This window comes from Mesoplodon densirostris, chromosome 5 (assembly GCF_025265405.1).
Source record: "Mesoplodon densirostris isolate mMesDen1 chromosome 5, mMesDen1 primary haplotype, whole genome shotgun sequence".
In the NCBI taxonomy this organism is placed as follows: domain Eukaryota; kingdom Metazoa; phylum Chordata; class Mammalia; order Artiodactyla; family Ziphiidae; genus Mesoplodon; species Mesoplodon densirostris.
Genome location: NC_082665.1, coordinates 67,167,877 through 67,284,748, shown reverse-complemented (window position 1 = coordinate 67,284,748; position 116,872 = coordinate 67,167,877). Strand labels below are relative to the sequence as shown.

The following is a 116,872-nucleotide window of genomic DNA, read 5'->3' as shown; positions in this document are numbered from 1 at the left end:
GAAGCCTGAAGGCAGGAGTGCAGCTGGACCTCAAGAACAGATAGAACTAGGCAACCTGGGAATTCTCTTTCACAGCCTCTCATCTCTGCTCCTTTCTGAGCATCTCTCTGCTTTGCCGTCTCTCAGGCTTTCTCTGTTGCTCAGCCTGCATAGCAGGTAATGGCTTCTTCCTCCAAAAGCTCTCAGCCGTAAATTTTGTTTTCTCAGCTGTTAAATGAAAAAGTCGGATAATATGCTCTGCAAGCTCCCTCTGGCTCTAAAATTTGATGGAATTCTATTGCGTCCTGTGTGGTAAGTGATGGAAGGAATGGAAAGTCAACTACGGTGGGTGTGAGGGAGCATAAGTGCCACAGAGAAGGTAGCTACAGGGTGAGGCTCAGAGTACAGAGTTGGAATCTCTTAGGGCCCAGTGAGCTCACGGGCTTGGCCAACTGGAGAAGAGATTCTGACAGGCGGCTTGAGGAGGGAGTTCACTCTGACACCGTAGTTTTAAGCAGGCACTCTCTACTCATACCTAATGGCTGACAGAAACTCTAGCTAGGTCGTTGCTTACCTCTAATTAGCATCAATTATTTATGAATTCCTCACCCTCATTTTATAGGAGGACACTTTCATTTTTTAATAGAAATGGGTCATACTGCCCCAGTCTATACGTGTGTTCCCTCAGAGCACTTCCTATGGCTTTGGAGGAAAGTTCAGTCTGGCCTTGGAACCACAGTGTGACAACTAGACACATCTTTGCCCATACCCTTCACCTAGGTAATCACACCTGCTCACATGACACCTCCTCTGGGACCCTTTCACTGACTCTGTCTTATTAGGAGCACCCCTTATGTGTACGCAGAGCCCCCCTTACTTGTTTTTAAGCTTATCACCCTGGCTGGCAGTCAGCTATTTACTTCACAACCCTATGGTTCCAAACTGTGCCTTTTCCACGTACATCTCCTGTGCCTAGCACAGAGCATGGAACATGGTAGAGACCCCACAAATGTTGAATGATGAGAAGGTCAAGTGTCCATTTACCCACCTTAATTATGTTGCTCTTCTGACAGAAACCACTGGCCCCCTCCACGTTTCCTCCTTTCAAATTGTGACCCCTTTCATATTATAATGAACATTTCATCATGAGGTATAGTGAAAAATGAGATGCTTACTACCCTAAACAGGGAGAAGTCTATGTTTTCTTAGATTAGCCTGATTTTTTGTCCACAAATATCTAAATGAGGGTTTTTTTAAACATGGCAAATGTTCCGGGAAACATAGGAAGGGATACAGGGAGGAAAACCAGCCCTTCCTGCTCTCAACTTAGACCCTGAAGGGAAGCCTCCTAAGCATCCTCCCAGTATTGTTATAGGATGACATGCACTGACCCACTCCGAGTTCCCCTTGTGGCTTTATTTCTCATGTTCCTATAGTTTGGAAAGCAGAGTGAATTCATTTTGAGACTTCAGCTTAATGAACAACATTCTAATGATTAAATCCATCTAGAGAAACATCACTCATTGCCTGACTGAGGTTATTGTTGTGTGGTTAGCACATATTTTCTGAGCATGAAAGGAAAGGGTTGATGTGTGGAGCCTCAGAAGAAATATTTTACTTGGCACCTGCTCCAACTACTTCCTCAGGACCACTCCACCCCCAGGCAACCTACCTTCTCTCAGAAGTCTCAGTTCCTATCCAGAGCCACAGGAGTTTAAAGGAGCCATGAAGCACCCCAGAGAGGGGCTCCCACTCAGGAAGGAGGCATTCTTCTCCCATGAAATTAGGCTAAGGAAAGAGGCTCCGTTTTACACCACTGGGAGTATGACTTCCTTTTTTTTTTTAAATACTAAGCAGCATAGACATAACTACTGCTTCTGTCGAGGCTGCATTGCTACTTCCAATACCAAAGTGAATGCCTGGGTTGGAGGGAGAGGCTGGAAGTGTAGGCGAGGTCGTTGAGGCAATGAGAAAGAACCCCTCGCTTGACTCTACAGAGCCAGGCCTTTGCCGACGTGCACACGTTGACATGCTGCCCTTCCAATGCTTCTTGTCACTCTGGACCAGTGGTTCTCAACTGGGAGCAACTTTGCTCTCCAGGCAACATCAGACAAAGTCTGTGGACATTTTTGTTTGTCATAACTTGGGAGGTGTTACTGGAGTCTAGTGAGTAGAGTTTAGGGATGCTGTTAAACATCCTATAGTGCACAGGACAGCCCCCTACAACAAAGAATTCTCCAGCCCCAAATGTCGATAATGCCCTGCTCTAGGCACTTTGACTTAGTGACCTTATTCCTGTCCACGGCAGCAACCATTTTCCCGAACTCCAGCCCAGAACAGCCTCCCGAGCTTCTGCCTTACACAACTGACTGCTTAGCGGGTATCTTTACCTGGAGATCTCAAAGGCTCCTCAAACGCAACAGGCCAAAAACTCATCTCTATTCTCATTCAACAAACATAAAGAAGCACTTGCTACATGATAGGCACTCTACTCATGGTGGAAATATAGCAGTAAAGAAGATAGGCTCTCTGCCACCTTAAAAATTCTGGTTTGGTGGAATGTCTAAGCAGTCAAATAGGCAATTATAATACTGAGTGAAAAGTGATTATGAATTCAACAGAAGACTAGGCTTTAGAATTGGTGAGAACTAACACTCAAATATATAGATGGTATGCAAATTCCACTCTACTGTTGTAGGTTTAAAAGATACAACTGTCAGGGGCTTCCCTGGTGGCGCAGTGGTTGAGAGTCCGCCTGCCGATGCAGGGGACACGGGTTCATGCCCCGGTCCGGGAAGATCCCACATGCCGCGGAGCGGCTGGGCCCGTGAGCCATGGCCGCTGAGCCTGCACGTCCGGAGCCTGTGCTCCGCAACGGGAAAGGCCGCAACAGTGAGAGGCCCACGTACCGCAAAAAAAAAAAAAAAAAAAAAAAAAAGGTAAAAGATACAACTGTCGGCAAAAGGATAAGAGATATCAACTAGAAATGCTTGATAAGTACAAATTCTTGGGTGTCCTCTGGACCCTCCTGACACACACTTTCTGTTGGTGACCAACAGTGGCCAATCTGGGATGGGTGTGGGGAGATGGAGTCCTGTCAGGGAGTAGAAAGCTATGAACTCAGGGCACATTACCCTGAATGTGCTTAATAACCTGCATTGGTTATAATTTCTGCTTGATTTTTTCCTCTGCACATCAAGGTTCAAGATATAATTCCTTACTCTGCCGCAAGTGCCATGTTTTTGCCTTATCCAGAGGCTATATAATAATAAATAGACTCTACATACGGGCCATGGCACTGTTTTTACATAAATCACATTTAGCTTGAGGACATGGAGGATCATTTAACTACTATAACATAGGCTTAGAAGGATTAAATGTGGCAGACTATTAAATGGTGCTTTAAAAGGGAGACTCTAACTCACACTTGGAGGTTAGGGAAGGACTCCTGGAAGAAGTATCTCTAAGATATGACCTGAAATACCAGGAAAAGTTATACAGATGAAGGTGATGGTGGTTTGTGCGTTCCCGGAGACTTTCACTTTTCTCAGTGTAGGTAAGTGTGTGGATTCCCCCAGTTTCTCTCGATGCCATGATTTAGATACCTACCCTCACTCTCGGCCCTGGCCCTCTATAGTGCCAGCTTTCTTCTCTTCCCCAACGCCCTGCCCTGCTGCTGAGGTCCCCACTGCCTTGCAGTTGGACCTGCCTACATAAAACCTGGTTGAGACCACATTTTTTTTTTTAAGTGTATGGGTTTATTTCTGGGCTCTATATTCTTTTTTCTTTTTTTCTTTTTTTGGCTGCATTGAGTCTGTTGCTGCACGCAGGCTTTCTCTAGTTGCAGTGATCAGGGGCTATCCTTCGTTGCAGTACACAGGCTTCTCATTGCAGTGGCTTCTCTTGTTGCAGAGCATGGGCTCTAGGCACGCAGGCTTCAGTAGCTGTGGCATGCAGGCTCAGTAGTTGTGGCTCACGGGCTCTAGAGCACAGGCTCAGTAGTTGTGGTGCGTGGGCTTAGTTGCTCCGCGGCATGTGGGATCTTCCCAGACCAGGGCTCAAACCCAGGTCCTCTGCATTGGCAGGTGGATTCTTAACCACTGAGTCACCAGGGAAGTCCCGAGACCACATCTTTACTCCCCAACTTACCAGCTGTGGGACATCAGGTGGTACCAGGTTTCTCACCTGCATCATTCCCCTCAAGAATGTAGCACCTCAAATTACCAAAGGACTATTGTTCCAGAAACAAGTTGATTAGAGTTCATTGCATTTATTGGTCTGTCCCTCACCTGTTTCCCCTTCTAAAGTAGTTCTCTAGTGTGCCTTCATATTTGAATAACATGCAGTTTTAAAAACTACTAATGTCCCCAGAGATTCTTACTTAATTAGTATAGGATACAACCTGAGCAGCAGGATTTTTTTAAATCTTTCCAGGTGATTCTAATATGTAGCAAATTCTGAGGACCACAAAGCCACATCCATGCCTGCTGGGCCCACAGCACAGAAGCAGTGATCTGATCTCTATGACCCCACACCTGCACTCTGCCCAAATCTGCCAGGTGTGTGCCTTGTCCATCTGTTTCCAGTAGTCCTGCCTGGGCTCACACAGAATTGTCCATTCATAATGCTCGACTTGGAACAGTGTTATTGATTCCCCCCCAAAACAGGGTCTCTTCAGTTTCCTCAGCAGCCTTCCCTTCCACTGCATTCTACCCAAGTGCAAACTTACTTCTGCTTCTCCCACAGCAAAGGACTGTTCATCTTCTTATCATGTTCCCCTGTGTATTAGTTTATGACTGCTGTAGCAATTTACCACAAACTTATTGGCCTAAAACAACACAAATTTATTCTCTTACAGTTCTGAAGTTCAGAATCTGAAATGGGTTTCACTGGGCTACCATCAAGGTGTAGGCAAGGGTGCGTGCCTTCTGGAGGCTCTAGGGGAGAATTCATTCCCTGGCCTTTTCCAGCTTCAAGAAGCTACCCACATTCCTTGGCTTGTGGCCTCTTCCTTCATCTTCAAAGCCAACAGCATAGCATCTTCTAATCTCTGTCTGACCTTGCTTTCCTCATCACATCTCCTATTCCCTAGTGATTACATTGAGCCAACCTGGATAACCCAGAATAATCCTTTATCTCAAGGTCCTTAATTATAACTGCAAAGCCTCTTTTACCATGTAAAGTAACATATTCACAGGTTTCAAGAATGAGGACTTGAACATCTTTGCAAGGCCATTATTTACCTACCATTCTATGTTTGAGGCAGTCATCATTTTGTAATCTGTGAGCTTTCAATTATCTAGAGGTTCTGAGAGCCTAGAAGATGTAGACATTGTAACAGGACTTCAGTTTGCAATAAAATGAGAAGGTTGGATTACACTAACACGGTGGGCGGTGGTGGTAGCAGTGGTGGCTTTGGCCCCCAGGGGATACTTGACAATGTCTGAAGACATTTTTAGTTGTCACAAGTATGTATGGGAGTGCTACTAGCATCTAGTAGGTAGAGGCCAAGAATGCTGCTAAACATCTTACAGTGCCCAGGATAGTCTCCTAAAACAAAGAATTATCTTTGCCCAAAATGCAGTAGTGCCAAGGTTGAGGAACACTGAACTAGACCATTCCTACTCAGAGTGTATTCAGTGGACCAGCAACCTTGATGTGACCTAGAAGCTCTTCAGAAATGCAGAATCTCAGGCACCAGGCTGAGAATCTGCATTTTAACAAGATTCCCAGGTGATGCCTGTACCTGTTTTGAGCAGCCCCGACTAGAGGATTCTCAACCCTAGCTGCACATTAGCATCACCTGGGATGTTTTGAAAAAAGACACTGATGCCTGAGTCCAAACACATACCAGTTAAATCAGAAACGCTGGGCGGGGGCGGTGCGGGGGCGGTGGTGGACCAGGAACTAGTGTTTGTTAAAAGCACTCCAAATAATTGTAATGTGCAACCAAGATTGAGAACCTCTGTTTTGTGATCACTAAAGCTTTGCTATTCAAAGTGTGGCTGGTAGACAAATAGTATTAGCATCACCGATGAACTTCTCAGAACTGCAGAATCTTAGGCCCCATCCCAGACCTCTCGAATCAGAATCTGCATTTAAACAAGATCCGAGGTGATTCGTATTCATATTAAAGTTTAAGAGGCACTGCTAAAATTCCTTCCAGCCTGAATTTGTCAATGTTCTCCAGAAAAACAGAACCAATAGGAAGTACAATATATATATAGAAGTACAATATATATATAGAAAGAGATTTATTATAAGGAATTGGTTCACATGATTATGGAGGCTGACAAGTCCCAAGATCTGTGGGGTGAGTCCACAAGCTGGATACCTGCAGAGCCGATGGTGTAGTTCCAGTCTGAAGGCCAGCAGGCCCAAGACCCAGGAAGAACCGATGTTTTAGTTCTAGTCCAAAAGCAGGAAAAAGCTGATGTCCCAGTTCAAAGGCTGTCAGGCAGGAGGAATTCTCTCACTCAGGAGGAAGTCAACATTTTTGGTCTATTCAAGCCTTCAACTGATTTGGATGAGGCCAACCCACGTTAGGGAGAGCGCTCTTCTTTACTCTATCTACAGATTCAAATGCTAATCGCATCCAAAAACCTCACAGAAACACCCAGAATAATGCTTGACCAAATGTTTGGGCACCCATGGCCCAGTCAAGTTGATAGACAAAATTAACTTTCATACCATTTTAAACATTCCATTTGCTTTCAAAGTATATAATTCAGGCTTCACTAAGCCCTCTCACTGTATCCCTACATGGAAGAAACTATTCAAAAATCCTGTTTAAACAATGCTCTTCTTTTTCAAAATACTGCATTTTTTGTGACTATATTTAGCTGTGCTGCTCATAGGTAACCATTACATTTTAAGCGACTCACAGCTTGTTAGCTTCCAGGGACAAGGATTTCTAAACAAAGTAGTGTGTGGAAAAGCACTTTCCCCTGAGAGGCAGGGGTGTGGTTAGCTGCCAGAAACTTGGCCAAAACTTGTTTGGGAAAGTGGGGTCTCTAAAAGAGACACACCCAGATGGTGCCAAAGGGAGCAGAGAAATGAGTTACAGAGCAGAGGAAGGCTGGGAGGTAGCCCTGGCGACTCCACTTGAATCAGAAAGAAGGACTTCAGAGAGCTGTTGGTGGAGGTCTGAATTTCCAGTGGTCAGTACAGTCTGTCAGTCAAGTCTCAAAGTCGGTTGTGAGCAGCAAGACTTCATCTTTTCGGACTTCCTTGGTGGCGCAGTGGCTAAGAATTTACCTGCCAATGCAGGGGACCCAGGTTCGAGCCCTGGTCTGGGAAGATCCCACATGCCAGAGAGCAACTACGCCTGTGCACCACAACTACTGAGCCCACAAGCCACAACTACTGAGCCTGCATGCCACAACTACTGAAGCCCGCACAACTAGAGCCCATGCTCCACAACAAGAGAAGCCACCGTAGTGAGAAGCCCACGCACCACAACGAAGAGTAGCCGCCGCTCGTCGCCAACTAGAGAAAGCCTGCGCGCAGTATCGAAGACCCAATGCAGCCAAAAATTAATTAATTAATGGATGGATTTTTTTTAAATTCATCTTTCCATCTAAACAGGATGAGAATAATGGAGTGAGCTGGGGGGGAAACACATTGATCTTCTACAAAATGTAAAAAAGAAAGAATTGGGATATCTTTATATTATCTAAGTTAATATTTGAAGTAGAAATTACTATATCCATTTTATAGAAGACAAAAATTGAGGCTTTGAGAGATTAAGCTACTTGTGCAAGGATATAGAGCTAAAAGTGGGCTAAGCAAAACTTAAACACACAGTTTTCCCTAATTGCTGTTCATTATGCTGAAGGCAACAGTTGTGGGTTGAATTCTGTGGCCCTCCATATGATGAAGTCCTAACCCCTGGTACCTCAGAACGTAACCTTATTTGGAGATAGGGTCTTTATAGAGGTAATCAAGTTAAAGTGAGGTCATTAGGATGAGTTCTAATCCAGTATGACTGGTGTTCTTCTAAAAAGGGGAAATTTGGAAACAGATGCACATAGAGGGAAGATGGTGTGAAGAGACATAGGGAGAAGATGGCCATTTGAAGCAAGGATAGAGGCACGGAACAGATCCTTCCCTCACGACCCTCAGAAGGAACCAACCCTGCCAACACCTTGCTTGCAGACTTCCAGCCTCCAGATCTGCAAGATAATAAATGTCTGTTGCTGAAGCCACCCAGTTTTTGGTAGTTTATAACAGCAACCCTAGCAAACTAATATGGTGACTCTATAGTAAGGATTTAATCAAGAAAACAAAATCCACATCAGTTATTTTTACAGAAAGAATTTAACTAAAAAAAATGATTAAGCAGGTATTGGAGACTGAAAGGTAAAAGAGAATTCAGGAAGCAGCTACCATCCTAGGGCAAGGGGAAAAGAGAAGAACAGGTCAGGGTTATCAGAATCTAGAAGCTTAGAAGAGTGGCCCTGCTGAGCTGGGGTTCAGACATGGGGGCTGCCTGTTAGTGCTGGTGCCTCTGGAGCTCAGAGGAAGGACCCGCCAAGCTGGAACTCAGCTCTGAGGAGATGGGGCCAGTGGCTGGGGCTGGTATCTCCAGGGGGATGGTTCAAAAGTGTGAAAAATATGGAAACCAGAACCCATTGTCAGCGACATGGTGAACAACATTTCCTGGGGTGACACTGACAGGAATAGAAAGCAAAACAGTTCCAAGAATCTCCTCCAGCCTTCCAGTCTCCCTTTAGTATCCCCTATTGTCAGAGTGTCACAGGGAGCCAGCCAGTCAAGGAGAAATGTGGCTTGAAGACATCTGTCTTATTATAAAGGTCTAGATGGTTTTCCTTCAAGAGGACCCTGCTCACCGTCCCTCCTTCAGTCCCATTACTAGTCAGCCTAGAACTTGGCAAAGCTTACCTGCACCATCTGGTATACCAGCACTTTATAAAATCCCTGAAACACATTTGTCATCACATTGCTCCTCTCCTCAAAAACTTCTGGTAACTCACTGTTGGCTCTATAACCCTATTTTCTCTCAACCTTGACCAGGCCCTCAGCCCTGACCAGCAATGATTTCACTTGTCTCTACTAAATGCCCTTTCTCATTCTCCGTGTTGGCGACTCCACACACCTTCCACAGCTCTTTCTCCAGCCTGTCCCCCTCAATCTCAGCAGTTGAGATCATTTGTCACAAAGAAAATGGGCCATCAGATCAGAACCCCTCGATTTCTCTTTCCTCTTCTTCTAAACTCACCTATCGTGGCCGCAACTTTCCTCCTTCCTGCCTGGCCCAGAGGAAGAGATTTCAGTCCTCCTGTCTCAGCCTAACCTCCTCACCTCCCTGAGCCTCAACCCAATCCCTCCTGCCTCTCCCCAGGCCTTGCTCTTTTGTTTATATTTTTATAATCTCACCCTCTCCAAGAGCTACTTCCTATCCGCCAAAAATATATCCAAGTCTTCTCCCATCTGAAAAAAGTGTTCCCCAAATCCAGCCCCCTTTTCATGCTCTCATCCACACATATCTTCACTTCATCACTTTTCAGTCACTCCTCCACCTATGCATACTGGCGTCTGTCACTACCACTCACCTAAACACCTTCCACTTAGGACCAAATAATCAAATTTATTTTGTACTCTCTTACCTGATCTCTTGGTAGGTTTTATGGTGGTTTTTGTCTTGGTTTAAAATTAATACGCAGTCATTATAGACATTTGGGGGAATATAGAAAAGAATAAAATATAGTAATAAAAAAAAGTTCTGAGGTGGTTCTGAGAAGCCATGGGGCATTTATGAGACAACTGGGATTCTTGGAGTAAAAAATTAAAAAGGTGAATAGGAATTAAAAACTGTTCAGAGGTCACAAAATATTTACACTGAAGTCTCAACTATTGACATCTTTGGAGAATAGTTCTGGATAATCCAGCATTCTGAATACCTAATGCTCATCCCTTTAACCATCAAGACATTTGAATCTTATCACATAAGGCTAAAAATCTGTTTTAAAAATAACATACCCCCCCTTCTTCAACAGAAAATAACATACAGAGTTTAATCTTTTATTGATGACTTAGGGTCATCATATGGTGAGTAGAAATAATAGAACTATATTTGTTTTCTGCCTACTATGTGCCAGGCCTGTGCTAGGTGTTTTGCACATATAACCTGAATGTAATCTCATATAATTTGCACACCTCATCTGTGTTTTGTAAATGGGCAAACTGAGGCTCAGAGAAGTAAAGGAGATTGTAAACTGCAGCCCACCTTCTAAGTGGCAGGGCCCTGTATTTGAACCTAAAGCCTTAGGTTCTTTCTGCTACACCAAGCTGCTGCCTGGTGGGCAGGAGGTTGGGTTGGGGAGCACTGGGTTCAATTCTGTACCTTCCTGGAGACCTTGGAAAAACCCGTGGTCTGCTCTGTGACTAAACTACAAAACCTTAGGTAGACATTTTTCAGTAGAAAGCAGATAACAGAGAAGTCAGTTCTTGGCTTTTGTGTTTCAAAATAGTCTTCATATTATTTTGCTAGGGCTACCATAGCAGAATACTACCGACTGGGTGGCTTAAACAACAGAAAGTTATTTTCTCACAGTTTTGGAGCCTGGAAATCCAAGATCAAAGTGTTGGTAGGTTTGGTTTCATCTGAGGTCTCTCTCCTTTGCTTGCAGATGGCTGCCTTCTCTCCATGGCCTCATGTGACCTTCTCTCCGTGTGTATGCATCACTGGGTGTCTCTGTATGTCCCCATCTCCTCTTCTTATAAGGACACCAGTCGGATTGGACTAGGGCACACCCTAATAGCCTAATTTCAGCTTAATCACCTCTTTAAAGGCCCTTTCTCAGAAGACAGTTACATTCTAAAGTACTGGAGGTTGAGACTTCAACATATGAGTTTGGGGGAGACACAATTCAGCCCATAATAGTCTTTGCAAAAAAGAAAAAAAAAACTTTTGAGATCTGAAATCTTGCCTTTTAGTTATCAAATGCTAATGCGCCAAAAGATTTAGGGCATAAAATCATATCACACTATTATTATTATGTCATATTATTAAATTATGAATCCCATATTTCATACTTGGATTAGATTCCTCTGAATTTCCACTGAGCTCTAAGACACTGATCAATTACAGTTCTGGTTACAGAAACAAAAGAGAAATTTAAGACATGCTGTCTTTACACTGATGTCCCTAGACAGCACTGATGTTTTAAATGTTTATATCTGATTTTTGTTGTATTTCTGACTCTTCTGTTGCTATCATGCTAACAGCACTTTTTCTTACTGTTTGCAATATACAGCTAGATCCTGTCACTTACCAACCCCAATCTAGCCTAGAAACTTGATAACTTGGGTGTGTTTGAATATGTAACAAGAACAAATAAGCTTTATTGGAGGCTTTAAGGGGCTTGCCTATGAACGAACTCTTTGGTGTATGTCTTCTATGAAACCTGTTTTCATGACTCTGAGACTTTGTTTGCTACTTCCTATCCCTAGCTGTGTTTTGATTAAGTCCAATCCAAGTTTCAGGTAGAAGAGATGTCACCATATAGTAGAACCTTTGCAAGGGAAAATCTTTTCCTCTTTCCACAGAGGAAAACCTTGAGCTTGGCAAGGGGAACACAGGGGTCTATTTAAATCCCCCAATTCATGAATACTCCATTGGCGTACAGAGTGGATACTGTGACCCAATGTCTTCTCCTCCTACCCACCCACACACTTTCTGCTATCCTTTGTCCAATCTGCATTTGACCTAGACCTGAAGTTGTCATTGTCTCAGGGTAGATTTGTTACAGCAAAATGCAAATAACAAGTCAGTTCTTAGCTTTGGGGTTTCAAATAGGCTTTGCAAGAAAAAAGCGTTTTGAGATCCAAAAGCTTGGCCTTTAGATATCAAAAGCTAATAACAAAAAAAAATTCAGGGCATAAAATCATATCAAATTATATGTTATTAAATTGTGAATCCCATGTTCCTAGGAGAGCAATATAGAAAGACTCTCTTTGTTAGTTCTGGTTATTTTGTAATTAAAGAAAACAACCAAATAAGCTATTTCTGTATAGGTACTCTAGTAAGAATAACACACTATGTTTTAAAAGAAAATGTGCCATAAACAAGAGTCTGAGAAGCCTTCCAGGGGAGGGTCTATGATCCAGTCGACCATCCCAGGGTTGCACAAGAGGAAAGAGAAAGAATGTCAGCTAGTAACTTGAGAAAGGCCCTTGTGCCCTTCCACAAGCTAAGCCAGGGAGGAAAATGAACAGACCACTCAGAATCCTGCTAGGGAAATCTGAGCCCAGGGAGGGGCAAGACTCTACCCCTGTGGGCAGTGGAGCAGTTGCAGGGTCTGGCCCTAGAGAAGGTGTGGGCTGAGAGGCCAGAAGCTACCTCAGAGAGTCCCTGTGCACTGAGGCAGCAGGTCTGGACCCCAAGAGCAGGGGGGCCAGGAGGACCAGAGGGTGAGGGAGATCACTGGAGATGCCAGGCGTGCATCAGTGGTGATGACCCAGGGCTATAGCCCATCCTCACCAACGCATTCCCCCAGGGGAAAAGAGGAAAAACACTGAACCCGGGAAACAAGCTCAGACTCTGCTACCAGGTAGGAGGAAGGCTGAAGATAGGAATTAAATTCAGCATCGAAAAGGCACAAATGTTATTCCCCTACGCCCTAGCCCACACCTGCGTTTGTGGCCTGAAGAATATGTTCCCACTGCACATGTGGTTTACCCTTCCAAAAGCTGTAAAGTACAATTGAAAATTATGCTTCCAGTAAATACTTTTATTCCATCTCGACTCCACTGAGTTGCAGAAGCTGGCAGTCTGCAAGGTACGTTCTCCAGTTAAGCCACTCTTCCCGATCTCAGCTCAGAGGAGGCTCATACACGCCCCCACTGCACAGGTTACCACAGAATGGCCAGGGGGCTTGATTGGAGCCCATTTTTTCAAAAGGGCCAGAACAACTCGAGATAGCTTAAGCAAAAAATAATAATAATAATAATTAAGAATTTATTGGAAGGCTACCAGGGTATTCCATGAACCTCAGAGACAGAAAGAAGAGGTAGACCTTACACTAGAACCAGGCCTCTGGACCCAGAACCAAGAGATCAGGAATGCACCCCATGCTCCCCATTTCCCAGGGATCTCAGGCTCTCTCCCCTCTGCATGTTTCTGTACCTTTGCTTCTCTTGTATCTCTCTGAAGTACAGCTTTCTCCTGTGTATGCTTGGACCCTCTATCCAAGATTAACATGCAGTTTCTCAGCTCAGAGCCTAGGAGAGATGCCTAGAGGCTCAGGAGCTCATTGTAACTCAAGGAGTTTTGTTTTGTTTTAATCTTTTTAAAGGGGCTTTTCATTTTCCATTAAAATCTTTTCCAGTGTTTAAAATTTTAAACCAAAGAAAAACTGAAATAATAGTACAATGAACATTTGTATACCCTTCAGTTAGATTTATTAATTGCTATAACTCTGTGATGTTTACTTTCTCTCTCTGTATAATATGTACACATATATACACTTTTTTCCTGAACCATTTGAAAGTAAATTATGTCTGTCATGAGACGTGATCCCCAATTTCTTCTTCATGTATCTCCAGAAAATAAGAACAATCCGGGAGAGAAAATTAGGTTGACTCAAGCACCAAATCAGCTCTCCCTGGGTCAGGTGTCCCATCAGTTGTGGTGAGGGGGTCACAAGCCAGCTCTGGGGGTCCATCTCTTTTGTTGGGGGGGAGGTTCTCAGAGGAGAGCATGACTGGGTGGGTACTCAAAATGATTCTACTGCATCCTCACTACTTCTTATCCCTTTTAGATTAAGGTGATATCTATTTTATATATATATAAAAAATATATAACACGTCATGAACCCTTGAGATTGTCTATGAATAGCTGAAATCACAAAACTGAAATCCACGAATGACAAAGGTCTACTTCATTTTACAAATGGCTCAAATCTGTCCCTGCTAAATGTCTATAAAACATTCTGCTGCAGACCACTTCCAGCGATGGAATTCTGATATTGGAAGGTTCTGGAATAAAGTACTTGTATGCAGGTTCAGTACCTATGAAAAAATAAAATAGTTAAATAAATAGCTAAGTAGTAATTAAGAACTCACTCTGTGCTAGGCACTAAGTGTTTTACATACATTATCCAGTTCCATCCTCATAAAAACGCTGTGTGATATTATTATTCTTCACGTTTTACAGATGAAACTGAAGAGCAAAGAGCTTAGGTAACTGGCCCAATCAGCTAGTAAGCTGCAGGTCTCTCATACACTGGAATCTGTAGTCTTAACCACTGCTCTGTACTCAAAAGCATAACTGTGCCCTGAATGCCTAAGGAAACTATTAATTTTCCCCTCCCCCTATAGAGAAAGAAAACTTGAGCCCATTTTTAATAACAAAGGATGGAAATGGCCCCAATACTAAAGCTGGGTAGTCTCAGACAACCCTTATCATTTTTACTGCAGGAAGCTCACCAGGGAACAATCATCACAGAGTAAGTATTCTTGTGCCATTTAGCACTATCTCTGAACAGCCCCAAATACTCCAAGTTCAACTAAAAGGTCACATGCCAGTTAAAGAGAGGTTATCCTTTTCTTAAGAACGCGATGGTGTTGGAATGAAACCATCCTTTCTAATCACAGTTCCTGCCTCAGCCTGCAACATGTCAATGGGAGTCTCTGAAGTGCTTAGCCAGGTGGCAGGCACTGTGTCTCCCACACTAACTGTATGTTGTGAGGGCCTTTCACAAGAACATTCTGGGCTAGGCAGCGTGTCCACGGAGTATACTTCTAATTACCCTCATCCTTGCAGAGACCCAGAATGTTGACTCGATATATTTAGTCCACAGACAAATTGATAAATACACTATATTCCTGCCTCTGAGCCTGATTTGGATGCAGGGGTTGAATGTTGCCTCCCACTGAGCCCATCACAATGCTTCAGCTCACTCTTCAGGTCTGGTTTAGGGCTTCTGGGGCTCATGTCCTCAGAGGCCATTCTCAACTTCACAGCCCCTGCTGGCAGCCTCATCAAGAGGAACCCTTGCTTCAGGCCGTCCTGGGTTGGCCCTGCCCGGGACACCACAGTTATGCCATAGGAGATCATCACTCTCCTTCCTGACATCCATCTCATAGAAGAGGAAATAGTCGCAACATATTGAGCTTTTCCCAATAATTCCTTATGATTCAACCACACAGATAAATTTTAAAGATTTTCTTAAGCCTACTTATGTTTTCTAATTTTGAGGGAGTGGAATGTGTTCTGAAACTTCCTTTTTGCAGTGTAAGGTACTACTTCCTGTTATTGACCTAAATTGTACTCTTTCAAGTTTTCCTTGAATGCTCTCTAGTACAACTCTTTTTTTTTAAGGGCTTCAAATGCTTGGCTTTTTTTTTTTTTTTTTTTTTTTTTTTTGGCTGTGTTGGGTCTTCATTTCTGTGCGAGGGCTTTCTCTATTTGTGGCAAGCGGGGACCACTCTTCATCGCGGTGCGCGGGCCTCTCACTATCGCGGCCTCTCTTGTTGCGGAGCACAGGCTCCAGACGCACAGGCTCAGTAGTTGTGGCTCACGGGCCTAGTTGCTCCGTGGCATGTGGGAATATTCCCAGACCAGGGCTCGAACCCGTGTCCCCTGCATTAGCAGGCAGATTCTCAACCACTGCACCACCAGGGAAGCCCTAGTACAACTCTTTTAATTTTAGTTGCCAAATCTCTTTGTAAAGAGAAATTTTACCCCCGTGTCTGCTAGGCTCTTTCAGGCTGCTTGGAAAAGACACACCCTTATTAGTAAAGGAATTCATTGCAAGGATACATGAGATTGTGAGCCAGGAGGCATCCTCTCCATCTTGACCGTAGACTTCCAAAACTGAGGAGCACACCAGGCTCCACGAAGACCTGGAACAACAACTCAACATTGCTCTCACTCAGTCTGAGCTCTAGTCTCCCACTTTCCCTTTCTCCATCTAGCATTTATTCTTCCAAAGACAATGGATGGGATCAGTTTGTCATGCCCCACCCTAGTGCTCCCCTTATTGGTCACACTCTGTGACTCTTGGTCTAGATCCTGTCCAACTGCACTTCTCAGCTTTTGGCTCAAGGAGAAATCTCTTGGTTCATCATTTATGGCCAGGATAGCAGGATAAACACATGATAAATAAATCCAATTTGAAAGAAAGGTGGGAGCATGACAGACATTTGAGACTTCATGGTGTATCTCCCAATTTATGTTTAATAAGTTCTGTTTTATAACTGCAAGTTTTCCTTAAAGCAGGAAAAGCTACAGACACTGGCACATTGTGGAGATTAAAGAGTTAACATAGAAGGCCTGAGACCGCTATCCTTAGAAAGTCCTGATTGCAAGTTTGGTCCATGGCTGGCATCAGGAAACTTGGATTTCAGGAGGGTTCCCACCATTCCCAGAAACGATGAGAGTGGTTCATTGTGCCTAATCTGTGCAAACAGTATGGCTTATGCTGAACACTTGCTTTCCTTTTAAAACTCTGGAATTCTGGTAGGACCAAGCAGAGTGTGCCTCTATGACCAGCTCCCAATAAAAGCCCTGGTTATGAGTCTTAATGAGCTTCCCTGGTAGACAATATTTCACACTTGTCCCAATTTGGGGCTGGAAGAATTCGTGCATTCTGAGTGACTCCAACAGCAATAGACTCTTGGAAGCCTGCACCTGGTTTCTTCTGGTCTTTGTCCCATGTGCTTTTTCCCTTTGCTGATTTTGCTTTGTATCCTTTCACTATAATAAATCATAGCTGTGAACACAACTATGTGCCCAGTCCTCTTAGTCCTCCTAGCAAATCATGGAACTGGGAGTGATCTTGGGGGTCCCCCAACACACAGTCAATCTGGTCCACAGATTTCCATTCATACTGAAGTAACACCATTTCCTCACATTAAAAAGTAAACTGTATGTCTGTCTGCAAGGAAGAGATTACATTCCCCTCCTTCCCCTCACCCATACACCCATTACAGCTATTTAAGTCAGTAACTTGAAAGAGTCAGCTTTCTTTGGAAGAAGCCATAAGTGCCTAAAAATTTAATGAGGGCAAAGAAGAAACATCAAAGGGGCAGACCCAGCTGGAGGGGGCTTCCAGGCAGCATCTCTGGTAGGTTCACTCTGAGTCGTATTCAGAAGGTTAATGGCAGCATTTCTATCTACCATGAAAAGCCAGTAAAAATGAACATTTTCTGCCACGTTCACACATCCTAAATGAACCAAGTTCTTCTACTGCATGACCTTCATGTGCAGGTCAGTTCCTTTAACCAGCTGCATTTATTCACTTCCATTTTTAGGTTTTGCTGGTGCATTAAAAATAATACCTAAGGGCCTGAAAGAAGCCCTGTCATTGCTCAAAATACCTGATTTACTCCCGGGGAGTAGCCCAGACCCTGGAAGAATCTCAGTCTGTGAGGTTTTGTGATAAATGTCAGTGATTATGCTGATAATAGACTGTTCCACCAAAACTAGGCAGGGGAAGGCATTGCTTTTCAGTGGGGAAAAAAAATCATAAACTGCTTTTTACAAAGCCCATGGCTGGTGCGTTAGCATCCTGCTTCTTATCCCAAGGGTGGGAGTTAGGAGAGAAGAAGAGAGAAAAAAGAGGGAGGGAGGGTAGTAGAGGGAGGGAGATTAAAAGGGGGAAAAGAAAGGGAAATGAAATTGGCAGAGAATGAGGAAGGGCTCTCTTCAGCCTTGAGCTCTGGCCATGAAAAAGTCCTATCCCCAGGGGTCCTCTCAGGAGAGTCCCAACCTATCCATAACCTGCGACTGCCAGTTAACTTCACGGCACCACTGAGGCCACCCTCTCCTCCAGCCTAGATCAGTCCCACTCTGACTGGAACATATAGGAGGGTGGGCCCATCGTTTTGATCAAACACACAGCTTTTCCAGTCTCCACATAAATTCCAAAGGCAGTTGTTTACTCCTTCATCTGGATTAGGGGAGGGAGTATCCAATGTCCCATGTCCCAGAGACAAGTCTGTTGTTCCTCTGCCCATAACCCTGCACGTCCTCATGGTGTCCCAAGCTGGGAAAGAGCCCAGGAATCTGGCCGACTGCCTTGTGGTGGATATTTGTTGTTTTAGTCCGCCCAGTGTCCTTTGTTGGGAAGAAACTCCTGCCCCATACCATGTGTTTTGGGAAGCTGTTAATCAGAATGTGCTGCCTGCTATAGGGATGGTATCATGACCAAAATACAGCCTAGCACAGGACCACCCCCTTGACAATATGCTTTGTTCAAGCACCTGGTAGTGGTGGGGGGAACATGACACAAACAGGACCAATCAGAATTGGTTGGGTTGGATGTATATGACCTTGGGAAAATACACACTCTCTTCTTGCTGTGGTACCAAAGCTGGGAGGATGCAATCTGGGGACTTGCACTAGCCATCTTGTCAGCCATATGGAGAAACTAAAACTGCAGAATAAGCTGAGAGTCTGATGAGAGAAAGAGAGAGAGCAAGCAAGTACTTATAGCATTGAATACTGTATTCATCTCCTGGGGCTACCATAAAAAATTACCACAACCTTGGTGGCTCACAACAACAGAAATTTCTTCTCCCCCAGTTCTGGAGACCAGAAGACTGAAATCAAGGTGTGGACAGGGCAGTGCTCCCTCTGCAGGCTCTGGGGGGGAGAATCTGTTCCTTGCCTCTTCCAGCTTCTGGTAGCTGCCAGCATTCCCTGGTGTTCCTTGGCCTGTGACTGTACCATCGCCCATCTCCACTTCCCATGGCCTTCTCTGTGTGTCTCTTCTCCTTTGTCTGTGTTGAATATCCCTCTGCCTATCTCTTATAAGAATGCATGCGATTGCATTTAGGGCCCACCTGGAAAATCAAGGATAAGATCCTCCTCTCAAGATCTTCAACTTAATCACATCTTTGCCATATAAGTGATATTCACTTTTTTGCCTAAAAGGTAACATTTGCAGGTTCCAGAGATTAGGAAGTAAATAAATCTTTGTGGGAGTCAGGGGGGAGCATTTTTTTAGCCTACCACAAGTCCCATTCAAGTCTCTGAGACCTTATTTCTTGCCAATAAGTTCCTTCTTGTCTTAGGCTAGTATAAGTTGAGTTTAATCACTTGTGTTAAAGGTATCTTAAATGATACACATCCCCATGTCTGTAGCAAGCTGGAAAACGGAGGAAGCAGCCTAGTGCAGTGGACAGAACATCTGCTCTTCTGCAAGTGTTTGCGAAAACCATTTCCTTTTCCCAGCTTTGATACTTCACACCTCTTACCAAGATTAGGCTTAAAGGACTGTTGCATTTGCATATGCTAACTATTTTGTTGTTTTAAACACTCTGTAATTATATTTATGGCCTGATGATCAGTTGGGACTTTTTTCAATTATGATCAAAAAACTCAACCTAAGAGGCTTGAGCAAAACCAAGCAGACAACAAAGCTAAAAAATCTGGGGCTAATCAGGTACAGCTCAGTTTGAGGCTCCGATGATATTATTGGGCTCCATCTCTTGGCTCTGTCTCTTTACGATTGGCAGTATCTCAGGTCCCAGGAAGCGGCCCCTTGCAGCTTCAAACTCACATCATCTTGTACCCTGGCCAGTGGAAGAGAAAGTAGCCTTCCCTGATGGGTAGAACAGAAATATTGAAATTGGATCTCATTGGCCCTATTGGTCTGACTTCTGTCAGATGTCTACTGCTGAACTGTGGCCAAGGGAATGAAAGGCATTAGCTTACCCTAGAGATCATTGCTTTAGCTCTAGAGTGGACTAGAACACAGGATGAAGAGTGGAAGAGGAATGGTATTCTAGAGGGATATGCAGTATGGTTACCTGAAGTGGGGTGAAAGCATGCTGGCTGCAAAAGGAATAGATGTGTACTTAATATCTGAGATTGCATGATATAAATTCCTTTATTTTTTCAAATGAATAGGCCTGTCAAGCTCATGATAAATAGATTGATTATCATAAATCATAGTTTTGTGAACACAATATGATAATTTATACTACCAATTCACAGAATTTTCAGAAATTAACTTGGAGAAGATTGTGTGAATCTAGCACCTCTAGACAGGGTAGAATAGGCATGCATATAAATTATACATTGTTCTGTGTTTGTAAATAAACACACAAATATGTAATAAACATTTCCCTAAGTTGCTGATGAAAGCGTCTTGTCACAGGTGCTCTCAATTATTAAAATGTCACAGTGAATTTGATTAATGTCACAATGAACGTGATTAACAATAATGAATATTGCATTCAATTCTAGAAATGTTCTTTCGGCCTGAGTGTGAGATTTAGTTTTCTGTAGCAGTGGTCTTCAAACTTTATGGTGACATACCTCCAGCAATAACAATGGACTAAATATATACATTATAAAACATACACAAAATATAAAATAAGAAGATGAGTTAAAGACAAAATAATCAACATTTAAAAAACACATCATTTTACTTATTAATGGTTGAAAAACCTTTATGCTCTCACTGGAAAAATAATAATAATAAATTTAGTGAGAGTGGTGTTTTTATTTTATTTAGAAAATATTTGCTTAACATTTTGTGACAGAGACAGTTGAAGGTCTGATTCTAAGTCCAGTTTATTTTGATATTTGGTTTGATGACTGTGAGAGGTGAAAAAGATAACTAATTTTTATAGACAAAATTGTGTTTTCCCAAAACTTATATGTTGAACCCCCAATGTGGCTGTATTTGGAAATAGAGCCTTTAAGGAGGTAATTAAGGTTAAAAGAGGTAAGAAGGGTGGAGTCCAAATCCAATAGGACTGGTGTCCCAATAAGACGTGTCATGTGAGGACACATCCTGGAGGTGCCCATCTGCAAGCCAAGGAGAGAGACCTCACCGGAAACCAACCCTGCCAGCACCTTGATCTTGCACTTCTAGCCTCCAGAACTGTGAGAAAATAAATTTTTGTTTGGTAAGCCACCCAGTTTGTGGTATTCTGTTACAGCAGCCCTAGCAGACTCATACACTCCAAATGTTCATAGATCAAATGGGAGATGTGTATCAGTGGCCCACTCGCAAAATTATGACAGTGTTATAAATCAATCATGCAAAAGTTTTGTCTAAATTTGGCTAGTAAATTTCCATCTGCTCCAGAAATCATTTGTTCTTCAAATTAATTGAAAGTTGTTACATATTTAAACTTTTCACAAGCGAGTAGATAAACTAGTAAAACTTTTTTTTTTTTTTTTTTTTTTTTTTTTTTTGCGATACGCGGGCCTCTCACTGTTGTGCCCTCTCCCGTTGTGGAGCACAGGCTCCGGACGCGCAGGCTCAGCGGCCATGGCTCACGGGCCCAGCCGCTCCGCGGCATGTGGGATCCTCCCGGACCGGGGCACGAACCCGTGTCCCTTCATCGGCAGGAGGACTCTCAACCACTGCGCCACCAGGGAAACCCCCTATTAAAACTCTTCGCTGGGAGATTTTTTAAACAGGTTAGAAAATTTTGTTAAATTTATTTATTTATTTTTAAACATGTTTATTGGAGTATAATTGCTTTACAATGTTGTGTTAGTTTCTGCTATATAACAAAGTGAATCAGCTATATGTATACATATATCCCCATATCCCTTCCCTCTTGCGTCTCCCTCCCACCCTCCCTAACCCACCCTTCTAGGTTGTCACAAAGCACTGAGCTGATCTCCCTGTGCTATGTAGCTGCTTCCCACTATCTATCTATTTTACATTTGGTAGTGTATATATGTCAATGCTTAAAGTTTTTAAAATGTGCATACATGAGAGTTTTTTATGGTGCCACACCTTTTTTGTTTGGGACAACAAAATCACCTAACAATGAAACGTTTCCAAATATCCGATTTCAAAATATTTTCTCCGTAGCACAAGTTTGTTTTTAAGAGCAATTACTTTCTCACTCATTATTAGCATCACAAATGTTCCATGAAATGGTAGATTGTGTGTGGATTCTTTTTTTAACATGATTAACATGATAGGTAGCCTTGTTATCACATAAAAAGACAACAAATTTAGAACAGCTGTCTTTTTTTTTTTTTTTTTCTTTTTGCGGTACGCGGGCCTCCCACTGCTGGGGCCTCTCCCGTTGCGGAGCACAGGCTACAGACGCGCAGGCTCAGCGGCCACGGCTCATGAACCCAGCCGCTCCGCGCATGCGGGATCCTCCCGGACCGGGGCACGAACCCGCGTCCCCTGCATCGGCAGGCGGACTCCCAACCACTGCGCCACCAGGGAAGCCCGGAACAGCTGTCTTTATATCAGACAAAGGTTTGAGTTTTCAAGTTCGACAACATTTATGGCCTCTGCCCCAAGGTAATCTGTGAGCCTCAATGTAGTATAAAATGCTTTCATAATCACTTCCCATATCATTACTAAATATAAAATAGTCTTCTCTATGTTAATTTATAAAATAACCCACATCAGTGACTTTCTACAGCATGCTATGCAGCTCTGGCCTCAGTCTGTTTGCTGCAGTAGCTCATCTGTGAATTGTGCAGCACAGGATTCCACCTGTGAGGGTAGCCGCGGAACCTTACCCTGAATCCTTCTTCCACTCTGTTCAAAGCAGCCACTCTTCTGTGGCTTCACATACACAGTTCTTCCAGAAGATGTTGCTTTCATTAAAGAAGTCATTTAATATTAAGAATGTATCTTTTCCGGCACTATAGCTTTCTGTAGTTGCTCACACACAAAAAGCAGTTCTTTGTTGATTTCATTATTGAAACAGAATCTAGCCAATCTTTAATAAGCAATGAAACATTTGAGGCATCCATATTTTCATCACTATATAGCAACTATGGATGTTGTAATTTGCTCTAATACTTGTTTTTCCTGCTGATCTTAGGAGTGTGTGTGTGTGTGTATGTGTGTGTGTGTGTGTGTGTGTGTGTGTGGCTTTTTGAATTTTTTTTGCCAATTCCAGTGGTGTGTGCTGACCAAAAAATGCATTTTAGCTTGTCATTATGTTGTTTTCCATGTACTATTTCTACTATTCCTGATTAGATCAGGAAGATAATTGTTCTCCCTCAAAGTATGTCTTTTGCTATTATGTAAGAAATCTAAAAGAGTATCCCTAAATATTTAATATCAAATTGAGTGAAATTTTCTAAAGTACTGAATTGAGTACTGCATGTCTTCGAACATCACCCCACCCCCCAAAAAATGATAGGTATCTGTCTCAATGTCTTTATGTTCCAGATACCTGGTTTCTAAAGTTCTTGGTAATCCTAAGTACAATATTCCTAACAAATAACTCAAAGTATACTAGGGATGAGGATATCACTAATAATAATGAATGTGAATCCATATTTCACATAGTCTTATTGTTACTTTTGTGTTTGACTCATTGTCAGATCTAATTAACTCATTTGTTTTTATCTTATTAATGTGTCAGTCAGCGAGCTCTTTTCAGAAGTAGGAAACATGTCAGCTCTGCCCTTTTCTTTTTTTTTTTTTGCAGTACGCAGGCCTCTCACTGTTGTGGCCTCTCCCGTTGCGGAGCACAGGCTTTGGACGCGCAGGCTCAGCGGCCATGGCTCACGGGCCTAGCCGCTCCGCGGCATGTGGGATCTTCCCGGACCGGGGCACGAACCCGCATCCCCTGCATCGGCAGGCGGACTCTCAACCACTGCGCCACCAGGGAAGCCCCCTAAAATGTTTTTAATCTAGTTTAGTTAAAACTAGATCATATAATATGTAAATCCATTTAAGTGGGCACACTGCAGTATAACACAATATGTTAAAGGAAACGATGCCGGCAGTCCCTCTGTGGGGAGAAGGCCCACTCTCTCCTCATGGTGTTTGGCAACAGGACATAACTCATGACTGTCTGACATAGAGACTAAATATGGGCAACAGAGTCTATCTACATATTTGCAAAGTTACTTTCTATTTTTAGATTGGAAATAAGTAAAAATAAACATTCTAATATTTTTCCCTATGCCCTCTGGGGACCCTGCACCCCAACTTTGGAGAGTGCTGGTTTCACAGTGTAGGTTGGTGATTCGTTGCTGCAGCGGACATTCTTGGCTTGGTCCCAGCATTCATTCCTGCTTTTCCTGTCAACATTACCCTTACTTTCTTTTGGGTGGGTCCTCATTGGCTCAAATTAGCCCAGCCCAGCCTCCAATCAAAGTGACTGGTATGGAGATGTCAAGAAATTCAATTTATGCTTTCTTTTTTAAAAGTGCACCCTAAGATTTTGTAGCAGCTCCCAAAATAGGCTCTCTCCCTCACCCAGATGGGGTAGTCCAAGGGCGTGATGAGGCTGGCACTGAAGCCAGTTTACCACCCTGAGAGCATAAACTGGAACTCTCAGAAGCCACCATATGGAACCCAGGGATGAAATAAGATTGCTGAAGGTAAAGACGAGAGACGGCAAGAAACAGGATCCTTGCTGACCTTATTTGCGGTCTGGATGAAGGCTTTCCTGAAGCCAGACTTACCCCTGGATCTCTCAGCTACTAGGTGAATAAATTCTGTTTAATTGCATAAGCAATTTAAGTTGACCTCTCTGTCATCTGCAACTAAAAAATCCCTCACTGATACAGCTATCAACTCCTTTGTTTTGTTGTTATTGTTGTCGGTTCATTTTGTTTTGTTTTGTGTTTATTATAGAGAGTCAAGTTAACCATACTCTGTAGCACAGAATTATCATCAGTATCTGCAAGGTCCTTCCATTGAATTATTCCCCTAGCAGCACACCTTAATTATAAGCTTATGTACCAGGCACTGTTCTAAGTAATTTACATATATTAACACATATAATCTGCAGAACAACCCTATGGAGTTATTATTATTATTATTATCCCCATTTTACAAATGAGGAAACTGAGACCAGAGGTAAGTAACTTGCCCAGGGTTACTCAGTAAGTAATAAAGCCAAGATTTACTACCAAGGCAAATTTGAACCAAGGTAACCTGGCTCCTAAACCCATGCTCTTAGTCACTACAGTATACCAGAAAGACTACAGTATGCACATACTAACATTTGGCATTGTCCAACTCTCTAATTTTTGCCACTGTAATGAATGTAAAGTAATATTTACAATTTCTTATGTAACTTTGGACAAGTTACTTAAACTCTCTGTGTCTGTTTCCCTACCTGTAAAATGGAGGTAATAAAATAATACTGATTTTATAGGGTTGTTGTATAGTTTAAATAATGCCAGTGACTGTGAACATCTTTTCTCTACTTCTTGGCCATTCAGGATTCCTTTTTTCGAGAAACTGCCTGTTCATACCCTTTGACCATGTTTCTACTGAGTTTCCTGTCTTTTTCTTATTGATTTGCAGGGGTCACATATATATTGCAGTTATGTCCATTTTAGATATTACACATCTCCTTCTAGTCTATCACTTTTCTGTGGTGCCCTTGTTTAACAGGAATCTTTAATTTTGATATAATCAAATTGATCAATTGTGCTCCAAATGTGGAGAGAATGAAGACATGAAAAACAATGTTTATGCCCTCAGCAACTTAAAATCTGGCTGAAGAATCAAGACTAACAACTATATGAACAAGTGTCAGACACCGTGTAACAATATGCAATAAGATGCCAAGTTGTAAGTCTATGTAATCAACTATTAACCTCGGAAAAGTACCCCAATTTTTCTGAGCTTCAGTTTCCTTACTTGGAAAGTGGACACAATAAAAAAAATACTTTTCAGTTTGTTGTGATAATTAAATAAAATAAGACCTGGCTCTTGTGGTTAGTACCTGGCATATAATACCAACTGCAATTCAGATGCAAAGCAGATTAATGAAATAATAATGGCTACCATTTATGGAGGGCTGCTACCTGCCTGGCACTTACTATAAGATACCATATTTAAATTTCACAACCCCCTGCAAGGCATTATTGTCAGATGCAGAAACCTAGGTTCAGAGAGCTTAAGTAATCTGACAAAGTCACACAGCCAGTAAAAGGTGGCAACAAGATTGAAAGCCAGGTTCATTTGACCTCAAACCTCATGTGCTTTCCACTATGCCAAGTTATTGCCAGAAAAGGTACTAGAAAAGCAATGAAACTTTACTTGGATCCTGAAAATTTTTTTAAAAAGACAATTTGAATAGACAAAAGGAAGAAGGAAGAGAGGAGACCATGCCAGATTCTGAGAGGGTGCAGTGCATGTGCCAGGGATGAGTTCTTACAGGGCAGAAGCAAAACTTGTACAACATAGTGCCCTTCAGTCCCAGCACAGAGATTGGGACAGGGTAGCTGGTGGGGGAATGCCTATTCCCTACTTCTCTTACTTCCATAACGAGGAAGCAGGAGTGCATTTTCTGACTGGGAAGCTTGAAGGAGGAACTAGGGATGTGTCCCTCTGACCCCTCAAGTTTGGGAAGCAGGCCTGCCCCAGGAAGCATGCATTTTCTGCTTTTCCAGAAACTGTAAAACTGCAGTCAGTTTTATACAAGCAGACTTTCCAACTCTGTTTGTAACTGGTGGGGTATGTTCAGTTCTGGGGTGAAGTACAAGCAGGTCCTTGTCCCTGCAGATCTAAAGCCACTGCCACCATTCCAGTTTTTACCAGGGACAGGCTGACATTTTGCTTTCTACCAGTCTGACTCCTGCAGCTATCTCAATGGATTCTGAACTTGCATGGGCAATATGGGTGTTATTTGAAGCCCCCTAAGACCACAACTGTTGGCACTCAACAAACCATGGTAAAAGAGTGAATGTGACAAGTTCAGAGGACAATGAGAAGATGGCCTGATTTGAGCAGAGGACATATAAGTCGCTTAAGTAAGGTTAGATGGATGACTTACAAGAAAGGCTTTTGGATTTGACGTGGGAAGAGTGCTTAAGTTTCTGAGCTGGGGAAGAGCACGAGGAAGACAGTGTTTATGTAGAGATAATACGGCAGTGCGCTGCAGTGGAGACTGGGGGAGGAGAACTTGGAGCTGGAGGGAACCAGAGGTGGTTTCTATAATTCCTAAGTGAGGGAGGATGAAGGTCTGGCCTAGGGAAGTGGAAATGTGAATGGGGGTGAAAGGATGAACAGGAGATCTCAAAGGAAAAACTGCCAGGATATGGTCACAACTGGGGTCTGAGAAGTAGAGATAACGTTTTTGAGGGAGCACTCTGAAAGAGCAGGCCCGGAGCTGGTGGGAAGTGGGTCTCAGCCTTGGGCACGTTAAATCTGAGGTGTCAAGTTGGTTTGCTCTCTGCACCAGGGACACCGGGCGCATGGTAGGAAAAAAGCTACAGTGGGAGCAATTTGCGGAGTCAACACTGTCAAAGACGCATCACAGATTTGAGGACCTCTGGGAAGAAGTTGGTGGAGATGTGAAGTATGAACATAGAGGGTGCCCGGGATGACCGGGGTGGGAGTAGGGACACGGGTGAAGCTGGGAGGAGGAGAGCAGGGGGACCCCGGTCGCTCCTGGGCTTGAGGGAAGGACGGGATGAGGCTGCAGGCAAACGCTGGAATCAGGATCTTCTCAGCAGAGGAGGATGGCCTCCACCCCCACCCCACCCCCCCGCTCCCCAGGAAATCCACAGTTGAACCCAAAGCAGCTTTCCTCAGGCTGGCTGGTCTTCTGGACCCTGCGCCCCCTTCCTCGAGCTCTGGCGACAGTGATGCCCTGGACCCGGAGCTGCGGGGGTCCCTCTGCACCTCTGGCCCGCTCTCTATCAGCCATAGAGGGCGACTTCAGCTGCCCACGCTTAGGGCCTTTCACCCCAGGTTCCCGCCCCAGGGCGAGCCAGGACCCCCAGCATTACCGCCCCACCTGGCCACCGCCGCAGCCCGCACCCGCAGCCTGCCCGAGCTGCAGCAAGCCAGCGGCCCCTCCCGGGGGTGGGGTTTCGGCTCCCCACACCCACACCCCCTCCGCCTTTGTTGCAGTGTCCCCCAGGACCACCCCCTCTGTGCCTGGGCTTCCACGTCCTGGGGGCTAAACTAGGGGCCTGGGTTTCGGGAAAGGGGTTCGGCGGCGCCAGGACGCTCGCGGGCTCCAGGACGTAGCAAGGGGCTGGGAGGAGGGAGCGGAACCCTGAGCCGCGGGGGCCGCTGCTGCAGAAGGGGGAGGAGAATGGGGAGGAGCTGGGGGGCAGGCTGTCGGGGAAGGAGGGGTCTTAAGGGGCGGCGAGGGCAGGTCGGATTTCCTCTGAGGCTGGCGATCGGCGAAGCTCCCACCTTCCCTTAGAGCTCGCTGCAGCCGCCTGCCCCCGCGCCCTCCGGAGACCGGAACGGGACCATGGTGAGAGCGGGGTGCGCTGCGCGGAGCCGAGCGCACTTGCCCGACCCCTCTGGGCGGCCGAGGGTGGCCGGGCGGAGGGAGCGAGCCTCCGAGGCACGAGGAAGTTTCCGGGGTCGACACGGGGCCCGGTGCCTTCACTCTCGCTCTTGTCTTTTCCGCAGATGTGGACGCGCTGGCTCGCGCTCGCGCTGGTGGCGGTCGCCTGGGTCCACGCCGAGGTAGGTGAGCCTCTGAGGAGGTCCGAACTCAGGCGCCGGGGCCACTGGGGTCTGCGCGTCGCGCGGGCGGTGCGTGCGTCCCAGGGATGCTCTCCCCGGGTAGGACTGGGAGTTTCCATCTGCCCGGTGAGGGGGGCGCTCGGAGCAGAAATGCTGCTTACGAAACTTAAACCTTAAAATCAGGAAAAGTAGTTTGGGCCGTCAGCGGGAGCCCCCCCGCGGCTAATATGGAGGGAGAGTTGGGAGGGGGAGAGAGGACGAGCAGGGCCGATTGGGATGCAGACGGCAACAGGAGCAGGAGCCGAGTTCAAAAAGGCGCCTGAGTTCTTTCCTTCACTTAAGAGGAAATTGAGAATAGTTGGAGACTTTTCCCTTCCGAGTCTGTCTCCTGGGGGAGGGGGGTCGGGGGATCTCAAGAGACTCTTCTTTTAGGGCGGAATATTTTTTTTCTTTTATAAAGTAAAATGATGATTCTCTGTTTTTTTTTCTTTTTTTGTAAAGTGCCCTCGGATTTTGCGTTATTATCAGAGCCAAATAACGGCCTTTTAAAATCTCAATTTTTTTCTTAAACTGGCGTTGCGCAAGTATGAGTGATCCATTGCTCTGCTCTTTGAGGGCTCTGCGTTTCCAGTCAAAGTATTTCAGCGCCTTTTGGGTAGTGTTTTCTTTTCAACTCCAGTGACCTTCCTGAGACACTACAAACAAACCAACAAACCCTTCGCTCACAAGCTCCTCCATTAACTCAAAGGTTTATGGACAGAAAATAAACAATTCTAAATTCCCTGGGCTCTAGTCTCCAGAAAAGTGAGGTCAGAAACCAAACATTTGATAATTATGGCAGGAAATGTGGAAGGAATTAAAAAGCATGAGGGAGAAGAAATGGAATGTACATTACAAAAGAAATAGCTCCCTGGTGGGTGGTTATTCTCCCTCTTTGAATTTTTTTTCTTCGTATTACAGTTTAGCCCCACCCTTAGCATCACAGCTTGACTGCCTAGGAAAGTCATAAAAGCCTGCAAGGTCTTCACGATTAACAACAAAAAAGTACACATTATACTGAACTCTCATTTAATTCACTACCACACTTTTGGTTGATCTGGAAACACGTGCTGTTTTTACTCACAATGAAATAAAAATAGCTAATATTTTTTGGATATCTACTTTGTGTTGTAATAAAACTCCATTTGAGTGATGGGGAAACTAAGTCAGAAAGGTCACATAATTTATCTAGTGTCCTAAGTTGTTAAATGGTAGGAGTGGGATTTGAACACAGTCAGGCATCGCACCCCAGGCTCTTAACCGCTGTCTCACACAAGGACTAAATATTTGCCATGTACTTCTTATATAGCAGACGTTGGTTGGGCTGCATGCCTCATTTCTTTTACAGCTTTCCAGAACATTGTAGGGTCAGTTTTGTTATCCACAATTTACAGAGGAAGAAACAGGTTCCGGAGACTAGGTAACCTGCCCAGGGTCTCACAGCTAGTTCTCAGGAAGGATCTGAACCCAGCTCCTTCCACTGGTGGAGCTCATCTTGAACTCCAGATCTGCTTCTAATGCATTTTGTTCTCCAGGGTTTGAGTTTGAGGGAGGATCTTTCACTGGCTGATTTAGTCCTGGCTGAGAAACAGCCTTCCATCCCTGCTGCTGCCCTCAAAAGGCTGCTGTAGTCCATTGATGGATGTGGTGAATCCCTGGTTTGTTTTACTGCAGGTTTAGGAATTGCCAGCTAGTGTGTGAAATCGCTCTGTGAACTGGAATGCACATTTGAGGAGTGAGGATGCCATAGGTTCACTCGCCACAAGGCTCTATAGCCCAAGGTCTGGGATCTGTTCTCCCAAGCTGTTTGTACTACACCCCCTCCCCCCGGTGCATTGCAGGGAAAAGCTTAGCCCTCATAGGAAGTTCCCCCAGCAGCAATTTCCTGCTTGAGGTGGAAGAGCAGAAAGTACTCTCACAGAATTCCCAAGGCAAAATCGTGGGGAAAGAGGCAAAATCAAGAAGTGCTGAGGCATGAAAACGGAGGAAGTGGTGCAGAAAGAAGGCTGTGAACTCAGGGTATGTGAGGAGTAGGTATGATGTAGCTTTCATTTCATGACTCCAGATTATTAAGGATTATTTTTTTTATCGATACAATCTCTTGGTATCTGACCCTGGTAACATTTGGCAAGTTTTTAATCAGTGTTTTAATAATAATAAATGAAAAGATAGATTAGCCCTAGCAATTTGGATATTACTTTCAGCATTTTATCGTGTAGTTAATGGTGCTTTTGCAGTGGAATTTTTTTTCCTTGTTAGCTGCAACAACATATAGCAAACAAAGCCAAGTAATGGTATTTACTGTTTTTATTGACATGAATCCACTTTAGTAGACTTTAGGGCTGAAATCGTACAAATATCGTTGAACTTTTAAAATGAAATTTAAAAAACAAACTGAGTTTTCTTGGTGCTTTTTGATTTAATACAAGCACAAGGATTCAATTCAGCATATTTTTAAACTATGTGATTGCACAACAAATTATGTTGATAGTTGAAGAAGCCAAGTCTTTGGAATAGTAGTAGACCTCTAGAATCAGGTGTCCCTAGCTTGAGAAAAGGTGGTTGTCATCATTATTAGTGCCAGTCTGTAAATCCTGTTTGGTTAGATTCAAGAAACTATTAACAAATCTCATTAAGGAAAGTGTTATATTTTTAATGTTTTCCATGGTCTCTTGGTACCTCAGGGTTGATTTTTTGGCTGCTTCCTCTTTTTCTTTCTTTTTGTCATAATACTTCAGGCAGCCTCCATCAAAATTCCATCCCATCCACTTGAGCGCACAGCCATGTACTCTTTAGAGTCTACTTGAAACGGGGTGTTGGCACATGTCTCTCGATGAGCATGTATTAGTATCTGCAATGGACGAGGAATGGGGGGGTTGCAGCGGCAGAGCAAGCTACCTTGTTTCAGAATCTTCTTGGAGGGGGTTATGTGGGCCTGCTCACTCTTCCTTTACCCATCCACCTCCCATTGAGAATTACTGCAGTTCACTGAGAGGTGTGGATAGTGGAGGCTAGGAAAGGTTGACATGTGCCCTTGAGTCTCAGGAGGTGGTGGGTATGAGTCTACTCTAACACCACAGGCTGGAGGGGACCCTGTGGCCCAACTGCCTGCTTCCAAAAGGCAGCATTGGCAAGTGCCCAAGCATACTCCACTCTCCGTTGGTGGTCATCTCTGCTGGCACTCTGATTTCCAACATTCCAGGTCTATAAATTTATCATGATAAGTCACAAGTACAGGAGACTGATTCACAAACAGGACACTCATTCCAGTAAGGGAATACTTAACCTATGAACTGTGAGTGCATCATTTAAGATAATAGCAGCAAGAACAATAACAATTATACAGATAAGCAAGAAGATTATTAGGGCATTGTCCCTCTGAAGCCAGGTTTCATAACCTCATTTATACCCTATTATCAACATACAGTTAAGCAACCACTAGGGGTATTATTGGCAGATGTGGGGTCTCCTCTTTATTCTTTAGAATTACTCTAATAGCGGATTCAGGAAGGCCTAGAGTGTGATTTTCCCATTTTCCCTTGATTTTCCCCACATCCTCTGACTGCTTCTTGAAGCTACAGCAAAAACTAGGATTTTAATATCCATCTTGAACATTAACCACTAAAATAATCTCTTGTTTGTTTATCCTTTGCTGTGATTCTGGAGACCATTGTTAGAAATTGGGATGTTAAAACATGGCAGTGACTGCTGAATAGCCAAAACAGATGGACAGGCACCCTGCAAATTGAGGCCCTGGATGTTGAAAATGTCTTTAGAAAGGACATGTCACAATTCCCATAGACGTCTCTGGATTGGGTAATGGAAAGCAGGAGTCCATTCTCAGGCTCAGAGGAATGAGTTTGGGAAGAGCTGTGAGGTGGGGGCATGGGCTGCTATGAATGTAATGTCCCAAACAAGAAAATAAAGTCTTCAAAGTCAGTGAGGCAGGAAAACACATGTTTCCAGGAGAACAGGGAAAGGATGAGCTGTAAATGCCAGTGGTCACACACAGAGAATTGAAAACATCATGGTGTCTTTTTCCTGCTCCTTTTCAAATAAATGGACATCCAGACAGAAATTTCTAGTAGCCACAAATAGTATTAGCTTAAGGACACCAGATATTATAGGACTGAAAACAACTTATACTTAGATGGGTTCATTTTGTAAGCTGTGTGACTGATGTCCTGTAGGTCAAATGCATACTTTTCTCTAAGGTTCCATCTTCTGTCACTTGTGACTTTGGCATGGGGTGCTTTCTCCAGGAGTGAGTCATTAACAGCACAGGCCTTCCCTTCACGGTGCCCATCAGTCAGTATTCCCTGATGTAGGCTGAGCATGCCCTACACAGGGCAGGGTCATGGATGAAGTGCAAGACATGGTCTCTGCCCTCAGGTTGCTTACAGTCTAATGGTGGGCTGTTAGATTTAAACTGCGGCAGCTATAACGTATAATATTATAACTGCATGATGAACAACTATCTTCATTATTATTATTGCTTTTTTTTACATTAACAAGGACTTCCCCTGATTTTTAAAGTTATTTTACATTAGTACAATGCACAAATCTTTACTGTATAGTTTGATGAACTTTTACATGTGAATATACCCATGTAGCCACCACCCGATCAAGACTGAGGGAATTGGTACAGTAAGGAGGCTATGAACTCAGGGTATGTGGAAATAGTTAAAATGAAAAAAGTGAGGTATAGGTATGATCAAGGTTACATTTCATCACTTGATGATCATTATCATTTAATTAGTCCAGTCTCTTGATGTCTGTCCCTACTAACATTTGGCAAGCTTTTAATTCATGTTTTAACAATAATGAACCTTTAATAATTCATGAAAAGGTAAATGAACCCTCTCCATATGAGACTTGCACTTTGGATATTATTTTAAGCATTTTAAACTTGTAGTTAACAGTGCTTGCAGTAGAAAATTGTTTTCCTTGTTAGCTACAAAAACATAGCAAACACAGTTAAATACAGTCTTTATTGACATGAATTCATTTTAGCAAACTTTGTATAGCTGACTTGATTGTTTTGCTGATGGATATTTCAGGGCTCCATATAATCTATGCTGAGAAACCAAATCAAGGAAAGAAACTCAAATAATTCTATTTGACCACTTTGCCCTGGTCATTATTTTAAAGGGACTCTACATAAGATGCCTATCATATTATTTATGAAAGCTAAAAACTTAAAACCTACTACATACCTAACAAGAGGAGAAGAGTTAAGAGTTAACAGCAATATATGCCACTAAAAGTTATGTTTACAAAAAATTTAAGGCTCTGGCAAATGATTATCATTTAAATAAAAAAGCAGAACACCCCCCCACTCCAATGCCTATCCTCACAACTATGTAAAAATTTATAGAGAAGTATGACAAAATGTCTTAAAATCCATCATGAGGATTCTTGTGACATCTCACCTTTTTTGAGAGGAATTTATCCTTCTAATATATGCTATTCTATTTAAATAAAAAAGTGTTATTTTCTGATAAAATATGGAAATTAAATATGTTCATAAAAAGCTCAGAGAATATAGAAAAAACTAGAGCAACGAATAAAGTTGCCCATAATTCTACCACCTAAAGATAAACTAGCCCTTCATCCCTCCTTTCAGAGAAATTATCAAAGTCAATTAACAGATGTATGTGATACGCCTACTAGACACTGTAAGCAATGAAAATTAGTGCCTCCCAACACTATGATAAATCGCCTGCAGCGATGGAACAAACATGGTGTGCATGTCACCACTACCCTCTCCCTTACCCATGGCAGACCTTACTAATCAATCAGAATTCTTCCTTCTGAGCCTGGAGGAGGTTAGAAAATCCTTCTCAGCAATGCTGTAGGCAGCCACTAGCAGTTACTCTGTGTGTGAGATAAAAGACATTTGCCTTTTCTGCTGGAAAAGTCAATCCAGTTTGACAGACATTGGTATATCTTTAGCCAGAATTAAGATGATTAGAAGGCAGAGTTCGGGATATATGAAACAGCAGCAACATGGGGTAATAGGTGATGGAACTAGGGTAGCAAATGGATGAAAATGTCGAGAAAACAGCAGTTTGTTCCTGGCTCAAGCTTCTGAGTTCTCTAGATGAGTTCGAACACCTTAAACATGTAAGTCAAACTCTCTAATATTGGCCATCAACAAAAATATGAGAATTTTCTTGGCTCTTCTGCTGGAGTAAATAGTTGTTCTTGCTAAGGCTCTAAGAACTGCTGCTGTCATAGATAACAGCTTCTGCATTAGCAGCCGCCTGGCAAGAAACTGCTAAATGGAAAGCTCTTTGGGTAGTTGGAGTACAAAATATATCCTGTAAATCTGCATTTTCTGCTGTGGTTGGAGGATTTCCATGTAATCTCTTTGCAGACTTTTTATATGCTCATTTGGAAGCCATCACTAGTAAGCTATTCCCAGGATTGTCTGAATTTATGACCTTTAAAATGTTTCCTGTATAATCCCAGACACTATTTGTGACCAACTAAGCTGTTGCCAAAACAAGTCATGTGACACACGGCAAAAGCATGATATGTTGCAGGCCCGGTTTATACATATGTGTGGCATGGGATATTGGCTTGAATTGGCTTGAGGTAGGGAAAATGTCTTTTACTACTTTTTATCGTATTCAAGATTTAAAATCCTGTGTCTGAGGCAAAATTTGTCTTAGTCCACAGTCTGTCATTCTGTCCCTCAGTGATAGTAAATGAATGTAATTTATTGATCTACAGCAGTGCCAGTTATACCAGTCACTCTGCACATATACTGCTATTAAGAATAGTGTGGAACTAAAAGCAGTACCATATTGGTCCCTATTCTGAAGTAGCTGCTACCACCATAGCTACTGTACAGCTCAAATGGACCTGGCCATTAGGGGGCCAAATCTATGGCATTCACAGAAATTACCACCCCCTTCCTCATCTCTTGCTGCTGGTGCAGAAATCCCTGAAATGCAGCTGTGGGATGGATGCCTTCTCAGAATTTGAGAGGCTCCATGGGAGCTGCTGGGGCCATTTTCAGGCTGTTCACCTTGACCACTTGACCAGTCTGTCCAGTAGGTGGCAGCTTTTTGTGTGGAACTTCATCTGAAATTGTGTCTGTTCCTGGAGTGCTAGCGCTTTTCTCTTATTTCTTGTTTTCATGTCACTCAAGCCTTCTACTGAGTTCCTTTCTTCATTCTCTTCTCTTGTTCTCATATCTGGGTGTTTCCAAGTCTTACCTTTCACATGGACCCTGTTACAGAACTTTCTTATTATTAAGAAGAACATAGTGAAAGAGTCCTTGATTTAGAATTCCTGCTCTGTCCTTTTCTTGCTAATGTTACCTTAGCCACCTAATTAATATCTCTGACTTGCAGCCTCAGTTAAGAGCAAGGGCTTTGGGGTAATGAATAGGTTTGAATTCTGGCCTTGTCGAGCTGTGAAACCATGAGCAAATTATTTACCTCCCTGAGCTTACTTTCTTCATTTGTAAAATGAATAATGGCTAGTTGTCTCTCTTGCCTATCAATCCAATTAGATAATAGAAAAGCCTCTTCTCCTCATAGCACACAGTCAACACTTGCAAAAAAGAAGTGCATCTTAAGAGTCCCTACTGGGCCCTGATAAAGAGTATTTTTAACTGTAATGATTTCAACAAGAGAATTCTCAGTTTACACATTAACATTCACTAGGCATGGTCTGTATTTGTACAGCCTGTGCACTGGCTCAGGTGGTTGTTCTGTTCACTGATTTATCGTTGAGAGGAAGTATAGCGTCATGGTTTAGCACTCAGGCCTTGAAGCTACGTTACCTGAGTTTAAATCCTAGCATAGCCCTTATTAGCCCTGTGAACTTGGGGAAGTTACTTAACCTCTCTGGGTCTGTTTCCTCATCTATAAAATGGGCTTAATATGGAGTATTTACCCCGTAAGTTAGTTGTGAGAATCAAGTAAGCTATTCCATGTAAAGCAATTAGAAGAGTGGTTTGGCACACAGAGTACAGTAAATGTTAGCTATTATTATCAAGCTTGTGGCATCTCTACTTATTGGAAGAGCTCCAAAAGCTATGGTGTGTGTGTGTGTGTGTGTGTGTGTGTTTGCACACTCGCATGTGCTCATGGCTGGCAGAACTCCCCTTGCTTCCTTTATTCTCTCCAGAGATTAAGGATCACCTTTTAAAAGGCAACTAGAATATTTATTTCAGTGGATGCTTTGACGCCCAGAATTCATATCAGAACCCTTGCCTCTACTGAGCCAGTCTTGCCTTCAAACTTCCAGCATTTCCTCTGTGAAGCCACAGCTCTGTCATTCCTCCGGGAAAAGAGTTAAGGCCTCATTGAGCACCTTCGTTGCACAGGCAGTGCACGTTGTAAGCCAGCATAGGTTTTCCCTGAAGACAGTGAACAAGGCAGAGAACTGGAAAGGGAAGAAGAGTGAGAAAAGGCAAAAAAGATAGGTGATAAAACTCCTCTGGAATTTTTCCAGATTCAGATTTTCTCCTGTGTCCACCCTTCTTACACATGGAGGTGGCCAGCAGATATCTTGGATTTTTTGTGGGATTTGTCATTTGCATATTCTTGCTGTAGTCCCCGTAGCACAGCCTGTTCCCATGCCACAAATCCTCAATTTGGGGTTTAGAAAATATGATCAGGCAAAGGAATAGAACCCTTTGCTTTCACTGTTTGAAAAATAAATACCTTCTCTCAAAGACAGGGTAGGACGTATTCCTGGAGCAGGCTGATTTGTCCGTTTGGGAACCAAGGCGGTGCTTTGGGTGTTTTGCACACAAACTGGAGTCCTCTGCTGGGCGCTGCTGTGTCTGGCAGCCGGCCCTGACTGCAGCCTCACGTGGCCACCAATTCCCAGGCCCCGGAGCCTGGTCTCTTTATTGCTCCCTGCGTTGCTCTCTTCATCTTTTCCCTCTACCTTCCTGTCTTTCCTTTTCTTTCTCATCTCTTTCTTCCACCATAACAGAGAGGTCATCGTGGAGTGTTTGGGCTGCATTTTTCGGAGCTGCCAAAACACGCACAGAGCACCAGGTTCACATTTCATGCAGAGAGAACGCTGCACAAAATCTTGATGCTTTATCTTGCTTCACCCATCTGGGACAAAGGGACAGTTCTCCAAGTAAACTCCAGGAAGGAAACGTTTCCTGTTCTCTATCAGGCACTGAGTTAATGCTGGTGACTAAGACACACACCTGTCCCCAAGGAGCTTGCAGTCCACCGGGGGAGGCAGACAGGGTGGAGTGACCCAGCATGGTAAATGCTAGGACAGGGGTGACAACGTAACCCAGCACTGGGGGTTGCGGGAAGGCCTCAGAGAGGGTGTGCCCCCAAGCTGAGCCCCAAATATGAGTGGTGTTAGCCAGACAACAGCAGAGAGAGGGAAAGAGCCTTAATCTAACTCTCACAACATGATGATGCTGTTACTGTAATCTTCATTTATCAGTGAAGAAACCATGGCTCAGAAGATTCAGTTAGTCACCCCAGATCAGTCACCTAGTAAATTGTAAAGCCAGGATACAAACCCAGGACTTCCAACTCTCAAGGAAGGCAAATACTCTGTGTTCAAGTGTGCTTAAGGTCCACTGAGTCTTATTTCTGAAAGTGACTTTGAAAACAAAGCAAAGACCAACTTTTCTCTAGGTGATATGGACTCAAAAATAACTGCCTAGGCTCTGTCATTTAACTCTTCATGCTCTATCAGCTGCAAGTGCCTGGATCAATACTTGAGGCCTGGTCACAGTCATTCTGGCCACATCGACATGGGCATGGCCTCAACTTGGTTTGGGTCCAGGTGCTTCTTTGACCCACATTGAAGTACAGTATAGTTGTTCCATCAGAGCACTTGCCTCATAATGGTCAGTGACTCAGGAGCTGCTTTAAAACAGTTTCTTTGTCCTTCAGATGTATTCACAACAATTCCACGTTGAATTAGACCAAACTGCAAGACAGCTCTAAGACTCCAGCTAAGTGTCTGGGTATGGTTGTTCAGACTGTCGACTGCACAAAAGTGGCTGGCCAAGGGAGCCAACTGGGCTGACTCCATCCTGCACTCTGCTTACCAGTCTCTGTGCCCTGTCCTGGGCCTTGTCTGCCCGCCCAGAGGGAGAACCACCTTTTTTCTAACTGATGTGCAGAGCTTCCCAGACCCAACATTTCCTCTCAGATATAAGATGCTTATTCGACTATGGTGGCCATTTCTCCTCTGTACATTTTGTAAATTGATATCATTCACAGTCTTAGAAAGCTTTCATAACAGGCCTCCATCAAAAGTCTGTTCTGTATTTTTGTGGAATTTCCTCATGGATTACCTAAAATGATACAAATGGAAATTTTAAAAAATCTATCCTTTTACAACCAAAAATGTGCTACTTTTGGCCCTTGCCCAACTCAATCTAGTTTGGGAACTATGATTCCCCAGGAATTGAGAAAAGCATTCCTAGCTTCCCCTGGATTGCTGGATTAGCGCAACTTCCCTCAGCCCACAGCTGAATTCCAGCGCCGAGAAAGAAACGTCTTAGACTGAGTGAACTCCCAGCCTGGAGCCTGTCAGAGGTTGTGTCATGTGTTTGCATTAGCTGAATAAAAAGCAAGCAGGCTTTCTGGCCTTACTCCCCCTCCTCCCCACACCCCCCTCTGGAGAGGCCGGTTAAAGTCTAGACAGTGTCTGCTTGGCAGTGAGCCTTTTCAGCACAGTCTGCACAGTTCTGCAGCTCTGACTTGAGTTGCCTCTCTTCACTCCCCCCTCGCCCCCGTTTTCTTAGTTAGCCTTAAACTGTCTCAGGGGACTGGCTTGAGCCTCACATGTAAGAAGCAGGTGAATGAATTTATGAGACCGTCAGGATTCAGCTGTTTTGAGAGGTTCAGAGTTGAGAAAATATCAGCAGTGCTGGCTGCAGCTGTGGCTGAGTTTACAGAGATTCCGTGATGTGAGCCAGCTTCCAACAAGCCTCCATTTATTAGCCAGAGATGGGCTGGAGGGAACCCAGGACAGACAGTGGCACCCAGGTAATGAGCCTTGTGCTGTCCTTGGTGGAGTGAACTTGGGCAAGTCACTGGGCCCCTCATCTGCAAAATACGCGGGTTAGAGTAGGGGAGCTCTCAAACCCAGCTCTGAAATCCTACCCATATAAAAGGAGGCAGACATTTTAGGTTGGATTGTCAAAGTATTCTACTTAATGGAATTAAGATATTTGATTAGATCTTGTCTTAATTGACGGCCCAAGGAGGAGCAGTTTGAGGGAGAAGCTGGCCCAGAAATGGGAAAAGAGAACAAGTAAAAGCAGGAGGCATTTGTGTCCCTTGCTTTCTCCTGTGTGCATTGAATGAAATATAAACGATACATCACGTGGCACCCGAACAGTCTTCATGCCCAGAAATCCCAGTTGCTGTCTATTCTACAGAAAGGAATCACTTGATTTTTCCACTTTAGAAAGCAGCTAATCCATAACACTGAGCAAGAAATGAAGGATGCTGGGTCTTCTTGGGGTTGAGCAAGGAATCTTTTTTTAAAAAAGAAGACAACCCAGGATTCCAAACGTGCAACTTGAGCTTTTACTGAACTTACAAAAAAACAAAAACAAAACTTTCTTCTGACCTTTGTAAATGTTCACGTTTTCTTTTCAAAATAATGATGCAATATTGAAACAGCTTACAAAAATCATTGTCTGAAAGCGTTGCATGGACCCTATTTTGTTTTCCAGAACTCTTCTTGCCTTCTCCCCATGTTGCCTGGGCCATGACCAGGATCCTTGGTTTCCTCAACAGGAATTGATGAAGTTCCTGCCCTGGTCCCCATGCCTTCTCTCTAAATCAGTTCAGGGCTCTTGTTACAGCTGAGGGCACTGCTCTTTGGCCTTGACCTCAGTGGTTAAATCAAGTGACTTGAGAGGGTGAATGCAGTAAGGAAGCAGAGGCCAGTGCAGATGTTTTAGTCCTGTTTAATGCTTGGTACCTTAACTGCACTCTAGTTCCCGAATCCCACTAGACAATCCCAGTATGCTAAACTGTGCTGACTTATGGTTCTGAATGGGGGGCCAGCCCAGTGCTGTCTGTGGCTTTCCTAATAAGGCCACTTGTACAGTGTCAGAATTGAATTCAAATTGGCTGTGCTCCAGGGTAGACTATATACACAGACACACCCATAAATTTTACTACTTAACTGACTTAAGTTTCACTACTTGGAGAATGTGACCATCTACTTATAGACTACAATACACTCCCCTCACAAATACACTCCCCTCACAGAAACAAATTCCTGTGGAAACCAAAGAAGAGAAGCACATATGTTATTAAATTTCCCTTAATTTGATTGTTGTGTTTAATCCAGTTTGGTACTTAACTTCTGTTATAATGTCCTGATTTCTTTCTGAGCCTAGTGATACAGATCAGTGCTTATTTTTGTGGTTGTGAGGTTTGCTTGTTAACTTAATCAATGTATGTCATTCATTCATTCATTCATTCATTCCCTACCTCATTCCAAGAAAAAGAAGTATGTTTTTCTTCTCAAATTCTATGGCTAGCATGTCCTACTAGTTTTTGTTAGGGTCACACTAAATAGACATATTTTCCATTTCGGAGAAGGACTCAAGTTTATGGCCTAACAGTTGCAACAGAGAAAAATAAAATGGATGGAGAACTTAAAATTCCTGATGACTCACCACGATACCTGGCTCATCTAGATTTTAATGTGAAATTGACACACTAGTGTGGAACTTCTATTAGAGCAGCTACAACTTTTGAAGCAGAATTCCAGATGCCCGCACTGAGCCCAGACTCAGACGTACCAGAGTTCCCGTCATTGTCAGGGTCCCTATCAGGAGGACCCAGGTGTGGCTTCTGGGGGGCCCAACCCAGCTCACAAAACCTGCTTGCGAATGGTGGCAGAATTCACAAATGCTCAGAACGGTCAGCTTCACTTTTCCAAGGGCATTCCCATCCTTGGGTCTTCACCATATGCTGTGATTACAATGCTACAATTAATTGGGGCAGGCTGAGGTCTACATCAGAAGCAGGAAATTCACCTGGCTTCTCCTTAGAGTCCGTAGGATCTTTCAGGAATCTGTTCATTTGTGCTTTGTCCCCCCTACCCCTCCTCTAGTCTTCTGTCCTTGGCATTTTCTATTTTCTTTCATTTCTTAGCCTGTGTGGCCTTGGCCTTGCCAGCAGCCACATGCAGAGAAGCAGACTTCCTAGTTTAGCTCTTTATTTTAAGGGTAAAGCCTTTCACTTTATGCATTAATTGGTGTCTGTATCATGTTCAACAAAAGAGTAACTTTCTGCGTGGCATCAAGGGCTGGCTAATGATCAAAGAAAACCCCAGCACAAGGATATCCTCTTCAGGTATGAGTTTGTTTGGGATTTCTCAATTTCCTTTCCTGGGGGATGGGACTAGAAGGGAGAATGGGATTGGGATGTGTTTTGAGCAGAGGCCAGACATTCAAGTCTTTGCTAAATGTTGGGTAAAGTAAATTCAGTACTCACTGCAGACTTATTTCTTAATAAAATTTTCTAAGCTGTCTGGGGGCCATATTGTTTAAAGGGCAGTTAAAAAGTTAATGGTTTTCTCTCTGAGAAATACAACTGGAAAAGAGTCTGTGTTTTTCTTTGTTTTCTATAAAAGAACGGGTATAATATAACCTGGATGATAATAAGAAACTGTATTTTTTTGTTTGTTATATGCCCTATCTAGGCTTTCTCTTTTTTTACATAAAAATAAAGAAACCATGAAGGTGATATGAAATCCTGTAAGAACAACCAACGCTTGAGGATTATTAACCCTGCTATGTTGGTCATTTGACAGCTTAGGTAATTGCATTTTCCCTCTAAATTCCCTTTACACATCTGATCAAACAGAAGGCTCTTCATTTCTTGCCTAAGTTGCTTCATCGAATTGCTGTGTGAATTAGAGAGCAAGCTGGGTTCCTCCCCGGGGGTATGAGTTGGTGATTGGGTTATTTTCCTAAGTAATGCTATCATTATTTGGTCTAGGGTAAATAGCATTGTAATTTAGTGACCATAATTACTCACATTACAGTGGCCTGGAGTGCAAAGACCTCCTCATTCCCCAATGATCTGTTTAACTCCAGGAAAGTCTTCTCTCTAACCAGGTTGGTGAAGCGAGCGTGTGTGTGTGTGTGTGTGTGTGTGTGTGTGTCCAGGTTGGTGAAGCGAGCGTGTGTGTGCGTGCGTGTGTGTGTGTGTGTGTGTGTGTGTCTTCCGTGCAGCTGAGGACTATTATGGTCTCTACATTACCAGTCTGTGGATTTACATATGACAACAGCCATATTCAGAAAGTCATGATATTCTCTCTGAGGGAGAGACAAAGGATTCTAAAGCCAAGGGTGCTCAAAGCATGGAACTGTCCTAAAACAGTTTCTTGTTTAGAAATGGGTGGAGTAAATAGGAAGAAGGAAAGTAGTGTTGGGGAAGACTGCAGGGAGAGGAGGGAGGCAGTTGTGGGGGTGGGAGACGCTCACCGTTAGCTATAGTTGGGTACGTAAAGGAAGAAGGGGTGATAAAGTGAAGAATGTCTGGTTTTTATCTTAAATGCTTTGTGAGGAAATACTGTGAATGAACTCTGCTGATATATACGATCAGAAAAGAAAGGTGACTGTTTTTTCTAAATGAATGTATGGACCATAAGCAAAACTCACAACAGCAAATGATAATGCACAAGCTGTAAGTAAAACAGCACCTGTATATAGTGTGTATAGCAAGGGAGATAATGATACAAAGTACCTTACGTAAGGTAAGTGCTCAATAAATAGTAACTGCTATTCTCTTGTTGTTGCTTGAATTCCAGGGGAGAGTAGAACCACAGGGAGAGACATACAGAGCCTAAACCCATGTTTCTCAAACTGAGTACTGAGTGACGTTAATATATGTGCTTGGTTAAATGGTTTTTTAGTTGCAAGACTTCAGAGCCTTATAACGTTCATGTGCATTATTTATCTTCCTCTCTAAAAGAAAGTACTATAAGCAATGTTTTCCAGACATTTCACCACAGAAAACCATTTCGAAAAATACCGTAGGGCTTCCCTGGTGGCGCAGTGGTTGAGAGTCCGCCTGCCGATGCAGGGGACATGGGTTCGTGCCCTGGTCTGGGAAGATCCCACATGCTGCGTAGTGGCTGGGCCCGTGAGCCATGGCCGCTGAGCCTGCGCGTCCGGAGCCTGTGCTCCACCAACAGGAGAGGCCACAACAGTGAGAGGCCTGAGCACCGCAAAAAATAAATAAATAAATAAATAAATATTTAAAGACTAGTAGAACAGTTTGGAAATATGGGTCAATTCTAGACAGATTTCCATAAGCAGAGTCTGTTTACCCCAGGTCTTAGTGAGCTTGCTGAACTCACTTCCTAAACTATAATTCAATTTCATGAAGAAGGCATGGGACTCATCGGGATCCCAGGGCCAGTCTGACAGAAGATTCTTCTGAGCCTGACTCTAGACTGGACCATTGGCATGTCCATGTCTATACCTACCTAGAACTGGCTGGGGTTTTTTGTTAACATCTTGAAGTATCCAGGAATCTTCTTTCCAATTTTTCACTTGCCCCATCCATACCCAGTCAGTCCATCAGCAAATTCTGTCGGCTCTGCTGTCAGAGTATATCACCTCTCTATTGACTGTTCTGTCTCCATCACCACCACCTTAGTCCATGCCACCATCATTTTGTACTTGGACTATTACAGTAGCATCCTAGCTGCTCTACCCCTTTGCCCTCTAGCTTTCTCCATCTACTTCTCTGCACAGCAACCTGAGCAATCTTCATAAAGCCCTTATATAATCACGTCACTCTTCTATGTAAAACCCTCCACTAGCCCTCATCTCATTAAGAATAAAATATAGGGCTTCCCTGGTGGCGCAGTGGTTGAGAGTCCGCCTGCCGATGCAGGGGACATGGGTTCGTGCCCCGGTCTGGGAAGATCCCACATGCCGCAGAGCGGCTGGGCCCGTGAGCCATGGCCGCTGAGCCTGCGTGTCCAGAGCCTGTGCTCCGCAACGGGAGAGACCACAGCAGCGAGAGGCCCGTGTACCACACACACACAAAAAAAGAATAAAATATAAACTTCTTACCCGTGCCCTACATGCTCCAGCCCTCGCTTGCTTTTTCTAGCTCACCTCTCACTGCTCTCCCCGTTGGGCCACAGTGGCCTTTCTCCTGGTCCAGGAACATGACAAACTCCACCCTGCTTCAGAACCTTCACACTTTCCTTCTGTGTGAACTGCTCCATTCATCCCTCAGGTCTCAGCTCAAAAGAGTGTTTCCTAACCACTCGATCTAACTGGTGATCTCTCTCCCAGATTTCTCTGTCAAACTTACTCTATATTCTTCTAAACACTCATCACAATCTGAAATGATCTTGTTATCTGTGTTTACTCACTGTCCTCCCTCTAGAATATGTACTCCTTCAGGACAGAGCCCTTCTTTTTCCTTTACCAATGAATCCCCAGCACCTAGAACTGAGCTTAGCATATAGTAGGTGCTCAGTAAGTAATTTGTGGAATTAATCCACTGGCCAAATGTATTGATCAATGCATTCTAATATCTCATCTGCAGTATGAGAAGATGCATAGTATCCTGCCCACCTCAATCATTTCTGTGCCAGATTCTGCAAGTATATTGTGCACCTGCGAAGGTGGTTGATAGCATGTATCCATCAACACTTTGCTTAACCTTGGACATGGTAGTAATGCTGGGCTTGCTTAGTCTGAAACCTGGATTCTCATTCTCTCAGGTCCAGGTAAAGTTGGAATTTACACAGACACTAGCTGAATAGTAAATATTTTTATTCTTTCTTTCCATGATCAGCAATTCTGATTTAACTGGGCCTCATTCCCAGAGTAAGCAAATGTCCCAAGGAATGTAAAATAAAACATTAAATTCTGTTATCAGTGATTCTTTGCCCCAAGGCCTCTGGTCAGTTTGTCTTCTGACCTCACCATTTGCTGAGACCTTTACTTTTTTGGGAGGATTTCTGCTTTTGTTCTGTTTCATTTGAATGGCACCTTTGATGTCCCCAGTATGGATAAAACAATGTCTTTGGATTTCCATATTAGATCTCAGAGAAGTCTTCTCTCCTGGGGAAAGTTCCACCAGAGGCACAGTGACCAGTAGTGAGTGGAGTCCCAGGGAACAGACCAGCCCCTCATCTGCAGTTTTACTCTCTAAACTCTCCTGCCATTGACCCACAGACCACGTTCCCGACTTCCGCTGCATCTTGCTCCACTTTTCAGTGAAGTCAGTTCAGTGTGTGGCATTTCTCTCGTGTTCAGTCAGTTAAAAATGAAGGAGAACAGAGCTTTAAGAACTATACCGCCACATAATACTTGGGAATGTTTTTACCACAAATGATAATCTGTGTGTAGTTACTGAGCTAGTGGGTTTGGGGTAGAGTTTCTAATGCAGTCCTTAGGGAAAACAAAATGAACAGAAAAGGAGGTCTTTGTGCATTGTTGGTATAGCTTAAGGGTCTCACAGGATTTTAATCTCTGCAAAAATAGGGAGTTTGCTACAATGGAGCAGGATACCTGGCACATTCTCACTAGTGGGCCTCCTGTCAGCTAAGGCCTGATTGGCCAGCACAAGTAGGTTTTGCAGCTCCTTTCCCCACAAGCTCTGGCTTCCCAACTGCTCCAAGGAAAGAACGCAAGGCAGGAATATCTCAAGAAGAATAGAATGTGCATGTTTTCATTGACTTTAATCTCAAGGCACTAAAAGTGTGTGTGTGTGTGTGTGTGAGATATTATTGAAAGCTGGTGGCAACAGAGTAAGTATATCAGTAGAGCGGAAAAATGAAAAAAAGAGTTTTGAGAAATATCCACCTCATTGTGAAAGTTGTCCATGGACTTCTATGCAAAAAAAAAAAAAGCGGATTTAAGTAGTTAAGAGAGGGCTCAAAATATGTAGTTTAATTAGCCCTTTAACACTGTTTCATGAGATAAGCCATACAGTCTTAAAACAGGAGGTAGCAAACATTTTATCTTCCTTATAGAGGAGACCAGGAGGGTGAAGTGCCTTGTCCACAGGCATTGAAATCTGAGTCAGAATTAGGCTTAAGTGCCCATGATGCCTGTCCATTTTCAAAGGACTAGGTATTCTTTCAGTTTCCTGGTCTCAGACGCAGCCCAGCATGCTGCCTTCCCCGCGTGATCAGATAATATCTGTTGACTTCTATAATACACACCACTTCTAAAACATTCCCAGTTAAAGTCTTAATCTTTCTATATAAACTCTCCTCCTTGATTCAGCTCTCAGCAATGTGTCAGAACTCAGAACTTACTGTTTAGAACTGTGCTGTTCAGTAGGAAAAGGCACTAGCCACAGGTGGCTCTTGAGCACTTGAAATGTGGCCAGTCCCATTAAGATGTGCTGTAAGTATAAAATATATGCCGGATTTCAAAGACTTAGTATGAAAAAAAGAGTGTAAAATGTCTCATTAATAATTATTACATGCTGAAATGGTAACCTTTTGGCTATATTGGCTTAATAAAACAAATTATTAAAATAATTTTATCTGTTTCATTTGGCTTTTTAAAATATGGCTACTAGGGCTTCCCTGGTGGCGCAGTGGTTGAGAGTCTGCCTGCCGATGCAGGGGATACGGGTTCGTGCCCTGGTCCGGGAAGGTCCCACATGACGCGGAACGGCTAGGCCCGTGAGCCATGGCCGCTGAGCCTGCGCGTCCGGAGCCTGTGCTCCGCAACGGGAGAGGCCACAACAGTGAGAGGCCCGCGTACCGCAAAAAAATAAAAAATAATTAAAAAAATAAAAATAAAATAAAATATGACTACTAGAAAAATTTAACTCATTTATGAGCCTGGTGTTATATTTCTATTGGACAGCACTGCTCTAGACAGTTGTCACCTAACCATATGTTGCATTTAGCCACACATTGTCTTGACTTAGCTCTTATTAGATTGTGTTGTTCTGTTATTTAAAATTCCATCTTCTCATCTAAACTGTCACCAGCTTAGGGACATGGACTATGCTTTATTGTTCCTTGAGTCCCTAGCATCTAGCATGATGTTTGGTATTTTGTTGCTTGATTATTCCATATTTTGCTGACTTTCTCCAAAATAGGTTTTGTCCAATTCCACTCTGGACAATGATAAGGAAGTGCAGATTAAATTGTGTTTGGAGTGTAGCTTTTTTCAAAAGGATTGATTTTATGTAATTCTTAATTCGTTCCAGAAAGATTAACATTCCTCTAAACTGGACTATTAAAACCCAAGAAACATGCAGTGGGTGCTGGAATTTCCTGACACTCCTGCCCAGCAGAGAGCAGCAGTGTTAATTGATGATTAAGGGTCGTAATTGCCACCCAAAAATCTTGGGGAAGCTCTACATTAAGCTCAGAGACTTTGAGCCCCATTTTCCAGAACCTGTCGGGGTATAGGTCCAGGTAAATAAGGCACATTGGCCCCAGTGGCTGCCAACCTTGAACCAGGGTTGAGAGGAGAGGGCTACGACCAGCCATGATTGCTAAGTAACTGCCAGGAACTCTGACCAGATGGCTGTGATTCCCAGAGTCCCTGAGAAAATACTAGGGGATGCACCCTGGGTGGCCTTACCTTTTAAACATCCTACAAGTTTGTAACTGAGGTTGTGGCTGGACCACATGCTCATAATTTCTAGGCTGGCTGTATTATACCTAAAATACAGTCATTTCTGCTGGTTGCCTGGGGGAGTCTGACCTTTCCCTGGGTTTTGTGACCAGAGGATCCCTGAGCCACTGCTTTTGGTTCTGTTGTTAAGGAATATTTAAGAATGTACCTTTGGAAACCTCCCCTCTTCAGGGGGAGATTTATTAGGTCTCACTGCTGTGGAATGATCCCACTCCATTGACCACATTATTGCCGTAAATTCATTGAGAATCATCTCCCTTTGGCAACGATGCATGAAATTAATGACTGTCTCTTTAGAGAAGTAGTTAGAAGGATTTGTAATGACAAAGATTTTGAAATAACAATGGTCTCATCTGCCCGGGTTCCCCAGCTTTGCAGCAGCAGAACCCCATGAATATCCTCATGTGGCAGTTGAATCAAGGGAGATTAAAGCTACAAGAGGCAGCTCAGGCCCAAAATAGTACTTTCTTTGGGTTTTTCATCTTTCCTAGGTTATGCCCTAGGAAAACTGAGTCCCCAAATCTATAGCTGGGTTTCTAGGGGCTCACAGACACCACGTAAGAATTCCCACATTATAAAATGAAAATAAGCATTTTCCACTTGGGCAGCCTAATAATTAAGGTGACCATGTGTCACAGTTTATGCCTGTTGTCCAAGTAATCTATTTGAAAGTTCCCCCTTTTACTCTCAAAAATGTCCCAGTTTGGCTGATAAAATGTATCATTGTCCTACTATGAGCACGTGTTCCCCCACTTAAGCTCACATACCCCTACTTGCCCTCAGCACTCATCCAGCATCCCCCTCATAGAGGAGCTAGGCTCCATAGTGATATATAAATGAAGCCTGCAGCTTCCTTCACTGGTCCTCAGACTCAGATCCAGAAAGCTCCTGGGGCCAGAGACTGCCCGGAAAACAATATCACCTGCACAAACTCTTCTCCAAGAATCAACTTCCTTTGGATACCATCTGAATGTAGCCCTTCATTTGCATTTGGAATTGCTCTGGGTATGTACCTGGGCAGTGAGAAGTGAGGAGGAACTGGGTAGGGAGAGTCCTCAAGAGTCTGGGAGTGGGTAGGCTAGACAAACAGACCCTGCTTGTGGAGCCTGAGGGTGATGACCACCACCTGCCTCTGGCATTTCGTTGGAAGATTGTATTCCTCAGACTCCAGGTTTTCCCCCTACTTCCCCCCAGTGCCCCCCTCCCCCTGCCCCTGTCTGGCAGTTGCCATGACAACACAATGTCTGAGCATTTCTAATTACATCTGTCTATTTCTCCTAGAACCATACCGAGCCACACATATGGAGACTTCGTTAGTCCAGAGTTTCTTGCTGGGTTTTAACCCCTTCTGCATTCCCTGGGCTGGAGAATAATTGCCAGGATGCTTGCAAACTTGACAGATGCTTTTCAGCTACACTACCCCAAAAGATTCCCAGGGCTTTGTCTATGCCTTTAAAGAGGAGACTTAGGCTGCTCTGCTATGCTGGGTCTCTGGGTCTCTCTGTTCTATTTTGTTCCAGTCAACCCTGCCTTCTTGGCTTTCCCCCTACCCTCTTGCCCCCTCCATTCTGTCAAATGGTCTCAGCTCTTGGTTGGACATCACAATTCTTTTTCCGCAAGCACCAGGGGAAATAAATCACTCGGGCACAGCTAAGTCTTTGCCCTGCCCTGGCAACTCGCATTTCAGTGTATTCCAGCCCACTGCAAGGTCAGCCTAGTGGATGAGCCAGAGGGGAGTGGCTAGAGAGATTCTCAGACTGGAGGAGGGGTAGAACAAGGCAAGAAGCCTCTTTTTCTCATGTAGGAAGACTGACCATCTTGCCTTCCTTCTACCTCAGGGCAATGTCGGGTGGGGTTCCTGAGAAGAGGTAACACAAAACAGCTGCCTTGATAATAAGCCCATTTTCACAATTTCTCTTGGCCTCTTCTCACGTGCTTCTCTTCAGCTCCACTTCTCCCTTTTATAGGCCACCTTGTTGGGCTGCTCTTGGGTGGCCTGTATGCTACACTGTGAAGTCCCACCCAATTTTGCCCTCCCTGAGGGACCTCATATTTCTGCCTGACCTCATCTTCCACCCCCCCTCCCTCCACCAGATTCTCATTCCCTCAGCGTATCAGCTAGGTTATATATTAATTGTGAACAAGGACATGTCTGAAAGTCATTTCAGTCCCCCATTGTTCTCCTGTCCGCTTCATCAAAACACACACACACGCACACCCCAGTGTCTTTCTGTGGGTCTAAGACAATCTCTAATTAGTGAAATTCCAAGCTAAATATTTATGGCCTGGTGGAAAAGAGTTGGGTCTTGAGGCTGTTTCCCCAAAAAGACTGGTCCTGGAAGGGGGCAGCCCCAGGAGGGAAGCTGGCACAGGGGCTGGCTTTCTGCCCCTGCTCCAAGTCCTTAGGGCAGTGGGGTTCAGTCCCCCTTTCATACTTTCAACGAAGGTTGACTGAGTGTCACAGGGTGCTATGCCAGGACCTGTGACAGGAGTCTAAAACATAATCCTTGTCCTTTAGGAACTTAGAGTTCGGAAGACAAAATCTGCACAATCAATTAAAAATTTTTATAAGTGATCAAAAGGAGTTCATACAGAGAGGAATGAGCGTTCAGAGAAGGAAGGAGGAATTCATACCAATCAAAAGGAAGAAGTCACTGAGGATGGAGTGGTGTGACTTGAGCTGAGCTTTGAAGGACAGGAAGAATTGGGGCAATCCAGACGATAAATCAGACTTCCCAGATGGTGACATTATTTTTTTAGCTGGTCCTGTGGGACATTCTTTGCCCATCTGAAGGTTAACGAAGCAGATAACAATACCTCATGGTGTTGACATTTTCAGAGGGTAATGAGTTCTCTTTTCAAACGTAGAACCTCAGGTGCCCCATACCCTTTATTTTAGTCTGCTGTGGCCACCTGCTCTACTCACAGACACCTCCTGAAGCGCCTGTAGCCAGAACACCTGAGAAATGAGGATTCTTGGAGGTGAGAAGGCCAAGTGAACAATGAAGTCACCCAAAAGAGAGGAAGAAGACTGAGCCACGTGCCAAAGACCTGGTTAAGTGTGGCCAAGTAGGTGACAATGTTGGTATTGGTGCCAGGTCACGTGAACCACCTTGGAGAGTAGTAGATTGCCTTTCAGTTTTAGGGAGAGCCCTGTGCAAACTGGGATGATGGAAAGGAGCCACCAATGGTTATCCCCCAGTTCAGGGAAGGTACCCAAGTTCTCTGCCACACTGGATTCCTTCCTTAGGACTTACGTGATACCAGGAGCTACCTAAATTGAGAAGAGCCCAGGCCAAAAGGGCTGGTGAGGAGAACTTGTAGCTCTTAGCCTGTATTCATATCTCTTCTGCCTTCCACCAAAGCAGGGGAATAAATCCTATGTTCCACTCAGAAGTCCAAAGAATGTGAATTCTCTTTTGTTCAGGGCTTGGGAAGCCTGGGGAGGTGGAGGGTTGGCTTGCTCGGGAAGGAGTGCCGGGAATGTGTGGGGATGTTGGTCCAGATGTGGCCAGCACGGCAGGGGACACTTCTAAAACTGGCTCTCAGAACTCTTGCACAGCGGCCCTAGACCTGTCTCCCCTCTTTAGTTGAGGGAATTGGGACTTAGGTGTGTGGTTTTTTTTTTTTTTTTAACTTTAATCAACCATTTTCCTTGAACTACATGTGGAAATAATTAGAGCATGAATGCTGAGTAAATGTAAGTCCTGGCAGTCCCAGACATACTTCAGTGACAGGTTCTTGGCAGGAATGAAGAATTGTGAATCTCATGTGAATTTCCTTTAGCCATTCTCTCCCTTCTTTTCTTCCCTTTTTTTTCTTGCAAGGCAAACACAAATAGAATAAAAATGTTAGTAATGGCATTCTGGGGGAGTAGAGGGTTCCAACCAGTTAACTAAGAGTGAAATCAGGCCACACAGTTGGGGTCCCATTACTGCTCCCCTGATTGCCTCTGCCATGATCCAGGAGGGAATGAAAAAGCATTGCTTATGAAAATCCTTTGACTATGAAATCCAACTTTAATTCCCCCACCAAAGCCCAGCAAAAACCCTGAAACACCCTCAGGAGGGTCTATACATAACCAATATCTTTAGTTGAGGTTAGTTTCCTTGGGAGATTAAAGTTTGATATTCAGGAACACCTGAAATAGTAAATTCCTGTGCTTACTGGGTAAGAGAATTCTAACAGTTTAAGGGACTTTGGCATCATCAACAACACTTGCATTTATAGATGGGGAATCTGAGGCCCAGAGAGGTCAAGCACCTTGCCCTAAGTCACACAGTGTGTTAGAAGCAGAGACATGTCCAAGGCCTCTCTCCAGGCTCTTGCACCAATTCTCTTTACATAGGACCTCACTGCCTCTGCCTGGTCTGACCCCTGGGTTACTGATTCAGGTTTTAGCAGAGGTTTAAAAGTTTCTCTGTGGGTTTTTTTTTTTTTTTTTGCCTACTTCCCAATGTTTGCCAAAGCATTTCTCATGCAGTGCCATTCATCATCCATTTCTAGGAGCTCTCTAGACTTCCTGGTTTTGCTCCCAGTTTTCTTTTTTTTTTTTTTTTTTCTTCTGTACGCGGGCCTCTCACTGTTGTGGCCTCTCCCGTTGCAGAGCACAGGCTCCGGACACACAGGCTCCGCGGCCATGGCTCGCGGGCCCAGCCACTCCGCGGCATGTGGGATCTTCCGGGATAGGGGCACGAACCCGTGTCCCCTGCATCGGCAGGCGGACTCTCAACCACTGCGCCACCAGGGAAGCCCCTGCTCCCAGTTTTCTGAATGTGCCTACTCTTCTTTCTTGGCTGGTCTGCCTTCAGAGCCCTCATACAGTTGTGCAGGCTCTTCACTGCACAAGGAGGTGAGGGGGGCTGAAATCCAACCCACACTCTGCTTGCCAAGCCCTGTAACCTGGCCCGGTGTTGCATCTGCCCAAAGGGGAAGACACCTTTTCTGATTTGCACAAGGACCCCATGGGCAACCTGCCTTCCTTCCTGCTGCTCTCTGTACTCATCTTGTCCCTTTCTCTCAGTTGCCCTCAGCCCTCCATTCCCATCCTGTCCTCCTGAGCTCATTTGTTCTCATCATCTACACAGATGATGTCCAGATGTGCACCTCCAATCCTTTATTTTCAACTTAGTGGGATGTTTTACTGTCCCTTTAGACTAATGTCCATAACTGACTCATCATTGCCTGCCCCCCTTTCATTCAGCCCCTTCCCAGGGCTCCACTCTGACAGACACACCAGCAGCCTTCCAGGCTCTCAAAGCCAAAGATCTTGGCAGCTCCCTGGATTTTCTCCTTCCTCTCTTCTGTCTGGTATGTTGCCAGATCCCCTTGTTCTTTAGAGATTGCTCTTGGATTTCTTCCTTTCTCTGAATCCATGTCACTACCTTCCATGAGACTCATCACCCCAGACTCTTTCTAGCTGGTTTCCGTGTGCCCACAATTCCACCTGACCTGTTTCTTCCCACATACCACCACCCAACTGTTCTTAAAACCCTCCTGCTCAGAGACGTACAGATTTTCTGTCCAGATTCTACCATTCTTCAGGACGAGTCCCACCTCGTCCATGAAACCCTAAGGTCATCCCCATTTACTTCAGGACTGCATTGGTCTGTGTGTGTTAGTTTCATCTCCCGGACTAGGTTAGAAACTTCTGTGAAGGCAGAGGCCACATCCTGTACTCTTTTAGAGTCTATGCCACAGGACTTGTACCATGCTGGTCACAGGCTGTTATCCTTTTTTTTTAAATAAATTTATTTATTTATTTTTGGCTGCGTTGAGTCTTCACTGCTGTGCGCAAGCTTTCTCTAGTTGCGGCGAGCAGGGGCTACTCTTCGTTGTGGTGCGCGGGCTTCTCATTGTGGTGGCTTCTCTTATTGCACAGCACGGGCTCTAGGCACGCAGGCTTCAGTAGTTGTAGCACGCGAGCTCAGTAGTCGTGGCTCACGGGCTCTAGAGCGCAGGCTCAGTAGTTATGGTGCACGGGCTTAGTTGCTCCACAGCATGTGGGAAATTCCCGGACCAGGGCTCGAACCCGTGTCCCCTGCATTGGCAGGCAGAATCTTAACCACTGCGCCACCAGGGAAGCCCCTGTTATCCTTCTTGTTTGTTGTTATAGGCATTATCAAATATGCTTTCTGAGAGGTTTAAACTCCTTGCTTTTGGCTTTCACTGAAGAAGACTAGAGGACTATCCATACCCTCTGCTTTGTCCTTTAAAATGGACAAGTCTCAGGCAGATGGTTGGAAAACAGAAAATGAATACCATGCTCAAACCTAACAGACTAATTCAGGGTGGAGAGTGGTCTGGCTTAAATGTTTCCATTCAGGTTTCTGATGAAACTGAAGGGTGAAATTGTGAAACCAGGGAACTTACAAAAAGCACCCTTTAGGAAGACTGCCACACTATCTTGGGAATTCCCAGGGGTCACTCTGAGGACTATTGACAGATAGTGGGGAGCCCAATAGCCCCTGTCACAGTGGCATCATTGCATGTGCCTGAGTTGGGGAGATAGCATGGCACTCCACAGGAAGACACCCAGCTCATTGCTGTGGACCATGACCTGAAGGCGTGAGAGCAGAAATGCCTACCTACCTCAGTCACAGCACAACTCAGAGTTACAGCCTCCTCACTGCCAACGGGGATGAATACTCCACCCTCACAGACCCTTGTGAGATTATTTTTAGTCCATGTGAAATATATTTCTAATATATTTCTAACTCTGTGCTTACTAAATGCCGCTATTGGCTTATGCTATGACTGGACAAGACCATTGCAGAAAACTGAACTTACCATTATATAGAAACCAAGCATCCAGTCTGCCATGCTGTATCTGGGCCACCTCAAAAAAGTCCTAACATATGGAGGGGGAGGCATTCCAGAGGTGGCACATGAGCAGCTGGGAAGGTGAAAGGGCTTCCGTATGAAGATGGCAGTGTAGATCCTTGTGTGACAGGGCCAGCACTTAAGAGAATGTGACAGAGTCTGTAAAATAACAAAGGCAGTGGTTAAGGTAAACAGCTTTGTCCCATTTGAAATTTGAAAGTAGGCATTTCCAGGCACACAATACATTATCACATAATGAGTAGAAAATGTGCTGTCCTGTAAGCTATGATAGAGGCTGAAATAGAAATTAATACAATGAAAAATTAGATAATTCTTGAATGACAGATCCATAATAGAGGTTTTTTGTTTTTTTTTTTAATCTTAAGGCTAATCCTCTTGGGGGTGATGCAGCCCTTATTTTGATATCATAAAGCTTAGCCATGCCTTACCCCAAACATCCTGAGTGCATTGTCACTGGCCACTGACACTGACATCAACCTGAAGAACCCCAAATGACATTTAATGTAAAAAACGTTTACTGAGCATTTTTCTCTGGCAAGACAATGTGGTGAGTCTGTGGGAAGCCAAAATGTGCAGGCGTTTAGTCTACTTGAGATACGCTTTGTGTGCATAAAATATTAAATAGGGCTCTGACTAAGAGACTAAAGCCCTCAAAGCCTTCTTGTTTATGGTGAGTCAGATTGACTGAGAAGCTAATTAAGCTTCAGTTTCGGTCCTTTTACTTGTAAGGCCCACTTCCAAAGCCCTGTGCCCAATTTTGCAGTCATAGTTGTATATTCTTTTTCTTAAGCGGGGCCCCTCAACTTGTTTAAGCTTCAGGCCCCGCAAAACCTGGGTCTGGCCCTGGTGTCTAAACCTTAAGATGAGGGATTGGTTGTGAGCACCCACGAGGGAGGGACAAACTGCCTATTGCCAAGCGCATCAGAGCAACTGCTAGAGTCACTCCTTCCTCCTCTTTCCCGGAGTATGTAGGACGCAGCAACACACTCTTCAGAGAAAAAGAATCAGAGAATTGAGCAAGCTCACATGATGCTCCAGCCATATTTCAAGGTCCTGAAGTGGCCTTGCTTTCTTCCTGGCTTTCTGAGGCCTGTGCTACTGGGTTCCATTCCAGAACGGCCGTCCCAGCCTGTGCTCCACCCAGGTCTCCTGCTCTCCCCAGTTCTGTGAATTCCTTTGTCCCCAGCTCTGGTGCTCAGCGTATCTGAGGGGCCCTGGTGTTCCTGTGAAGTTTCCATGACTAATTCTGGCAAAGCAAGGAGAGCCTTTCTCATGTCAGCAAAGCCTCTCTGTCACAGAATAGTGGCAAGGGGAGCCAAAATTCCACCTTGGCATACGTAGTGCTGTTTTTTTCAAAAAGAAAGTTGGGAAGGAGAAAAGGGATGGAGGGGACAGAGCCGACCCAGTTCACATTAGTGAAGTGATGATGGTATATTAAGCTGACACTTTTATGGCTTTGCTTATAAGCTTCCTCCCCTGCCAAAGCACACTGTTCTTCCAGAAATTGTTTTACTTCAGAAGACTTCTTTTAAACATTCGAAGCATATTTTATGTTCAGGCTTAGTGCTGCTCAGCCCAGAGACTCAGACACCCTGTCACCTCTACTGGTGGTTTTGCAAATAACTGGTTTTCCCATGGCTTGCAAAGGATCTTTTTCAAGTGCAAAGATAATTTCTGTTGTTTTTTTTTTTTTTAGACCTTGGATCCAAGACAATACCTTTTCTAGCTCTGATTTGTAGAGAGGCAAAGTGGTTTAGTGGAAAGAGGGCTGGAATTAAAGTCTGGAGACCTTGGGCCAGGACCCAGGTCTGTACCCATGAGGTCTTGGACCAGCCGATACAGCTGTGAGCCTCCATTTCTTCTTTATCCCAGGATGTTACATCTGGAGGGGCCTTAGAAGTAACCCCTGCCTGCGTATCCTAAAAGGTTTTGAAAATAAAAGTAATAGTAAAAATTACAGACTCATCAAAATTGCTATTCAAACAAGGTATCATCACCATGCAGTGGCTCAGAGAGGACATTTTTCCCTGGTAAAAGTCAGCAGTGTTCCCGGTCATCTTTTACCAAGGGGAATTTGAATTGTGCAGATTAACATGAGACCAAACCCCCAGAGCATGGCTTGCAACACATAATGAAAACAATATAAAAGCAAGTCAGGGAGAGGATATAGAAGGATAAAGCTAGAAACTTGATGTTTCTCCATAGGGAGCAAGTATTTTGTTGATTTTTCTCAATATAGCATGGTGGCCTCACTTCCAGAACACACTCCCTCTCTCCAGTCAGTCACACAGGTATATTCAGACTACCGGTTCACATACCTGTGACCTCAACACTCCCAGAGAATATTCAGATGCCAATGTCGTTATCTCTACGTAGATGAAATTCTCATACAACTTTCGGACCTAATTCCTAAAATTGATATGGTAGTAAAGCAGACCATTTTCTTTCCATTGTGAGAACTGCATTGTGCCTGTGACTCCCCTGTGCCAGCCCTTATAGCTGTACCCTCTCCCTGCAGCTCATTTGACTGTTCCCCATAAGGGATTATCAAGACTCTGGGGTCAGGCTGACCTGTGTTACGGTTCTGACGCAGCTCTAGCTAGTTATGTGGACTCTGCACATCACAGAGCTTTTGTGAATCTTATAATTCCTCCCTATCTGTTACATGGAACTAAAAATATGGAAACCTACACAGACGTTGTGAGGACAAAGAGATCTGTGAAGAGCCTCACTCAGTTGTAGGTGCTCTGATTAATACTAGCCCTAGGCCCTGGTCACCCCCCCCCCCCACAAGACTGCAGTCTTACACCTGGCAGGTTTTTGTCTCCAGCCTCTCTCCAGGCTGCCCTGCGCTTTGAGTCGGTATTTCCAAGCTGGAAAGGACCAGACGCAATATTCGAAAGCAACCACCTTCATCATGTCACCTGCCCCGTCCCAAACTTCCCAGGGTCTTCACTGTGCATCAGATCCATGGAGAGCCCCTTGGATCACCTGGCCTGACCCGCCCCCTGCCACCTGCCAGCCCCACCTCATCTCTCTCTTCCTACACTCACACACCAGGCAGCATTGTCCTGTGCCTTGAGCATGTTCCTGCCATGTTTATCCCCTCTCAAGATGTTCTCCCCCACTCAGAATCAGTCACTCAGCAGACGGGTAAGACCACCTACCACCCTGAGGAACTTCTCAGGAGCCTCAGGGATGCTCCTGGCATCCCTGCTCGCAGAGAACATAGGGCTTGGAGAAGGGCTTTCAATGACACAAAGAAAATTTTGAAAATTTTTTTCCGTACTGATTTCTACATGATAGCATGCCTGTGAATGGTCAGAATAGGGGGCTGGGGTGCTGTGAGGGCTTCAGGTTAGATGTTTTTTCCCAAGTCAGCAAATCCCTGGTTCTTGGTGTCCTGATGCCCGCAGGGCACCCGCCCATTCTCCCACCCCACTTTGTCACATCTCGATTGGGAGGAGCTGCTGAAGCCAAAGCTGCGCTTCTGCATTGCGACTCCAAGCTCCATAAGACAAAGAGAGAGATTGCCCCCTATTGACAGATGTGCCGCCTGCAAAGAGGAATGCTGTTTAGCTAGCATTTCTCTGTGGTCTTCAAACACGATCACAGGGTTGTTAGGCCCTTGGTTTTTTCCATTCGGTCAGTGCTGCTCTCAGTGTTATCATTCAGTGTAAGGAAGGATGGTTGGGGACTTGACAGCCCAAGGTGATGACAGCACCTCGGTGGGAAAATTGTATGAAAATCAGTTGCCCCCTGTAATAACGGCCGCTTCCTGTTGTGGGGCAGCAGGCACTGTGCTGCATGCAGTACATCTCATATAACCCTCCCAGAGTCCTCATGGAGATTAGTGTTCCCATTCTACACACTAGAAACTGAGGTTTAAAGACAGTACCTTGCCCACAACCATGGTAAGTAAGGAGCAGAGGTGGGAGGTGGACATCAAATCTAACTCTGTCATACCTTTAAGCACTTTCTCCTGACATTTGCTAATGACGCAAATCAAATCCCCATCATGATTTCCTTAATCTTCAATCTTATAGATATGAAAATAAATCAAATATAAAAGACTAGTTTTCCCTTCGGTTGGGTACAACCCTAGCTCTGCCACTTGCTACTTATTTAACCTCTTAAGGCTTAGTTCCCTCATCTATAAAATGGGGATAGTTATGATGTCTGATTTATGGTGTTGTCGTAGAGCTTAAACAAGATCCTGTAAAATGAAAATCACTTAGCAGGGCGCCAGGCATTTATAAATAGGAGCTTAGTCATCTATTGTCTGAAGATCTGGGTTGGAATCCTAGCTCCTCATTTTTAGCTGTGGGACCTTGGGCAAGTTACTCGACCTTCCCATTTTCAGTTTCCTCATCTATAAAATGTGGTTACTAATACGCATGTTTTTGCAGGGCTGTCCACAGTAAGATGAAAGTGTATGTATGAAAACGCTTTGTAAATTTTAATAGTACTATTCAAATATTAGTCGTTATTTTATGTAAAGGGTATCTGTTTCTTTAAATGGATTTTTGAGAATTATTTCTGAAAAATGACTTGGGTTGAGTTCGACCTATCAGTAAAAGCTTTTATTTTTAATACTCACTAAAAACAAACATAAGATGAAAAGAGGCTCTGTAAATGCCACAGGTTATTCTGCAGGAAACTCTATAATCATTAAAATGAATAATACTTAACAAGTTTATGATGCAGTTCCAAATATATTATCTCATTTCATCTTCACAAGGTAGGGCAGGTATTTACCCCTATTTTACAGATGAAGAAAGCAAAGCTCAGAGAACTGAAGTGACTAATTATGGACATACAGCTAGTAAGTGGTAAAGGCTTGTGGGACTGTCTGCTGGTGTGCCTTTGAGCGTAGGCCTATGTCTGAGCATGCTTTTTTGTGCAGTAGTGTGTCTTTAACTCACGTGACACGCTCACTGGGGGTATATATTTGTCTGTAGCCCTCAGCATGTTGTTTCATGAAGGGGGAGAGGAGAAGGTAGTCTTATCTGAGATTTTTTTTTACACTGGTCAGCAGTAGCCTTTTCCTCTTCATTTTTAGAGCTGCTTGCCATTCCCGGGGAGTTTCCAAGAGGGCCCTGCCTGGAGAATATACTCGATTTTATCTCCACTCCTGGTTTAGGAAACAACAGCTCTCCAGTACCCCCAGCCTGCTGGGAATTACTTCCTCTTTCTTTGCTCCCTGCCAGCTTTATTGAATTCGCCTTAGCAACATCCAAAAGAGAATGGGTTTAGCAACAGCTTGTGAACCAATGAAATGTGAGCATGGCAAGGGTTTCTAGACCAATGGGAGCCCTGCATGACCGGCAAGCTGGCTCAGAGAGAAAATAACCTAGAGTTTGCAGAGCAGCCTCCGGGTGGCAGCAGACCAACTTGTATCGGACATACGCTCTCAGCTCTCAACGTCCACTTGTTTATGGCTTTCTTTGACCTTTTCTTGGATGTAAGACATTTACCGACTATAAGAATTTTACAGTTACAAGCTTTGTGGCTGCGAGTCCTCTGCATGACACGGCAGACATGGCCTGAAGGATGCAATCTTAGGTTCCATCCCCCATCTTTACTATAGCCAGTCCCACGACCCCATCCCAGCCTCTGCCATCTTTGCTGGTTCTTCCACGGCCAATGCTACCCCAGTGGGCAGGAGCCTGGAGGCACTGGTGATTGCCTGCCCATCCAGTCAAGAAAAGGGCTCAAGAAATCATTCTCCTTCGTTCAGCCTCCACTACTGCTGACCTGAGTGGCAGATGAGGTAGGGCTAGCTTTCTGCCACCAAGGACTGTGTCACTGACAGATTAGTGCCTGTGAACACCCACATCGTCAGTGGCACAGACCGGGACCATTCCCTGCCTTGTCAGTTTTGCTGCATATGTCTGAACACGAATGTCTGACCACAAGTGGTTTGAGAACAGTTCTGTCTGTCAGGTGATTCTCTGGCCCTCTTGGTCTTGAAGCCAGAGGCAGATATGGATAGGGGCTGCATAAGACCATGTCGAATAATAGCAGATCCATGTTTCCAATGGTTTAGCCATCCTTCTTTGGCCTTTTGAGATGGCAGTGCCTTGACCACTGCTCAGTGAGATTTTGGTCCTTCAGAAATCCGTATTTCTCTCAAGCATTTCCACTTCTGCCTGGCTTGCTCTTCTTATCCTTTAGGAGTCAGTTAAGGCATCTTATCTTCAGAAAGTCTTGTTTGAGTCTCACCTTCCTGTTGTTAACACTTGCTCATTGCTTTCTAGAGGTCTCTTTATTCTGTTTCCTTGGATAGCCATGGAGCTTCTTGAGGGCAGGGACTATGCCTTTTTATCTCCAGTCCTTAGCCTAGTATTGGCATTTAATGGGTGTTCAATAAACGTTTTAGAAGAAAGGAAGCATGCAAGAAAGAAGCCCTTGCTCTTTGAGAAACAATCTTAGAGATTCATAGGTAGCTGGGCTTGAGAAGGAGCAGTGCCAGCAAGATTGATGCTGGCTGTTGGGGAGAACTTCTGGCTGTTCAGGACCCTTCGACTCTAGGCCACGGCCCGAGCCTGAGAGATAATCACCACCATTGGCTCATCCGGAGATGGGCTCATCTCACTGACAGGGCTTCCTTGATGATTTTGTGTTTTAGGAGGAACCAAGGAGCAAATCCAAGATCTGTGCCAATGTGTTTTGTGGAGCCGGCCGGGAATGTGCAGTCACAGAGAAGGGAGAGCCCACCTGCCTCTGCATCGAGGTAAGTCCTGAGGGTGGGAGCCAGAGGACGGTGGCCAAGGCTAGTGTGGTTACCTCGCTGGAGCTACCAGTCTGCAGAGCAGTGCCAACGATTGCATCTTTATAAAAGCACACCTTGTCTATCTGAGAGAAGTGAAATTTTTATCTCAGAAGTTAAAAATCAGATGTGAATGTAGAGATATTTTTCCTTTTAAAAAAGGTTTAGCTTTGGGCTTCCCTGGTGGCGCAGTGGTTGAGAGTCCACCTGCCGATGCAGGGGACACGGGTTCGTGCCCTGGTCCGGGAAGATCCCACATGCCGCGGAGCGGCTGGGCCCGTGAGCCATGGCCGCTGAGCCTGCGCGTCCGGAGCCTGTGCTCTGCAGCAGGAGAGGCCACAACAGTGAGAGGCCCGTGTACCGCAAAAAAAAAAAAAAATGTTTAGCTTTATAAGAGTTTTAAATTACAAAATTAACAATTGCTTTTTATAAGTCAAGTAGTACAGACATTTATGCAAACATAAAATTAATAATCTTCCCCATAACCCTCAAATCCCATTAGTCTGAAATAACCAGTGTAAACAGTTTGGTGTATATTTGTTCCACATGGGTTTTTTTTGTATGCAACTATGAACGTATAGGGTTTCCCCCTATTTTATACAAAAATGGGATCATAATATAGACAGATCTAGATATATGCAACTTGTATCTTATACTCATTAATATATAACAACAACCCTCTAGGTCAGCATGTATAGTTCTAACTCATTTTTTAATACCTCAATATTTAGTGATATACAGGAACCAGATTTATGTAGTCATTTTCCTATAGATGGACATTTAGGTTGTTTCATGGGTTGTTTACCACTACCAACAATGACATCTTTCTACAAATATTCTTACATGCTGCTGGCTTTATCTCTGTAGGATTGAGTCACACTGGGGCATGCTAGGTCAAAGGATATGCATATTTTAAAATACTAGATGGAACGCAGATTTCTCAGGTTTGTTTTTGCTTTTAATGAAGTTTAAAAAACAAAGTGACCTTTTAAGAAATACTTCTTTTGTAGGCAGGATTCTTGCTCTTGGCAAACATAAATAACCTGGATGTGTGCCCTTTTTTCTCCTTTCTGTCAAATGAACCCAAGACTGGAAATTCATCTGTAATTCTACAAGTAAATACACCCACCTTAGTCCCCTGTTGAAAGATCCTGACCCATTGTCCCAGAAAGGAAGTCCCCAACTCAGAAACCTGCAAACCAGATCTGCTGGGGACTCTGGGATGTCCTCACTAGTGGTGTTCCTGGCCACTACGTGGCCATTTAGGGTCCAGAAACCTGCTGTCTAGCCTCAGCTCGGCCACATATCATTGTGTGATTTTAAACAAATTAGTTGCCACTGGATGCCATAAAGACAGACCATGTTTGGCTTTGCTCAGGGCCAGCACATGGTAAGAAGCCAGTGGTGGTAAGTATTGGTTAAAAGAAGTTTGTCTGTCTGGGCTTTGTTTTTCTGGTCTATACGTTGGAAAGGTTGGGCTACTTTCCAGTTCCAGGGTTCTGTGTTCTTTTACCACCACAACTACTCTTTTTTGCTTTAGTGCCTTTATTAATTAGGTCTGAGCAGAACTTGCTCCCCCCTTACCCCTTTCAAAAACCATGGAAGTCTCGGGCTTCCCTCCTGCCAATGCAGGGGACACGGGTTCGAGCCCTGATCCGGGAAGATCCCACATGCCACTGAGCAACTAAGCTCGTGTACGACAGCTACTGAGCCTGCACTCTAGAGCCCACGAATCACAACTACTGAGCTCACGTGCCACAACTACTGAAGCCCGCCCGCCTAGAGCCCGTGCTCCGCAACAAGAGAAGCCACCGCCCGCGCACCGCAACAAAGAGTAGCCCCCGCTCGCTGCAACTAGAGAAAGCCTGTGCGCAGCCAAAAATAATAAATAAATAAAATTTAAAAGAAACCAAAAAAATCATGGAAGTCTAAAGAAACTGAGCTTGCCTGTCACAGTGGCACTTTATATAGTATAGCCAAAGTAGAATCAGGTTGCCAAGTGAACCTTAGTTCATTTACTATCTAGTCCTTCACAAAGACCGAGGCACCCCCTGCCTGTGAGTGCCTCACAGCAACTGTTGTGAGATTAGGAGAAAAACAAAATACTAAATAAAGCAAGAGAGCAAAGATTCTTATAGCAAGACCCTGGAACAAGTGAAGAATTGGGGTGATGGGGGTTGAGCTGTATGTGCCTGCCTTTCAGTCTCTCCACATTCCCAGCTCTGGCTGTTTTGTGTCGTAGAATGTTGGAATTTTAAGGGATCTTAGATCATCCAGAGACATTGATTGATTGCCTTTCTACAAAGTGATAAAGTGATAGATAATCCAGATTCCTGACTTCGAATAAAATGCTCTTCCTGCTAATTTGATAGGGTTGGAGTAGGGGTAGAAGAGATGACCCTGGGCCAGGATCAGCACAGAGCACCACGAGGGGCTGCAAGGTGATGTGGTCCCTCCAACAATGAGTGGGGTAAGGTCACTGATGCCAGAGCTGAGGCTCCCTGTTGCCCTGGCAGGATAGAAGGCATCTCTGCTGGTGGGGACTCCCCTCACAAGATGGCTCTGTGTGCGTGTGCACGTGTGTGTGTGTGCACGTGCACACACACTAACTCAGCCCTAACTATACCAACATCCTCCGCGGTCTGTTTCAGCAATGCAAACCTCACAAGAGGCCTGTGTGTGGCAGCAACAGCAAGACCTACCTCAACCACTGCGAGCTGCATAGAGATGCCTGCCTCACTGGATCCAAAATCCAGGTCGATTACGATGGACACTGCAAAGGTAAAGAGTGCTCTCATCACCACATCACAGCTCCAGCTGGGGAGCCATGGAACGGAGCAGTGTGGCCTGGCTTCCTGGAGTCCTTTCCGCCCTGAGCATAGTGCCCAAAGCTGTGGAGACGACCCAGTTGCTTGGAGAGGCATCCCCTTGGTGCTCATGAGCCTGCTGGGTTTGCCTTGGGTGGCCCAGGCCTCTACCCTGTGCTTCCTGCATCAGATTCCCAATGTGGCTTTCAGCGCTGTCTGGAGATGGATAGTGGATAGGGAACCACATCAACAGTCAATAATATGGTAGTATTTAACTGAATTCCGTACCTTTTTAGAAAGCAGATAAATTTCACATATCCTATGCTTTTTAAATTTGGGCACCTCTCAGCCCTGATAATATTATATTTCCTCTAATTCACACTCAAACCATTGCTATTATGGTAAGAGGGAAGGGGTCCCAAGCTTGTTGCTAACTAGACACCAGCCTCCTGGCCAGCCTTGAACTTCCTTGGAGAAATAAGAAGCTGTTTCCCACATGTTGGTCTCCATTTCTTTGTCCATAATGATTCTGTATGAATTCTCAAACTCCCAGCAGCACCGCCCCCTCGCGAGCTAACAGTAGGAGGTGTGAGATCAGGAGGGTAACTCAATGGCCTCAAAATGTCAAACAAAGCAGGGAAGCAAAGATCCCCAAACATGGGACCTGGAAGGAGAGGATATAAGGACTCAAGACGAAGTGATGGAAAGATATAAGTGGCCCCCTTAATGTGGGCAGTTTTAATCCTAGCAATACACAGAAATTTCTTTTTTCCTCACTTTGCATTATGCATTTTCTCCTTTTGTTTTGCAGAGAAGAAATCTGTAAGTCCATCTGCCAGCCCAGGTGAGTGCCTGTTTTTTCTACAGTGTGCATCTTAGGAAGGAAATTCCATGTTCCACAATGCCTGCCAAAGCTCACAAGATCTTCAGTGTGTCAGAACTTGTGACCCAGAACTGGTCGCTCCTCAACATAGCTCACAAAAGCTGCAAAACTGCATTTTTTTGTGCTTGTCACGGGAAGCAGCTGGTTGGGTCAGAATGTTGGCTGTGTTTTCCATTTTTGCTGAGTAATGATTGAACTGCAAGGATGGGAAAGCCACCAAGTCCCTCCTTCAGTGCTCTGTGAGACCTGCGGGTGTCACGGGACAAGGAGAATCAAATAGGACAACTCGTTTTGAAAGGGGTGATTGGAAATGACAGTGAGACTCTTTCCATGGTTTTCTATGAATACAAATTTAAAATTTCCTCATGATTTATAGTTACCAGACTCTTTTAGCATACACTTTTCCTTAGATCCTCACAATAACCTTGTGAAGTAGCTTTTACTATAATTACCTTATAGAGGAGGAAATCTAGGCTCAGAGAAGTTAAGTGAATTTCCCTGAGTCACACAGCTAGGAAGTGGCAGAGTGGGGGAAAGTGCCCATAGTTTCATTTCCCTGGCTCAGTGCCCTTTTCACATCCCAACATGTGTTGCCTCCAGGAATTCCCTTTTGCCGAGGCTTTCCCTTCTCTGCTTCCCCATCCACTGGACTCTCAGCCCCACCTGTTGTTGCCATGTGGCTTACGATGAACAGCTGTCTAGAGCAGGGCTTCAACGTGCCCTTCCTTGGCCTCATTTTCTGTTGTTCATAATGAAGTATAAAATTTTAAGTGGGAGAAGTTTTTAAGTGAGAGAGTCGAAAAGCTATATAGAAAGAATCAGAAATCCAGTGCATAAAGAATTGTAATGTTGGGCCTCCCTGGTGGCGCAAGTGGTTGAGAGTCCGCCTGCCGATGCAGGGGATACGGGTTCGTGCCCCGGTCTGGGAGGATCCCATATGCTGCGGAGCGGCTGGGCCCGTGAGCCATGGCCGCTGAGCCTGCGCATCCGGAGCCTGCGCGTCCGGAGCCTGTGCTCCGCAGCGGGGGAGGCCACAACAGTGAGAGGCCCGCATACCGCAAAAAAAAAAAAAAAAAAAAAAAGAATTGTAATGTTCTCACCTATTCATTTTTTATTTCAGCTCATCTTTGAGCCAAGAGAGCTGTTCTATTGATTGATTTTTCTTCCCCTCAGCTTCCTAAAGTTAATGAAAATGTCCTTTATTTTTCTTTCTTTTTTCTCGCCTTAGCAACATAATCTGTTTCAACATTCTCAAACTTTATATTTTTAGACATGAGCTTGAATCCTGGGTTAGATACTTTCTAGTGTGTACCCTGGGCTGACTCCTCTGTAAATGTGTGTAATAAACCTGTTTCCCTGGATTGCTGTGAGAATTCAGTGAGATGACACATGCAGACTCCTGGGCACTGAGTCCCCATGTACGCGGTGCTCGGTGACATTGGGGTCCTCACTGCTCGGCTGGCCTCCCTCCCCTTTCCTGCAGTCGTTTGCTATCAGTCCAACCGCGATGAACTCCGGCGTCGCATCATCCAGTGGCTGGAAGCGGAGATCATCCCAGATGGCTGGTTCTCTAAAGGCAGCAACTACAGTGAAATCCTAGACAAGTACTTTAAGGTAATCCAGAGTTGGAGTCAAAGACGGTTCAGCCCGGAGAAAGGGAGACTTCCTCTCCCATTACCTGATCACATCTTCCCAGACCACAAGGAAACGTAAACCTGCATAGAGTCCCTGAGTTTCTTCATAGATCATTCCATGAAGCTGTGACAGACAGTGGGACTCCAGGAGTCCAGCCTTTGGGATCTAACACACATGGGCTGCTCCCTTTGGGCAATTAAAGCCACAAGGGTCTTGGAGAGCCTGTCCATGAAAAATATGGCCAGGCTGTATCCCCATCCTCCATATGACACCTTGTAGAGCTGCCTGCCAATACCCAAACCCAGGCCACTTCAGCCTCTTTCCCGCCCAGTTTGGCTTTTCTCTAAGTCTTTCACTTGACCATCCATGGCCTGCAGAGTTTCTCTTCATCTGAGGAGAGTCAGTGGACTGGTATTTCATGGGTCCAGAATTCTTCATGAACCTAGATATTGCTGTTCCCATTGTGTTTAGTTGAAGAGACAGATCGTTCCAGTTGGAGGGAGGAGAGATGCTGCTTTCAAAGAGGAAAACGAGGGAGGAAATAGTATCTAGCAATGAGTAGGGCTGCCATGATGTGGAGATCTTTCAGAGAGCTTGAGACAGTTGTTGGAAGAAGCAGTTAAGGGCGCTCTTCCTGCTGACTGATAAGGACATAGTCGCACACATAGGTACATCACACCCAGATAAACATACCACACACAGAAACACAGACATACACACACCACATACAGAGATGTGCATGCCACACAGAGACACATCCTACACACACGTTCAGGTGCCCGCATTCCCGCACCTGCACAAAAGCCCCCCTCACTTACAGACACACACATCTCTGGGTAGATGCCCTTGGAGGCTCATCCCCAGACGGACGCCCTCACATGCCCCCAGGGTGTGTCGCAGGCCTAGCCAGCCCGGACTCGGGGGCGACGCACACACACAAGGGACTTCTTGGCACCTCTGTGGCCACTGAATGTGGTCAACACCTGCCTAGTCTGTGGCTTCCTCTTTCTAACTGGCATCATGGACCCCACAGATGGAAACATATCAGGTTGGGTTGAAATAGGATATTGGTCATTTAGGACTTCATATGTGTTACCGTCTTTAGGTAGAAGTTTCTCTCTGTGACAGAAAGTAAATCTCTCTGGATTCCAAGTGTTTGAGAAGAGAAAGCACAGCCTCTCACTCTGTCTTCTCTCTCAGCTACTCCCACATTAGAGAGCCCTGGGGGCAGGGGTGTTTCCTTGTCTACAGAAAGGAGCCAGGAGAGTTGGACATGAGCAGAAGGTTACTTAAAAGAAAATGATTTTTCGGGCTTCCCTGGTGGCGCAGTGGTTGAGAGTCCGCCTGCCGATGCAGGGGACACGGGTTCGTGCCCCAGTCCAGGAAGATCCCACATGCCACGGAGCGGCTGGGCCCGTGAGCCATGGCCACTGAGCCTGCGCGTCCGGAGCCTGTGCTCCGCAACGGGAGAGGCCACAACAGTGAGAGGCCCGCATACCACAAAAAAAAAAGAAAAGAAGAAAATGATTTTTCGAAAGCCAAGTGAGCAGCACCTGCTGGGTCGGTCGTGAGCAGTGACTTTGCCATGGTCATTACAGCCCAGGAGCCGTGGGGCCCAGGACACTCTTTCCAGGAGACCTCCTGGGACCTTGTAACCGTTCGTGGTGGCCCCTTGATGGCACCCTGCCTTGGGCATCACTGGCAGCTGCTGTTAATTTGATTCTCAAGGACCAGGGCCACACACCCCCCTCCACACATCTCCACCTCCTCTGGCAGTAACTCTCTCTAATAGGCTCCCATCTAAACACTGCAAGGCCACTTGAGAAAGTAGCTTTTCTTTAGGGCGTTCTCATGCTAACCAAGAAAGCTTACTCCTGACTGACAAACAAATGCTCCGCTCTTCCCAGTGTCTTCCGAGAAAACAGGGTTTGCACTATCTACTTGTTGATGATTATCAAAGAACCATATGGTGCAATCTTCAAAGGGAGGCTTCTTCCCACTAGGCAGACAGCTGCCTGTTGCTGAGAGATCAGTATCTCACAGAGACTGTTTCTGAACCAGTGAATTGCCCTCCAGCCCAGTCGGCATTCCTTACATCAAAATCAGTTGCAAAACAGATCTAATCGGAATTTGGATAAGAACCAGAATCAGACTCTCATCTCAACTGGTGTTTCAGTCACAATTTTTAGACAAAAGCATAACAGAGTGAAGAGGGGAAGACCGGGTAGAGAGAGCCTTTTATGACCGTGTCACACACACACACCCTGAATTCCTGGTGGCCAGGGCTGAAATTGGAGCCAGGGTATAAGTACAGTGACCAGAGATCTGAGACCTTTTCCTAGGAATTAGGATGAGAATGATAACTAGGGATTAAGCAAAGGCCTACAAGAGTTGTTTTATACATACCCGTCCTACATACCACGGAAAGATTTACAACCTTAGAGTGGAATGCACATGACACATGACAGTCACGCAAGGAGAGTCAGTAGCTGTATCTTTCCCTTCTACCTGGAAACCTAGTCAGACTTTTCTTCCAGAATCCCTTCCACCGTCTGGGAGCCACTTTGAAAGTAACATGGGGGTGCTGATTATTTCCCAGGGTAGCAGTATGAGGCAGCCTAGGGAAAGAATTTTGAAAAAAATTTTTTTTCCACTAGAACTATTTAGGAGAGCAGCAGTATCCAACTTGGACTTTGATCAGAGCCTTGAAATTGCCACCCTCCTCCTGCAGCTAGGGCCTGGGCATCCTGAATTGTCCCAGATGGCTAAGGTCTCTTGCCAAAGGGAGGACAGTACTGAGCTCACTACACCCTTGCCTTGTGCTCATGGGGTGTGAGCTGGGTCATGAGGACAGGCTGCACCATCTACAGTGTAGCCTGCAGCATAGGAAGGAGGGGTAGGGGGCTTGCACCACCTCCACGGGCAGGTTATCAATGCAAGTAACATGCAGGGGCCTTTGCCTTTGACTTCTCACTGATGAGGTCAGCTAGGTGTACCAGTGTGAGAAGTAATCACTGAAAGCAGGCCAGCGAGGCTGGAAATCAAGCAGCAAGAAATGGTCCTGTGATTCCCAGAGTGAGCTCTGAGGGTCACCTGCATCATTGTTCCCAAGCAGCTTGTTAGAAATACACATCCTGGGCTCCGACACAGATTCTGATTCACAAGTTTGTTCCATGATCATTAGGGTTTGAGAACATGGAGTGGTGGAGTGAAGTCAAGAATGTCTGGAACAGGGTCAGGGATGCAGCTACAGAGACCTCTTAAGCACCCCCAGGCTCCTTGGACAGTGCAGGCCTAGGTTCAGCTGCCATCCTGAGCAGGGTCTAGGATTGAAAGGCCCTCAGTGACCTCTGCCCAGACACATTGACTCTGTCATCTTGGGGCACAGGTGCCTTCCTTCTCTGGGTGCCCCAGGGCTTCGAACATTTTTTGCTCAAAGGGCAGAGCAGGGTTGGACGGTGTCAAGAAGAAGATGAACCAGAGATGGGTCAAGCTGAATGGGGGAATGATAGAGCTGGGGTTTTACAAAACGCTCCTGAAAGGTCACTTTGTCCCCTTTCTAGAACTTTGATAATGGTGACTCTCGCTTGGACTCCAGCGAATTTTTGAAATTTGTGGAGCAAAATGAAACCGCCATCAACATCACTACCTATGCAGACCAGGGGAACAACAAGCTGCTTAGGTGAGTGGAGTGAGGGGGTAAGGGAGAGGTCCACGAGGGAAGGCTGGATGAGAGAAGGGATTTGAACCCCTTCCTACCTGCAAAGGAGCCACCAGTGTCAAAATCAATGTGACGTAAAAAGCAAAATAGGGATTCTGTCCTGGTCTCTTCTGTGAACGTTATGATATCTGATCAAGTAATTACTGTTTTTGGCCAGAAATTGCAAGGAATGGAAGAAAGTAATTTTAAAATAAATGATCAGGGCTTCCCTGGTGGCGCAGTTGTTGAGAGTCTGCCTGCCGGTGCAGGGGACACGGGTTCGTGCCCCGGTCTGGGAAGATCCCACATGCCGTGGAGCGGCTGGGCCCGTGAGCCATGGCCGCTAAGCCTGCGCGTCCGGAGCCTGTGCTGCGCAACGGGAGAGGCCACAACAGTGAGAGGCCCGCGTACCGCAAAAAAATAAAATAAAATAAAATAAAATAAATGATCATATCAGACCAAAGTTGTTTCTGAGTGTCGTGGGTGATGTTTTAATGTTTAATTTTCTTCAGGAATTACTTTAATGTTCTATTTAACGATAGGTCTAAAAGAGCTTTAGTTCTGATTTTAAGATAACCAGTGCTATTTCATGTAGAGAACTCTAATTGTTACAAATGTAAGCACGTTCCTCTCCTTTTCTGGTATTATTCCAGAGTAAATATTAATAAAAATTAACCCCTAAGAAACTTCTGGTGTGGCTCCAGTATACTGGTAAGAATTAAAAATAGGAAAAGCACCTATTTGTTCAAAAGATTTCAAAGCATGAAACCCAGATTCTAGGATTCTTTCCTAATAATAGCCCATGACCTTAAAGTATAATATCTGTAAATCCTTCTTATTTTGATAACCTGAAATGAGGTAATATTTTACAAGTTCAACATCTGATCCCCATAATACCCCAGTGAAGGAGGGCTCCTTGTTCCCATTTTACAGATGAGAAAACAGGTGCGGGAAGGTTGAATAACTAGCCCAAGGCCATTTGGGTTGTAAGTGGTTGAGCCAGGACTCAAATCCAGGCCAAGGGGAGAGGGAGGGAGCTGGAGTTCTAGAAAACTTTTCTGAAAGATCTCTTAGCAGAAGGGTGATAGTGGTGATGCTGGCTTCAACTCATGTTCTTTCAAATCACACATGCATTTCATATCATCTGTTCCTACCACTTCTGTTTGATTTTTCTAGTTGGGTTGACTTGACACGCATAGCGTGGGGAAAGGCAACTGCTAGTGGAAGGTATGCAGGTGGTGAAACATTTGCCAATCCAAGTGGACAAAACCATCCAGGAAACTTTAGTCATCTTGGGCATATCATTTGAACAGCTTGAGTGATCTGACATCCCATATAATAAACTAAAGTTTAGATGCTTACAGGAGTCGGGACGCATAATGGTTGTAGGAGGTCCGTGTAGAAACGTTCTCTTTAAATAGTCCCCTTGGCCACCTGTGGAGGCCTAGGTCTGTGTAATCCTGATGCTTAATTCCTCTCTTTGGGACTGAAGCTGAGGTCTTGCTGACACGGTTCTCCTGTGTTTCGTTTCAGAGGACTCTGTGTCGATGCTCTCATTGAACTGTCTGATGAAAATGCTGACTGGAAACTCAGCTTCCAAGAGTTCCTCAAGTGTCTCAATCCAGCCTTCAACCCTCCAGAGAAGAGTATGCCTAACCTAAGAAATAGGGATGGGGTTGTAGGGAGTGGGGACATTTAGAGGCGGCCAAGATAGAGGGGATCGTGGAACTCTCCAGAGCTTACTAAGAAAATTCCCTTCCACGATTCTAGACTGGGCGCCAGCCCAGCATCTCCGAGCTGAGATTCAGGTCCAAAAATCTTCGGGTTGATGGTGGCGTTTGCTCAGATATGGTGCCTCTGAGGGACAAGCAGGTCTTGTCTGGGAAAGGGGTAACATGCACAGACTATAGCCAAGACGCCCTGTTCCACCCTTGCCCTAAACTTTTGCCTCTTATTTCTGGTCCTGCAGAGTGTGCTCTGGAGGATGAAACATATGCTGACGGAGCTGAGACCGAGGTGGACTGTAACCGCTGTGTGTGTGCCTGTGGAAACTGGGTCTGCACAGCCATGACCTGTGACGGTGAGCTGTGCACCTCACACAGAAAGAAGGGACGGCACGGAGACAGCTTCCTTCGTGAAATCACCCTGAGAGAAGTCAGGGTGGGGATGGTGGGGAAGAGTGCAGTGGCTGGGTCCCAGCAAGGAAACTGGGGAGCAAGAGCCTGGCTCATACTTGTAATGTCAGAGCTCTCAGGGGGCAGCATTGAGGGCAAAGCACTTAATGCCAGATGCATTATGTTGGAAAGTCACTCCAGAGGTTTGGAACAAGAGAGGTTCGAGACCCAGGATAAGATCAAATGTTGATAAGAGATTAGAATGGTAATAATAATAAAGAAAGCAAATGCATAAGAGTGAGAACTACATGCATTTCTTCTAAGCACTTTACATATTAACCCACTTAATCCTTATGACAGCTTAGGAAATCCTATATGTCAAAGACTTAGGTGGTTGGAAGACAAAATGACTCTTGCTTGCCATCCATGCCAAGCAGGAAAAGGAGGCATGTTCATAGACATGTTTGAATTAACAGCATTGGGTCCCCAAAAAGAAAGTTGAGATAGTTGAGACATGGGCAGGGTGGGTTGGGAGATAGAGATGTCAGGGAGAGTTTGGGGAGGAGGGGGCCGTGCACAAGTCAGCATCACCACTATCACCCTTCTACAAAGAGATGTTTCAGAAAAGTTTTCTAGAACCCCAGCTCCATCCCTCTCCCCTTGGCCTGCATTTGAGCCCTGGCCCAGTCACTTACTACCTACGCACATTACTTTGGAGGTGTCCATTGCACTGGGACACTTGGTAGTTAGAGAAATGTGGGTAATTCACCTCACCTTCCATATGGTAAATGGGAAATGAAATTGAGAGCCTAAAAGGTAGGTATTAGTGGGATCCCTAACCGGCCTCCCTCAGCCACCACTGCTCTGAGCCTTGGTTCTTCTTACAGGAAAGAATCAGAAGGGGGCCCAGACCCATACAGAGGAGGAAATGACCAGATATGTTGAGGAGCTCCAAAAGCACCAGGTGAGTTGCAGCCTCCATGCTGGTTCAGGTATCCCTGTTGCCACCAGGCCCTTCCACCACTCAGACACTGCGTGACTCCGCAGGTGACCAAGGAGATGTGCTCTGTCCCATACAATAGGTCCCGAACGATACACCTGTATTATGCAAACCATGATACATGTAGCTCCCTGATGGAGTCCTTGTGGGGCCAGTATGCCCCAACAGATGTAGGTTACAACTTGGTAAATTGCTTTGTAAGTTAGAATCAGCTGAGTGGTGGTTTGCAAATGTGTTGGAAGTGGTTTGCAAATGAGCAGAGTCTAAAAAACCTCCTATTTCTTTTCACCACCAGTGCCCAGACCCAAAGACTGTGAGCCCCTTGAGGGCAGGCTCTGTGACTTGCTCACCATTGTAGCCCTGCATTTAGCACAGGGTCTGGTGTACAGTTGGCTCTCGATGGGCATGAAATTAGTGGATTTGGACCACAGCAGAAAGGATTTAAGTTAAATGCCAGGCTAGCTAGAACATAGCCTGGAAACTTAAAGATTCTGCTTCCTAGAGACTTGAGAAGATAATAAATCAGAATTCTGTTCAGGTTCTATGCCATTAAGTTGAAGACCTTCTTGGGGAAAAGGTTCTTAGCAGAATAGTGACCCACTGACATATTTTTCTGAGGGCCTAGGGAGAAAACATGGATATGCTGGACTTCTAGGCCTGTCTTTCCACTGGTTTACCTGTAGTTTTAACAGAGGATGTTGCTCCTTGAGTCATCTGTCTGTAAACTGGGTCTGGTAATGCGGGCCTTCTCTCTGACATATAAGTGTTTAAGGAATATAATGGTCACAAGAACTATTGAGATGAAATATTTGACTTGAAAATCAAGAATTATTAGTATTAATAATAAATGCTCATATTTACTGATGCTTTTTCGTATGCATTGTCATTATTGTCACTGATAGTGTAGAAACCTCATGTCATTTTTTTTTTTTTTTTTTTTTTACGGTACGCGGGCCTCTCACTGTTGTGGCCTCTCCCGTTGTGGAGCACAGGCTCCGACGTGTAGGCTCAGCGGCCTTGGCTCACGGGCCCAGCCGCTCCGTGGCATGTGGGATCTTCCCAGATCGGGGCACGAGCCCGTGTCCCCTGCATTGGCAGGCGGACTCTCAACCACTGCGCCACCAGGGAAGCCCTCATGTCATTTTTTTAAACAAATGCAGAAGCTCCTAGCCCTTCGTTTTTCCATATTTCAGCAGCCTTGAGCCTCCAGATGAGTATAAACCCTTAAAAGCACATAGAACTTAATAGGAATTCCTTTCGTCTAGGGTGGAGAAATGATCAGAGTAGACAGTGGGGAGTGAATGATAATAGCTAACATTTTTTAGCGTCTCTGTTTTATGTGAGTTGCCTCGGAAGCAGACGCTAAGGCAAGGACTCAAGTACAAATAGTTTATCTGGGAGGCAGTCCCAGGAAACGCCAGAAGGGGAGTTGGGAAGAGAGCCCAGGAAGGGAAAGAAACAATAAAGAGTGTGTATGCAGGCTTGTTACCACTGGGAGCAAGTGGAGCTTAGTCCTGTTGCACATCTCCAGGAATAGTTATTGTGCACAAGGGAGCAGGGAGCTGGGCTATGCCTGTATGAACTCCCATCAGCCATTGGCTGAGAGCCGCCACCAGCCAACATGAATTCCCTGGCATTTCTGCCCTGTCAGCATGTGTGGGCAGAGCAGGCTCCAGCAGCCAGAGAAAGCCTCAGGCAAAGAGATGCAGCTGCTGGTAGTAAGAAGCCAGGCCAGTGTACTGAAACGTTAAAGGCACGGGTTATGGATGGGGCACCAACAGTGTGTACTAGATGCCAGACACTTGTTTTTTATTCCCTATTTAATTTTTTTATTGAGATGTAATTCACATACCATAAAACTCATCCTTTTAAAGTATACAATCCAATGGTTTTTAATATATTCACAAGATTGTCAACCATCACCACTGTCTAATTCCAGAGCATTTTCATCTTCCCTAAAAGAAACCCCATACCCATTTGAAGTCACTTACATTCTCTCCTCCCCAGCCCCTGGCAGCCACTAATCTACTTTCTATTTCTATAGATTTGCCTATTATGGACACATATAAATGTAATCATATGATATATGGCATTTTCTGTCTGACTTTTTTCATTTAGTGTAACGTTTTCAAGGTTTATCCTTGTTGTAGCATGAATCAGGACTTCATTCCTTTTTATGGCAAAATAACATTTCATGGTGTGGATGTACCACATTTTATATATCCATTCATCAGTTGATGTATATTTAGGTTGTTTCTACTTTTTGGCTATGATAAACAATACTGCTATGAACATTCTTCTGCAAGTTTCTGTGTGGACTTATGTTTTCAGTTCTCTTGGGTATATACCTAGGAGTGAGATTTGCTGCATCATATGGAAACTTTGTGTTTCATCTTTTGAGGAACTTCCAGACCGTTTTCCAAAGTGAATGTACCATTTTATATCCTCACCAGCAGTATTCCAATTTCTCCACAAACTCACCAACATTTGTCATTGTCGTTATTTTTTATTAGCCATCCTAGTGGGTGTGAAGTGACATCTCATTGTAGTTTTGATTTTCATTTCCCTAATGACTAGATGTTGAGCATCTTCTCATCTGCTTTTTGGCTATAAGTAAGAATGTCTTCTTTGGAGAAATGGGCCACTGGTGTAAGAGGTAGTACTCATTTTGTAGTTAAAGACTGAAACACAGAAGATTTCATAATATGCCCAAAGTCCCCCAGAAAGTCACACGCCCATGATTCAAGCTCAGGCCATCTGCCTCCAGAGCCTGTTGCTCTTTGTGTGTGTGTGTGTGTGTTTTGGGCTGCGTTAGGTCTTCGTTGCTGCCCGCGGGCTTTCTCTAGTTGCAGTGAGCGAGGGCTACTCTTCGTTGCGGTGCGCAGGCTTCTCGGGGCTTCTCATTGCAGTGGCTTCTCTTGTTGCAGAGCATGGGTTTCAGTAGTTGTGGCACGTGGGCTCAGTAGTGGCTCATGGGCTTAGTTGCTCCGCAGCATGTGGGATCTTCCCGGACCAGGGCTCAAACCCATGTCCCCTGAGTTGGCAGATGGATTCTTAACCACTGTGCCACCAGGGAAGTCCCGAGTCTGTTGCTCTTAATGCTTCTCCCAACTTGGATTCAGAACATTTTGTAGCACCTCCATTTAGCATCCTTTTCTTCATTTTTAAAATGAATATAATAATGTCTGACCTTATTGTTTCATAGGAGTTTAAATGGGGTCAGCTCTTTTTTTTTTTTTTTTTTTTTTGTGGTACGCGGGCCTCTCACTGTTGTGGCCTCTCCCGTTGCGGAGCACAGGCTCCGGACGCGCAGGCCCAGCGGCCATGGCTCACGGGCCTAGCCGCTCCGCGGCATGTGGGATCTTTCCCAACCGGGGCACGAACCCGTGTCCCTTGCATCAGCAGGCGGATTCTTAACCACTGCGCCACCAGGGAAGCCCCGGGTCAGCTCTTAATTTAGCAACAGTCCCTATACAGCCGTGTCATAAGTAAGACATGATCCTTGTCCTCAAGTTGTTCATCATCCACAGAGGAGATAGACAAGTAAACAGAACTTGGCATAAGCATGTATCTGTCAATGCTATGTAAAGTCTTGAAGACTAGATAAATGCCAATAATTTTTTTTTTAATTTCGTAACACTTATACTCTTGCTTCTCAAAGGAAACAGCTGAAAAGACCAAAAGAGTGAGCACCAAAGAGATCTAATGAGGAGGCATCTGGGAAAGGTGTCCAGAGCCTGGCACCTTCTCTCCCACTTCAGCGCTGAGTCCAGTATACGCAAGTGTCTGCTACAATCGCCAAATCACCAGTATTTGCTTGTATAGCAATGAGTTTTATTTTGTCTATTTGTTTTGCAATAAAGGAAATGGGGGTGGCTGGCTAGGAGGGGAAGGGCCATAGCCTTCATTTCTAGGAATACTTTGAGAGAAACTGTAAATGGTGCTCGGGGGCTGGAGGCAAGCTAGGAAACTGCATCGGTGTTGGGAGAGTGTACCCACATCTGGGTCTACCACAGCTGTGAACATGCTGAAGGGGGTGCAGGCAGTGAGAAAGAGCTTAGCAGGCTGTCCCCAGAGGAGGGATTTGGGAAGCTCAGTGGAGAAGACTGCGTTCGGCTTCCAGCCCTTCCTGCTGCCATCAGCATAACAGACCTCTAGCATCTGTGCTTCTCCTCATGGCCCCAGCCACTGGCTCTAGATACACGGCCATCCTCCTAGCTACCCAGTGTCTGGGAGGGTGCACCCAAATGATGCAGATACTTGTAGACTTTGAGCCCCTTAGAGACCTAACCAAATTTTTAAAATACTTTTTACCAAAGGTGCTATTTTTCTGTAAACTTTTTTGGCAAGTTGATTTCATTCTTCAGTTATTATCATTATATTATTGTTGTTGTTGTTTAATATTTTATTTTCTTGACTAGAAATTAAGCTTTTGTAATTATTTTTCATTAGTCTTGCCATTTCAGAGGTGGGAGAGTTTGGGGTTCTTCCTTGTGCAGGGACTGCTATCACCTGGACTCCCCCCAGCCCTGCCACATACTAGATGCAGCCCAGAGTTTGCCCCCTGGCTTCCAGTGGGTCAGCAGTCTGCCAGAGGAGCAGGGAGTACCTCAGACAGCAGCCAGGAGAAGTGTCTCCATACAAAGCTTTTAAGATCCAAAAAGCTAATTTGTTTTCATTCATTCTCATAGATCCATGCAAATCAGTATTCCAAAGGATTGAGACCAGTGCAGCTAAGCAAGGCTTAGATGTCCCAGCCTATCAATATGCTAACTGATCCTCCAATAACTAGGAGACTGACTCTGTCCCTGTCTCTTCCTATTTCTGGGCCTCAGTTTCCTCAGCAGGTAGGAATGCATTAAACTTTTGACTTGAGAAATTGTATATTCTGTGGTTCTGATAATTGGTCCAGAAGGAGACAAGGTGATTTTCCTCCTTCTCCTTAAGATAAATGAAACCTTGTTGTTATATAAGAGTCAGACAGCCAAAAACAAGCTGACCAAAGCTGACCAAAGCTGACCTCGGTCTGAATGACCCCACAGGTTGTGCTGTGATGTAGAGCCTTCTGGTAAAGCCTGCCCAGGAAGAGAGTGGGAAAGAGAACCACTTCACTTTGTCTTCACTTTTGCATTTCATCTTTAACCTTCTTGGGAACAGAAATGGCTTTCCCTTTAGAGATGAGGATGAAAGAAGGTTTCACATTTCGAGAAGGAAAAAAGTGGACATTGAATCTTAAAACTGTGATTGGGGAGAAGTCAGTCATTCCTGTGTCTTTTGGCCTCTGTGATAATTAACCCCACTCAATACAATGTTCAGGATGCATTTGGAATAACAAAATTAAAAACTTGACATAAGATCTCATTTTCAGAAAGCAGATTACAGACCACCAAAGGGGAATGATGTAGGCTATACTGCACAGGCAACTCTGAGACAGTTGTGCTGAAAATGGAATTCCTTCTAAACAGGTTTCCTTTTTCTCCTTTGAAAACATTCCACTTTGTTTAGAATTCTGAGCTTTTGTAAATCATCCTACTTAAAAGCTGTCTTCCAACCCAACTTGTGTGGTCTGAAATGTACCTCCCTGTCAAAGTGCCTTGGAGAACTCCCAACAGCACGCCTTGATCAAGATTTGCCAGCCCTTGGACACTATGGAAGAGAGGGCAGGAGTACCAGTCTGTTTAAAGCAAGAAGGCAGAGTGTCTCCTCACCAGTTACATTTAGGTCAGTGGTTGCTATCCAAGACGACCCTACCCTGCAACATTGAATTCCCAAGAGCAAAATCTGCATTCCTCCTGTAAATAGGGAAGCTACTGTCTGCACCATAGGATCATGTGATCTGACAATCATTCACGGAAAGCTGCTAAATAGCCTAGTCTGGGGAGTCTTGCATGAAGCTTTGCATGGAGCAGATAAACAGGATTAAGTCGGGTTCAGTTCCTCCGGCTCTCTAAAAGCACAGGGCTTAGACTGCAAGCTTCCTTGGGCTTTCTCTGTGTGTGTATGGTTTTTATAAACATATTACAGCATCTGTTAAGATTCAGTGTCCATGGAAACCTTCTCACATGCCATGACTCTGGACTCCATCACTGCTTTTGGAAAGCAGGGCTCCTCCACCTGCTAATAAGCCCATGTGGACCAGTCTGAATGTCTTCCCTTTATACTTGTGTTTTTAAACAGTCAAATTCCAAGAAGCAATTTGGACAGGTTTCTGTTGCCTGTGTATTTGTGAAATGTATTTGTATTTAGTAGGCTTCCTTATTGCATTTAACTTGTTTTTTGTTAACTCTTGATTCTTTTTTTTTTTTTTTTGGATACTATTGATAAATAAAGAAATTAAAATAATAGTTGTATCATTTTCTTTCCCCCCAATTAAGGCCAAATAAAGTTGCAAGAACGTTAACCATTTACCTCATAAAAGTAGATTTGAGTTTCAGGAGGCTTAAAAGAGGCCTGAAAAGTTTCTCCTAATTTTGGGACTAGAGCTGCAGGGGGAAAGGTTTACTCAAGGACTGATAGAACAAGTTTATTTAGAAGAATCACCAATGGTGGGTCTGGGTAGGAAGTAATGAGAAGTCAGGGAACAGTATTGGGTAGAGGTTAAACTAAATGACTCCTAAAACTGCCATGGATCTTATGAGACTGAACGGCATCGGGTGAGGCTGGCTGCAGGTAAACCTGTATGAGAAGCCAAACAAACCTGGGAAGGTGGCACAGGGAGCATGCGAAGATCTGATAGAATAATCTTAGTGGCTGTTTACCAGATACATGTGTATACCATAGGGATAAACATTTCCAAGTGGACTGAATGTTGGCTAGTTAAGACCCTCTGTTTTGCTCTATCTTGGAGACACATGACCAATACTAGTTCTCCATCTCCCTGTCCAAGTGATTCTTACAGATACCATGTACTCTCCACCAGCAATAATTAATTCTGTCTTCCAAGAGAGCTCATTACAGTTGGTTTAAGCTTTCTTAATTTTAGTCATAATGTGTAGAAGTCTTGCTTCTCTAAAATTATAGCCAGGTCACCTTGATTGGATTTGGAGTATTATTCAAATGCTAATCAGATATTAAAATGTCATCTCTGGTTGTGTTATTGCTACAAATTACTGATCTCATTAATCACCGTTTGATTCTTTAAACTTTCATTCTCAGAATTCTTAAACCCAATTTGAAGGGTACCTTGTCCACAACCACTTTTAAACGCTGGCTGGCCTCTCCCAACCTTCTACCATGCTCTGGGAGCACTTCTCCTGCTATTACAGTATGCGTGTGTTCAGGAAATGAAAATGAATTAAAATAGCCCGAAAGAAGCATAATTTAGAAGGTAAGTTTCCTATAATCAAAATGTAACATTATGAGCTCTGTAAATTAGAACAAATTACTGTGATTAACTTTAGTTTTGGAGTGCCTGTGTCAAGTCCCCACCAGTCCTCTTAAATTACTTCTGAAATAAGGGGGAGGAGGAAGTAAAAAAAAGTCTATTGAGCGAGTAGACCTAAGCAGATACCCTCAGAGCCCTGGAGTAAATGTAGCATAGGTGGAAGACATGAAGAACGTAAACCCTGGGCTGCTGCTGCTGAAGGCTGATTCATGAAGTAACTAGGAAGTATCATGTTGCTGTCTGAATGAGAGATCTTCCTATCAATAGGAGTTCACTTTTAAAAATTATTTAACACACTTCTTATTGATAAACTAATACATGCACATGGTAAAAGAAAAAATTCAAATTGCATCAAAGAAAATACAGTGAAAAAAATTCATCCTCTTAGAGGGTGTGTACACTTATAAATTTGCTTATAATTGCCACTTGTCCTTCAAAGAGGTTGCGTGCATTTACTTACAATCGCACCAAAAATACGTACACTGAGCATGTCTATTTTCCCAAATTTTTGCAAGTACTGTGTCTTCAAACTTTGGGGTTTCTAACAGAGGAAAAATGGTAACTCATTGCCTTATTTTTAATTAATTTATTTTATCATTCCTTATATGAGATTGAGCATCTGTTCATGAATTATTGGTCCTTGTTCTTTTCTTTCATTCCCTTTGTTCATTTTCTGTTGGTTGTTGGCCTTTTACTGGTTTATAATCGTTCTTCATATATTATTATTAGCCCTTTGTCATGAGGGTGGCAAGATCTGGCAGTAGTGGACCAGATAGAAGGCTACTTCAGGAATGAGGTGAGAAATAATGGGGACTTGAATTTTAAGATAATGGCAGTGGGGATTAATAGAAGGTTAACAAGGTAACATTGACAAGAGCTGGCTAATGACTAGCTATGGGAGTTAAGGAGGAGGTAATGGTCATAAATGACCCTAAGGTTCCAGCTTGGATGACTTGGTAGATAATGGTGCCATTTTCTAGGGTTGGTAAGAGAGCAGGAGAAACCAGTTGGCTGGGGAAAGGAGGAAGGAATGGGAGATGATGAATTCAGTTTTTCATAGGTTGAATCTGAGTTTGGAGATATCTTATGAGTAGTTGGATAGGAAGGTTTTGGAAGAGATCTGGGCTGGAGATAAAGATCTTGGAATAGACAGTATGGAGAGTGTTCCTTTGTGTAGACAAGATGGCCTATGGAGAATATATCAAGTGAGAAGAAAAAGAAAAGAAAATGTTGAGTTGGGAAGGTCCATAATAAAGACAGAGAACCCTTTTGAGAAAATCTGGGTATGTGTATCTCTCCTGCTTCCTTGTGGCATCGTTAACAAAGTGTACACAGTTAGAAAAATGGTACAATGGGTTGGATTCATAGATGAAAACATAGCATGTAGAGAGTTCAGATGGGAAATGGTACCATGGATTCTACAGAGAGGTCAAAACTGAGAAGGAAACACCATGAATGTATGGAATGGAGTAACACAAATTGCTGGAAAACGGGTTAAATGAATTTAGGAGAAAGGAACAGGAAATGCACCCTGATCATGATCACTGGAATGCACAGGTCTTAACTGACCTGATGTGGTCAGATAAGAAACTTAGGAAACTTGACAGTGTTAGGGTCTGTAAAAATAATATATTGCCAGGAAAATAAGAGGCAAGATTGTTAATGGATAAGAATAAAATATTTAACCAGGAAACCTGTATAAAATTGTCAAGAGGATGATGAAAGGAAATTTCTGCCACCAAAAGAGAAGGGACTTTATCCTTCTAGTGCCTTGCCTCATTTTAAATTATATAAGTTAGCAGAATTTGTCATTTTCCAAGGAGCAGTGACAACTCAAAACAAAATGCTTGCTCCAAAATCCTTCCACTAGACTCCATAGTTAAAGCTGGCAGCCAGTAATATTTATAACTTTATATATTCTTTGTCTTTCATAAATGCCATTCTTAGTTTCATGTCTCAACTTCTTTCTAATTTATCTGTATCATAACATTGTTCTTATTGTGACTGATAACTTACTGAGAGACGATATAATGTAATGTTTAACAACCAGGCTTCCTGAGTTTATATCCTGGTTCTGCTCCTGCCCTTTATATTCCAGGAGTTATTTAATCTCTCTGTGTCTCAGTTTCCTATTTATTTATTTATTTATTTATTTATTTGTTATATTTTTTAAATTCTTTGGCTGCGTCGGGTCTTAGTTGCGGCACGTGGGATATTCGTTGAGGCATGCAGGATCTTTTGTTGCGGCACACAGGTTCTTAATTGCGGCACACACTCTTCTCTCAAGTTGTGGCGTGCGGGTTTTCTCTCTCGAGTTGTGGCATGCGGGTTTTCTCTAGTTGTGGCGTGCGGGTTTTCTCTCTCTAGTTGTGGCGTGCGGGCTTCAGAATGCGTGGGCTCTGTAGTTTGCGGCACGCGGGCTCTAGTTGAGGAGCGTGGGCTCAGTAGTTGTGGCGCACGGGCTTAGTTGCCCCGTGGCACGAGGGATCTTAGTTCCCTGACCAGGGATCAAACCCACCTCCCCTGCACTGGAAGGCAGATTCTTTACCACTGGACAACCAGGGAAGTCCCTCAGTTTCCTCTTTAAAGTGGCATAACAATAGTACCTACCTCATTTTGCTCTTTTTTCGAGGATTCAGTGAGCTAATGTATATAATTTTTTTCAAATAGTCTCTGGCACATAGAAAGTGCTGTGTAAATGTCAAATTACCACCAATTATTTTCTATTATACATTCTTATAATTCTCACAATGACTTTGTGAAAAAGATATTTTACAGATAAGGAACAGACAGTTTGTAAAGTTTAAGGAATTTATGTAATACCACACAATTTGCAAAGAACAGAGTCAGGATTCAAGCCCGGGTTCCTCTCATACTCATTCTACTTTGCCACCGTCTTTCCCTTTATTTTAAAAATTATTACATCCACATGAGCCATTAATTCCTCATTCGTGTTCTCTAATTATGTAACTGCTGAGCACGTATAAGCAATTAATAAGTTTTTTCATTTAGTTCTAATAACTGTCTGCACGTCTTCTCACTCTTAAGTGAGTGTGGATCAGGCCGGGCCTCTGAAGTTCCCCGAGGCATGATCCACAATCCAACTTGGTTTCCCCAGAAACGATGCATCCAGGAGTCATGCCAGCCAGTGAGGGACCCCAGCAACCTCCAGCACACACCTCAGAGGTCTGGCCCAGTAAAGCTCTCTGAGGTGCCTTCTTTTTGTGACATTCTACGTGGACGTTTTAGAAGCAGATATATGTCTTATCTCCATCAAAATTATTTTATCACCTGAGTCCAGTAATTCAAAAAATTTGGGTTTTAAGCCAATTAAAATCTCTGGTTCTTGGATGATTTTCTGAATTCCCTTTTCTCTTACATGCCTTTTTCTCCTCTCTCCCATAACCTAAGCTTGATTCCTACAAGGCCTGGGACAGATATCACCCCCACCCCCTTCCAAAAGGAACAAAGGAGGAGATTCTGTACAGAGAGCATAGAGATAGGAGAGATTTGGAAGGTGAGTTTTAGGAATAATAAAGACTGAAGCCAGTTGGGCAAATCAGAAACGTTCAAGAGTTAGTCTCACCTTCTTTGACTTTCCAAGATTTCCATAGCCTTTGCTCAGTTATGCTATGTAAAAGAAGGCTTTTACAGATATAGTGATTCCCATTCATAATCAGTTTTAGGAAGATGTCTCTCTCTCAACTTCGTATCAGCAAAGTGCCCATGTAATAATATCGATACCAAAACCCAAAAAATCTGGCTTAGAGAAATCCTGCTCTGCCCTGAAGTCTCCAACAAATCGTCTGTCACTGAAGCACCACATCAATGAAACATACACAGAGTAGAAAGTTTGTCAGGTTTTTGGTCATCTTTCATCTCACAGTAAAGATTTTAAAATTTTATTCAGAGAACTTGACATGTGAGAGGCATGAAGTCAAATAAAAGTAAATCTTATAGGGCTTCTCTGGTGGCACAGTGGTTGAGAGTCCGCCTGCTGATGCAGGGGACGTGGGTTCGTGCCCCGGTCCGGGAAGATCCCACATGCTGCGGAGTGGCTGGGCCCATGAGCCATGGCCGCTGAGCCTGCGTGTCTGGAGCCTGTGCTCCGCAACGGGAGAGGCCACAACAGTGAGAGGCCCGCGTACTGCCAAAAAAAAAAAAAAGTAAATCTTATAAATAAGAGAATTAGAGATAAAGAAACAAGACTTTATAAATATACAGACCTAAGAGAGACAAAATAGGGGAGCTCCTATAGTTTTAGTCAACATCCAGTACACTGGACCTGTTACCTCCTTATTTTTTAGGTTTATGACAGGTAGGTGCCTAGGACAAAGAATATAGTCCACAAGAGAAAACCAGGAGCTCCAGTGGCTAAAGGCAAGACAGTTTGGTCCTCGGGCAGATGTTATTCAAATCTCTTAATAGTAGTCATATGTACGGGGATACTTTCTCCCTGTAAAAAAAGCAAGCAAGCATGGAAGGCTGGAGATTTATATTAGAGGCAAACCCTGCATTCAGCTACAATGCATTCCTGAAAGTCACACAGGAAGGAACAGTCATGAAAAATGAGTTCTCTCTGTTCCTCCTAAAAGCAGTAGCCCTCAAATAACTCATTCACCATTAGCAACTCTCCTTCATTTTTAAGGCAAAATCCTGTTTTACTCATTCATTAATTCAACACTATTGTTAGGGGAACAATGACAGAAGCAAAAAGAGAAAAGGCAAGTGAATGGGATATTTCCCACCATCTTTCAGAGAGAGGGGGGATATAGCAGCAAAATAGGCCCAGGGCTTTGGAATATACTATACTACTGTGTCTGTTAGGTTTGTGGGACTGAGATACATGTCACAGGAACTGATAGCATCAGTCACCAGATCCCACCGCATTCCAGAATACACCAGAAAGAATACATCCCAGGCCAAGGAATGGCTGCAGAGTCTGCTTATTAGATCTGAGCCTGCAGGGGGAGGAGGGAGGAAGATGCTCCTGATGTGTCGTGAGAAAAGGAACAACAGAGTTGTGCGTTTCCGTTTCAAGATTCAAGGTTATTTTGCATCTCTGGGGCCATGACGATGAGACTCAAAAACTAAGAGCTAACAACACCTATTCCAAGAGCCTACTATGTATCAGGAGCCGGAAAAGAGGGATAGAGGAACATGGCTCCTGCTTGTGAGGGATTCGCAGTCTTGGGACAAGATAAATAATAATGAGTTTCAGCAATGCAGTAAGTTTGCTCATACAATGTGTTTGAGGTGCTATGAAGAGCGTGTTCTTCCAGGGCGGTCACGCTGCCCTTCTCCAGGGGCACCAGGCACATCAGAGTCTATGTCAGTGGAGCACTCTTGAGTTGTAACATGCACAACTTGAGCCACCTTTCTTCTCCTTCTCCAGCTTCCACATCATCACCCACAAGAATCAAAAGGGAGTCCCAGAGTGCCATGTGCTCCAGGTAAGGCTGCTCCATCCTGGCCTCCACACCTCTGTCGTGGAAAATGAAGAGGGACCTCAGAACTCTCTGTGCTCCTGACAATACCCACACCCTCTTTCGCCCCACGACATTCACAGTTTTGCCGTCAGAGTCTGCCTTGAGACCACCATATCCAATCTCATCAGGTCTGTTTCCCAATTCACGTTTACCACCACAAGAAGCCCAAGACCCTCAGTGCATCTTTCACCACATGGACTCTGAGCCCCATATGGCTCTGTACTCTCCCTTTATTGATCCCCTTTCCAACCTATTCCCAACTTCTGAAACCCTTCTACTGTGGCTTCTGGACTTGCTACCAGTCATCAGCAAACCCCTTCTATTCTCAAGTTCTTCTATTAACATTTCCCTCACCTCCTGAAATTCGACTCTCCACTGAGGACATTTCTTCCCATATAGTCCTTTCAGGTGGTGCTGGTTTCTTTCCAACATTCGCCATACACTTGGGTAAGTGAATTCCTTTATTCTCATTATGGCTTCCACAGCATTCTCCTGTCCTCCTCTCAGCTTAAAGTCTCGTCCCCACCCTTCCTTGTTACAGTCTTCTATTGCTCCCCACCACCACTCCTTGATTTTAGCTTCTGCCTTTGTCAAGCTGCCAACATTACTTCTGTCATAATTCTTGGTGTCACTATCTCAGGTATGATAACTCCATTGACCTCCTGTGGACCGGAACCTCCTTTCCTCCAAGGACCCTTTTTTTCCATCTTATCTTAGCCACCCTCCCCATGGTTAGAACTTAGATTTTGTTACTAGCAATAACCAAAACCACTTCACTACCTCAGTTTCAAGCACTGAAACTCCCCAGCCACTGCCTCTATGCTTCCAGCTCACTCACTATCTGTAGCACCCAAGTCTAAAATTCTTTGGCAGCCATCAAGACCTAAAACCTAATTATCCTACCACATTTTCACTGTCCTTCCCATGCTTCACATTCTTCAGGCTCTAATCCAGCTTAGATCCCATAATTGATTTTTATCCTCACTTTCTAGCACTCATCTGTCTTCCTTTGTCATACTTGCATGGCCAAATCCCAACATCTGGTTAACCTGACTCTCCTCCCATTCTGCGTCCACACACAAGCAACTGAATGTGGCTGGAGAAAAATACACAACCATGCTGGGTGTTCTCACTTTAAACTTACAACCACAAACTTCAAAAGTGCTTTTAGTACTGCCCAGGAAGCCTGTTCTGTTTCTTCAGTTATTCTCTCCTGCTCTCCATTCTTTCTCCTTAAACCTTCAACACCACCACCTCCAGCCTCACACTCAGCTGATGATTTGGCCCCTGTTTCACTGAGAAAATTAGAAGAAAGCAGAAGATAAACAAGCTCCCACTACCTCTCCACTTACCTTTCAGCATCTTGCCCACATACTCTGTTTACCCTTTTACATAATCCTACCTAAGGCAAACCCTTCTACCTGTGCATTAGACCCCATCCCTGCTGCCTACTGAGAGGCATTATTCAGTAATTCTTCCCCCTCTCCTGCATCATCAACTTTACCCTCCCCATTTGTTCATTATCAACATATAAACACACTGTTACTTCTCTCATCTAAAAAAAGGAAAATGAGACCCTATAACTTTCTCAGTTAATACATATTTCTCTGCTGCTCCCCTTTGAAGCAAACTGTCCTCCAGGTTACCTCTCCAGTGATCTATTCTCAGTCCCCCAAAGTTGCCCATGCTCCTTCTCTCAAACAATCTATTCTCAGTCCCCATCTTACTTGACCCATCAGCAGCTTTTTTTTTTTTTGCGGTACGCGGACCTCTCACTGCTGCGGCCTCTCCCGTTGCGGAGCACAGGCTCTGGACACTCAGGCTCAGCGGCCATGGCTCACGGGCCAAGCCGCTCTGCGGCATGTGGGATCCTCCCAGACCAGGGCACGAACCCGCATCCCCTGCATCGGCAGGCGGACTCTCAACCACTGCGCCACCAGAGAAGCCCCATCAGCAGCTGTTGATACAGGTGATCACTCCTTCCTCCCTGAAACATTTTCTTCATTTGGCTTCCAGGCCATGACACTTTTGTAGTTTCCCTTCTACTTTACTGTCCACTTTTTCTCATTTTCCTTTGTTGGTCTCTTTTCACCTTCCTGACCTATAAATGCTGGAGGGTCCCAGGATTCAGTCCCTGGACCTCTAGTCATCTCTGTGACTACTCTCTTGGTGAGACCATCTAATCTCATAATTTGAAATACCATCTATATGTTGACAGCTCCCAGGTTTATGTTTCAAGCCTGGACTTCTCTCCTAAATCCAAATTTCATATCCAATCACCTACACAACCTGGCACCTCAAATGTCTGAAATGGGCATCTCTAACTTAACACATCCCAAACCAAACTCCAGACTTCCTGATTATCATAGATGGCAACACCACTCTTTCAGTTGCTCAGGGCAAAAACCTTAGTCATCACTGACTCCCCTCTTTCCCTCACACCCATCGTCTAACCTGTCAACAAATCCTATCTGCTCTAACTTCAAAAATATATACTTAATTCACTCTCTTCTCACCACTTCCACTACTATCACCTTGGACCAAGCCATCATCTTCCCTCACCTGGATTATTACAACAATCTCCCAAGTGGTCACCCTGCTCCCATGCTTGCCTCTCTTGGGTCTTTTCTCAAAAGCAGCCAGAAAGATACTTTTAAAATATGTCAGACCATTTCATTCCTCTGCTCAAAACCCTCCAATAGCTTTCCATCTAGTCCCATAGTATGAGCAAAAGCTAAAACCCTTACAATGGCCTATAAAGCACCACACAATCCAGCCTCCTGTTAACTTTCTGATATTATCTCTTACACTTTCCCTTGTATTCTCTCTATTCCAACCACTGGCCTCCTTGCTGCCCCTCAAATCCACCAGCCCTCACCCACCGCAAGGCCTGGCTCTCTCACCTCCTAAAATCTTTGTTAAAATTTAACCTGTCAGTGAGACTTTCTCTGGATTGCCTATTTTATTTTTTTTATAAATTTATTTATTTATTTTTGGCTGCACTGGGTCTCCGTTGCTGTGCACGGGCTTTCTCTAGTTGCAGCAAGCGGGGGATACTCTTTGTTGTGGTGCACAGGCTGCTTGTTGCAGTGGCTTCTCTTGTTGTGGAGCATGGGCTCTAGGTACACGGACTTCAGTAGTTGTGGCACACAGGCTCAGTAGTTGTGGCACATGGGCTCTAGAGCGCAGGCTCAGTAGTTGTGGCGCACGGGCTTAGTTGCTCCGCAGCATGTGGGATCTTCCCAGACCAGGGTTCAAACCCGTGTCCCCTGCATTGGCTGGCGAATTCTTAACCACTGCGCCACCAGGGAAGCCCCTGGACTGCCTATTTTAAATTGCAACCTTTCTTCTCCACCTTCCTTCCCTCTTCCCAATCTTCCTTCCCTGCTTTATTTTTCTCTATATGACTCTTCACTGTCTGATATACTACACAAATATTTACTTTATATTGAAATATAATATGCACACAGAAAAGGGCATGTAAGCATACAGCTCAATTAATTTTCACAAACTGAATACGATCATGTAACCAGCACCCAGATCAAGAAACAGAACATGACTAACACCTCCAGATTCTCCCATGCTCTCTTCTAGCTACCATCCCCCTTTCACACTCCAGCATAAAATCTATGCTGACTTCTAACAGCATAGATTTTAATTTTGCTTGCTTTTGTATTTCATATAAATGGACTCATATAGCGACATACTACATATATTAATGATCTGTTTATTTACTGCCTATTTTGCCCCACTACTAGCATGTAAGCTCCATGAGGGCAGGGATTTGTTTCCTTCATTGCTGCATCCCCAAAGCCTAAAAGAGTATCTGACACAGAGTTGTAGCCCAGCACATATTAGATAAATGAATGAAATATTGAACAAATGGAAATGGGAGTAGGAGAGTTAAGAAGGGCTTAAAGTCTGAACGAAGTCTTAAACGATGAGCAGAGTCCATGAGACAGTCCAAGAAAGGGATTCCAAGCACAGGCAGAGTCTCTATAAAGGCTTGGAAGAATGAAAAAATAAACAAGTAGAAACCACAAGGAGTCAGTAAGCTGAGAGCAATGAGCAATAGACATGTGTTGAAAAACTGAGACCTAGGAGACTGGAAAAATAGGCAGACACCAGATCTCAGAGGGCTGTATACAAATAAGTCCATGAAAGGAGATGAAGAAAAGTAAACTATAGGGGTCTCTAAGGCATTTCCAGGATTTTTTTTTTGTGTGTGTGTGTGTGTGTGTGTGTGTGGTACGCAGGCCTCTCACTGTTGTGGCCTCTCCCGTTCTGGAGCACAGTCTCTGGACGCGCAGGCTCAGCGGCCATGGCTCATGGGCCCAACCGCTCCGTGGCATGTGGGATCTTCCCGGACCGGGGCACGAACCCGTGTCCCCTGCATCGGCAGGCAGACTCTCAACCACTGCGCCACAAGGGAAGCCCCTCCAGGACCATTTTTAAGTGTTGAAATTTAAGGGGATATAAAACAAGGATTTCCTTAAAGTCAGCTCATTAATAACATCCTAGTGTCTCAGAAGAGCATCTGTGGCCACTGTAATGATCAAAGACCTCTAACTACTCCTGAACACGTGAGAAAGGCTTAATAGTCTGGGGAATAAGCAACTGCAGCTTTTCTTTCTTTTAAAGGAAAGGACAGCTCAAAACAGGACATTTAAATCACTGTATCTGTCTAGTTTGTCTTGTTTTACTGGAATGGGGCAAGGATCTGGGAGCCCTGGCTTTGAGGGGATGGCACCCCATCCTCACAGGAGAAGATAGGCCAGAGATGCTCTGGGCATCCTCACCTCCCCTAATGACCAATGCTCTACATCTGTGGTCCATGAGTGAGTTAAAATCACCTGGAGCCCTTATTAAAACACAAATTGTTAGGCCCCAGATCAGGAGGTCATGAGTGGGGCTTGAAAATTTGCATTTCCATCAAGCTCCCAGGTGGTGCCAATGTTGCTGGGTGTGGGGCGCTGCTTGTTGAACCACTACTCTACCCAACACTAGTCCCCTAAGCCAGGAGAGGAGGCCTTCTGCATGTCCCTGCTGCCCCCAATTTCCCTCCATCACAACTCCCCTCACTCTGCAGTGTACACTCATTTAACCTGTGTCTTCTCCACTAACGTGTCCACTGCACGAGGGCAGGAGCTACATCGATCTTGTTTAGGCTCATGGTGCAGTTCCAATGTCTGGACCTGACTAAGCATTCTACCGATATTTGTTGAATTAATAGATGAATGACTCCAAATGGCTTCCCAAAGACAAAGAACAGTAGTAAAGATGGGGCCTCCAAAAACCATGGTTCCAGCCCCCTGTCTTCTACAGAGAAGCACGGAGAGCATGAAAGAATGGAAGTTCTGTAGTTTCTTCTTTCTGTTCTTCCAGTGAGGTTTGGATGCTCCCTTCCCACCATGTCTGAGTTTCAGCTTCCCCATCTATTAAACGTAGGGCTGCCAGATAAAATATAGGACACCCAGTTAAATTTGAATTTCAGGTAAATAATGAATCTCTTTCTGGCATATATATGTGGCAATATTTATTGTTTATCTGAAATTCAAATTTAACTGGGCATCCTCTATTTTTATTTACTAAACCTGGCAAACCTACTTATATGTGGATAAAAATATTTATTACCTCATAGGATTCCCATGAGGATAAATAGGTAATTAAAATGGAAAAAAAAACCGCCTGTAAAGCCTTAGAACAGCAACTGAGGACAAGAGCTCTATTTAAGTATTTGCTATTATTTTTATTGTACCCATACAACACAGACACATAGACACACACACACACAGACACACACACACACTTGGCTATACAGTAACACTCTTCTTCAGTTGCCTAGTTCAGTTTTGACAAACTTTTAAATGATATTCTGAAATCTTCATGTTTTAATTTATAACTTCCATTTTATTGTCTCTGCCACAAATCTCACAAACAGCAAATCAGCAGTTTTATAAAGGTCCTATAAATATTTAAGGCCAAAATAACAATCTCCTAATATTTTCTTCTTAAGATTAGGTTCTAGTTATTTGACCTTTTACTATATGAACCTGTTCCTCTTCTCTAAAGCCTGTCTAGTTCCTCCACATTTTATTTTTTCTTTAGTTAGAAAAATATATGTTTGTTGTAATAAACTTATAGGGAGGACAAAGATTATTCTTTTCTCTTGCAATATTGTCTGAATGTTCCATAATCTGTACATATATAAAGTAAAATAAGCATCTGTTTTTTTTAAATTTGGAATTTCCTTTTCTTATTTTTGTCTTTTTATACTCAGACAATTATTCCTGGTCTGCTTATTTAAATGAATTTCATGATTTTTATTTTAAATTTTGCCCACTATTAGTCAGTGATTTTATGACTCAGAAGGAGTGCATAAAGGGCACAACCTATAATCCTATTCTCTTAAATACAAGCACTTTAAATAATAAATAATATTGAATAATATTATTCGATAAATAATAATATTGAAATAATAAAAATAATAACAAGAACATTCTTAATAACACCTAACATTTATTGTTAGTGTATGATGTTCCAGCAACTATGCTAGGAACTTTTAACTTCATTAAATCTTTTCATTCTCATAGTAATGCCATGAGAAAAATACTATCATTATCAATCCCCAATCTTTTCTGCTCTGGTGCTGAACAATTGCTCCACTGAGCAACTCTTGCTAAGGTCACAAAAGACCTGCAAGGCACTAAATGAAGTAAACATTTTCTGTCTTTATCTAACTTGCCAGTACATGTTGCATTCTCTCCCTCCCTCTATACCTTTGTCTCTCTCTCGCCTTCCCTCCTTTCCTTTTTCTCTCTTCCTCATTTATCCCCTTCTCTTTATTTTTTTGCAGTAGGATAGATTTGAGTCATTATACCCTTCAACAATGTAACAGTAGCAAAATTAATATTAAAGTTGATTTCACTTCTCTAGTGTGTCACAAACCAGTCTTTTTTCTCTCCAAATTCACTTAACCTCAGGGCTTCCACATTTTATTTTATATTTTAAAAAAAGTATACCTTTAAATAAATGGAAAGATATCACATATTCATGGGTCAAAAGACAATATTGTTAAGATAACAATGCTATCCAAATTGATCTACAGATCCAACATTATCCCTATCAAAACCCCAGCTTTCTTTTTGTCAGAAGTTGACATGCTGATCATAAAATTTTAATGGAAATGCAAGGGATACAGGACAGCCAAAACAATTTTGAAAAAGAAGAATAAAGTTGGAGAACTCACACTTTACATTTTCAAAGCTTATTAAAAAGGGGATGAAATTAGAACATAGTAACAGAATTAAATTTAGGAAATAAAAAATGTAGAAATTAAACAACACAATCCTAAATAACCAATGGGGTCAGAGAAGAAATCTCAAGGGAAATTAGAAAATACTTTGAGATGAATGAAAATAAAAACATAACATACCAAAACTTATGGGATGCAGCTAAATCAGTGCTCAGAGGGAAATTTACTGCTGTAAATGTCTATACTTGAAAAGAAGAAAGATCTCAAATCAATACTCTAACCTTCTGCCCTAAGTTACAAGAAAGAGAAAATCAGACTAAACCCAAAGCAAGCAGACGGAAGGAGATAATAAAGACTAAAGTGGAAGTAAATGAATTAGAGAATAGACAAAAAAATAGAGAAAATAAACAAAACTAAAAGTTGAAGAATTGGGCTTCCCTGGTAGTGCAGTGGTTGAGAGTCCACCTGCCGATGCAGGGGACACAGGTTCGTGCCCCGGTCCGGGAAGATCCCACATGCCACGGAGCGGCTGGGCCCGTGGGCCATGTCCACTGAGCCTGCGCGTCCAGAGCCTGTGCTCCACAATGGGAGAGGCCACAGCAGTGAGAGGCCCGTGTACCGCAAAAAGAAAAAAAAAAAAAGTTGAAGAATTAAGGAACAATTAACACCAATCCTTCACAAACCCTTCCAAAAAAACAGAAGATACGGGAACACATTCAGCTAATTCTATGACACCAGTATTATCCTGATACCAAAATCAAAGAAATCATGAGAAGAGAAGACTACAGGCCAACATCTCTTAAGAATATAGATGCAAAAATCTTCAACAAAATACCTGTAAATGGTATCCAGCAACATATAAAAAGGATTAGATGCCATGACCAAGTGTGATATATCCCAGGAATACAAGGTCAGTTCAATACACAAAAGTTAATCAGTGAAATATACCATATTAATAGAATAAAGGACAAAGACCACAGGATCATCTCAACAGATACAGAAAAAGCATTTGACAAAATCTTAAATTCATTCATGAGGAAAAGCATTCAGCAAATTAGCAATAGAAGACAACATTCTCAACCTGATAAAGTCCATGTATAGTAAACCCACAGCTAACACTATACTTAAAAATGGAAGATTGGGGACTTCCCTGGTGGCTCAGTGGTTGAGAGTCCGCCTGCCGATGCAGGGGACACGGGTCCGTGCCCCGGTCCGGGAAGATCCCACATGCCGCGGAGCGGCTGGGTCCGTGAGCCATGGCCACTGAGCCTGCGCGTCCGAAGCCTGTGCTCCACAACGGGAGAGGCCACAACAGTGAGAGGCCCGCATACCACACACACAAAAAAAAACCCACAGTGGTATATCACTCACACCCACTAGGAAGACTGAAATCAAAAAGACAGATAATAATGAGTGCTGACAAGGATGCTGAGAAATTGGAACCCTCATAGACTGTTGGTGGGAATGTAAAATGGTGCAGCCACTTTGGGAAACAGTCTGGCAATTCCTCAAGGAGTTAAAAAACAGTTACCATATGATCCAGCAATTCCACTCCCAGTATGTATCAAGATAAATGAAAACATATATCTACACAAAAACTTGTACACAAATGTTCACAGCAGCATCAATCACTGTAACCAAAAAGTGGAAACAACCCAACTTCCGTCAACTGATGAATAAGTAAAATGTGGTATATCCATACAAAGGAATATCATTCAGCAGTAAAAAATAAATGAAGTGCTGAGACATGCTACAACACGTTGCACCTTGAAAACACTATCCTGAGTGAAAGAATCCAGTGACCACACATCGTATGATTCCATTTTTATGAAAGGTTCAAATAGGCAAACTATGTAATCAGAAAGTAGATTAATGTTTTCCTAGTTCTGGAGGACACAGCGGGAGGAATGAAGAGTGACTGCAAAGAGGTATGAGGTTTCTTTTCAGGGTAATAAAAATGTTCTAAAATTAGATAGTGGTGATAGTTGCACAACTCTGTGAATATACTAAAACAACTGAATTGTACACTTCAAATGGATGGATTTTATGGCATACGAATTATGTTTCACAAAGATGTTAAAAAAGATTTTTTAAAGTATAGCTTTTTTGGACTATAAAAATAATACATGTTCATTGTAGAATGTTGCATAAGACAGAGAAGTACAAAGAAGAAAACAAAAATCACCTAAAACCCCATCATGCAGAGGTAACCAGTAATTGTTGTTAATAATAATTATTATTATTATACTTCCTATCTTTTTAATCTGTATACAGCTAAACAACTTGGGCTCATGCTTCACATGCAAGCTTACATCTTGCTTTTTTAAATTTAACAGTATACTGTGAACCCTTCTCCATGTCATTAAAATTTTTACTGAATAATTTTAACAGTTGTATAATAGTCACAGCTAGTTACTGATAGATCCAGGATTACAAGTGTCTTGAATGCTTTGATTAATTGCTAGACCCATACAGACTAGACCTGAAAGGTGACCGAGCAATCTTTCCATGAAGCCAGGTTCCCTTATTACTTCCTGTATAGAGGCTGTACACCCTTGGACAAGTACCCCAACTCTTTGGACTGCTGTTTCCTCACTCCCGCATGCTGTGGTTAGTAGAAGATGATGGCTAAAGTCCCTGGCAGATCTAACCCTCCAAAGAAGACTAAGTCAGAGACACAGGAAAGTAGAAAGAATTAGCTTACGTGCAAGTGTCCTCATCACCATAACCTTCCTTTTTAAAAGAGAGGCAGGTGGGGCCACACATGGTAGCACAGATCAATCACTCTGCTCGAGGCTCTGGATGTTATAACACAAAGAGCTTAATGCCCCTGAGCCAACCATGGTAGCGTGGGAAGTTCCTAGGCCTTGTTAATAGTTAAGCCTGTGTTCAAATCCTAGGTTCGAACACTTTCAGCTGTGTAGCCTTCAGTAATTTACCTTCTCTCAGCCTCAGTTTCCTCTTCTGCCAAATGGGGTAATATTAGTATCTACCTCAGAGGTCGCTATGGTATTAAATACGGTATGAGAGGGTACCTAGGTCCACCCTAACACACAGTACGTGTTTGATAAATACATGTTCCTTTTCTTATATGCATTTTCAAGTCCTTGAACACTTCCTTGAAGAAGGCAGGCACAGTTTAGAAGTAATAGAACCGACACACAAAAAACTATCCGTCAAATTTTCTCTCAAGAAGCTGCAGGGCTCTGCAGAGCATAGTTAAAGAGCAATGTTAAGACTTTCCAGGATTCATGAGTGGAGCAGCGACTTCATCTCTAGTCTCATTACTTATCGCACAGGGGCTCCCCTTCTCCAGACTTAGATGATTTAAATCTGTTCATGGAGTGTATAATCTTAGATACATAAATACTGGGTGGTGTAAGAAAATAAAGTATATGAGCTTTGGATTCAGAAAGACTGGATTTGAATTCTAACTCACGTGCTTATTAGCCATGTCCTTGGTCAAATTCTTTGCCGTCTTGCTTCCCTCACACAGGAGGGGGACAACAATAACAACTACCTTGCAGGGTTGAGGCAAGGACTTAAAATGACGTATGTAAAGTGCCAGGCACATGGTAAGAGACTGATAAAGGGCAGCTATGCTTATTCAGCCTGTCACATCATAAAGCTGATGCCCTTAGCAGAGGGAGAGAAGCCTTACCAATAGGAACAGACACAGATCGGGATGAAAGCTGTAAGTTCCTGAAGTGTGGTCTTTTTTCAAACACAGGAGAGACTCCCACCTCCTCACCTTCTCTTGCCCCAAGCTACAACCTTCACTTCCTGAGTTTCTTTAAATCTCCAAAGTGCCCAGAAGTGCCTGATACATTTGGCATTTGGTAAATATTACTGAATAATGACTTCTTTGTGGGGAAATACACCCTGCTTTAACTCACTTACTTGGGTACTTGCAGATGATTCTGAAGGGCTGTCTCTGTTATGTGGAAGACATATTTCTCATTTAACTTGACTGGGTATTTCAGGACAGAGAACACCGGTAGAAGCCATTCATCTGCTCCTCCAGGACCTCCACAGTACCGTGGTTGCTCAGGTCCCTCTCTGCCCGGTCCAGCCAGGTCACACTGGGTGTGAGGTACCAGCCCCCTGGAGATGCAGGTGGCCACATCCTCATCATTAATCTTATCAAACCGCACCTGGGGCGTTTCAGAGTCTGGTTGGAAAAAATAACAAAACAATTAGTTCCTTTTTTAATTTCAGCCCCAAGAGGATCAGGCTAGCAGAAATCTTGCCCTGAGTTTTTGCATTAACCCTTATGTAGGCAGCACATCTTGAGGTTCACCATAGTTTAAGTTTTGATCCAGGCACAGCGAGAGAATATCAGGATAGACACATATGCCTGCCCTCCAGGTCTCATCTACCACTGCTGTCTTTATTTTTGGAACCTTCCTCTACACGAGGGGGTTCATTTCAGACTCTCTGCTGCACTCAGATAGCCCTGCTGAGGATCATAGAAGATAAATGACTCTCAGCACCACCCTGGCATCTCTTCCAGCTCCTACCCAGAGGAATTCTGCCATGCCTCCCTCCACCTTTGTGAGATCTCTGATGAGGAAAAGACCACTCTCCATGTAATCCTGAAAAGGGTGGGGATCCTTGGGGCACTATGGAGATCCACTGGTCCAGTCCAATCTTACTTTTTTTTTTTTTTTTTTTGTGGAGTACGCGGGCCTCTCACTATTGGGGCCTCTCCCGTTGCGGAGCTCAGGCTCAACGGCCATGACTCACGGGCCCAGCCGCTCCGCGGCATGTGGGATCTTCCCAGACCGGGGCACAAACCCGTGTCCCCTGCATCGGCAGGCAGAGTCTCAACCACTGCGCCACCGGGCAAGCCCCCAATCTTACATTTTAATAATGAGAAAACGAAGCCTGGAAAATCTAAATGATTTGTCCAGAGTCACACAATTACATCCTGGGCCTCCTGACTCCCAGCACAGGGCTCTTCTCACCAAACCACACATCGTATCTCAGAGTTTTCATGTAGGAGTCTTTTGCAATATTTTGGTTTTTCAGTCTTATATTTGTTTAGTAAGTTTGAGATAGGACCAGGGTTTTGGGTTTTGGGTGTTTTTTGTTTGTTTGTTTTGGGTTTTTTTGCGGTATGCGGGCCTCTCACTGTTGTGGGCCCTCCCGTTGCGGAGCACAGCCTCCGGACGCAAAGGCTCAGCGGCCATGGCTCACGGGCCCAGCCGCTCCGCGGCATGTGGGATCCTCCCGGACTGGGGCACGAACCCACGTCCCCTGCATCGGCAGGCGGACTCTCAACCACTGCGCCACCAGGGAAGCCCTTGGGGTTTTTTTTTATGTTTTGTTTGCTTGTTTGAACGAATGAATGATGTAGTCAGGTACAGATTAACACCTTTGGTTCAGAGCAATATTTTTAGCTAAGATGAATTGACATTCCAAATACCTGACTCTCATAATGGGAATAAGAAGTACCTATAATGGGCCTCCCTGGTGGCGTAGTGGTTGAGAGTCCGCCTGCCGATGCAGGGGATACGGGTTCGTGCCCCGGTCTGGGAGGATCCCATATGCCGCGGAGCGGCTGGGCCCGTGAGCCATGGCCGCTGGGCCTGCGCGTCCGGAGCCTGTGCTCCGCAACGGGAGAGGCCACAACAGTGAGAGGCCCGCATACCGCAAAAAAAAAAAAAAAAAGAAGTACCTATAATGATTTGAGTAGAAGAGAAAAAGTGAGAACACTGGAAGAGAAAATTTGTAGTTTATCTTTGTGAACAGAAACAGAGCTTGAAACCAAGTTGATCCAATAAATTCCCTTACCTTCTCCTATTAGCTTAATTGTACTTTTGCCTCTTGCATTTGGTGTGATGGCTGAGCATTTGTAGATAGCTTCATCCATGAAATCCACATTTCTTAATAAGAGTGATAGAGTCCACTCAGAAATTTCCTCCCGATCCACGGAGACTTTTCCCTCATACAAGGAGTTTTGGTCCTCTAGTTGCTCTGTGTTACTGCTAAACTGGTAAACCAGCTTCGAGAAAACTTCCAAAAAATCATAGTACCTAAAAAATCAGTAATATTCTTTATCATCCTCTACCTCATATTCCTGTCTTATGTCTTCTCTCTTCCAAGAAAACTCAAGATTTTCTGTGCCCTCCACAAAGGAGAAATGACAGGAAAGGGTAGCATCAGTGAAAGGATGGGCCCGCAACTCTTCTATAGACACTGAGTATGTCAAAGAAGAAATGAAGTCAGCAAAGTATTTGTAAAGACCGTGAACACTGCATCAGGTAGGGTTTAATAACAGATAAAATAAATCACTCTAGCTATGTCAAACAGAAAGAGGTTTAGTACAGGGAATTAGACATTTACAAAGTCATTGGAAGGCTAGAGGAATGAGCCCAAAGAAGGTCACGGAATGTAAGACACACAATGTCTTATGTGTTAAGTCCTTCCCTGAATTATGCTCAGAACAACAGGCTGAGCTGGTCTGCCAGTGGAACTGCTGCCTCTGCCATATCAGGAAGCTGGTAAATCAGGAAGTTGTCACTGCGGGTATTGGCTCCAGAGTCAAACTGCACCTGCTAGATTCACACTGGGAACAGAAAGGATGCCTCATGCACTATCACCATTCTCCTCACTTAAATCAGTTGCTAACTTGGTCCTTTAGCAAATATATCTGATTGGCAGAGCCTACATCATTTCCAGAACCCAAAATACAAAGGAATCTTGGAAATATAGTTTTTTACTCTGTAGTCTCAGCAGTTCAGGAAGGCACATTAAAAAGGCAAAAATAGAATTTCAGTAAGTCAGTCTATTCTACCTGCCACAAATATCTACTGGTCTGGGCAGAGTTATCAACAGAAGGGGCTGAAGGCTATGGGGAATATAGCCATGTACTATGTACCATTCATAGAATCACGACCTAGAATAGAATCCTGATATGTTAGAGCTGAAAGAAAGCTTAGAGGTTATCTGATTCAATCTTTCCAAACTATTTTCCCCAAAGCCCACCTCATTGACAGCCAGGTGAAAGACCAAATCAGTGAGATCTGCATTCCTTTATCACTTCAATCAGAAAAATCCCACTCTAATTTAATTTATAAATGGGGCTTCCAAGTAAGAATTTTTCCGTCAAGTGTCTCTGCTACTAAAAGACAAAATTGAAACCCAGGGAGCAAAGTTGCTTGGGGTCACAAAGTAAGATACTGTTAGCACAACAGAAAGAAACAATACATCTCAGAATTTAAAAAGAACCTTTTGGGTCATAGTTATCGAGCTTTTGAGCCTAAAAGACTTATTAAATTCCCAACTTGAGTAAGACAGAATAATGAAACTTCTGCATTATGAAAGTAGGGACTCCATTTTTTTTTCTCCTAGAGACACTACGCAAGTAAGAAGCATCATAAAGGAAGAACTTGTCATATAAGCCTAAGTAAGGATATTGTTTGATATAATGAAGTGAGATCAAATAGGAGAAAGAAATACGTGAGGCACCAAGGAAAACCCAAATGGTGAAAGTTAATAGGCAAGGAAGCTTCTAAGCCATCAGCCCAGCAAAGAGCAGCCAGAGAGACATCTGGTAGGGGACATTCCAGCTGAATAATAGATGCAATCTGCTCATTTCAGCAGTGGCAACCACATGGCTAATGATGGCACTGGGTATAGACTGTACACAGAGCGCAGAGACCATATCTTAAACACCCTGTTTCACCAGTGCCTAGCACAGGACTTGACACAGTAAAAAAACATCAGGTGTAATGGTAAATTTTATGTCAACTTGACTGGGTCACAGGGTACCCAGATATTTGGTCAAACATTATTCTGGGCATGTCTGTGAGGGTGTTTTTAGATGAGATTAACATTTGAATCAGTAGACTGAGTAAAGTTGACTGTTCTCTCCAATGTGGGGGGCCCTCATCCAATCAGTTGAAGGTCTGAAAAGAACAAAAAGACCAGCCCTCCCTTGAGTAATAGGGAACTCTTCCTGCCCAGCTGTTTGAACTGAGACTTTTTGGTCCTTTCCTGCTCAGACTTGAACTGAAACATAGGCTCTTCTTAGGTCGTGAGCCTTCGGACTTGCACCGGAAATATACCATGGGCTTTGCTGGGTCTCCAGCTTGACCACTGTAGTTCTGGGGACTTCTCACCTCCATAATCACTTGATCTCTTTATATAGATTTTATTTGTTCTGTTTCTCTGGAGAACTCTAACTAATACATTGGGTAACATTTATTAAGTTTTTCAATGTCCTAGGCGTATTCAAAGAACTAATTCATTTAATCTGTATACTAACACCGAGGTAGGTACTGCTATTATTCTCAATGTACTATTGGGAAAACCAAGGCACAGTGAGTGAGGTGAAGTAAGTTGTTCAGGGACACATGGCTAGTGAGAAATAGGTCTATGATTCAAACCTAGGCAGTTTGGCTCCAGAGCCCTCCATCTGAACTGGGTTCTGTCTTCTAAGAGTAAGCACTTGTTCTAAGTTTGATGAATGAAAAAATGACTGATGAAATAAATGACTGAATGAATATAAAGAAAGACAGATGACAATGGTAAAAAAGGAGGCAGGGAGAAACAACTTGTCTACCCTTTGGAAGGATGGATTTGCATACCAAAAAAACTAAGTGCTTTCCTGCTCAGATTGTTATTTGTCTGATGTGGTTATAATCAAGAAGCAGTGGATTACAGGTACAAAAAAATCTTGGTAGATTTGTAAATCCAAGTTCTAGTTTTAAGTTTTCTTTATTAGTCATTTGGAATTGGGCAAGTCACTTAATCTCTCTTATGTTACAGTTTCCTTATGTATAATTAGGGTAAGAACACCTGCCCCAGGGCTGTTATGAAATACCTTGGGATCTTAGGGATTGTTTTTATATGACATGGTTCAGTCATTTTCCAGAGGGACAGAAGGAGTGGACCAGATGGGTGGATACCTTAGTAAACTGCCCCTCTTCCCAAACTCTCTCATAAAAATATGAGAGGTCCTTGATTCTAGCTTTTCAGTTTATATCCAGGAGGTCTTGCTACAGCTGTACACTTTCTGTCCCAAAGGGAAAGGGTCTCAGACTCAGGAATCCAAAGGCTCTAGCCAATGAATCATGAAACAGGATCTGCCAATGATGTAATTGTTAATATAAAAGCCAGCTTCTGAGTGATGTGTCTGCAGATGGTCCTACTTGAATCTGAATAGCTCTTTTGTCTATTTCAATCTGTATTACTTCTAGGCCTTTGTACCTTTAGCTTCCCAAGGCCTAAGAAGCTGAGGCAAAAGCTCAGCAAAAAGTTAATACAGGAAAACATTTTGAAAACTGTAGAAAGATACTACATCTAAAGCACCTAATATAGTACCTAACACCTAGTATTAGATTGTCATTATTGCTATAAAATATAAGATATTATTAGAATTAACACAGCTTTCTCTTTCTCACTTACATATATACCCATTCCTTTAATCTGTTTGGTCGGGTTTTTCCTAAGAGTGGATTACCATCTCACTTTGCCTTACTGCTCCCTTCTACACACACACACACACACACACACACACACACACACACACAGAGGAACCAAGCATCAAAAGAAAAGAGCCAGTAAATATAATCTGGGTGGACCAGGCCTTGCACTAACTCCTAAGTAGATCTCTGGATGCATCTCCTGAGGATGCCTTCCAGCTTCCGCCAGCTTTAAGAGACTGGCAGAACTGCCATAGGTCCCTGAGACACTGCATATACCTAAAACCTATTAATGTGTTTGACCACTTTTTGAGTAGTTATATTGCAGGTTTGGGATATATATATTTTTTTAAAGAAATTTTTCATATATATTTTTGGCTAGCTGAATTATGTTAACATTATCAACATCTATATACTATTCATCTCAACATTTTTGAAGAAATGAGTATAAAAATTATACATACTCTATGTTGACTGCCCATCCAGATTTTTCAGGACAGACCTGATCTCAAATATTCTGTGATGCTATACTCTGAACCAGCACTTATCAGGCACTTGAAGTGAGGAGGACTGTCTAGATTTTTTTTAATTGGGGGAGTTCAAATTATAGATGTGAATAGGTGTAGTTATCCAGATATGGCCTCAAATGGGCAATTCAAATTGGCAGTGGGGGTGGGAAGGCTTTTCTCATTTAAAAACATGAAAATAGAATAAACAAGAATGCTTTACAATTTGGGTCTGTTATATTTGCCCATCTGTCTTCACCATTTCCTGTTAAACAAATATAACATTGTTACTCCCATCTAAAAAAAAATGAAAAGACTGAGGTTCAGAGAGATAAGTAATTTGCTTGTTTTTTTTTTAATCTCAAAATTACTATTTCCCTCACTATCCCCAAAGTTTTCTCAGAAATCCCCACAAAGATTTTTTGAAAAGTGACTCATCTACATTATGAATAAGTAGAAGTATGTTGACAGTCACCAAAAAGGAAGACATTCTATAAGGAACAAAAAGAAAGGGAGAAAATTTGCTTCAGCTGAGAAACAGTGTGAACCAGCACAACCCTGCTGGGTCCAAGGAAGGCCCCCCCAACAAGCACCACCACCAGACTCCACGCCCACCAGATGCACTCTTAGCAGACAGAAGCTTCCAACACTTCAACATTCTGTGTGGGATTGTCCACTGAGTCAAGTTCACCCAGGCTGATTCTATGCAGATTTGTTTGACTTGCTATATGAACCTGGAGCTCTATTTCTGTAATATGCAAATCTATCTCTAGAGGTGAGTCACATTTGAATTCATCTGGATCAGAGTTAGCCCTGAAATGATGTTTGAGGGATCAGTGACAGCTTCCCAAGCAATTGTCATTGGTCTTTCTGGATGTTGCTTGGGGAAAGTCAGCAGTGGGGGAGATATAACTAGTAGATATACAGATGTATCTGGGAAGTTATGGAGTGATGCTTCCCCAAACAGAGAAAAATAACCAAGAGACAGTACTAAACACGTCTGCCCTGCCAGGGCTGCACATTAATGGGAATGGTACTAACAAGCCTGGGACATCTCTGGAGGCGGTGGGAGAAAGGTCTCGGGGAACACTCAGCCCCTTTAAGAAGCTCTGACATAAATGTACGTCTACAGCAGGTAAAGGCAGTCTTACAGTCTGGATGCTGCCTCCCTCTCTGGTCTCACCTCTCACTACTCCCCCACACCTCAAGTTCCACCAGTGCCATCCCTGAGTCATGATGCTGTTCAAAGCCTCCTGGCCTGGCACATCCCCTATCACGACCGCCCTCATCTGCACTCCACTACTCACTTATCATTCAAAATTCTGCCTCTTGGGCTTCCCTGGTGGCGCAGTGGTTGAGAGTCTGCCTGCCGATGCAGGGGACACGGGTTCGTGCCCCAGTCCGGGAAGATCCCACATGCCACGGAGCAGCTGGGCCCGTGAGCCATGGCTGCTGAGCCTGCGCGTCCGGAGCCTGTGCTTTGCAACGGGAGAGACCACAACAATGAGAGGCCCACATACCGCAAAAAAAAAAAAAAAAAAAAAAAAAAAAAAAAAAATTCTGCCTCTTCCTATAATCGGTTAAGGAGAAAAATAAAACTCCACAATCTCCCAGGTCTGTGATACATTATAATAATAGCTACTATATATCAAATGTTAACAAATGCCAAATTTAATCTTCAAAATAAGTCTATAAAATGGGCACTATTATTATCTCCATTTTTTCTCTTTTTTACTATCTCCATTTTATAAGTGAGGAAAATAAGGCATAGAGAGGGTAAATAATTCATCAGGGTCACACAGAACAAAGACGCTCATCTTTCAGTTTAGCCAAAGGCTGTCACGTCACCTAAATTCTGTCTTGACAAACCCCTGCACTGTCGCCACATACCATGGGAAGTCCCATCACCCAGGGTGTCCACCAAAAGAACAGAAAGCTCCTGGTCGATGAAGCAGTTGGCTTGTGGAATATTACAATAAGTCTCTTTCCTAGAGGCCTATTGGACCCTGGAGAATATGTGCTCTGTGGGTTGAATATTAACAGATACAGAGGTCTTCAGAAGAACAAGAGGATAAAGGAAGAGCCCGTGCCAGCAGATGTCCAAGTAAAGCATTTCTGGGGTCAGTGGGACAAGTGGAAAGATTCTTTGCCAAAAATATATACTCTGACTAGGAATATGACTAGTGATTGACAACAACTACTGATTTAGAAAATATCTCTCTGTGGTATATGTAGGAAAAAATTTTAAAGACATATCTAAAATAATAAAAAATATAAAAGGTAATGTGCCAGATAGCAGCTACTAGAGCTACAGATAGTCAATAGAGAGAGACTGTAGTCAAATGTCATAGAGATAAAAAGTTGTAGGAATATAAAATGCCTTTTCAACTCAATGAAATTTCATTATCTATTTCCAAGATTGAAAGTTTTGCATCATTATTAAAGACATAAATCCTAAAGCCTTCCCAATTCCCCCACCCCAGTGAGATACAATCTTTGCTCCTCCATAATTCCACCGTATTTTGTACTTTTATGCAGTACTGTCACACATTTAATAGAGCGTATTTTTTAATGATTCTAATATCAACACATATGCATTGTTTTAAAATGTTAGAAAAATGGAAAAGCATAAAGAGGAATATTACAACCACTTTTAAGTCCATCCAGACAACCACTGCTACCATTTTGGTAGTATGTACACATACTCAGTATATGTACTTTTTTTTTTTTTTTTTTTTTTTTGCGGTACGCGGGCCTCTCACTGTTGTGGCCTCTCCCACTGCGGAGCACAGGCTCCGGATGTGCATGCTCAGCGGCCATGGCTCTCGGGCCTAGCCGCTCCGCAGCATATGGGATCTTCCCGGACAGGGGCACGAGCCCGTGTCCCCTGCATCGGCAGGCGGACGGACTCTCAACCACTGCGCCACCAGGGAAGCCCAGTATGTGTACTTTTTAAGAGAACTAAATTTGTATACAGTTTAGTGTCCAGTTTAATTTTCCTCTTGACACTGTTTTGTGAGCATTTCTTCATCATTAAAAATATCCCTATAATCTGGTCTACTCTGTCTTATAGTTATGTGTGTGCATATCTTATCATGCCTACTAGACTGTAAGTTCCCTAAGGGCCTGCCTAGGTCCTCTTTGTCTTTCATATGTCCATCATTGTGTTCCATATGTCGTAGAGGCCCAATACGTGTTTATTGCATTAACTAAATTAAATTTAATTTGGTGTAACATTCTTACAAATTTTCACTCTATAACAGAAAAATGAAAAAAAAAAGAAGAAAGAAATTCATACACTACTAAAGATGAGCATCAACTATGCCAAAGCAGAAAATTCCAGCAGTGCACCCCGGTATTGTCTCCAGGGCTTGTACCCTTTTCACCTCTCGTCTACAGAAAAACTATGAGAAGACTATGAACTAGCTTGATATAGAGGCATATGTGTAAAGGACCACATACAGTTGGAGTAGATACCTAAATACTTCAGTCACATTATCCATCATTTGACTCTCCAGTTCACAATCAAGGCCAACACTTTCTCCCAAATAAATAGTCTATTTATTGAAAGAGCTTACCTGTATCACATCTGGTCCCTCTGATCAGCCAGGTGAGAAGCAAGTGAGGTGGAGTCAGCATGTCTTTCAGAGGGATGGTTGTGTGGCAGGCCCCAGAGAGAAGGCTTGGTGATTCTGTTATTACCAAGCTGTTGCAGCAAAAGCTCAGCAAAGAACTTTGTGAGATTTAATATTTCTAATGGCTATATTTGTTGGCTAAAATGTGCTTGCAAGGCATTATGGCTGAAGAGCGGAACTAGTAGAACACCATAATGTCCAATATTGGAGAATCATTCTACACGCAGTTTTTTTTTTTTTTTTGCGGTATGCGGGCCTCTCACTGTTGTGGCCTCCCCCGTTGCGGAGCACAGGCTCCGGACGCGCAGGCTCCGGACGCGCAGGCTCAGCGACCATGGCTCACGGGCCCAGCCGCTCCGCAGCATATGGGATCCTCCCAGACCGGGGCACGAACCCGTATCCCCTGCATCGGCAGGCGGACTCTCAACCACTTGCGCCACCAGGGAGGCCCCCACGCAGTTTTTTAATATCACATTTTTGAAGAATAATAACATGGAAAATGCTCACTCTACAATTTTTAGTGAGAAAAATCAAAATACAAAACTTAATATATGTTTATACACATGCATAATTTCAACTTTGTAGGAAAAAATATGTGCATATAGAAAAGGGAGGAAATACACCAAAACGTCAGCAGTGGCTACTTCTGAATGGTCAGATTATGTGTGATTTTAGTTGTTTTCATTACACAGCTCTGAATTTTCTGTAATGACCTTTTACATTTACATTACAATAAATACTTTATAACTGGAAAAATAATGAAATGGACAGACAGAACTTACACACATAATGCGGTTCAGAGAGTGAGGGTACAGGAAGGAGAGCGAATGAGATTTATTCTCTATTCTCTTCCTCTTAGGGATGAGTACGGCTTGTGTCTCCTGTTTAAAGCCTTTCTGATTAACCTTTAAACTCAAGTTCAGTGGTGGCCAGCTCTTTATTAGGGTGCCTTTCCCTCTCCCATCACCACAGCAAATGAATTACTGGGTCTGGGTCTCAACTGGATTGCCCTAGTTCTTACACTCAGCATGCAACCCAGGTGAACTACAGACAAGGGTTTGAGGGAACACTTGGCAAGTAAGATAAAGACATAAACAGGAGGTCTCCTGCTGGGGATCAATGCCAGAGGCATCTTTACCCCGGATCCCTGACCTCTTCTGACGGCTAATGAAGCAGTTAGTTCCTCCCTTTGCATCTCCAGAACCTCTCAGTTCTAATCATCTTTAGTTGAGTGAAGGCAACACCCATGAAATGTCAAAGTGAACTTAAACCTACACCCACAAACATGAACTGTTGAAGAATGTCGTGTTTTTTTTTTTGAAAGCTCCTACAACATCTAACATAGATTTTTTATGCAGTTGCTCAATAAAATAACTGTAGAATGGAACGTAATGGAATGAAATAATTGTGATCAGTTCATATCACTTCTCTAATTCCTGTTATGGGGCTTGAGGCTTGGCCTATTGGGTTGGCCAAAAAGTGCCTTCGGTTTTTAAGTAAAAATAAAAGACACATTTTTCATTTTCACCAAGAACTTTATTGAACAACATATTCACCATTTTGTTTCACTACCTTCTGCCATTTTTCAGGCAACTTCATAATTCCATCTTCCCAAAACTTTTTACCTTTTTGAGCAAAGAACTGTCCCAGGTGCCTTTTACAGTCTTCCAGGGAATTGAAAATTTTCCATTAACAAAATTTTGTAAAGACTGAAATAAATGGAAATCCGAAGGTGCAATGTCTGGTGAATACGGCAGATGAATCAGAACTTCCCAGCCAAGCTGTAACAGTTTTTGCCTGATCATCAAAGAAACATGCGGTCTTGTGTTATGCTGATGGAAGATTATGTGTTTTCTGTTGACTAATTCTGGGCGCTTTTTGTCGAGTGCTGCTTTCAGTTGGTCTAATTGGGAGCAGTACTTGTTGGAATTAATCATTTGGTTTTCTGGAAGGAGCTCATAATAGAGGACCCTTCCAATCCCACCACTACACAAGATCACCTTCTTTGGATGAAGACTGGCCTTTGTTGTGGTTGGTAGTGGTTCATTTCGCTTGCCCCACGATCTCTTCTGTTGCACATTATTGTACAGTATCCACTTTTCATTGCCCATCACACATTTATTTTAAAAATGGAACGTTTTCTTTACATTTCAGTAGAGAATCTCCCTCGGAAGTACAATCAAGTAGGTTTTTTTCACTTAACTTATGTGGAACCCAAACATCAAAGCAATTAACAAAATCAAGCTGGTGCAAATGATTTTCAGCGCTTGATTTGGATAGGATATTTTGAGTATGTCAGCTATCTCCCACATGGTATAACATTGATTGTTCTCAATGTCTTGATTTGATCACTATCAACTTCAACTGGTCTACCCTAAATCTCCAGCATGAAACTTCACAAACCACTTTTGACACATTCAATCAGTCACAGCACCTTCTCCATAAACTGCACAAATCTCTTTTTGCATTTTGGTTTCATTTTTACCTTTGTTGAAATAATAAAGCATGATATGCTGAAATTGTTGCTTTTTATCTTCCATTTTCAAAATGAAAATGGCTACACAAAAATTCACCAACTTTGATGTCTTTTTTTAAATGCACGCTGATATGACAGCTGTCACATACAATCTAACAAAATTGTTTTGAATGAAGTTAAAGATAACTAAGTGCTACTAGAGCCATCTTACAGAAAAAACTGAATGAACTTTTCGGCCAACCCAATACATTTGATTTCCCCTCTGAGGCAGAGGAGAAACATCCTGATGTTACTACAGTCTTGAGAAATGGGGAAGAATACTTTGTCTTCATATATAAAGCTCTTTCTACAGGTGCCACACTCCATAGACTCCCCCAAGCCTGGGAGTTTTTCATGCATGTCTACACAAGCTAATAAGGAAATGGGATTTCGAGCTTCCAGTAAGGAAAGAACTAGAGATGCTCTCTTCACCTGGTATTCATACCTCGCCCACCATGATCTAGACCAGCTTATCATTTCAAGCATTACCCTTCCTTTATATGAAATAATAACAGTACACCTTAGATTTGGGGGGCAAAGTTACAATTGAAAATATTTTCTCCCATTATTCTCCAAAGTGCACCAATACCAGGCTATTGTAACCACCAGCACCAAGCACATCAGCCGTCAGACCCTTCACCGTTTCCCAGACATAAGCTTTCCTTCTTGTTTTTGCCATTCTTTCTCAAGAAATACCTTCTTCGTTTCTTTCTCTCCAATTTCGTATGCCTCATTCCATCTCTACCAAAACCCCACCACCCAATGAAGGCTTTCCTAAATGCAGGAGCCTGAAATGGTCTCTTTCCTCTGAATTTTCATAGTATTTGTTTATGCCTCTATTTGACAGTTACCAAATGCTACTTAATATTTTAATTGCTTTGGGTTTATAACAGCTTTATTGAGATAAAATACACATATCATACAATTCTAGTTAAAGTGTAGAATTCAATGGTTTTAGTATATTTACAGAGTTGTACAACCACCATCACAATCAACTTTAGAATATTTTTATCACCCCAGAAAGAAACTCTGTACCAGTCATTCCCCATTCCCCCTTCTCTCCAGCCCCTGACAACCATTCATCTATTTTTTGTTTCTATAGATTTGTTTATTTTGGACATTTCATTTAAATGGAATCATACATCATGTGGTCTTTTGTGACTGGTTTCTTCCACTTACGTGTTCTCTCATAATGTTTTCAAGATTTACCCACGTTGTAACACATATCAGTACTTCATGTTTATTGCTAAATAATATTCTATTTTATGGATAAACACGTTTTTTAATCCATTCATCAGTTGATAGAAATTTGGGTTGTTTCCACTTTTGGGCTATGATGAATAATGCTGCTATGAACATTTGTGCACAAGTTTTTGTTGGATATATTTTTTCAGTTCTCTTGGATACATACCTAAGAGTGGGATTGCTGGGTCATACAGTAATTCTATTTTCTTAACCTTTTGAGGAACTATCAGACTGTTTTCCAAAGTGGCTGCACCATTTTACATCCCCACCAGCAGTGTATGAGGGTTCCAATTTCTCCACATCCTTGTGAGCACTCATTATCTATCTTTTGGTTTTAGCCATCCTAATAACTGTTAGTGGTACTTCTTTGTAGTTTTGAAACAGTGCACCTCAGATTGGGACTTGAACCCATGTGCTGGGACTTGAACCCAGCCTAAACCCAGATTGGGACTTGAACCCATGCGGCCGGGACTTGAACCCGGCCAAAACCCACAGTCTTCCAACTGAGATCACACACCTGGTTTCAGGACTTAATGAAGCTCAGGCTCTTGATGTCTCATCGCAGAAAGAATTCGGTGAGAGACAAAGTGATAGGTAAGAAGTGGATTTATTTAGATAGAAACACACTCCACAGACAGAGTGTGGGCCACCTCAGAAGGTGAGAAAGGCACCGCGGTATGGGGTTGTCAGTTTTCATAGGGGTGGGTAATCTCATAGGCTAATGAGTGAGAAGAGTATTCCAGCTATTTTGGGAATAGGTGGGCATTTCCAGGAATTGGGCCACCACCCACTCTTTGATCAAGGTTGGTCTTGGAACTGTCATGGTGCCTGTGAGTGTGTGATTTAGTGTGCTGATGTGTTACAGTGAGGTATACTGAGGCTCAAGGTCTAGTGGAAGTTGACTTGTCTGCCATCTTGGACCCATCTGGTTCTAATCAGTTTATGTCATGTCCTTGGGCTATGTCATTCTTTCAATGCCCTGCCCCCTTCCCTCCTGTTTCAGTTTTGATTTGCATTTGCTAATGATATTGAGCATCTTTTCATGTACTTATTGGCTATCTGCAGATCTTCTTTGGAGAAATGTCTATAGATTTTTTGCCCAATTTTAAATTGGATTATTTGGGATTTTATGGGTTCATGTTTACTCTGTTACTACACTATAAATCCCTTGAAGGCAGTGATTGTATTTCAACAAAATCATAAACTTTGGAGTCATATTCTACTATGCTGTTATCCAGCCCCTTCATAACTGTGACGTGGCAAGTTACTTAATTTTTCCACACCTCAGTTTTCTTGTCTGTAAAATGGGGATAATACCTTACAGAATGAGTATGAGAATTAACTAAAATAATGACTACAAAGCCTCTGGGACAGTGCCTGGCACTGAGAAAATACTCAATAAATGTTAGCCATTATTTTTGGTTATACATCTTCAATGCATAGTTCAGCTTCTTACACACAAGACGTGCTCAATAAGTATTTACAAATGAATAAATTGGGGACTAGAAGTATTTTAGCTTGTGTATAGTTGTTGTTATGACTAGCTATCTATGAAAAGGTAAAACAACTCAATTATGGAACATAGGCTGAACAAGTGGATAAAATTTAAAAGTTGTATACACACTACCAAATGTAAAATAGATAGCCAGTGGGAAGCAGCTGCATAGCACAGGGAGATCAGCTCGGTGCTTTGTGACCACCTAGAGGGGTGGGATAGGGAGAATGGGACGGAGACGCAAGAGAGAGGAGATATGGGGATATATGTATTTGTATAGCTGATTCACTTTGTTATATAGCAGAAACTAACACACAATTGTAAAGCAATTATACTCCAATAAAGATGTTAAAAATAAATAAATAAAAGATGCATAGCTACTCAAATTCCCAAAACAATCACCAAGGAAAACACCTCAACTGGTGTGAGAAAACCCCTACATGAAGTGAATTCAATGGAAGTAGTCATGAGGATGCTTTTATATCTCTCACTGAAAGACACCCAGATCCAAAAATGTCATGTCATTATTTGAATCTTCAAAATAAAGAGAGCCCATACTTCAGTAAAGACTCATTTGGGGAAAGGTATTGAGGAAAGCTTAATCTACCAATTAATATTGATCTATCAATTCTATAGCAAGAATACACTGAGGCAGAGGAAGGAACCTGCCAATAACCAAACTGTAGACCTTAAATTACAAAACTGTCTGCAGATTCACTCTAGGCTCCTGTAAACATAGAGGCGGACTCCTCCTCATGATGGATTGAAAGATTACAGCTCCCTCTGCCTTCAATACTGCCTGGAACAGAGAGTAACTGTTGTTTGATATTTGGACTACAGATGTTAGGAAGATGGCAGAACTTTAAACCATCCCAGGCCAGACTGGATAAGCCACTCTGAGAGTGACTCAGCAATGGAAATAATCCAAAACCCTGCATGCCAGGCTAAGCAATTGACCTTCATCTGATAATGAGGAGACATGGGGTTAGGAGAGGTAGGAGAAAGCTTGAAATAATAAAAGCAGTGCTTCATCAGAGGTAGCTGGAATGGAGGTAGGAGTCCAGTTTAGGAGGGATGAGGTCTTGATATAACTTGAAGATAGGGTAATAGGCATAAATCTTGGATGTCAAGACCAAGGGAAAGGAGAGTTCACACCAACCTCTCAAATTCTAATCCCCCAAACATTGCCTGGCCCAGAACAGAAAACCACGGTTTATGCAGTAAGTTGTGCCATCAGAGTAAAGATTGTTCTCAACTTTGTTAATCTTTACCCTGATCATGATCTAAAAAGGGGGAGAGGGTAATAGTTATAACAATAACTTCTATTACTATTATTGCTAATAATAATTGTCAATACTTATGGATTATTTACTTCATGCTACATACATACTAAGCTAAACTCTTTAGATTTAACCCATATAATGACCCCACAAAACAGACAATAATCAGATAATGAGATCAAGGCTTAAAGAGATTAAGTAACAAAATCAAGATTAAATAAGAGAAATTTGATTTCTAGAGGTGGGATTTGAAACCTATATCTGATAAAAGCCAAAGCCCACACTTTATATACTTAGTACACTGCCTCCTGGCTAGTATGGTTTATGAAAGGATTCTTCACTCAGCTTATTCTTGTTTCTTCTGCAGTCAATTGGGCAACAGTGGCCATCCTAGTCAGGTATTCCAAAGCCTATTCATGCATTTATTTCCTTCACTTACTATTTACTGAGTGCCTACTATGCCTCAGGGGTGGTGCCAAGGTAAATAGACACAGTTCCTGCCCTCAGGAAACCTGGACAGGGTGGCTGAAGGAGGACCTGCTCTTCATTTGGTCTCCCTTTTTTCATTAACACTCTAGTCCTGAGACTTATCCTGAAACAGTCAATTTGACCCAAAAGTGACTCAATGGTGAAGTTTTGATAAGTGTGCAAGTATGCCATGTTTCTTCCCAACTCCCTGTTATCCATCTCCCTTTCCCTAGATAACTCATTATGTCTCCTTTTCCCTTTACACTTTCTGGTGCCCCAACTGCATCCATCACTGTGAAGGTTCACAAGCCACCAAAGCTCCTTCACTTCCCAGGGAGTTTTCAAAACTCTCCAAGCTCACTGGACAGTTTCAAGGCCCACTGTAGTGCTGAGGGATGCTGCTTTATTTAGACCCACCTGGCTTCAACAAAGAGATGCACCCATGGTAGCTGAGATAGAGAGGGTTCTTATAATGAGCAATGGGGTGGGGGGAATTCTCCCATCACTCTCAACGTATCTCCAAAACTTTCTACCGGGTAGCTTCGTTCTCTAATACTGAGACTATTTCTATCTCTTCCCCCTTAATTTCACCAATTTGTGACCTTAACTCTATTTCTGAATCATATTTGAATTATGTTTTCTCATTTTACATTACATTCCCGTCAGTTTATTTTTATCACAGACACATACACATTTTTAAAAGCATAAAACTGTATTACTTTACACATTTGCAATTTTCACATATTAGGTTCCTGGCAGAATGTAATCTTGATCCAAAATAAGTAAGGTCTCAGGCTTCCCTGGTGGCGCAGTGGTTGAGAGTCCGCCTGCTGATGCAGGGAACGCGGGTTCGTACCCCGGTCCGGGAGAATCCCACGTGCCGCGGAGCGGCTGGGCCCGTGAGCCATGGCCGCTGAGCCTGTGCGTCCAGAGCCTGTGCTCCGCAGCGGGAGAGGCCGCAACAGTGAGAGGCCCGCGTACCGAAAAAAAAACCCAAAACAAAGCAAAATAAGTAAGGTCTCATTTTTAAAAGGGCCCTTTCAAAACAGGCTTCAAATTCAGGACACTCCAGCGGTTTTAAAAACATTCCATCCCTGGTTTAAACTCACAATGTGTAACCTCCCACAGCTATAACTCAATCAGAAATTAAGGTAAAGTTTGGCGGGGGGCGGGGGGGTAAGAAGCATAAAGTTTCTCACACTAACTGGAAAGAAAAAAGTTACTTTATCCTCCTTTTTAGGAAGAAAGCAATTTAATGGCATCGGTTATACACAATCTTTTAACGTTTTTGTGCATGACTTTGTAAAAAATACGCTGAATATTTTCATTTCTATTAATGACTTTTCAAAATTATAAAAAGTAATTTCAGAAAAGACTGAATTTAGGGCAAGGCAGAAAATATGTTAATTAGAAGTACTGAGTTAAAGCCAGAGTGTGGATTTTCCCAGTTAAATTGTAGTTTTAACCTGAACTAAAATCTCAATGCTTTCTGCGTTCTTAAACTGATCAATTAATCTGAGCTATCTCAAATTAACGAAAACTTCTCCATGGCTCCCAAATTCATTTCTAGCCACTAAAACTTAAACCAAAAAACCACAGAAGTGCTTCTACAGCTAAAATGGCGAAACGTCCTTATCTGACACACTCCTTTTAAAACGCTTTAAAAAAAAATGCTGTAGGACAAGCAGGGCAACGATTATCCATATTTTATGGATGGAGAAAGTGAAATCAAATCCCATATCAGAGGAAACAAGGCTATTTAACAGCTGAAGCCGAGGTAAGATCCAAGAGTTCTGATTTCTAGTCCAGCTGCCTTCGCACTTCAAAGTCGGTTTAGTTAATCCCGGGATTTGAAATTCCTGGGGCTTGCTGTCATGGGGCTGAATCTCCACTAAATTCCTGTGTTCCTGCTTAATCCCGCAGACCAGGGGCCCCACTCCTAAACTGGAAACCAAGAGGGCGGGGCACCGTGACGCGCGAATCCTCAAAGCCAAATAACAAAACTGTCCTCGGGCTGTTTACGGAGGCGGTCCTGGACTCCGGGGACAGGTCACCAGACTCCAGGGACCATAAACAGCGGCTGCCCAAACCCAGCCGCGTTCAGAGGGTAACTGGGGTCCGCCGGGTCTCCGCCCCCGCCGGCACGCCCGGTCCGCGCCGCGGACCGCGTGACGGGGAGCGCGGCCCCCGAGCGGCGCAGCCCGGCCCCCGAGCGGCGCGCGCACCCCGCCGCCTCGCGTCGCGAGACTCAGCGGGGGCGCGCGGGCTTGGCGCGCGCCCGCCCACCCGCGCCACTTCCGACGCAGCACTTGGTTCAGGTTCCGGGGCGCCGCGGAGCTCCCGGCCTGTGGGTCGCGCGCGGCGCTCTGCGGCGGCCGGGATGGAGGAGGCCGGAGCGGT

The 116,872-nt window shown here is 43.7% G+C and overlaps 2 protein-coding genes and 1 long non-coding RNA gene across 3 annotated transcripts in view; all 3 read left to right on the top strand.

The window, feature by feature from the left end:
• The first annotated feature begins 28,020 nt into the window (after positions 1-28,020).
• FSTL1 (follistatin like 1) lies at positions 28,021-80,111 on the top strand. Its single transcript, XM_060098982.1, has 11 exons — positions 28,021-28,134; positions 28,296-28,352; positions 61,490-61,594; positions 64,282-64,411; positions 65,249-65,281; positions 66,804-66,934; positions 70,519-70,637; positions 72,189-72,301; positions 72,625-72,735; positions 73,657-73,733; positions 77,431-80,111. Exons 1-11 carry the CDS (start codon positions 28,132-28,134, stop codon positions 77,473-77,475), a joined length of 924 nt encoding a protein of 307 aa, XP_059954965.1. The 5' UTR covers positions 28,021-28,131; the 3' UTR covers positions 77,476-80,111.
• On the top strand, positions 28,364-42,493 carry LOC132490622 (uncharacterized). Its single transcript, XR_009532580.1, has 3 exons — positions 28,364-41,725; positions 42,075-42,190; positions 42,420-42,493. It is a non-coding gene; the product is annotated as an uncharacterized LOC132490622 (long non-coding RNA).
• A 36,663-nt stretch (positions 80,112-116,774) lies between the features above and the next one.
• The window catches only part of LRRC58 (leucine rich repeat containing 58), an 18,285-nt gene continuing 18,187 nt past the window's right edge, over positions 116,775-116,872 (top strand). The window contains exon 1 of the mRNA XM_060099906.1: positions 116,775-116,872. This exon is cut by the window's right edge and continues 480 nt beyond it. Coding sequence (XP_059955889.1) covers positions 116,853-116,872 — 20 coding nt within the window. The 5' untranslated portion in view covers positions 116,775-116,852.

Coding starts and splice junctions, on each gene's coding strand:
- FSTL1 (XM_060098982.1), top strand. Junction 64,412..65,248: donor TTACGATGGACACTGCAAAG/GTAAAGAGTGCT, acceptor TTTGTTTTGCAG/AGAAGAAATCTGTAAGTCCA. Junction 70,638..72,188: donor GGGAACAACAAGCTGCTTAG/GTGAGTGGAGTG, acceptor GTTTCGTTTCAG/AGGACTCTGTGTCGATGCTC.